Source organism: Pelobates fuscus, chromosome 13 (assembly GCF_036172605.1).
Source record: "Pelobates fuscus isolate aPelFus1 chromosome 13, aPelFus1.pri, whole genome shotgun sequence".
Taxonomy (NCBI): domain Eukaryota; kingdom Metazoa; phylum Chordata; class Amphibia; order Anura; family Pelobatidae; genus Pelobates; species Pelobates fuscus.
The window spans coordinates 25,987,910-26,128,016 of NC_086329.1; the positions used below are offsets into that span (position 1 = coordinate 25,987,910).

Sequence of the window (140,107 nt, forward strand, 5' to 3'; positions counted from 1 at the left end):
ACATGATTAGCAATGCTGTAGATCCTCATGTTATGTGAGGACCTCCAGCGTCGACAAAATCCCCATAGGAAAGCATTCAATAATGCTTTCCTATGGGGAGGGCTAATTACGTCGGCGGAGGAGCGGAGGCAGAGCCTGTCCCAGCGGCAACAGAAATCGGTGCTGGACTCCGGCAAGTCACTGAAGGGGTTTAACCCCTTCAGCAACTTGGGGTGGGAGGGAGATGGGCACTCCAGGTCCTGCAGTGCCAGGAAAACAGATGTTTTCCTGGCACGGGAGAATCCCTTTAACCCCCTATGGACACGTGACATGTCATGATTCCCTTTTAATTCCAGAAGCTTGGTCATTAAGGGGTTAAAAGAACTGCAGGTTTTGCAAGCTTTTTTTTAGATATGCCTGCAATAGAAGAAAAACTAATTGTTTCAGTGGGGTTTATCTACTACTACAGTAATATTTATATATTTTATTTGGACAGTGGAGTTTTCCTTTAATACTTTATAACAATTAGCCTTTAATGGGTTAAAAATTAAATGCACCATAATATAGCAAACTGAATAACCCTGTAAAAGTTGAACTCCATTCTAGCCATTTGGTTTTCCAAATGCTAAAAAAAAAAAAAAAAGTTAGATCCTTAACTTTATTCCAAGCAATATCTATATTTAACGTTTCGTAACCAACTCTGTTCTAAACAGCAACGCTTGTTTTATTCTCCTAATACATTACGGCAAGGAAACTAATAATTGATACAGTTAGCAAGTATATATATATATATATATTTGATTTACAAATTAGTCTGGAAAGGTAGATTTTATTAAAACTCAAATGCATAAAACCAAAAAAAAAAAATTACACACAAAAAAAACATAGTAACCAACAGAAAAGCAGCATACCGAAAAAAACTAAACATTGCTCATATTCCATCAGGCATCTAGAACTATGCAGACAAGCACTCGGGAGGGAAATAAAAAAAATAATAATCATTCTCTGAACCATTTTATAGCCATTTTACAATAAAAAGAAAAGGCTATAAAATGTGGATGATTACTACAAGACACAGATCTGTAACATTACATTTATGTTTACAGTGCTATTTAATCATGTACTCCATCATACACAACTCCCTTGGTCGATGAGGCTTTGGCTCTAACCTTAAACTGATTTAAGACTCCGATACCCAGCCACTTTATTCAATGGTTTAATTGTACATGTTATATGGTGACACTCTATATAGCAGACAATGCTTGGGCTTACATTATACAGCACTGGCAAAGTGTGCAGAACAGCTTACCAAGGAGAAAACTATGGTGCAGTAATTCAATTAGCACATTAACCCTACAACAACATATACACCATCATTAAGTCACTCAATTTTTAACAAGTCAGGGGATAGTTGCAGACAATAGAAAGGGGCAAAAATTGTTTGCAAGTGGAAATAGCTTTCAGTTCTTAAAATCATTAACTTAAAGGTAATCCAAAAATATACACGGCTATGTTTTCTTGATTTGGAGGGGGGTGGGTGACAACAAGGTATGAAGAAATTAAGCAAATTACCAGAAGTGGGAAAAATAAAGTACTAGGCCAACTATACCTCTGCCTGTAACAGGTTGTTACCTGCGCATATCACTCTTCATTGTCATCTCTATATAGGGGCTGATGACCTTCCCCAGCAGTATACATTTGTATTCTAAAACATCAACTTAGTTAATTGCGGCTGTCCGCAGAACTCGAGCGGGATTGACGCTTGGTAGAACGAGGAGATGGAGAAGCCTGAGCAGGTTCTGCACTGCTGCTTTTCGGAGGATATTTCTTCTCAGGCGTGCGGCTGGGAGAACGAGATCTACTTGCAGACCTGGAGGACCCGCGAGACTTCGACTTGCTGCGGGATCTAGAGTAGCTCCTCGAACGAGATCTGCTTCTTGGATGAAAAGGATTAAGTGTTGTAGCACAGAAAGAAATTGACTTATAAAAGAACACATCAAGCATAACTAGAGTGCAGAATGGTTATGGTACTCCCGCATGCAAGTAGTTTTTACAATATATTTGTGGGGAGCTGGTCACTTCCTCCCCCAAGAGACAAGCTTCTGCTAGAACCTTCTAATAATTTAAAAACAAGAAAAGAGCAGAAATCTGTTCCCACAATCAGTATCAAAATATGTATCTACAAATGAAAAAATAAAAAATATTGCTAAAAGTCTGGAAAACACTTTATTTATCCTTAAATAAGACCAAAAGCAAAAAATGACAAACATAAACCCTAGCTAAGGCTGCCTGACTAAATGGGAGTTAATTTAAGCAGTACAAAGCATAAGGGATAATTTATCCCTACACCAAGGACAGGCAATCTTTTGCACTCCAGATACTGTAGACTACATCTCAATCCACAATAGCTGGAATGCCAAAGTTTGACAACCCCACTACTACCACCAAACTTGGCTCAATGCAGAGAGCTTCCATCTCATAAGGAGGAGGTGACAATCAGCTTCCAAACAATGGTTTATGGTTTCCTCCCCACTATGTATGCTTTACAAAGAAGTGTTCATTTCAAGTGATTATTTTCAAGTACCAAAACCCCTACAAGAATGTAAAATAAATGACAAATGTGCTTAAAGGAACAGTATCATTAATCTTTCACTTGGCATGGTTTTAGATACAAATGTTTTACATTGTTTTTGTTTTGGCTGAGCAGCAATGTGGGTTGGATTCAGCTATTCAGGCTATCAAACCACACTGACACAGCTACGATGATATGCATGTGGGTAATGAAGGAAGATGTCCTCACCCTCTGAACACTCAGCAGGCAAGATTGAGTTGGTGGTAATAGCTGCATTCAACCCAGGATGGTTGTTCAGACAGAGGTTTATGTAAAATAAGGTAGTTATGGCTTATAGAGGTTTATTGAGATAAAGTCATGGTGCTTGGAGTGGTCATTCATGTTATAGCAAATGCAACAAACTATTCAATCACATGTAAAATCGGTAAAGAGATTAAGGGACGCTCTAGGCACTTCATCTCAACAAAGTGATTTGAGAGCAGTGCCCCCTTTAGTCCTACAATATAAAACATTTTTAGCAGATACAGCAAGGTTTACCTTGCAGGGCTAAATACATCCAACGGCTATCTCCCTGACAGCCAAAACAGAGTCAGACTTGAATCTTTAATGTTTATATAGCGCCAGCAAATTCCGTAGTGCTGTACAATGGGCTCAACGTCCTATCTAAACAATGCCTGCAGCTCCAATGCTTCTTATAAAGAATCATTAAGCTCAATGCTTTTCTTTGAGAAAGATTTAATTGGGAGGGGGAGGAGGGTAACAAAAAAAAACAGATGCCTCATTATAAACTCCCATTTACAAACTACACAGTTTTACATTCAAAGAGCAAGGTTATAGTCCCTCTGAAAGATGGAGATCAATTCATACAAGAGACAAAAAGGCAGTTTTTGTGCAGTGGAACCTCTTATGCACCACTAAAGGACGACTATGCAGTCTAACCACTACAGATCAATCTCTCTTCAACCAACTCCGTGAATTAGTATTTACACTTCGAGAATACCAATTCGATCCAACTTGAGCAGCACTGATAGGCTGAGCAGACCTTCCGTTAGTCAATCACCTAATTATACTCCCATAATAAATTAGCAATGTTCGGCAAACAAAAATAAAAATGTAATAACCAACATGCTTTTATGCATACCACAAGAGTACTGACTGAAAAGGTCCTAGTAGAAGGGGACAAAATAGGTCTCCGATTATCTATTGTTTCTATGTGCATATAACATTAGCATTTTGGAGTTTGGTGTTTACCCATTTCTCAGTGACACCTAATCTTCAAAAGGTGGACTCTCAGGGAGCGGAGCCTGGCAGCTAGGATGGCTGGACATGTGACACGATCCAGCACAATAAACACTAAAACTACTTAAACCCACACTGGTTGCAGCAACCCAAGTACGTAAGACTGACCGGTAAAGAGTGGAAAAAAAGCTACCCCGGAATTGTGCAGACTGGAAAACCGAACCGTCCAGCTAGGAGGCCTAGCATGCGGGGTGACCTGATGCCTGGGAGTGGCGGCCAATCTCCCAACATGGGGATAGGTCCAAACGACAAACCTCCTGCCGACCACTTTAGTTTAAGTACTCTGTGAGCATGTTCTATTAATCTCCACCAGCATGACCAGCTTGTGCGTAGCAAACTGCCAACCTTTACTATATCTAAACCTTAAAAAATGTGCCACTATCTCATTGCCACATGTGAAAACCTGTGATAATATTGTGACTACGTATGCTGTTGTAGAATCGTATGCGGTCTTGTAAATCTGAGCACAACACAAATAAAAAAGGTGGACTCGTGTGACCGCCTTCTGAACTAAAAATGCATAATTGTTGGTTCATATAAAAGGCATAAGCCACCGTAAAATGTAGCAAGGACCAGTAAACAAGGGACTTTAGCACCTTAAAGTAATTCATTCACCATAGTCTAGTGCAGGGATAGGCAACCTCAGGCACTCCAGATGGTGTGGATTACATCCCCCATAATGCTGGTAAAGCATCATGGGAGGTGTAGTCCAAAACATCTGGAGTGCCTAGTCTAGTGAGAAGGCTCTGGTTAATGTGAGTAACCATTTGTGGACTCTGCACGATTAACTGCAATTTCTGTCTGTTTTGTATGGGTAAATCTCCAGTCAGCTTCCCGAGTAACCTCTTGCCTTTTTAAACAAAACTGTGCAGTTTGACATAGACCTAGTTTAGTCAGTGGGTATTGCAGTGATAAAGCATTTCACTCTATACTTTTCTGAACTACATGTCAAATGATGTTCAGCCATCTTTAAAGCTGGCTGTGTATCTTGGGACATGTAGTTCCAAATCATCCTATGTGTACACTTGGGAACAACCAATTGGCATATTTTCTTTACCTGTGCTTTTTGCGATCTTCAACCAATTTAATTTTGCGACCACTTAGTTCAACACCATCCAGCTTGTCCATAGCACTTTTCATATCGTTATAGGATGCAAACTCCACAACCCTTGAAAAAGTAAAACATTTAGTAAATATTTGATATTAAGGCAAATTTAAACAATTTTTCACATCACAATGTTTAATGTGAGTAAAGCGCTCAGTAGCTTACAGGAATCTATAAGGGATCTTTGCCAGGGCTTTCAGAATAACCTCTCAAAGTAACCATGGCGGCTAGCAGCAGGTTTTGTTTTTAACATGGAAATTAATATTCTAAATGTAAGTTTAAGTGTAATTCTCCATTAATGTTGGTCTATAATTTATCCATAAGTAAAATAAATGAATCACTGAGAATTTATAGAGTCTGTGCATAAGTAGAGCTTATGGCTTCGATACCTGCCTCCTCTCCAACGCTTCCAGAGTCAGAATGGTTTGTGTTCATCCACCACATTCCCCTTTAAGATGCAACTGGTACTACTCCCCATGACACAGACACACTATCTTCATTGCTAGCACATCAGTGTCAGAACCGAGAAAACACTGTATAATCCTCAAGCAAGAACACGATAATTCCAAGAGGATTATTACTGCAACTCCAGTTGCCCTCCCTGTGCTACAGGTCTCCCAAGATATTATGGTGGCCTAACATGTTGCATTGGTCGAAATATTGCTGGTTGCCATCACATATGTGATCGACGGGAAACAATTATCAAAATGCATAAACTATGAAAGTTCATATTAAAAATGCCCCCTCCCAATCGCCACTAATTGAAAACAGATGCAGTGTACAAAATGTACAATACCTCAATATTATTGAATCAGTAACATAGCAGTGGAGTTTAAAGGGACACTCCACTGACCCAATACAAAAGATGCCATTTAGTATCCTTAATGAAAGAGTGCTTGCATTTAGTTAGGCTTTTTTTAATTGGAGATACATCTAAAAACAGTGTGTAAAAGCGGTATCTCGCCTGTAAGTCCTATGCTTTTTTTTCCTCCACAGACAGCCTGTGAAATGTGAAAATTGCAGAATTCTCTAAATATCACTGTGGGGCTAGCAGAGTTGATAAGATACCCTTCTCTGGCTGCCTGACAATCAGGGAGGTGTTTCTGCAATTATTTATTAAAGAGAGGATTAAAAGTGCTTTGTGTGTGGAGCATTCCCTTAAGCACAACACATTTAATCAAAGAAACTGGCACTAGAATGGCCCATACTACGTGGTGCAGCAACTTTCAATGTGGGACTGCCACTTTTGCAAGTGTGTTTAAAGGTCTGCCTTGTTCGAGCCACCCAGGCTAACTACAAGTAGTGTTGTGAACTGGGTATGACTAACATATCAAAGCTTGGTATCAAAATAGTAGAACCCGACAAATACTGTCAATACTCACTACAGTTGCAACAAAGATTAACAGATTCCAGACTGCTCCTGGAAGCAAATGTCAGCACGAACGGTTCACTGAAAGCTTCATGCAATGTGTTTCCAATGCCAAGCAACTGCACGATGGCAACAAGTTTCCAAGCACTCTACCCCATTATGGGTTCTCTGTAGTGATAAGTCACGTTCACCAGTAAGTACTCACCCTTCATTCCTGTTGCTTCTGTGTGCATCCACATAGGTCACTTCGCCAGCCTTTCTCATAAAATCCTTTAGATCCTGCAACAAATAAGCCAGAGGACATGCAGGTTAGCATTATGCATTAATTCACAGAAAAAAATAAGAAAAAGTGTACATAGAAAGTGAGTTATAAGCTAAAATGCCTAGGACAAGCCATCGTTAGTGCCATATATGTAAATATATGGAATTTTACATTGAAACATTTTTTTTAACTGAACACTAAGGCTTAAGAACGTTATAAAAAGTAGCATTCATAACAAGCAGCAATTACTTAATTACTTTATATTACGAACACCAACACATACTGTAATGAAGCCGTAATTATGAATTAACTAAAAAAAAAAGTTCCTTTCTAGTTATTTATAACTTGCAAGAGAAATACTTGATATATTTCAAACCCAAATTACTTACCCCAGTATAAAACCAGTGACTGGAGGTACCTTAAGCAAAGAGCCTCTTGTCCATTACCTAGATGACCCAGAGAGTAACTCGTTTACATGAGAAGGGTGGAAGGCGGCTGGAGAGCACCAGAACCTCATTAAATCAGTGAGGTTAACCCTGAAATCCCTGGATGCAATCACTGGAAGTGGCTAGAGAACCTGAAGCTGACCTGAGCTAGCCACTCTGGCTCAAATCTGGGCAAACCAAGATCTAGATCGGCAAAGCGGGAGGGTGATAGGAACCAAAAGGAAACTTCAGAACAGGCACAGGCCCAAGCCCTAGAATTTCAGCCATTAGCAAACCAAAAATTCTTGGGCTCTCCTCCACACAAGAGAAACGAGGCTTAACCCAAAGAAAGGCTGTTAAAAGAGGTTCAAAATGCACTTGGTTAGAAATATGTTTAAGGGAAAAATAAAGGAAAAAGTATTTTCTACAACAAAGGATGGTATAATATCAAATTTAGTACACAAAAAGAAAAAGGCATATAGCAAAGAAACAATATATAAATGTGCAACCGGTAACACATTTAAAATGTCAACCTAGCAAGTTTTAAATGGATGCATTAGTTATAGATTTAAGCAATCCACTAAACCATCTTTATAATAAATGTAACATTTGTAGAAGCAGGAGACATTTCTCACAGGTTATTAGAATAAAAACGTGTGTGTTTTTTAACTAAATTCCAGAGGGGAAAGGAGCAGACTATACCCAACTCAATAAATGGCAGCAGACTATACCCAACTCAATAAATGGGTGTAAAACATGCTTCATCTCCATAAACTGTGCCAAGCTAAGACACTTGCTGGTCTCATCACTAGTGATACACCAGTCCTGATAATTCACTTATACTGCACTGTCTGTCAAGGGATGTTCTTTAAATTATGCCAAGGGAGTTGTAGGATTTAAAGTGCACCATTCACAAAAATATATTTAAAGGGACATAACAGCAATAAGACTAGATCGCTTAAGGCTACATAGAATGTTTTGAATATGTAAGTGGTGATTGTTTAATTTACAAAAACACACGAGTGAGCGAGAAGCTACATGATGAGTGGGGGCTTATGGAACCCTGGTCCCACTGAAAAGGCAGCCAAGATCAGATGAAAAATGTAAGCTGCTTGGTCCCTACAAAAACGGGAGATGTGAATGAAAGGATGTTTTTGTATATGCCAATTTAAGTTAAAAACTATTCATTATTGTGATACATTTTATTTTCTTAGTGTTCTTTTACATACAGGAAAGCAAGATCCTGGCTGGCAATCACTGGATTACCCTGTACTTGCCTTACTAATGCATAAATAACTCCACAAGTTTATGGCTGAGCACACTAGTTCAGGGAGGGAAAATCCCACTTCAAAGGAATGTTACCTGTATGTGCCTGTTGAGAAGGCAAGCTTCCTTGACAGGCAACATGATTAGGCAACACTAGCCGAAACTGTAGCACACACGAATCCTGTAACTACAGTTAAGAACACAAGCTGCAAAGCTGTCTACATGCTTCAGCATGAACTTTTGCTATGATCCGTGTTAATTTTTTAGTAGAAAGAATCTATCAAAATCCATGAATATACCCTCACTTAGAAGGGACACTAATCACCAAAACCACTTCATCCCAATGAAGTGATCTCGTTTTAGGCACCATGCCGTTTTGCTCCCAAAATGTAAAAACATTGGCATTTCAGCATTTTACATAGAGGGGCTAAACACAATTTAGGTGGTGGTCATTCTGACAGCCACCAGCTGGTGCTTCCTTATTCACTACAGAGTCAAACTCTTTTCTGTACATTCAATGTCCTCCTGCAATGCAAGCAGCTCCGATGCTTCTCAAAGATGAGCACTGCATTCCATGCTTCTCTACAAGAAGCATTTGATTGGCAGAGCACGTCCACACTGATGCCATGGACATGTTAAAACTTAAAATAAAAAGGTTTGGCATTATAGTTTCCCTTTAAAGTAATGGCTTAATACAAGGCTTCAATTTCTCTTTAAATATATTTTCATGGTAGATGCACACATAATTATTTCCCCATTATTTTACCATTAAAGAAACCCCACACTACATATCTGACACAGTAGTAGCTATTAAAAGACACTAGAAAAGGGAGATATAAATATACACGTGATGAAGTTTTAAATGGTCATACAGATTTTATATAAAACATCGTTCATTCTGGGCGTGACTGCTTTCAAACCAACAGAGGACGGAGAAAAAATAGGTCAGGGCCAGGTGTGATCAAGAACACCACTTACACAGCACTAGCAATTGGACAACTCTTTAAAGCCTCAAAACAAAACCTCATTTTAAAAAGCCACTAAAGTTACACGGATTCTCTGATTCTTGATCGGTATACAGTCCATCAGTACTCCATTCTAGTTCTATTTAAAGCAGAACAGTCAGACAAGTGTATGTTTCTGGTTCCTTCACCTAAGTAAACACTATTGCAGTATTTATTCAGGTGAATAATGCAGTTCAGAAAAAAACAAAATAAAATGCAACCTACCTCTGCTGCATTTCCACTTTGGGTGCGATTTCGCTGTGACATAACTGATGCCAGAGCTGGCCTCAAGGCATCATGCCATATGCACACAATGTCTTTTCACCAGGAAAGCCATACACGTTGTGTGAATGGCACTGCAAGAGTTAACTAATTTGCCTACTTTGCAGAGCAAAGCATGGAAATTAAAATAAAATAATTGCAGCACAACTTCTAGCCAACTTTAAGTTGGGCTAAAAGTGAAGACAAAATGGTAACTCTTTAAAAAGGGTCACTTCAACAATAACAATGGGCACCACACTACAGTTCTTTGTGACCAAAACAGAGGGTCCCTGGAAGCCAGGCCACCTTTTTGTCTATTACCAATATGAAAGTGGAACTTTCACACTAGCAACAGACGTACTAGGAGGATGGGGTCAAACAGTTCAAAATAATTTGACCAAGAACCAAGGGATGTGCGTGCAGCTTAGAGGCACCATAACAAGATGCCTTTAATAATTGGAAGAGGATCAATCCTAGACCCTCACTGTTGGAATAACAGAAAACAGAGTTACCAAAACATCGATCAGCATTTACTTAGCAGACCCATTCATTCAGTGTACATGTTCTACACAAGCTGCACTCTTACAATTCGAATGCCATCTTTCAAGGAATCAAAAGGCTACGAAATGTTATTTAGTGGCTTTTTAACAGTGTTTACACCAAATATGTATCCATCACCCATCCTGAAGCAAGTGTTATGATACACAGACAAAAGGGACGGCAAAACAAGTAGATCTTATATTAAAGAGCAAACTAACAATATCAGACGTGTCAATTTCCCCTCGTTTAAAGAGTGATTTATTTTACTGTAGTCTCTCCTCTACAGTGAGGTTTGATAACCATTCCCAATGCCAGTCTCATGCCCCATCACACTGTCTGAGCTTCATCAATAAAGAACCTTGTAAATAAAGAAAGAAATATATAAAAAGATTATAGGTAATCCAAGCCCCCTTGAAATATAGGGTAAGAGGAGTTTGCAGGCCTGGACAAAAAGACAAACCGCTCCATTGCGTTATTATAGAAAGATCTAGAGAGATGTGATTGCAATACCACAAGTCTTGACATTCAGTTCTTGGGTTTTATCCAGCTTTAATAGAGTATTTTGCACGATCATTTAAACCTGGGGACCGTAATGGTTAACGTCACCTGAAAACCTAGAACTAAGTTATGTCACACATATAGATACAGGCATCCTTATTAAATAATGTGATCAAATTTAGTCATTGTAATTCCAGGTGTAATTTCTGGGGGGGAGGGGGAATGTTAGGCAAAAAAAAAAAAAAAAAAAGAGTAAAACTGGAACATTTGGCTATTCTGGCTAAGAGAAAAAAAAAAATCACTTCCCAATTTCCCTTTAGTTAATGACCAATCAAAATGTGCAGCTGCTAGATCCCTGTCTAGATGAAATGAACACAGCAGTAAGAGTATAGCAAACATTCAAAGATGTAAAATAGTGTTATGTTCTTGGGTCAATAATGAATACAATGGACACTAGTTTTAACAGCTTCCACAGAAATTGAGCCTTCTTCCCTACACACTGTTCTGAAAGGGAAAAAGGCAAGCCATAAAAAATTACAAAGGCTGTGTCTATATGCTACTGTAGAGAATACTTGGTATTATGTTGTGAAGTAGGAAGGAGACCTTTCAAGTTACAACAGTAATCCCATAAAACAATGTATCTGCAAAAGGTAAGAAACATTTATATATTAAACTAGAGAAATTGTCAAACTGATAGCCATGGGTAAATGCATTCTGGGATAGATGGATTTATCCATACTAGGATTTTTACGCAGAAAACATTTCCAGCAATTCAAGATTAAAAACTTTAATGATGCTGGCTATCTTGCTGGCACAAGGCAAAGACTATATTTCATGATCTTTAAAAAGTGACACCATTTTCACTACATGGCAGAAACTTTAGATTTAGTTCATGTGTTAACAAATATATACATTAAATTTATTTAACTGCCATTTCTTATTGTATGCCTATACATTTACAAAGAAATTCCCTCAAAACAACCGACACACTCAAACAGCCAAGGCCGTGAAGCATGAACAAGAAGAGCTGTTCGAGGAATTAACATGCTAAGAGAAAATCGAGAAGGTATTGATGACTGTCAGTCTTGGTACTGCACTGACAAAGCTCACTGACCTAGAAGATCTCTAATTTTACATGAAACACATGTATATAAACCTAAAATCACTTGGTGTAATTTCCAGAGGACTAAAGAATATTTGTTTTAAAATAAATTTGCTTTAAGAAACTCAGTAGTTACAAGCTGAGGGTATTAATAAACACGTCTCATTGTTAATATGTCTTATTCATATAAGTTCAACTTCATGTCAAACACTTAAAAATGCACATTTCTGTTTACTAGAAGGTAAAATTAATTTAGAGCAACCAGTTACTTTAGGCAGAGAATAATTTCCAACTTCATACTGTGCTACCTAAATCACCATATTAACACAGCTGTCGTGCACTCTGTTTTCGGAGATGCTTGGTCAACTATTTTGCGAATAAGCATCATGGGAAACAGACCACAACAGTTGGCCAACCACGGTGCAAATCAGAGGGTGTTTGTTTTATTGCCTGTAAGCAGAATCCACCACTCAATACATAACATGGATGAACACTGCAATCTATAAAGTGGTGTTTACATCACAATGGAGTTGGCTTACAGGTTTAAATAGTTATTATGACATTAACGTTTGCTAACCACTCATGTAGTACAATGACCACAAGAAAAAAGTTAAAGCGTTACTGAGAAGCTCAGTGTAACCATAAAAAAAATCTGCTTATTAAAGTGGCACAATAATGCCAAGTCAAATGGGAAATTCTACCCAACATTCAATAAATAACCTGAAGAGCAGCTTAAAAGGGTACTAGTTTTATTTAGCAATTGGGAGTTTTAATGTCTTTAACGCAAAAAGGCAATGATTGCACTTGCATAAAATTATGTCAAACAGTCTTCACAAAGAAGATTTTGAAATTCTAATGGACCTGCAATGTGATATAAATGCCTCCTCGCAGAATTTGGTTTAAATCTCAGTATGTCTGTTTTATATGTTCATGCCAATTAAAGTGTCTCAGTACTTCTAGTGGGGACCTGTCTCGTTCTCAATAGGACACTGAGGCATAAAAAAAAAATTAATCAGTAATTGAGGCAAATGTACAGCTGACCATCAAAACTCAAAATGCCAGCCAGATAAATTATGTAGCACCGTTGTACGACATAAAAATACAGTGTATTGGCTAAATACTAAAATAGCAATGTATATTTTACAGTGTCTTACAATGGCTGTGCCAGCCTACCAAGCAGAAAAGGTGGAATTTCCCATTTTAAACACCACTAAAGTAATGAAAAATAAGTAGCACACACCCTATTATGCCAAGGCTATACATAAGTGTGTAAAGCCGCTCTAGGCTGACTAATCCTTTACTCATTAAGTTATATTTGAGAACAAGCTATACAATTCTCACCTGCCAGCTGACACGTGAGGAGAGGTTTTCCACGATAATCCTATGCTCGGTTCGAACTGGAGGTCCATACCTACTAGGAGAACCAAAAGAAAAACAGCAGATTTAGAAAAAGAAAGCTGGCAGAAATGCAAGTCTGTTGGGCTTGTGAAAAGGGGTGGAGACACATAACATACACAAACTACCTTCGTAGCTTGAAAACTTAATCAAAAACCACATTACCTTGGTCCACCAGTGTTAGACTGACGATAGCCAAAGCGCATGGGATACCTCCCTCCACCACCTCCACCTCCCATCATTCCTCCTCGTCCTCTACGATTCCTGGCATGTTCAATTGTGACCCTTAAAGAGACCAAAAGATATACCAATAGTGAGATACAACAAATGCACTTCTCAAAATTAACAAGAGGCAAAACAAGCAATACAGAATGGATGAGACGAAAAGCTCAAGAATAGAAAGCAGCCTTTTATACTACAGCATCACAGAATCTGTAGCCGAAAAGGATACCCAAGAAACAAATAGCTGGAGTGCCAAAAGGAATACCAATCCTTGTTAAAGGGACAATCTAAGCACCAAAATCATGCTGTCCCTGCAGCTGTAAAGAGTTGTTTCAGGGAAAAGGTACTGTATACATTTTGCAGTTTCCATGCCTATTTGTGACTGTCAGACAGAGCCACTAGGAGCATCAAACGCTAATAATATTGAGTTAGAAATTCAGTTGATCTCCATTGCCAGCATGCAGATACAAGACGCTGTATGTGTCCAATGCTTCTCTAAAAGCATCATTAGATTGGCACATTGTTTCTTGATTGCTGTGTCTAAGGTTTCTCTTACTAATATGCAGATGTCCAAATGGTATTGGTTCAAGAGAATAAGCGGCTAAGTTGTATTCTAATTATGAGACTTATCAAGTCTAACACTCACTGAAGATCAAGAATATATACAAACAGACAATTTAATACAGGAGCACCCAATTAATACATAATTGCATAATGAAAATAAAAAAAAAAAAAAAAAAAAAAACAACTTACAGCTGCATCTGTGTGCCCAGAACACAGCACCATGAGGACTCAGAAATTAAGCATGAAGCACAATGCATGTGGCACGTCATTCCCAAAGTGATGGATTGCAACCACCAGGAAAGGACGTCACCCCCACTGGTTATAGTTTGCGCAGGTTCACACTGACCCACAACTCACTACACTCGAGACCAGAACTCTGCGCAAACAAAGACTGGGGCTTCAGGATGAGTACTATCCTCATACATTTTTCTTAATGTTTCTCTTAGCTTCTGACTGAAGCACTACTGGGCAGGGCCAGCTCATTAGCTGAGCTCAATGCAGGAGCTTTCAGCAGCAAAAAGATAGTGGCAGATGTCCAGCGGATCCCAAGTTCTCAAATATTTTGTCTATAACTCGGAGGACTCCATTGCACTTCTAGCACCATAATCACTACAGTGGGCTGTATTTAAAACCAGCCACACATTTCTAAACTTCCAGCTGGATTTTTGGTAGCCTAGAAGATCATGACTAAAGCCAAGATCACAAATATAAAAGACGGACAGTTTAGTAAGCAGTCACTAACCAGATTCATTTCTAGCTACATAGCTTTATGCAAAGGTTTGTTGGCAGCTGAAAAAAGACAAAGCACAGTAAGAACTGTGCATAATGTCATAGCACGTAAAGCTCTATTGTACCAAACACACACTGCCTATTTTGTAAACTCCCTGATGTAAAGCTCTATTGTGCTCATATTTAGAATTCAGAATGTATGGACATACCTTTCACTGCATAGTTCTTTGCCATTCAGTTCATAGACTGCATCATCAGCATCCCTATGATCTTCAAATTCCTATGAAAGAACAAAAAACAAAATAAAAACACATGAGCAGGATGAGTTGGGAGTGGGGTTACCAAACCTATCAGGGTTTGACATAATTTTTGTGATAATGGGTAGAATACGAAAAGCTGACTGGCTACATGTTTTGGAATGCTACGCATCACACCTCAGTAGCCCATCAATATGCATAAGTGATTTCTGTCTGGGAAACATGGTGGATCTGACATTTAGTTGGAAGCAACTTTCTATAACGAACACTAAATATCTGTGAAATATATTCAAAAAAAATAAAATTAGGTAACCTCAATGCCAATCGGATATCTCTTCTTTAGCACAGATCCCAGGTAAGCGTCACTGCCGCCACCTATTGTGCCCCCTAGATCTTTGAGAAATTTGTTTCGTATATTAGAACAGGTTTCTGAACACTGGTATCTTGTCTTGCCTAAACGTCTCCTTAACCCCTTAAGAACCACACTTCTGGAATAAAAAGGGAATCATGACATGTCACACATGTCATGTGTCCTTAAGGGGTTAAACAAATTTGTATAAAGATATTCCAGAAGACCAATATAAAACAAGTATATTGTCGCAGTTTCGTTGTACTTTTAATTGCAATTCTCCATTTTGTCTTTTGCATTACTTTATTGTATAGTAGTATGATTTACATACTACATTTACACCCTGCCACTGATGGCATTACGTCAATTAAAGTTAAAGTTAGTTGTAAAGCAATTAAACATGTCATTTATAAAAAAAAAAAAAAAAAAAAAGAAATTTAACTTTCAGGGCTGGGCAATCATGTGCACACAGATAGACCTGGTTTAGGTTGAAACATTGCCTAGTACACATTCTGGTGGAGAAAAAAACCCATATCGAAATGTATATAAAGCTGCAGCACTCTATATTTCTACTTGACTCATTAGGACTGGAGGGAGCCTTGCAGCCTGCACCTATTATGCCTCACTATAAACCAAAGGCAGTTTTATCACTGCTTGCTAGCATCTTCATTTTTTTGGGTACGGTAAATTCTTTATTTTTATTTTAGTCATGTTATATTGTTAGGGGTACAGAATGAGGAAAGGGGAACATTTTAAATATGGCACAGTGATGAAGTTTAGTGTCAAAAGCACATCTGTCTGTACTGTAGTAAGCCTATTTTCTGATAAATTCTATTAGAATGCCTTTTTTTATATATGGAATCAAGTAAAATATATTTGGTTGAATACACCTTTATACATAGTGGTTGCAATGAGGCTCCTCGTGCCAGGTGAACCATTGTATTATTCTAATAGGGTTGGTGGTGTTGTGAATTGAGCATCTTCATTCTTACACACAATCTATGCAATTTCAACTACAACTGGCTAACAATAAGCAGCTAGCAATTCTTCACCACCCCCACAACCTCCCACTGCACACTTGGAATATTGGACTTGTGTACGGCAGGTTGAAGATCAAAAAACAAACAGGAGTACGCACAGAAGGGGAGTGTTTGGACGGTCACCACCTTATCTGCAGTTTCTTGTACGGTCAGCATTTTGATCTTGCTATACACCTCAATGTACTCTTATTCTGCGGTTTTCCTCACCGAATCACCTGTACTTTCTAATTCCTTAAGATAATGCCACAACAACTGATGTGACTTACTAAAACACAATCACAAGTTGACATAACTAATTCTTAGTCTATCCTTAACCCAGTTTCTCTCATTCAAGTCCCTAGCGGTCTAATGTTGATGGGAACTAATCAGGTAAACTGTGGACGTCTCTGGGTATGATTGCATATATCAAGTGTTAAAGGAACACTGCAGTGCTAAACCAGATGACAAAAGGAAAGAGTTTAATAATGTGTAATAAAAGATAAGTTTAATCTAATAGTTTTAGAAACTGATTAATCAAAGATCCAGTCATACTCATAGGTGTTGATAGACAAAATAAAATGGGGAATTGAATTTAAGGCTAGTAGAATGAACACGTGGGCAGATTATCTCAGATGATCCAACAGAAAGTCCTGTTTGGGAGCTTCTAGCTCTCTAGAGAAAATAGTGAAGGAGATGATTGATGCATGGTGGAATCCAGGTAAGTAGTCAAACTGTTCTAAAACCGTTTGACTACTTACAATGAGGGATGTGCCAATGTGTTCCTAGCCCAATAACTACTACAGTGAATAGTATTTATGGCACCTGGAGTGTTACTGGTGGTGGGAGTGTTTAAGATTAAAAAAATAAAATGAATACAGTTTTTTTTCTTAACTTCCACTGTGCAACTTACCACAAATCCAAATCCATTTTTCAGATTTATCTCTCTGATCCGTCCATACCCTTTAAAAAACTTTTCCACATCTCTCTCCCGGGCATGGGGACTCAGCCTCCCAATGAACACTCTGCAGCCACTCATTTTATCTGTTGATTAAAAAAGACATTTGCAATCAAGATTTTCCTATAGAAAAAGTACAACTAACTAACTGCAGTTAAAGAGTAACCAAACTCATACATTATATAACAGACAGTTAATTCCCACCTGTTCCCTCCTTTTTTTTTATTTAAAATATTATATAGGCCAATCTAACTATTTAGAGGCCATAAAATTCTAGCCCTATTTGTTCTCTTTAAAGGGTAGAATATGTGTTGGTGTAGTAATTTAAAAACTATGTAGACAGCATTTGAACACATAGCAAAAAATGAGATTTCCCCCCTCCCCCCCCACTAAACCCTGACCCCTTCCATGAGATCCCCCCCACTAAACCCTGACCCCTTCCATGAGATCCAACCCCACTAAACCCTGACCCCTTCCATGAGATCCCCCCCACTAAACCCTGACCCCTTCCATGAGATCCCCCCCCACTAAACCCTGACCCCTTCCATGAGATCCCACCCCCCACTAAACCCTGACCCCTTCCATGAGATCCCCCCCACTAAACCCTGACCCCTTCCATGAGATCCCCCCCACTAAACCCTGACCCCTTCCATGAGATCCCCCCCACTAAACCCTGACCCCTTCCATGAGATCCCCCCCCCACTAAACCCTGACCCCTTCCATGAGATCCCCCCCCCACTAAACCCTGACCCCTTCCATGAGATCCCCCCACTAAACCCTGACCCCTTCGATGAGATCCCCCCCCACTAAACCCTGACCCCTCCCCCACTAAACCCTGACCCCTTTCATGAGATCCCCCCCCACTAAACCCTGACCCCTTTCATGAGATCCCCCCCCCCACTAAACCCTGACCCCTTCCATGAGATCCCCCCCCACTAAACCCTGACCCCTTCCATGAGATCCCCCCCCCCCCACTAAACCCTGACCCCTTCCATGAGATCCCCCCCCCACTAACTAAACTCTGACCCCCCCCCCCCCTGAGATCCCCCCCCCACTAACCCTGACCATACCCCACTAACCCTGACCATAGATGGCCCTAGCTTCCCCTGCGATCCGGCTGCCCGCGTTGTGTATAGAGAAAGCAGCATCCTACTCCATGCATAGTTTAATCCCACCCACTGCAGTAAACCCATTATAAAACACACAGCTAGGATCCCACTATCCCAGCTCCAGCACAGCCAGGCCCGGCCGAGGCCTCCGGCCCTCCCACTCCCAGTAGGCCGCATGCCCGGAGCGCAGTGCCGATCCCCCCTCGCTCACCGCGGGCACAGCCGGCTAGCTCTCTGTCCATACCGCGCCCATGGATGGCTATGGTAGGTTAGTAAATGGCCGGAGAGCGTTCTATTGCCGTAACGGAGCTCGCACCCCGTGAGACCAGCACTCACCTCTCCTTCCGCAGGATGAAATGGCGGATGGGACGCTCCGGATGTGACTCTAACAAGATGGCTGCCACAGGGGGGAGGGGCTTGTTGTCATGGGAACAACGGCGGTTATCATCCGGGTCTTGGGAACATCTGGCGCCAATAACAGTGTCCGCGCTCTGTGTATAGAACTCTAAACAGCTCTGGCCACTAATATAGAGCTCTAAACACCTCTGGCCAAGAATGTAGAGCTCTAAACACCTCATGCTTTCTGTACAGAGCAGTGATGGCTAACCTGGACTGTAAAAGCTAGCTGAGCATCAAAGGGAAATGTAGTCCAGAAAAAACTTATGTTGTCAAGGTTAGCCATTACTGATATAGAGTGATAAACAGCTCTAGCCAAGTGTATAGAGCATTAAACACCCCATACTGTCTGCATAGAGCAATAAACAGCTTTAGCCAAGTATATAGAGCAATAAACACGTCATGCTTTCTGTATAGAGTACTAAACACCCCATACTGTCTGTATAGAGTACTAAATAGCTCTATCCAAGTATATAGAGTACTACACACACCATGCTTTCTGTATAGAGCACTAAACACCTCATACTGTCTGTATAGAGCACTAAATAGCTCTATCCAAGTATATAGAGTACTACAGACACACCATGCTTTCTGTATAGAGCACTAAACACCTCATACTGTCTGTATAGAGCACTAAACATCTCTATCCAAGTATATAGAGTACTAAACATCTCATGCTTTCTGTATAGAGCACTAAACACCTCATACTGTCTGTATAGAGCACTAAACATCTCTATCCAAGTATATAGAGTACTAAACACACAATGGTTTCTGTATAAAGCAATAAACAGCTTTAGCCAAGTATACAGAGCACTAAACATCTCATGCTTTCTGTATAAAGCAAAAAACACCTCGTATTTTCTGTATAGAGCACTAAACACCTCATGTTTTCTGTATAAAGCAATAGACAACTTTATCCAAGTACATAGAGTACTAAACAGCTCTAGCCAAGTGTATAGAGCACTAAACAGTTCATGCTTTCTGTATAGGGCAATAGACAACTCTATCCAAGTATATAGAGTAATAAACAGCTCTAGCCAAGTGTATAGAGCACTAAACATTTCATGCTTTCTGTATAGAGCAATAGACAACTCTATCCAAGTATATAGAGTACTAAACAGCTCTAGCCAAGTGTATAGAACACTAAACATTTCATGCTTTCTGTACTGAGCAATAGACAACTCTATCCAAGTATATAGAATACTAAACAGCTCTAGCCAAGTGTATAGAACACTAAACATTTCATGCTTTCTGTACTGAGCAATAGACAACTCTATCCAAGTATATAGAGTACTAAACAGCTCTAGCCAAGTGTATAGAACACTAAACACTTCATGCTTTCTGTACTGAGCAATAGACAACTCTATCCAAGTATATAGAGTACTAAACACACAATGGTTTCTGTATAAAGCAATAAACAGCTTTAGCCAAGTATACAGAGCACTAAACATCTCATGCTTTCTGTATAAAGCAAAAAACACCTTGTATTTTCTGTATAGAGCACTAAACACCTCATGTTTTCTGTATAAAGCAATAGACAACTTTATCCAAGTACATAGAGTACTAAACAGCTCTAGCCAAGTGTATAGAGCACTAAACAGTTCATGCTTTCTGTATAGGGCAATAGACAACTCTATCCAAGTATATAGAGTAATAAACAGCTCTAGCCAAGTGTATAGAGCACTAAACATTTCATGCTTTCTGTATAGAGCAATAGACAACTCTATCCAAGTATATAGAGTACTAAACAGCTCTAGCCAAGTGTATAGAACACTAAACATTTCATGCTTTCTGTACTGAGCAATAGACAACTCTATCCAAGTATATAGAGTACTAAACAGCTCTAGCCAAGTGTATAGAACACTAAACATTTCATGCTTTCTGTACTGAGCAATAGACAACTCTATCCAAGTATATAGAGTACTAAACAGCTCTAGCCAAGTGTATAGAACACTAAACACTTCATGCTTTCTGTACTGAGCAATAGACAACTCTATCCAAGTATATAGAGTACTAAACAGCTCTATCCAAGTGTATAGAACACTAAACACCCCATGCTTTCTGTATAAAACACTAAACACCACATACTGTCTGTATAAAGCAATAAACAGATTTAGCCAAGTATACAGAGCACCAAACACCTCATGCTTTCTTTATAAAGCAAGACAACTCTATCCAAGTTTATAGAGTACTAAACAGCTCTAGCCAAGTGTATAGAGCACTAAACACCCCATACTTTCGGTATTGAGCACTAAATAGCTCTATCCAAGTATATAGAGCACTAAACACCTCATGCATCCTGAATAGAGTACTAAACACCCCATATTTTCTGTATAGAGCACTAAATAGCTCTATCCAAGTATATAGAGTACTAAACACACCATGCTTTCTGTATAAAGCAATAAACAGCTTTAGCCAAGTATATAGAGTACTAAATAGCTCTATCCAAGTATATAGAGTACTAAACATCTCATGCTTTCTGTATAAAGCAATAAACAGCTCATACTTTCTGTATAGAGCACTAAACAGCTCTAGCCAAGCGCATAGAGCATTAAACACCTCATACTTTCTTTTATAGAGCACTAAACAGCTGTATCCAAGTATATAGAGTACCACACACACCATGCTTTCTGTATAGATTGATAAACACCTAATGCTTTCTGTATCAAGCACTAAACAGCTGTATCCAAGTATATAAAGTAGTAAACACCTCATGCTTTCTGTATAAAGCAATAAGCCACTCAAGCCAAGTGTATAGAGTACTAAACGCCTCATGCTTTCTGTATAGAGCACTAAACAGCTCTAGCCAAGTATATAGAGTACTAAACACCTCATGCTTTCTGTACAGAGTGATAAACATCTTAAGCCAAATATATAGAGTTCTAAACTCTTGTGTAGAGTACTAAACACCTCATGCTTAGTGTATAGATCACCAAACATGCCATGCTTAGTGCATGGAGTACTAAATACCTCATGCTTAGTGTATAGAGGGCAAAACACCTAATGCTTAGAGCATATAGAGCATGACACTGCTTATACCTACCAAATGTCCATATTTAGTTGGGGCAGTCCCCATTTTGGACCCAAATCCCTCTGTCCCTTTTCCCCCCCCCTATCATAATGGCCATCTTTTGTATGAGCTCAGTATTCTTGCTGAGTCTAAGTATATACCAAAGCTCCACAGCAATAATATTCAGTAAATTATTATTATGGTTTAGTACTTAACCAGCGACAACATATTCAGTAGCGCTTTAGAACGGAGTGTATACAGACAAATAATGAACACATACTGATACAAAAGAAACAGAAAGACTATGCCCATGAGATTACAATCTAGCAGGGGTGAACACTAAACACCTCATTCCTTGTATAAAGAGCCATAAACTATTCTAAATAGTGCTATGGATACCGCCAGGCCCACATTTACTGAACTCAATTGATAATGCGTCCCTGACAAAGGTGCCTCTAATAGCACTGAAAATGTGTTAGGACACTTTTTCACAGTTTCACTATTTACTCTTTATAGTGTCATACCTCTCTGCATTAGGAGGTATGAAATCGGGACAGTGGGCAGACCTTTAAGGGGGCATTGCCAGTGATGCAACTTGTGAAACCATAATGGCCATACCTGCTCATAAAAGAGCCGTATCAGCCTGGCTTCAAGAGCACGCCAGTCTGACAGACAGCCTCTCAGCTGTGCCAGACATACAGGACAATTGGGATCTCTGTAGTGGTAGCTTTAATTTTGATCTAGTGTAGCGGTGTGGTAGGTTGTTATTATTATAATTATTATTGCTGGTATTTATAAAGTGCCAACAGATTCCGCAGCGCTGTATTAGTGGAGAACATTCAATATACACACACAAATACAAAAGGTAGAGAGGGCCCTGCCCGTAAGATGAAATCTTGCCATTTAAGCTCTTTTATACAAAGTGCATAGGTACATAGCCCATGAGCTTACACTCTAAATGATTATACAGCTGAGGTATAATTAGATCTGTACCTTTTATAGGTTTCAAGCAGCATTGGTAGGATACTGTGGCCTCGGTATTAGACTGGCTACTAGCGACCAGCTAGGCTTTCTAAAGCCTTTTGGACATGTCTAGCGGGCAAATATAGGCCTGGTGACTGAAGTACCCATAACTCTCTTTAGTAGACTTGCGCAAAAAAATGTTTTTCTTATAAACAAATCAATGAATATTAATTAAAAATATTTTTTATCCACACCTAAACAAACTGATTTGTCCAGAAAATCATTTATTGCAAAGACAATGCAATTTAGAGTATGGATTAAAAGCATAATTAATTGAATGAATCAATTTATTTCTGGATGAAAAATATCTGCACAAGGCTAGTCGTTAGCTGTTGTATGATCTAGTTCCTATTCGTTTATTCTACACTCACGTTGTAACACGTTCTCACTGACATAGACAGTGTCACTTACACGCTATCACTAACACAATCTCACTAACATACACTATGTAACTTACACATTCTCACTAACACACACTGTCACTTGCACACTGACTGACAGACCATGTCACTTGAACACTCATTAACACACTCACAGACGGACTGTCACTTGCACACTCACAAACACACACTCTTACTAACATACACAATGTAACTTACACACTCTCACTAACATACACGGTCACTTACATACTCGTACCAACGCATTTTTACTCAAACAGAAAGTCACACTTAATATATACACATACACACATACACACAATTTACAACCGTGCACAGAATAACCAGTTTCCTTTAGCCTCCAGATATGCCATACCTGCGCTAGTGCTGTGAATGAGAAGGGAACCAGCCTGCAGTAATTTGTATTATTTTTATACTGGGGGAGTAGGGGAGCACTGCACTGTAAGCACAGCCTGCTCCTTGCTAATTCAGAGTGTTTCACACAGGCATGGGTCAGCTGGGATACCAGGTCATGTCCCGGTGTTCACCGGTAGGACAATTTCACAGAGTCAATAAATTTGATAGAACACGTGCCCTGACCTCTGGTATCCTGACACATGGTTGTCTGGCTAAGGGGGTATTCTGAGAACCATAACCACTACTGCACATTTTAGTGGTTATGGCACCACATGATTCGTTTTAGTCAGCTGACAAAAGGTTTAATGGTTACCTGGCTTTGTCTGTCACCTGTGGTCCTTCCAGCCAGCACTGCGAAAGCATAAACATCACACTTTTGTATCTACAAAAATATTAAAGAGAGATACTATAGTGCCAGGAATACAAAGCTGTATTTCTGGTACCATAACTCCCTCTGTCTCAACCTTTGTTTTCGAGGTAATGAATAAGTACATTAAAGTGAGGACAAGTCAGCATGTAACCGGGGTATTCCGTGTCCAACTTGACAAGCTCTATGTTCCATTTTTATCTCTCTGCACATTTTAACCCCTTAAGGACACATGACATGTGTGACATGTCATGATTCCCTTTTATTCCAGAAGTCTGGTCCTTAAGGGGTTAAGACAGTTTGTGATCCAAGTACAGTGACCTGTTGTGAAACTATACCAAATGCTTTAGAAAAAACTTGGAAATAAATGACATCAAGTGGAGCAATCGGATTTATACTTTTTATGCTGCAGATCCAAAGGAAGGCGAAAAACCTATTTAAAGCAATGGCCAAGTAGGCTTTAAAAAGAAAATAAAAATATCTTGACTCCATAATGGCAATCAGATATCTCTCTTTGGATCAACACCTGGTTAGATACATTGATCAGCCACAACATTAAAACCACTGACAAGTGACGTGAATAACATTGACAAGGGTTGGGGAAATATTAGGCAGTAGGTGGACAGTCTGTGCTTCTGAAAAGGTCCAAATAGTGATGTCTGGACGACTGGGTCAGAGCATCTCCAAATCAGCAAGGGGTGTGCTTGTGGGGTGTTACAGGCATGCAGTGATCAGTAACAACTAAAAGTGGTGCAAGGAATGACAACCAGTGAACCACTGTCAGGGTCATGGGTGCCCAAAGCTCATTGATACACATGGGGATCAAAGTCTAGTCCGTCTGGTCCAATCATACATAAGAGTTACTGTAGTTCAAATTACTGAAAAACGTAATGCTGGCCATGATTTAAAGGGGTCAGAAAACCCAGTGCGTCACAGTATAGGGCTGTGTAGCCGCAGACCGGTCAGAGTACCCATGATGACCCATATCAACTGCTGAAAGCGCCTTGGGGCACCCAATGGGGATGCGAGTGTAAGAACTGGACCAGGGAGCAATGGATGAAGGTTGATTGATCTGATGAATCATGTATTCGTTTTGATCAGGTAGATGGCTGGATGCATGTGTGTCTTTACCTGGGGAAACGATGGCAGCAGGATGCAGTATGGGAAGAAGGCAGGCTGGCAGAAGCAGTATTATGCTCTAGGCAATGTTTAGCTAGGAAACCTTGGACACTGGCATTCGTGTGAATGTTACTTTGACAGTACCACCTACCTAGAGATTGTTGCAGACCATGTACGCCCCTTCATGGTAATGGTGTTCACTGATGGCGGCGGCCTCTTTTAGCAGGATAATGAACCCTGCCACACTGCAAAATGTGTTCAGGAAAAGTTTGAGGAACATTAAAAAGTTCAATTTCAAATTTACCAGATCTCAATCCGATTGAGCATCTGTGGGATGTGCTGGAACAATTAATCTGGTCCATGGAGGCCCCACCTTGCAACTTGCAGGACTTAAAAGGATCTGGTGCCAGATAGCACAAGACATGTTCAGAGGTCTTGTGGAGTCCATGTCCCAATGCATCGGAGCTGTGTTGGCAGCACGAGGGGGACCCACACAATATTAAGCAGGAGATTTTAATATTGTAGATAATTAATGTACATATTTATATCCGTGAATATTCTATTTTTATTTTTTAAATCCAGGCTATAATATATATATATATATATATATATTTTTTTTTAAATCTACAGCATCTGACTCTGTAGAATTCATTAATATTTCTTAATAGCCATTCCAAGCATTTACCAACTCCAAATGTAAAAGAGATAAAAGTAGTGTTATTTCTGGTATGATGTTTGGATACCTATTTAAATCTACCAACATCTAGTTTATGACATTCCACTAAAGAATGGATAAAGAAAGATTAAAACAATCATGTGGCTCATGGCTCGAACTTTCAAGCCCAACCTTGTTATCCAGGCCTAAAAGTTACTCAACCCTGCAAGCCTAGAGTGTCCATGGCACACTCACCAGGGCTGAATTTAACTCGACAGTTGCCAGTGGGCGAGTGCAAGTTTTTAGCGCCGGTGCGGCTATTACTAAACTAAGCTCTTAAAATACCAAAAAAGGTGTATAGCATACTGAAGCCCAACCTGCATACCAAAAGGCAGCACACGACAAATAAAAATAAAGCTAAGATTTATTGTGGTCAAACTGTCCTGTGACCCAATCTCTTATTTAAAAAAAAATTCCTGGTGTGCACGTATAGATTTACATAAAGGTTTTTTAGAACTGCTAATTCACAATGCAAAACACACATTTACAAGGGTACTATCTGTCCACTTGAAACAGCAGGCCCAACATTGACACCCGTGCAACCTGAAACTGCAATACCATGGGAAATATCCCATAAGATGTCTGCAAGTATATATTTTGTTAAGATTGATGAGCTGAAAAGAAAAATCAAAAAAACATATGCATATATTTTTTTTTTTTTATTGAAAAACATTTTTGATGTTCGTAGTATCCCTTTAAATTGTTGGGTTTCTTTCTGTGAGGTTTTAATGCACTGATATTTTACAGATAAAAATTAAAGAGTAACCAATAACAAATGGTTAAAATTAAAAAGTATTTTAATAAAGGTCTGTGACAAGCAATATTGAGAGCATATTATTTAAGCATTGTATTTCCCAATCATTTCAGCAAAATTAAAAATAAGTTGATGGGCAGGCCAAAGCAATGCTTTATTTTAAATTAAATACTGGGTGAGGGGGGAGTCTGCAATTACCTGGTTTTTATTTTATTGAAAAACAAAACATTTTTTTTTTTGTTTTTGTTTTTTTTAAACGGATCTCTTTCTGGATCTTAAAGTGTGCCAAAGGAGTACACTTGTAACTCAATAGGTAAATCGGACTTCTAGAAGAACGTAACGGTTTAAATTGCCAAAGTGACACTTTTCTGGAGAATAGGGGGGAAAAAAGCAGGGCAAGCAATTTATACGAAAGAGAGTTCTTGTTTTTTGAAAACATGGTACCAAAAAGCAAAATAAAAATAAAAATAGAGAGATGGAACATTACATTTCTCATATCTGACACAACGGAAGATTTATTAAATGTATGTTTTGGCAAAAAAATACATTCCATAACATTTTATTCCATAATAAAATATGCATTTTAAACGTCTTTAGTAAAAATTTATTTGTAAACTGTTGGGGTTTTTTTTTTAGGACAGACTCTGAACAGGTATTTACCCTACCAGCGCTCAAGAGGAAACTGTTTCCGGCACTGGGGTAAAGGTGGGGGGGTGTAAGGTAATAAACCAAAACACAAGAAGTGATCAATTGGTGAACTAAGAAAAAAGACACAAAGTGTGAAAAGCTGAAACCATTTTGCATACAGAGAAAGATGCACAATGAGCACTGCAGTGACACGGAGGGGAGTTATGAAGGGTTAAAGGTCACTTTCTCCATACAATGCTGTAGAGAAAGACATGTAGTCTAGCGCTCCAGGCACAGCATCATGTCCTATGTATGGTGCCATCCTAGCAATGCAATATTCAGCTTGATCAGGTGGGAGCTCCCGACGCAGTTCATCGGCAGTTATGTAATTCTACAAAAAAAGAAATTAAATATACAGTGTTAAAGGGAACATACATACACAGACATAAATACTGTATTAAACTAATCTCTTTAATATATACTTTTTTGTATCGGGATGGATTGACGTGTTTTTTTTCCCATCAAAATGTTTTATTTATAGGGGACACAAAGCCCAGTGTCATTATACCCACGGATGGAAGGTGTGTGTATATATAAAAGAATAACAACATGGAAAACAATATTCAAAAATCAATGCTTTGTAGGTCTCTCATAGCTAATGCATTTACAAGAAAAAAGAAAAACAGGTGGTGACTGAACCAATCATAATGCTTGCATAAGTTTTTTTTTCTGGTATTGAGAGCTAGCAGCTGAACTACATTTCTCAAAATCCTTCTGGATAATACAGCTACAAGTGATGATGTTACTAACAGAGGACACCCCCCCAGGTTAATTAAAAAAACAAAAAACGGAATAACCTACTGTGAACTGATCTTTGCCTAATCTGTGACCGAATCTTTGCCCAGAGCATACAAGAGTATTTGTAAGGCCCCTTTAAATGCATTACTTATTTGAATACCTAGTAACATGAAATCGCAAGTAATCATTGTACAGTATTCCCATTAGAACGAATGAAATACCATATTATGGTAAAAAATATAAATTAAATTGTTTATCATCATGTTCTCCGTGACGTAATGGGGAACATGATAAAAAGCTATTACAGGATAAAAAGTAAAAAAACAGCAGGGAAACAGGGAAAACAAATACAAAGTTATTTGTTAGAAATCCCTATAGGAAAGCACTGAGTCAATGCTTTCATTTGGAGAAGGCCTAATGCACATGTGGTTGCTCGCTGCGCATGTGCATTAGGTCCCCCTTCATCAGCAGATGCTTACAGAGGAGGAGCACGACCCAACACTGAGGGACATCCTCACCGAGTATGTGTGTAAATAATTTTAACCCTTTATTTGCATACAGCTTTCTATTCCTAACACTATAGTGTTCCTTTAACATTAGAATCAGTTTTCCCATGTGGACATAAATGTGGCAAATCTGTTGGAAGACTCAAAAATTCCTAACCAAATTTTTAAACTTCCAAGTTCCCTTTCCCATGGCTGGTTCCTCGACTGTCCTGTGGAGCGAGCAATTTCCAGTGTGGCATGAAAAACCGTATTCTACTCTCTCCTCCAGCTCTGCTTCACTCCCACCCTATTTGATTGCCATTTCCTGTCCTATTGTGTTTTTTACCCCACCTCCTATAGACTGTAAGCTCGTTTGAGCAGGGTCCTCTTCAACCTATCGCTCCTGTAAGTTTTCTTGTATTTGTCCTACTTATAGTTAAATTCCCCCTCTCCTAATATTGTAAAGTGCTACGGAATCTGTTGGCGCTATATAAATGGCAATAATAATAATAATAACAAAATTGGCAGCATAAAAGACGCTTGAGTGGGTATTATTTTCGTGGTTGCTTCTGCTCATTACCTTTAAGATGTCAGCTAAAACTAAGGGTAATGTGCTCAAAAGCTGTCCTACCATACCATGGGTGGTATTGTGCACAGCGACCGTTCCGATTTTCCGCTTCCAGACCATCACTTGCTGTCTTTCCTACACTCAGCAGTCAGTGAACAAGAAAAGTCTACTGATGGATGGGGGCGAATATCATTTGTTAGATTTCTATTTACAGACACTTCTTTCCCGCATGTGGCGGTAAGTCAAATAGAAAACACAAACACTATAGTAGTTTGTGTTGAGTGGTCAAATATGTCTTGAACAGGACGGGCAAGTTGGTCAATTCTTAAATGACTGTGCTCTAAAAGAAATATGGCTATCCCTCTCCGACAACATATTGCTCACCTTAAAGGGACACTATAGTCACCTGAGTAACTTTAGCTTAATGAAGCAGTTTTGGTGTATAGAACATGCCCCTGCAGCCTCACTGCTCAATCCTCTGCCATTTAGGAGTTAAATCCCTTTGTTTATGAACCCTAGTCACACCTCCCTGCATGTGACTTGCACAGCCTTCCATAAACACTTCCTGTAAAGAGAGCCCTATTTAGGCTTCCTTTATTGCAAGTTCTGTTTAATTAAGATTTTCATATCCCCTGCTATGTTAATGGCTTGCTAGACCCTGCAAGAGCCTCCAGTATGTGATTAAAGTTCAATTTAGAGATTGAGATACAATTATTTAAGGTAAATTACATCTGTTTGAAAGTGAAACCAGTTTTTTTTTCATGCAGGCTCTGTCAATCACAGCCAGGGGAGGTGTGGCTAGGGCTGCATAAACAGAAACAAAGTGATTTAACTCCTAAATGACAGTGAATTGAGCAGTGAAATTGCAGGGGAATGATCTATCCACTAAAACTGCTTTATATAACTAAAGTAATTTAGGTGACTATAGTGTTCCTTTAAGTAAACCACTCTAGAATGAGAACACTATCCACACAACAGGAATGATGATGACAATTGGGAAATTAAAAATTGTTCAAGATTTATTTTAATAACTTGTTTGTATTGAATAATGACCTTCTCAACTGTGTAGTGTTCTTAATGATTTAAATGCATCGTAAAGTTCTATTAAATATAGTTAATAATTTAGAAAGCACATGAAAAGGTTAAAAACATCTTTGTGCTGCAGGTTCTTCAAACCTCAAGCACTGAAAGGATTGTATGTGAAGAGACAGTTAATAACTTCATACAAACCTTATCCCCAGCCAGAACCTTGAAAGAAGCCATAACCTGGTCTGCCGTGTCCGTGTCTGCAGTCTCACGAGACATAAAGTCAATAAATGCTTGAAATGTTACCACTCCAAGTCTGTTAGGATCAACGATGCTCATAATACGAGTAAATTCCGCTTCACCCTGGGAGGAGGACATTTACATATATCAGTTATTTTTTGGTGAACTACACGCACTTAATTCAAATTACAGATTGCAGCTAAACCCATCTTTCACAGCATTCCAGTAAAACATAATGGTGCTTTTAAAAAAGTATATTAAATTGCATCATTTGCAATATACACTTAGAAAAATCTTAATAAAATTTTGAATAAAAAAAAATAAAAAAAATAAAAAAAAAGATTTGTTAGAAAAAAATAAATAAAAACGGGGCAAAAAAAACATAAAAAAAATGGCATAATAAGATTATGCTTCTAGTAGCATTCTCTCTTTGAACTCCATGATTTTAACCCCCTTAAGCACCAATGAGGGCCTGGGTGTTCAAACAGTTCAAACAGAGCACTCCCTCTGCTATTTTAGCAGGAAATTCCATGCTGGCAGATGGTATATATAGGGACCAAACTGGGATGAACGCATGGTTCACCATTGGTATCCAAGGAGTTTACCCTAACCCTGACAGGTTTCTGTGAAATTACCCATGATCCTTTGCCAGGCTTGGTTAGTGACGGAGCATCGGATATTTCACTTGACACCAGTTGGCCCTCCCTGGTATATTCCAACGTTTTTGAAATTATTCAATATTTTACTTTCCATTGTGACTAAGCATTCTTACACAGCTTGCTTTCCTTAGCAACATGAGACCATAGTCCACATGTTTACTACCACCAATAACCAAATTAAAAGAAAACCTATTTTAAGAAGTTTGCATTAATCTCTGTAAGACAGAGACAGGATTTGGGTTGAGATATTTTACTGCTGGAAAGTTCACAGTACAATCAAAATCCAGCCATTGATTTATCTAAAACAGGGTCTCAAAAATCTTCTTACCGAGAGGGGCAGTCATTTACTCCTATGGGAGTCACAGATCCCTGCTCCCAGACACATGCACAAGAGTGTAGAATCAGACACACACAAAGCAACACACTCCCATAAAACTGCACACTCTGGGCAGCCATATTTAAAACAACGGTTGCAATGCTTTTAAATAGCCTTACCCCTGGAACCTGTGGTGCCCTCCTCAAAAGGGAATAAAGAAAGCTCTCCTTACCCCGAGCAGCACACAAACTGATATTCAGAGTATGTGCAGCTTTTAAGACGCTGCTTGGCCAAAACATGGAAGGGTGAACCTTCAGCGCAAGTATTTGTATTTACTCAAAATAAAATAAAAAAAATATGCAAAAAAATAAAAAATCCAGCCATTTACGAGACTACAGATCACTTTCTTAAAGTTTGGATCCTCTGGATGGAGAACTTTGGACATGCCTTTAACCCTGCTAGTGGCGTAACTCCAGGGGGGTGGGGAGGGAAGGGGGAGTCTGCTATCTGCTCTTCTCACAGGGAGACCCCTTCCTTCCTATCCCTACCATCCCATGAACCTTCACACTTCATTTTAGGTTTCACTTTTCTTCTTAAAAAAAACGATGACACTATAATTCTTGAGCATGAATATTGTTCTGTTAAAATCAGTTGATGACCTTCATTGGGACACATGTCAATATTTTACTTTGAAAAAAACCTCAATAAACACTTAAATTACAAAAAAAAAAAAAAAAAGAAAATACAAAATATGATTTTCTAAAATATACAGTTGCTTCTGCAAATGTATACCAAAGAAGAGAAGTACCATGTACTTGGAAACCAGAGTAATCTGAATGTACCTTTCCTGGTTAAACACTTTTATCATCATATTATACATTTCTAACTCCCAATTTCTTTGAGGACTCAGTGCACGATACATTTTTAATAAAATATAATCCAATCCAATATATCAGGGCTCAAAATTTCTGCTCACCAGGAGTGAAAATGTAGCACTGGCCAGTAGAAATTCACCCCTGTTGAGCATACTTTGGCTTGCAGTGGCTAGTAACTTTTAAGGTCTAACTAGTGGCAAAGGACTTCAAATTGTAAGCCCTTATATATACACACACACATACATATACACAGCAATGATAGACAGAGAGCTCGGTAAGTTCGTCCAGCACAATCAGCTAGTCAATGCCACCCAGGCTGGACAAAACAGACCGTGATAAAAGCAAAAGGTTATAGATTATTAAAATGCTGTGCATATGTAGGTTTGTTTTTTAATCTTGTTAATTGAATACAGGATTTAGTACTGCTAATTATACAGGATAATAGAATAATTCCACTGCATATTGGGTGTGTGCTAGGAATCATATGGAACTCTCACAAATCAGGACTAAAAACAGCTTTACTTTACCATATTGTAACCCATGGAGATAAGACAGGCTCGGAAATCATCGCTATCCATCATACCAGTCTTCTTCTGTTCAATAGCAAAGAAAAAAGGAAGGAGAGTACAGAAAGTGCAAGGAAGTTCAGAAAACAGGACAGGCAGAAAACAGGCAATATTTTAAACCCAATGGCAAGTGAAAACCATAGAGTGTATGAATATAGAATGGAAAACAAATGGGAGTGTTAATATCACATAAATGGCACCAGTTGACAAGGATACAAGTCAGGGGCATAACACATTGTGATGGAGGATTTATTGGATAGGATTACAATGGTAGCAATGGAAGCCATTGGGTCAAAGGATAGAAAGGACAACATTTGGAAGGTAAGAGGAAACAAGAAACGAAAGGGAGAGAAACATTATTTCTTTTAAGTAGGCAAATAAACCAAGGTTAATCTTCAGTTCCTGGAGGAAAACACAGTATTGTCCTGTCCCTGGTGTTATATAAAAACAAGCATTCAATACTTTTTCCAGTACCTGTGGGTCGTTTCCAATATCGTAACCAAGGCTGATGAGACAGGCTTTAAACTCCTCAGGGCCAAGCGTGCCGGAGTGCTCCTTGATACATTAAGTGATGTGTCCAGGGCATGCCATGCCAAAGATGGGTGAGAAGGGTGAAAGCAATGTGGAGTGGTAAGGCATGGTGGCATGATGGATTGTGATTTGTGTACCATGCAGTGGGAGCAGCAGGAAAAGACATGCAGATGACAGACGAACAAGAAAACAGAACAAAACACAGTTACAATTTATATTGTGGTCTGGATGCGTAAAACAAATTGCAGTACGGGCTTTAGCAACCTGACTGCTTAGGTATATTTTATTAGTCTTACAAGGAATTCTGGGTAAGACCACACTGGGGAAAATAATATTTATCAACACCAGGTTAAATGCAGGAAATGAGGGCAAACAATGCATTGTTACCCTGGTAATATGCTCTCACCTTAACAGGTACGAGGGCCAAGGTTTGAAACTTAAAGGGGAACCATCACTTCATTTTTAATATTATCATACTTGCCCTCTATAGTTCACAAATACGTTTGTGAGATACAAAAATTAGATTAAATGTCGAAAATTGACACCACTGTATTTACCTCTATCTTGGAAATCAGAGTTACCACTTTGGCTCCCTCTAATTCACGGTTACAAGCTCTGCCCTTAGCACCTCTCCGTCACTAAACACAGAGAGAGGAAAAGGAACAGAAACAACGTCTCCGCTTCTTCTCCTCTAATGCAATCTGTGCCCTGACCGTGCCTTGACTGAACTGGAATGTAATGTATGTTAAAAATCTAGAAACTGACAAGTAAACGAAAACTGATAATGATTTTCAAAGTTTTGTTTTCAATGGTGTAACTTCTAGAAAAGTGGTGGTATTACTTTGAACAAAGGGAAGGGCCTCTCTGTATGTTACATTCACTTTTAGAGAATGTTTGAGGAAAAAACCCTCTAGTGAACAAAGCTTACTGAACAAACGTTTAAGTTATGCAGTAAGCCATTATTTTTGTGTGCGTACCCAGAATTCTTTGCTTCACACAGCATGTTATCTGCATATTATCATGCGGCATACAACCTTGTATTCAGTATGAAACAGTGAGGTTAGAAAATACCATAATCAGGGGTGCAACAACAAAAACAGACACATTTTTCCTAATCTAAACCTTGCCCATGTCTAGATGCATGCATTCAACCGTCCCTGCTACAATGGATTTAAAGGGGCAGCAGAACGGTCACCATGATAAGAATTCACTCTATAACATGCACTCTGCATATTAATCTATTTGCCACCCGGTGTTCGCATTAAAATCACCATTTGTGTCCAGACTGGCAGACTGGATAGCTCCAGCAATTCAAAACAGGGTGAAGACCCATTGTTTGAATGTGTACATTATAAAAGGGCCCACCTCTTATATACTCTATATACATTAAAAGATGCTTGACCAGCATTAGGGAATTGTAGTTTACCAAAACCTATGACGCTGTAATGTAATAGAGTTTTCACAGCGACTAGTAACAGAGTCTGAGTGTGGAAAGGAGTGTGGGGAATGATTGAGTCCACTAGGGATAACAGTGAGGACTACAACCTGAGCCAGGGAAGAACTTTATTCTTATAAGATGGCATCTCAAGCAGCTGAGAGATTTAATATTGGTTAGTATGTAAACACATGCACACTTACCATGAGCAGCAGAAACCGCAATGCACAGAATCACGCCATTTAACATGCACATCAACATTGACATGAAACAGTCACATGTATAACAAGGTCATATCTATGGACACATGCACACTACTGCACTTACTAGTTAATGGCTAGCATTAGATACTTGCCAACATTTAATTAATAAATAAATATAAATCCACCCCCCTCCCAAAACATAAGCTTTTAATAAAGAATTACAAGGACATAACACCACTTTCAAATTCGGTTTTAATGAAAGCGAGACTGTAGGGGCATGACCATTACACCAAAAGGGTTTCATTAAGCTAAAGTTGTATGGTGGCTATAGTGTCACTTTAAGGTCGACAGGAATCTTGGGACTTTGGGAATCTGTTGGCCACACCTGGTTTAAAGGATTGTGGGCACAGCAATTGACTAGGAGTGGTCTGGATGTACAGAATTGTTGGCAAGCATGCAATAATAAAACGTCCCCCATGCACTATGTTAGGAGTTACTGACACAACAATGGGTTTTATGGACAGAGTCAAACTTACCCGATCAAAATGATTGAATGAGTTCCTGAATTCATTCATTTGTTCCTGGCTAATGCCTTTTGCATCCCTTGTAAGGATCTGATTTTCCACCTCATTGATAGTTCTAGCAATGGTGGTCAGAAGCTGTTCCCAGCCCACGCGGATGTGCTGAAATTAAAGAACATATGCTACAAGTTTCTGTTAGATGTTTGGACTTGCTGCCCCTCCTCCAATAAAGGGTATACGGTAATACCAATTATTATAATAAAAATAAAAATTAAGAAGATGTCTAAAAATGAAGAATTTTCACAGCTGTAATCCAAGAAACCTGTATGAGACTACGGGTTTAGTAGTCCATAACGCCACTGTGAAGAAATATTCTTATCAACCAAAATTCGATAAATAACAGGAGAACATCAACACAAAACCAAGACCTGGCCTCAACAAATAAGGATTCAGGTCACTCATACCTAACAGAGGATCAAGCTCATTTTATATTTCTCTTTCTACAAGAACACGCTTTACAACACTACCAGATCCCGCGGGAGTCCCCAATTCTGCTCATGCTGCACTGTCCTGGGTTTGTTCCATGGTGCCCCCCATCAAGGGACATTAAGAAAGAGTACTAGAAAGCTATTTGTGCTCCTAGGGCATTTTGCCCATGACCTGAGCACTTTAGACATTCTTTGCCATCTGCACTCTGCTCATGGGTTGAATGCTCTGGGCAGAGTGCTTTCCTTAGTGGGCAGAGAACCTCTTTGTCAGCACGGCATGCACAGGCATTGTAGCAAGCCAAATTCCTTAAATCCCAAATCACTTAAATCTCTGTCCCAAGCAGATACCTAGCATGTTGGGTATTGGGCATGAAGAACAAATATATTTATCTTGTTATCCGTTTTACAAGACGAGCAGAGACTTACCTCCATTGTATAATTAGTGTGCTTGTTATCAAATATAAGTGCTTCTTGTATTTGCTGGTGGTCACTCTCCAACTGATCAATCTTTGGTTTGTAGTTAACAATGCTTTTCTCATACTGTCGCAAATGATTTATTTGGTCCTCCAGAGTCCCATGCATTTCTATGGCAATGCGGCCAATCTCCTAGGAACGACATGCGTTACAGATAATTACAAACAATGCCAAGCAACAACATAATATGGTTTATTCACTAAACAACAAACTGCAGCGAACTCAAACCTAATTGCAAGATTTAGGAAATTCGGTCTGATTTGGAAAAACTCTTCAAGTGAGCTACATCACAGTACAGAGACAAAGCCAACACATATACTTAAAGGGAGACTATAGCCATCTAGATCATTTCATCTTATTGGAGTGGTCTGGGTGCAGTGCCCCTGTTTTCTTAAAAGGAAAAAAATACAAAGTTTCTTTCCTAGCACTATAGCCATCTATAAAAACTCCTACATCACATACCTGATTAAAGTCTGCAGGGGGACCTAAAGCACATGCGTGGCAAGTGCTTGCATTAGGACTATCACAATTGGAAAGCATTTTATTATTATTTCATACTGGGTTTTGGGCGACACAGAATGTCCTCATGCAGAGTGTCCTAACCACCACAAGTCTCCTAACCACACTAGAGGTGGAGTTAACCCTCCAAGATAATTTTTGCAGTTTCTCAGAAACTGCAATAAATACAGATGCAGGGTTAAGGTGCCTGGAAAACTGCACCTAGGCCACTTCAATGAGCTGAAGTGGTCTGGGTGACTAAAGTGTCCCTTTAACCCTGCAATGTAAAACAGTTTTGCATTCCTAACACTACAGTGTTCCTTTAACTTTTTTGTGTGTGTTTAAGTTGTCTGTGTGTGGCAGCTACCCTTGAGACTTGTATCCCCCAAAATCCTCTCAACCAACGATAGATCTTTGGTTGCACAAAGAGGAGGTGAAAGGTGCGAATACAGCCCCCCCCCATCTACATCTTGGTGAGACACTTGTGGGTGCTATAAATCTATTATATAATCTATTATATTCGGCGAGTGCAATCATTGGAAGACTGTGTGATAATTGATAACAGTGTTATGCTACGTGCAATTCTTGTATTTGTTTTTTAGATACACAGCTGTTACCCCAAATGCTATATCTGTATACATTCACAATATGGCTGTTTTAGACAACATTTTGCATTTTCAATTTCCGAATCAAAAACTTGGTGCTCAGTGAACAAACTTCTACAAATCACTCAATTGTTTACAAAAAAGAACCATTTCCTCATATGATGGCAACTTCTGAAATACATACATACCGTATAAGCAACATTGTAAAAATACAGAAATCTAATTATGCATACTTTTTGGGAAATCCCTAAATTAAGCTTCGGCAGATGAACAGGGCTCGGATTGTTTTAGATAACTGCTTAGATCCCATATTTAGAAATATAGCTTAGAATGATTCTATTGAAGTTGTACATGGATTAGAGTTCTAATAGATAAATCATGAATGGCCGCAGTGATTTACATGCAACCGCAAGGAATTCTGGGTTTGGTGAGTCAGTGTATTCACTACACAATAGGCTACAATTGTAATTTGGAATTCATGCTTGCATTTCCTCTTTTCAAAAAACATGTCCTTTTTCTGGATTCGACCAGCTACTAAAAGTCCCTTTAGTTTTGGATTGATGAGTCAGGTTATAATTCACTGACAGCTTATCAGAGTTTGCAAAGATATGATTCACCGGATGCCTTAGAACTGCCATTTTACCAGGTAATTGGCATATTTCTCTGTCTCTCCACACATGGTTCTTATGAATATCCAGATCAGCATTTAATACATCATATAAAAGATTCTGCTGTTGGTCCAATCACCGAAAAAAGGCAACCTGAACTGGTTGGACCTGCTAAACAGCTTGGAGCCTGAATATTATCGAAACGCTAACCCAACACCCCTGGCACAGATGGGCAGACAGTCCCAGAAGTCCCCCCTGAATCCACCATCAGGATCCAGAGACATGGGGGCATTATTGCAGTGGCACCATCCAGCCAAAATGGCAGATCACGGAACTGCAATGACACCTGCGGAACCTGTACAACCGGACCCACCACCTGAGCAGGTACCTTGCACAACTGAGGGCCCAGATGGGTCTGCACTGGTCACACAGCAAGACTTCCACAACTTGGTTCAGGAGATCAAGACTCGCCTAGCTGCTGACGGGCCGTTGTCAGAGCAGACATGCATGCAGTTGACAACAGGGTGTAGGCCTTCAGAAGAGGACATAGCTAAAATTAATCAGGGACTTTCAGACCTCCAAGACTCAATCCTAGCAATGCAAATCCATCAACAGGCTCTCTCACTCCATTATATAGCACTGGACGACAGGTCACGGCGCAACCACCAGAAGATCAGAGGAGTACCTGACACAACCACACCTCACGAACTCCCTTACTATATGAGGAGACTTTTAGCCTCCATACTACCCCCGACTCACGCCAAGAAATTCACCATAGATGGGATCTACCGACTACCAGCATCAGGCAGAGCTACCTCTACTGTGGTACGGGATGTGATCGTCCACATCACAGGATAAAAGACTCCTGATGTCAGCACTCCAAGGCAAGGCGCCACTATCCTTTGAAGGGACAAGTCTCTCCTTCTACCAGGATCGCACTAGGTCCAAGCTACAATGGAGAAGATCCTTGAATATCGTAACCAGTCACCTGAGAAAAGCCGGTGTGGAATACCACTGGAGATCACCAGGTTCCTAGTGGCCACTCACAATAAGACTGTACATAAAATCTCCTCACTAGCAGAGGCACCTACCTTCTTTAAAGCCATGGGTATTCCGTCCAGAAGATCACTCCAGACTGACACACCAAATCGAATAGATGGGACGCTGAAATGGCTGCACCCTCTAAATCAAAGGATCATCCGATCCTACACCCTGAAACCGGACTACACAGAGGGACTTAACACCCACCTGCGGCTCGAATGCTTATGCTATGTCATGTTTGTTTTCGTTAATATTTTTACAACTATCCTTCTAAGTTTAATTGGTTGACACATGAACGGTGCACGCTCACCTTAACAACACGCTCCTGCGTCAACATGATAGGACACTGCCCAAATGCAAAGAGGTAATACCTCACACATATCACCACTCAAACAAACACCCCCCCCCCCCCCCCCACTGCGGTTAGGGGCACACCTAGAAGACGGCCTGACACTATCACCCTGCTTGGGATACAATTCTGTCCATAGCCACCATATGGCCGATTTCCCTAGGCACTTAGTACCCTCTTGAATAAATGTCGATGTTTAAGTTAAATACTGCTGCAACACATACCTCTATCCTGTCAAATGAAGACTCATGTTTCTCATCTTATGTGCAAACCCTCCTCTTTATTTCTGTATCCCACTGTGCATTGATATGATTACAACAAAATTTCAATTAAACAAAAATTTTTTACGTACACTATATCATAACCTACCGTATATACTCGAGTATAAGCCGACCCGAATATAAGCCGAGGCCCCTAATTTTACCCCAAAAAACTGGGAAAACTTATTGACTCGAGTATAAGACTAGGGTGGAAAATGCAGCAGCTACTGGTAAATTTCTAAATAAAATTAGATCCTAAAAAAGTTATATTAACTGAATATTTATTTACAGTGTGTGTATATAATGAATGCAGTGTGTGTGTGTGTGTATGAATGCAGTGTGTATATGAATGCTGTGTGTGTATGCAGTGTGTGTATGAATGCAGTGTGTATATAATGTATGAGTGCAGTGTGTGTATGAGTGCAGTGTGTATGCAGTGTGTGTGTGTGAGTGGGCATTTTATTAATTATTATTATTATTTAATTATTATTGTAATCTATATATTTTTTTGTTATTATTTTTTTTGTATTATTTTTTTTTTTTTTTGTATTATTATTTTTTTTATTTATTTTTTCGTCCCCCCTCCCTGCTTGTTAGCTGGCCAGGGAGGGGGGCTCTCACTCCCTGGTGGTCCAGTGGATGGGCTGTAGGGGGCTGTCAGGAAGCTGTAACTTACCTTCACAGCAGCTCCTGTCAGCTCCCTTCTCTCTCCTCCGTCCGTGCAGCTCCCAGGTCAGCTTCCTCTGCAACTCTCGCGGCCGCGCGGAGCGTTGCCACGGTAACCCGTGGCAACGCTCTGACCCCGCGGCTCTCGCGAGAGTTGCAGAGGAAGCTGACCTGGGAGCTGCACGGACGGAGGAGAGAGAAGGGAGCTGACAGGAGCTGCGGTGAAGGTAAGTTACAGCTTCCTGACAGCCCCCGGTCCTTGTCTGTATTATGGCAATGAAAATTGCCACAATACAGACAACTGACTCGAGTATAAGACGAGTGAGTGTTTTTCAGCACAAAAAATGTGCTGAAAAACTCGTCTTATACTCGAGTATATACGGTAATACAAATAATACTCTGTCCTCAAACCAGCTTTTCTTAAAACCGATTTAGCTTGATATATACAAAGAATATGACCAATGAAGACTTAAGTGAAATAAATATATATCTATATCTATATCTATCTCATAACCTAAAGGGTTCTAACCTATGATTTTATATATTTGTCTTTAAAAAGATTTCAGACCGAAACATTGATTCCACGAATATTTAAAGTTATGGTCTGCACCTGCATCTTTGTTTGAATCCACGGCCCAATGACGTTGGCTTGTGCGGCAAATTGTTTGCGCAGGCGTTCATTCTGCTGTTGTCGGGCATGTTCCTCCATGAGAGCCTGGTCTCTGCGAGGCACCAGCTGTCTGACCTGCGAGCAACACAAGATACATCATATTATTTCCAAATAGCGCCCAAATACCCGAATCATTCCATTGTAACCAATGACTAGCAAACTTGATGCACCTATACATGGATCGACATCATTTTATATAAAATGATAGGAAAGGGGAAAAAATAAGTAATTATACTAGACAAATTTGGTTTCCAGATTAACCTTACATGATCCCACTTGTTGTTGATTTCTTGAGGTGAGATCGCAGTATAGGGGTTCGTTCCAGACATATTAACGTGGTAAGTCTGTGCGATCTTTGAAACCTCATTGTGGATCCCAAGTATTGCTTGTCGCTCTTTGTCGGCTTCCGGTAAGGTTGCCTTGAACTGCTCATGTGCAGATGTCAATCCCTAGGCAGAAAAATAAACAAAAGATTAGCAGAAACGTAATTTATTACAAACATTTATAGGTGGCTATAGACAAACAGGATCTGTACACTAAACAAAGGAACTATGCAACACACTGTTGACAGTAACTCTACTTTGCCTTTGCAAGAACATTCATTTAAAGACAAAATAATGACTCGAATACATTTAAAAATACCTGGATGCGAAATGAGCAAAATATTTTGTATGCAATATCTATAAAAAGGATGTAGATTGCATAAAAACAAAAGAAAAAACACTAGAAAATACTGCTTAGATATGTAGACTGTCGAGATTCAGAACAATTCAAAAGCACACAATTTTAAGTATTAAACATTTAAAGAACAGGATAGAAGACAAAAAGAGCCAAGATTCTTCCGATTGCTGAACAGATTTGCCAGTGTATCTCTAACCCTCCATCTGGATCCATGTGAATGATTTTTAAAGACTTGCTAAACAGAGCTAAACTTTAGAGTATTGAAATGAATCTTGATGGTAGGGGCCAAGTTACATTTTCACATGCAGATAACAGCACTAGCACGGTAGTGTCCATAGCAGTACATTACGAAATGTGTGAGCATACCTGAATTTCCTCAATAGTATGAACAATGAATGTGTCCTGCAGATCTTCCATGGCTCCTTCCATCCAGTTGTTGAAAGGAGCGGCTCTCTTGGCGTACTCTAGATAGAGCTGATCAATAGTTTCAAGCAACTTTTCTGTTCTCTGCATGGCCAAACAAACAGAGGGAATTCAATAAGAAAACCAAAAAAAGTCTTAATTAATAAAATTGTAAAAAATAAAAACAAAAAATAAAAATAAAAAGTTCAATAAAATAAAAATCCAGGTGTAGTTTGTGAATCTGTCCGATTTACCGCATACTCTCAAGTAGTAGAGGGAGTTGGCATGTTTGTCATGTTTTCCTGGACACATAACGTCTTTGATCTATTAGGTAGGACATGAAAAGTGCCACCCCATAAAATATAGCATTCATAGGTTGCAGGGACAAAGTCGCTAAATCTAAGTGCAGCTGTGTCTTCAGCATAAAAATGCTACAATTTGCAGGTCAGCGCTTTTCATGTACTGGTCCCACCAATCCTTTCTTCAAAATATACTGCCCATCACCCTCTAGAACTGATGTGTGAAAGAAAGCATTGTGAATCTGGCAACCCTATGTACTATGTATTATTAGCGCCAACCGTTCTAGAAAGGGGATATGAAGAAGGCTTTGCTCAGAAGAGCTTACAATCTATTAAGTGGCTTTCCAGTTCAAGGCAGTGATGTTACCCCTGCTCTAACGAGCCAATATAACCAACATTTAAATACATGTTTTCTACGGCTAAGGGGAAGCATCTTTAAATATTAGGACGCACACATTGGTCCCAACAAACAAGTCATACCTCCAATGCCTCTCTGCGCTTCTGGGTTAGAGCCCCTAGGTTATCCCACTGATCACAGATTCGTTGGCACCTGGCATTGACGCTCGGAGAGTCATAGTAATTTAGTTCACTAAACAGGGACAGAAAGGCAAGAGTTAAGCAAAACTGGAATCATGTTGACCACATGCAGATCAATGTGACACACGCATCTAATTATAAGCAGGCTGGCAGAGGAACACACAGTTAGCGATTATCTTCTATTGACTTTTCCACTCCGACAGCTTAGATTCAACACAACAAGCCTGATGGTGCCTTGGGCAAGGAACCCACAGCTCCAATACATTCTCATTAAATCAGGAAGTGGTAGCTCCCTGTGATTGTGTGTAAGCTCTATTTATTTATTCTTTAGAATAAATTGTCCAAATGCTTTTTTATGATCTTGAGAATACCATAGAATAAATAGCCTGCAGATAAATAGCCAACATTCTAATTCCAAATCAAGCTATACAAACACTTCACGCAGAAGAAGAAAAAAAAATTAGAAGCAAGTTTTAGCTTTTATAGTTTAAAAGTTTTAATGTTATAGTTTAAAATCAATTGTATTACAACATGTAACACCATTTGGCACCCCTACATCAGGATTAATGAATTCACAAGGTGAGATCTATCAGGAATTCAAAGTAAATGTAAAATTTAAGACCAAAATTTAAAAGCCAAATTTAAGGACAAATTGTAAAAAATGTTTAAATTCTCCTGACAATTCTTAGTTTCATGAATAATATGGATGACTCAAGGTTTACTACCCACTCACGGAACCAAACTTGATATATAAACAAGACAAACAAAGTTGTCTTCCTGGCACTATAGCCCCCCCCCGCCTCCAGATAAGACCCCTATCCGATTCAAGCATTGATGCCCCTCGGTGCTGGTTCAGGCACCTTCCCTGCCTATCTGAGCCGGCACGGGAGACCTTATGAACATGCGCAGTGATGGCCGTTCGTATTAGGGCTTCCTCCATAGGAAAGCATTGTAAAAATGCTTTCCTACATGGTTTGGGTGAAACTGGATGCCCTGACGCATAGCATTAGGATGTCCAGCATCAGTTAGGCAACCAAAAGTCACCCAATGACCCGGAAGTAACTCTAGTGGCTGTCTGGTAGATAACCACTACAGGTAAATTTAACCCTCAAAAGGTCATTTTTGCAGTTTATTAAAAACTGCAATAATTATCTTTGCAGGGTTAAAGGGACACTCCAGTGCCAGGAAAACAATCCGTTTTCCTGGCACTGCAGGTCCCCTCTCCCTCCCACCCCCCATCCCCGGTTGCTGAAGGGGTGAAAACCCTTTCAGTCACTTACCTGAGACCCCCGCCGATGTCCCTCAGCAGTGGTTTCTGGTGTCCGCCGCTCCTCCTCTTCCTTACGTCAGCCGGTGGGAGAGACTGATCCCGCCCGCCGGGGAGACCTAATGCGCATGTGCGGCAATGCTGCGCACGCGCATTAGAGCTCTCCATAGGAAAGCATTGAAAATACTTTTCAATGATTTCCTATGGGGAATAGAGCGACGCTGGAAAACCTGTGCTACAGACACGGAAATGCCCTCTAGTGGCTGTCTAGTAGACAGCCACTGGAGAAGGAGTTAACCCTGCAAGGTAATTATTGCAATTTATAAAAAACTGCAATAATTACACTTGCAGGGTTAAGGGTAGTGGGAGATGGCACCCAGACCACTCCAATTAGCAGAAGTGGTCTGGGTGCCTGGAGTGTCCCTTTAAGGGACCTGGGACACTGCACCCTGACCACTTCAATGTCCCTTTAACAAAACAAAAAACAATATAGCGTGTATAAAACAATCAGAGTTGTGCAAGATGGGAGAAGGTAAAAAAAAAAAAATTTAAAAAATTAAAACATGCATCAGAAAGCACGAAACACTACACCTGTAAACACACAAACAAACAAAAGAACGCACGAACAAAACAAGCAAACAAGATCTACTTTTACAAAATACATTGACCTCATTGGGGGTTAAGGGATGGTGAGGGTGAAGAGGGGGGGTAAGTTTGGAATGGCTAAAGCTTTTATGAACCTTAAAAAAAACAGGATTATTCACTAAACTCTGCACTATAGCGAGTTAAAATCCAAATATCACAATTTAGACTCAAATAGCCATGCAGTTACGCTGGAGTTTGATTTTATTTACCCCCCACCCCAGGTTTGAAATGTTTGCCTTCATTTTAATTTGCTGCAATGTTGATTTTAGCGAATAACTAAGTGGTTTTAACAAATCACATGGGTTTTAGGATCACATAAAATAATATTTTTTTTTATTATTACACAGTTTTGGTTAATCACGAGCATTTTATGAATTGCTTTCCCCTACATAGAGCAAGTTCTAAATATAAACCAAATTACTATGAAACTGAATATTTTTAAACATTTACAAAAATCGCAAATTGAATTCTGGCATAGATGAATGAAGTTAAATAATTGGCTTGGAAACCAGATATATATTAATTTCACGTTGGGTCAATAGTTGGGTCATTTTTCTATTCCACGCACTCTGACTTCTATTCTGACTACGATCCAGAGGAAAGAAAAAAGGAGAGATATCCTTGTGAATTGGCTACTAAATGTAATCCATGGTGTCCTTTCGTACAAGTAAAATGATGGAGAGAACATACTTTAGCTCCTGGGCTATGGCTGCAATCTGTTCCACTCGATCTTGATGTGCAGCTAGGTCACTTTCAAAAGCTTCATGTTTCTTCAGGAGAGCTTTGATTTCCGAGAGACTAGCTGTTTCATAGTCCTTCTTCTGAAGCATGTTTTCTTTTCCTGAACAGGCAGGTCAGAAGGGAAAATTAAAGGACACAGTACTCCCATATCTATACAACGGAGCAGAGAGCACTGCTAGAAAACCACAAAGCAGGGGGTTGGTACTTTTTTTTGTCAGCAATTAATCCCCCATGGATTTCAAGGTTAAAATATTTTTATTATGACCTATGCAGCTTTAGCATAAGGAGAAGGGTCTTTAAAAAGAGAATTTTTCTATCAATTCCCTTCTCCTCTATATTACATAAGACTGATGCTACCTGCTTAACTCCCTTCTAATCACATTGGAAAATTTAAAGGAACCACGTAACCTAAATGTATTAAAGGGACACTTTAGTCACCAAAACAATTTTAACTTAATGAATCCGTTTTGGTGTATAGAGCATGTCTCTGCAATCTCCCTGCTCAATGCTTTTTCATTTAGGAGTTAAATCACTTTGTTTATGCAGCCCTAGTCACACATCCCTGCATGTGACTTGCATAGCCCTCCTAAACAGTTCCTGTAAAGTGAGATCTAATGTTTACACTTCCTTTATTCCAAATACTGTTAATTTTAGAATTTCTTATCTCCTTCTCTGTTGATAGCCTGTTAGACCTTGCAAGATCCTCCTGTATATGATTCAAGTTCAATTTATAGGGCAGGTGACTAAAACTTTTAAAATAAGTTAACATCTGATTGAAAATGAAGCCATTTTGTTTTCATGCAGATTGTGTCAGCCACAGCCAGGGGAGGTGTAGCTAGGGCTGTATGGACAGAAGCAAAAGTGATTTAACTTATAAATGGCAGTGAACTGAACAGTGAGACTTCAGATGTGTGATCTATACAGCTAAACCCATTCATTGAACTAAAGTTGTTTTGGTGACTATAGGTTTTTTTTTTAAGTTACAGATCAATTTACATTTATTACAAATCAGAGAATTTAGCGGCCAGACATAAAATGTAAACATAGGTTCTGAGACAATGAATGATAACGTTTTCAATATCTGCATTATGTGTTTTCTGACAGTGTTTAAAAATACAGCACACACCAGCACTCAACTGAATCCATATAGACCGTATCTAATAGATGAGATTTAGAAAAGTGGTCACTGGCCTTGGGCATCCATTTTGTCTTCCTAGACAAGGCGTTACACAATAAATATCAAATTTACAGCAGGATGGGTTGCATTTTGCTTCCTTAAAAAGTGGACAGAAATGTCAGTTTTATCATATGTTTTACTGGCCTAATTTATTAGTTAATCTTTTTATTAATATAGCACTATTATATTCCATAGCGCTGTACAATGGGAATATAAAAATGGCAAACACAATGAACTCATTAAGGTGAACAGGAACACAAGGAGAGGAGGGCCACTTCTCCATTTATCTTTTTCTTTTGTGTTTTTTATTTTTCTTTTATTTTTTACAAACAATGACTTTTACAGTGTCAAAGTGCCCTTACGTGTAATTTTTTCATTCCAATTAAATTGACTGTGCTATTTAGATGCTGTATAAAGCTGGTCATATTCGTTCGTTAATCCTCAGGTCAACCCATGTTAATTTTTATTAGTGAAAAACGTTAAGTTGCTCAAAATCAGATGACATAAAAGCACAACGCAATAGAACATTACCCTCAGTCCAAGCTTCGTGAATAGAAGCCTTTTGACGGAACTTCTCGGCAAGATGGTCGAGTCTTTCCAACCGGCGAATTTCATTCAACATCCACTCTTCATAGCCTTTCTCTGCATGCTCCAGGCCCCCCCACGCTTTGTTTATATCCTGCACAAGGAAAAAATAAATACAAATAAGTATTTGGGTATCTTACTAAAATGTTATAAAATATAATAATGTGCACGCATGTAAAGGCTCCACTGAAAAACTTGATAGGATTTTAGAATGAACGTAAATAATAATAAAGTCAACTTCATGCCAGAGAAAAGGCTCATATCTTAACAATCCACTATGAAACGCCTGGCAGAGGGTTCTGGGAACTGTAGTTCAGCAAATATGGGGAGGAGGAAACAAATAATAAATAAAAAACAACAAAAGTTAAAAAAAATAATACAAAAAAAATAAAATAATCAACAATTGTACTCTGTGTGAGTGAATGAAGAATCCACAACAGAACAAAGAAGAAAAAAAAATCAGATATATTTGATATATTTCAGATATTTTCTCAAGAGTTCCGTAATAGGATAAAGCGTAAGGTGAATGAGAAAAGGATTGATGTTGGGAACTGGCAGGAGTTGACTTGTTTATACTATGTTTTTTTTTTTTTTTTTTGCTGGTAACTTTAATATTTTAAAGTTAATGAATTGTACAGCTGTTAATGACAGATTAATGGTCATTAAAGGAAAAAAAAAATGGTACTTGTAAGTGTTGTGCATCTATAATCTGATTACAAGACAAAACTAGGAGTCAGGTAAGTATCAATTTAAACAAAGGCCCGATTAAAACAAACCTGATCAGGGCCCATTTGCTTAATATCTTCTACTAACTACTGCTAACACTTCCTGTGTTTAAATGAGATAGTTTGACAGCCTGTGATTGGTTGTTCTACTTTGACCTGCTATTGGGGAGGTTGTCTGTCAGTCATGGAACCTGATGCCTGGACACACATGAATTCTACATGCAGTAGGGTAGTACATGTAAAGTGATGCCCTGTAGTATGTGCATTTAAAGCGCTACAGTTGTGACATTCAATTAATCCATCAACAAGGGAATCCCAAAGAAACTGCTTTGATTAATTAGCTGAATTTCTTCCTGCAGCATATGAATGCTACATATGGTAAGGCAATATGGCTGAATACAATTGCAAAGAACAACATTTTAAAGTTATTCTCGTCTTATCAACCGTACTCTGCTGTAATGGCAGAACAGAACCACGTTAGTGAATGAATCCTAAAGAGATCGAGTATATTTAAGAGTACTCATATGCTCACCGACACCATCTTTCCTTCCGAAGGCATGAACGCTGGCCGGTTGCTGAGCCGCAGCTTGGTTTGGAGAGTGTTGAAGTTAATTTCTAGTTGACACTTCTCTTGGACCTTCGGGGGCTTGTGTTGGCGCCGGTAATCTCTGAAATCCTCCAACTTTTGCTGCATGGCCTGCATGGTATTCTCTGGAGCTCGATTCTCCAGCCACGGGATGGTGCGACGAATCCACTCGAGAAGCTGCCAGAAATTGAAAAAAATAAAATTAAAATACATTATGCTGCAATCTATTCATTTTTTTCCCATGTGAAATCTGAATACAATGACACGTATGTGTAAATAATCATAGCAATGTATTTTAAACATGAAATCTAGTGGTGGGAATTATCATTAGACCAAGTCTAAGGGTTCATAGTGTCCCACCCCAAACTTCTTTCAATTAAATCCATTCTATTTCACAGGCAGAGACTCAAATTGCAGTATCTTGTGCACTAAGAATCTCCATAGTTTCTGCCTGTAATGATCGGTCCCTGATCCTGAGAATGAGTCTACCCTTAACAAATGTGTGCATCCGTGGGGGATCCTGATGATGTCATACATTTAAGGGGAAGAAATATTCCTTCACCCTCTTGTACACCATTGTAAAGTGGACGGCGCCATATTAACCAGAGACGTCCTAATTAAAATTGGACATGTGCAATGGTTACTCTAAGAGCGTGTGGTCAAAGTGAAAAAAATTAGTACCTTTCTTCCAGAGGACATAGTTACATAGTTACATAGCTGAAAAGAGACTTGCGTCCATCAAGTTCAGCCTTCCTCACACCTGTTTTTTGCTGTTGATCCAAAAGGAAAAAAAAAAAAAAAAAAACCCAGTTTGAAGCACAATTTTGCAACAAGCTAGGACAAAAAATTCCTTCTTGACCCCAGAATGGCAGTCATATTTATCCTTGAATCAAGCACATATTACCCTACATTGAAAGATTATATCCTTGAATATTCTGTCTTTGCAATCATATACATTTTCAATCATAAATTCTGAAGATAATGCTATTCTAAAATATTGAGCCTGAAAACCTATTGAAATAAATCACTATAAAGCAATCATGTGCTGCTAGGTTGGACTCTGTGAGGCTAATTTAGTACAACATAGCACATGCGTTCTACAGCTAGAAGGGGATTTAAAGGCCAAAGTTTTGTACACACACCTATATTACAGTTTACCTGACATTAATGCTCTAGAAATGCATTTTAAATTGCGGATCTAACCCGGTTTAAATGTAATATTCTATCAAGCCAGTTTTTAAGTGTATGATTTTAAAAAGGGGTTTTAAAAAAAATCTGGCAGAAAGTAGAGTGGTTATTCAAGAAATCTGTCCAGTGCCATTTTTTTTTTTTTTGAAAAACGTACATCGCTAGCCAATTTTTCATAGTCTTCCATGAGTTGCTCATTCTCTTGATTCACGGCGAGCACTTTGCAGATCCGATTGGCTGCGGTCTCGGCCTGTCGAAAAAGAACATAAAAAAATTGGTGAAGCCATACGAGTGTAAATCACTGAATGCATATTATTGCTTAACACAAGCACAAAAACACATCAAAGAGCATGGGAAATGAAGAAAAAAAAAGTTTTTTTTAAAAAGCCTCAAATTGCTGTTTTAATATCAAAATTGTTAGTATACATTTTTCCTAGTAAACCATACACGATGCAATTACTACAGACATGACAAAACAAAATTAAGAAGGGAAAGGACTAGATCACACCATAGGGACAAAAAAAAAAATAAAAAAAAAAGGCTTAAATGAAACTAAATTAGGAAAGACCCCTTGTAGCATAGAATATGCCTCCTGACACACAAGGTAGTAGCAGGAAATGGCGTAGCTCTTTGAGTGAGGGAAGGTGGAATGATGAAAGTGAAATTGAACACAGGCGCATGTTGCCCATTTGAACCCTAAAGTAGTTTTTTTTTTTTTTACCTTTATCATAAACATTTGTTAAATAAATACTCCTAATATGGGACATTGTTTTATTTATAAAACTAAAATAATAAGAAGGTCTTCTTTGCTTGCAGGATCAAATGCCACGAGGTATATAAGGATTGCGATAGAACAATAGAGAACCATTTTTATTTATATCGTACAGCCAGATAACACAATGAGTGTGACTCCCATGACCGTGAGTGCGCACATCACTAAGGAAGGAATTCCCAACCACACACGCTTGTGTCGTACTTTTGCCGCAAATGCCACAGCGCGCATGTATGCACCCAGAGCACTGTAGGACGATGGAAGTGCTGCGGTAGGGAAGTGTATTTTATACTTACCTCAGCTGTATTGGTTAAAAACTAGGGGGTATTTTTTTGACAAAAGTTTCCCCCTTTAATATTAAAAATACAAACAAGACCCAGTTTTTTTGGACTGTAGAGATCAGGCATATACAATGAAACTGTCCATTTTAATTATTATTGTTGTATTTTTTAAACCATATAATGCCTATCCCTCTATTCCTCATCCGTACCTCATTGATGGGAGGTATGCATACCACCCTTTGCTTGTGCCTATGACTGTAAACAGGAAAGGAAGAGTATTCACACTTAATGTCCATCTGGAAAACACATTTACCCTGCAGCAAACAGACATGGCTTCAAAAAGACTACATTCCTTTTTATTTCCCAATGCCATTTGGTTATTTGTAGGGGCTCTTAAAATTAATCTTTCGAACACAATTACTAGTCCTAAGAATGTTTTAGTCTGATAAATAAAACAGAAAAAGTCCCAAGTATACATGTGTTTTTCCAACTCTTTCCAGTCAACAGTAGTGGTTTTTATTCAATAAAGTATCATAATAATTTAGCAAAATTGCACTGACTTCTCAGCAGGCACATAAGGATATTCCCTCTGAAGTAAATATGTAACGGATTAGGACACGACCACTGAAAAATGTCTGAACAAACAGATGCCTTCTGGGAGCCTAAGAAGACATTATCCACTGCGAATATAAAACAAATATGTGCACCAATAATATCTGGAATCTTGAGATTACATTATCATGCCACCAAGACTATATATATCCCTTAAAAAGTATTGTTGCTTACGAGAACTGATACATGCCCTTGACAAACAACGTATTTACGAGAAGGGCTTTACGACGCTCTTCAACCAATCCAAAACTTGCCAAATGGCCTGTGATATGTGGGACACATGGAGATCAGATAACCCCTAAAAATGTCACTGAAATCGTGTACACCTGCTTCGCAAATGGTCCATATGAACCCACTCTTGATATACCTGCACTAAACCCACACCCCCACCATGACCTACCTGTAATCCTGGCCCATTGGATACCGAACGAACTAGCAGTACTAATAGGGGTACAAGAATGATAACTGGCATCCCACCATACTCATGCATACGCTAGCACGACTATGGGCAAAGGTACCCAAATGTTTCCTCCCCCTGATAGCGAAACCCCCTACCAACCTCGTACGCCCAAAACCCACAAACACCAGCATATCAAACGGACTGCCTCTGGCATAAGTTTTGAAATACCCCAGACCTCTAGAGATGTAGATGAGCTGTACCGTTCTTAATGTTTTACTGCACTTACTGTTTGGACTGTTCTAAAGATGTATCTGTGCCTCTCGAATGCAGAGGTAATAAAATGTGTGACGTACGAAGGGAGGCTTGGGACCCAATATAGACCTTTATCACAAGGCAATACATTTAACCAGGATATATGAGTGGACGAACGCCAACAATACACACCAAGGGGTTAAACTTGAAGCCTCGTTCTTTACTCTCCCCCTTTACACAAACCCATGGCAAGACTCCTATCAACTGGTGTCCAAATAAAAGGACCACCCGACCATTGCCTCCGAATCTGGTCGCGCATACGACAAACAGAGACAATATCTCCTAAACCCTCTCCCCCATCACACACAATCCCAAATTCAAAGAAGATATTTCAGGTAGGGCATTCCAGGCCTTCCACTCCAGTGCATCTCTCACATTTCAATTGATAAGACCCCTTCCCGAGATTCTCAACCAACAAGAACCAACAGGCCTCCAGCACCTGCATTACAACAAAACAACCCACTTTGTTCACTGCCACAACCTGTTACCAGCAGGTAACCGGGAACTGACCAAATTAGAGCAGCTACGCTCTACTCTCCCCCTGAAAAAGCTACTCTCCACAATGCACACACTCAAACAGCTGGCACAGGATTAGAAACTCCTGCCCTGCATATCCAAATGGGCGACGGAAATGCCGATCTCTCTTTCATTAGAGCAAAGCAAAAAAAATATTTCTTCAAGGGTACAAATCCTCCGCGAATCTAAGTACGCAAGAGAGCAATTACAAACGAATAACACGCTGGCACTACACACCAGCAAAAATATACAAACACTACTCTCAAGCAGACGACAAATGTTGGCGATGCCAACAATCTGACGCTCACACCTCCCACATATGGTGGCAATGCCCCCTGATTTCCAACTTCTGGAAACGTATACACACACTAACCCAAACGATCACCCGCACACAGATTCCAGAATGCATGAGGTTCCTCCTTTTGCCTTCATCAGTACCAAAATGTATATTGCCCCTGGTGCTCTTCCTTCTCACGGCAGCAAACCTGCTCATCCCAGCACAGTGGAAACGGGCAGACTCTCCCTCTATAAGGGAATGGATAAATAAAGTAGAATCCATATAGGTGATGGAGGAAATCACATATGCCATCTCCAAGAATACACCAGATACACAAATTCTTGGGGTACCTGGTTATCCTTTATCCGCCCTAACAACACTGCAACGTCCACCGACGTTCAAGGCAATCGCCTTCCACCCTCTCCCCCGCCTCACCTACCTAGAAAGGAGGCCAGGGATACGTGCAAGGTAATTGATAAGACACTGCCAATTGACACGGTACAGAATCGTAGACGACAAGCCACGAACACTAAAAAACAACTAAAGTATGCAGACCCTCAGGCTAGTTGTAGACAACAGGGAATGAGTCCAGGTATTGGACACCTCAGATTTCAGAGTATCATCTAGATAACTATAGCCTAACTATCACTGCTGCACTGTTGATAAAGACAATTACCGCATTGATGTAAGCGTTTGTTACTGTACTTTATTGCAAATGTTTATACGTTATGTACTTCACTGACAATGCATCATTGCTTGTTAATGCTAATCAATGTCAAATAAAACCTTAAAAAAAATTTTTAAATGTGGGACGTGATAAAACACGCGTTATTATGCACCCACCACCACCCTTTTTCCTTCTGTACTCTCTCCCTATACATTTTAAAAACAATAAAAAATTTCAAGTAAAAAAATAAATACATTTAAAAAAATAAAATAAAAAAAGGATTGTTGCAAAAAAAAAATAAAAAAAATAAAAAATAAACACACACAAAAACCAATTACCATGATAGAGAAGTTATCTGCATAATACATACATGGCACAATATCATGTAGACATGTTAAATGGCACGGCTCAGCTGCTGTTGGACTACAAAACCCATGATTCTTTTTAATTGCCGAATGCCAAATTATTAACAATGGGGGCTGTAGTTAATCAACTTTGCTTTAAAAATGTAGATCCATGAGAGGCATTGGTTAACCAACCTGTCGCTAACTGTAAAAGACTTAAACGAAGAGAATTGCTACATTCACACAAATAAAATGTTAATTCCTCTATAGCACAGATATATGTAGTGGTTGGGAATCATAGGCATGGAAAGGACTCAAAACACCGTGACTTACACACACAAAGCCTGATTTCGCAACTTTGTGTCATGTAACAATACGTGTTCAACTTCACCAATCTATGATTCTACAGCACAGTCAAATATTAAATATAACCATTAACTATCTGAGTGCCAGAAAGTCAACATCGTGGCACATGAAGTGCACGGCTCTCTTTTTTTTCTTTTTCTTTTTTTTTTACCAAGCATGAACATTTCATGTGTATACATATAGTGGATAAGGAAATAAAGAAAACGTGACTCACAGCTGGGTACGAATAGTCTGGATTTTTCAATCAGGGTTTCTATTCAATATAATTCACAAATCTGAGAATATACCTGTATCAGGAAACATGACACTATTTGCAATAGAAATTGCAATGAGTTTATTATTTGGGCTAAACGGTCAAAGCTTGGCAGATTTATAGGTCATGCATTCTTAGCAAGAGAACTTTAGATCGATAAAACAATCATTAAATGGAAGTAGCAAAGGGCTACGAATGTCATGGCCATACAAGTAACAGCACAATTTTTTAAATTTCCAAAAACATGTGTAGCTTTTAAACAGTTTATAACTGCCAAGTTTGTGGGTTCCCTTGGAATTTTAATGGGCAGATGTTTCGAGTTCGATGAATGCTCTAGATATAAGCCTTCAAAGGAAATAGATTCCATAGAGCTGTTACCTATAGGCCAAACAAAGTAAGACACCCTACGGCAGTGATGGCAAATATTGGCACTGCAGAGACTTGCGACCTAATGGCAGGCTGAGTGCATGGGAGGGCAGACAAGGGGAGCAGAAGGGCAATTCCATCCAAAGTATTGGCACATGGGTTTTGTGGGCCATAAAATAACACTATGTGAGTTTGTACTTGGCCTGCAATCTCATTGCTCTCCAGACCTGGGCTGGTCGAGTGGGACATTTACTGGGAAACTGCAGTATCTTAGGTTGACAATGCTGCCAGGCTACGACGAGTTTGCATGGCGACTAGGGATGCGTTTTACAAATGGCTGTGGGTGAGTGTCTCAGTCACCTTCAGGTGTCCTTGCAGATTTAGTGAAACCGCGATGGGGACATTGTCACCTGCTCTGTGGTGGCCCAGTGAAACATAGAATGTGACGGCAGATAAGAACCATTTGGCCCATCTAGTCTGCCCAATTTTCTAAATACTTTCTTTAGTCTCTGGCCTTATCTTATATCTAGTATAGCCTTCTGCATATCCCACGCATGCTTAAACTCCCTCACTGTGTTAAACTCTACCACTTCAGTGGTTCCAGGAGAAGGTACACCATGTCCATTGCTCCTGGTGCTTCATCTGCGAGAAGCGGAGATCAGTGATGTACTCTCGCGCATGTGAGAGTACAACACTGATGTCTATGGAGGATCCTGCGAGACCGCGGAAGACTCCATAAACTATGCCTTTTTCCTTACAACATAAGACAAAGTAGTCACTACTTTGTCCTATATCTTTTGACGAAGTTGGAATTTCAGCAAAAATTCCAACACACTCAATGTGAGTATTTCACAAAGATGTTTGGCACTGGTGCAAACAAGTCAGAACAAGAAATATAGTCTAGGTTTTTGTAGGTGTGCAGAAATCTCTGAGTATGCTCCATCATGAAGTTCAGGTCATAATGATGGAGGTTGCAGGGATTTACGATATCAACCCTCGCAAGACTATGCACACTTATAAGGTTTTAATGCACACATGTGATTGTACGCTCTAGAGATTTCAAGACATTTCTCACAGTACTATATCAAACAAGAAAATATGCCCTGTACACAGCAACTTAACGGATAAAGAACATTGGATTTCTGGGCAACATTTTTTTTTTTTTTAAATTAGATTCTAACCAGTGGTTCGGATCAAGAGCAAGGTGTTCCATAAATCAGGTCTAAAGCATTGTGGACAGAAAATCTAACGTTCCAACTCTGCATGGCATTCTGGGAAGGCGAGATTACACAATCTGTCAGGGGTGCTAGTTACAGAGTAAGTTTAATTTTTGTTTTTCATTTGTTTGCCAAATGAAAGGTAAATGTTACACAATATCATTTGGAGAAATTATCTAAATTAGCGGGTTGTTCTGGCACACCTCGGTCACAGCAACCTCATTATTAGTATTTCAAGTACATGGTGCATTATATTATGGATACCCAGAATAAAATTTAAACAGCAATTGTAAGTGATCAAACTCAGACTAAATACACATCCCTGAGCAGGTTCTATCTATTTACTATACTTTTATACACATAATTGGAGGAGAATAGGCAATCACAATTTAAAAAAAAAAAAAAATTATAAAAATAAATAAAGTTTGTCAAACATTATATTCAATGAAACATTACATTGGATAAGAGTGCAGGCTATTTTTGATGCAGCATATATATGTACTTTGCCGATTATTAGATGGGGCCACTCATGCCAACACTATTTTGCTATTCTGACAAGATTACACAGACCAGATGGCTCAGGTAGTATACAAAACGCAGACAGTTGGAAAAAAAGCGTATAATACTTCTCATGCCCCAAAATCATAACAAAATCAAAGCAGTTAACCTCGTATGGAAAGGAGTAGAAAACACAAGAATATTTTCCAACATTATCTGCACAAAATCCTTCACCGTCAACTGAATTATTCTAAAACATTATTGCCGGTTTAAATCATTACCCTCCCCCCACCCCCCAACAATGTAACAACTTTCACTGTTTTAGACATTTAAGTTTAAGAAATACTTTGTGTCTCTGCTAAGCTATTCTTTGTATTACCTTTAACCTTTTTAGGACTAGAGTTGTACTCAAAGAATTGAGCCGGAACATGCGCGATTATCAGACTCCCTCCGCTAGACTGCACAGAATGAGATCACATCAGTGAGCAGGCAGGTAAGAAAGTCTCACCGTCTGTGAGAGTGCATGGGAGACACAGTCTTCTGAAATTACTGGTGAGAGCATTCACTTGCCCATTATTTATTTTTTAAAAAAGCTAAATTTATACAATTTTGTTTATGGAGTAAGAAAACAAATGTTTCCGACAGGCACTCTTAAGGCAGTACTGCCCCATTAAAACACTTACTCTGCGGATTACCAGACGTCTGATGACTGTGTTGAGCCAGTCAGTTACTAGCAGAGGCGACTCAGGGGAATAGTACGAAGACCCAATTTTGGATTCTGATACTAGGGAAATATTATAATCCCCCCCCCCATTAACATAACATCTATGTACTTTATTATTAAGGGTTACAATTATAATCAAATCAATAACAATCAAGGGAGCAGGGAAGCCTGTAGGCCTTGTTCCACCTCTGCCTCGATGTTACCCATGGCCCATCTGGAAGCCAATGCAAATTTAAATTGTTGAATCTATTGTGCAAAAGGGAAAAAAAAAACCATAAAACCAAAATCTGCACTACGCAGTGTTTATTTATATATTTTTTATTTACAAACCAGGAATATACAGCCTGGGACACTTTTGGTTGCTTGGCTATAAACAAAAGGTAATGACGGAATTGGCATACGTACCATATCAATCTACCAATCTTCTGGGTGTCAAATCTGGGTGTTAAATTTCACTGGACATGCATTGTGTATTAAAGTAGATAGTATACCATTACAGACAGGACTAAATCATTTCAGTGTATTTATACCTGCTCTATATGCTATCTGCCTGTATACAAAAGGGCTAATATTGCAACTGCTCAGAGAAAAAGGTCGTGTGAGACAAGTCCCAATCCTCGAGATATCCTACTAAAGTTATCGCTTTGCCTTTACGGCCACGGTGAGCTGAAATTTGAGTTGCTGCAGCTAATGATCTTGAGTCAGGCCATGAACAATATCTCACTTGTATTTAGAAACATTGGCATAATCCAGGATATAAACTTACTTAGATTTTTGGGGGAATGAGGAGGGGCTGGGGAGGGGTGAGGGTTTTTTTTTTTTAATAGGTGAGAAAAACACTGGGGCATTATGGTGTTAGAATTTCATAAGAACTGCAAAACTCATGCAGGTTTAATTTAAATTAAATGCAAAATGAAATGCATTTAAAGCGGATTTGTCATGAAAAGAAAAAGAAATAAAGAAAAAAATAAATGTTTCCTTAAGATGATCCATTTTCACGTTATCGCTATGTAAATGCGGAGAGCAAAGTGGAGAAAGTGGAGAGCTTTATGTCTTTCCTTGAAAGAAAATAAAGCTACATAATTGTATTATGCTAAAAAAAAAACTGACAAATCCGCTTTAAGAGTAATTAAAAAAAAATAAAAAATAAAAGGGTCAAATCCACACAGACAAATCACAAGGCTCACTGCCCTATACCTTTAAAACCTCAAATGAAATCATGTCAGGATTCCTGTAGCCTCATTGTCTGAAAGTAGCATCGAACAACACGTGTAAATTATTAGACAGGAACAAAAATATTTACAGAATCATTTTTGGATCTTAGTCATGAAATAATGCTAGAATTATATCCAAGCACTGCCCACACAAAAGAATAAATTTTACGAGTTGCCGGATGTCTGTAATTTGAGAATTTTAGTTCAATGTCTTCTTTTTTTATTTTTTTATTGTTTACATCAAATTCCATTTACCTTCACAAGGTCACCAACATGTGAGCAGTTTAACATGTTAAAAGGGACAGTCTAAATACCATAACCACTACACGCTGATGCAGGTGCTGCCTTCTAGGTTTGACTATTTGAGCAGTCCTCTATTGCCAATGCAAAGTTCCATTTCTGTATTAGCAATTTTACTTTCATGCACATTTGGACAGCTTCGATAGGCTGATTGGATCAGCTCTAAACTACACTTGTGACTCCAAAAAAATACACAAAAAACTGAGGATAGGATAATTCAGTACTTCTTATAAAACTGAACTCCCCTGTGCAGCTTACCCTCTTACTCACTGTTGCTCAGTCAGTGGGTTCCACAATTAGCCAAAACATATTTTTAAGTGCACACCGGTGCTACACATTTATTTGAAGAACATACAAAAAGTACAGATGTTCTGGATTCACCCTTTTATCAATGCATAATGCCCTACTTCGCAAGTATAATACTTTGTATTGTAACCTCAAGCCTGATTTAAACAAAAAGGGATTTATATGTAATGCTGGATCATTTCAAATTATATTTAATCAAAATGACCGGTTTGGTGGGACTGGGGTTCATGGCACTCTCTCATACAAATCAATTAGGTGGTTGCCAACCATTCTTCGATAAATAAAAGTGGACGTTCTATCCTGTGCATCTCCAAGTTTTGGAAGAAGCAACACTCAATGTCAATTCCTACACTATTAAGCATGCCTAAAAGTCTTGGAGGGTCCATGACGGGGGTGAATCAATATAAATTTGTTAAACACTATACACCTCTGGGACGACTTGTGCGGGTCACAATTTTAAAAAGAACTTAAAAAATTGTTTTATAATATATGGCGCTATTCGAAGGCATGTGACTGCTGTCGGCAAACTAAAGGGTCGAGGCGCACACACACAACGGTTTGACAACTCTTTTAAAGAAAGAGGTCAGGGAGAACAGTGATCAGCACAGCATTTTTGACACTCAAATGATAAGTGAATAATGGGATAGAGGTAAAGTGTAACCACGCACAAAAAAATATGGAGATGTATAATGTACCTCTGCCTTTTCGAGACTTAGGGTCTTAATTGAGGGTGCATATTGGGCAGAGGCATGTCTGTTATTATGAGTGGAATCTCACCTTCTGTGCACCTGAGAAGGCGTGGTAATAACATGACACATATGTCATAATAGCCTTCTTATCCGGCTTTAGCGTCCCTATAATATCTGCACAGAAAAAGGAAAAGAAGAGGTTGAAAGGATACAGTGAGAAGCAAAGAGCACAGAATTTAAACAGTCACATGACATGAGGGAAAAAATGGTCTCCCAGCATGCATTACAGGGCGGGCCAAACATAGTTTATGCAATGATTTTACGGCCAAAATAATAAAAAAAAAAAATTTAAAATGGAAGAAAAAATATATATGACATTGGTAGGGTTGGTACAGCATTCAAAATGGTATCCACTTTCATTTCGTGTCCATCACTACAGAGCACAAAACCGTAAAGAATATGCAGTTTACTGGGTGCGGTAGAATTCAAAATATGTGGCACTTGAATTCGTAAAAAGAAAAAAAAAAAAAAAAAACAACCAAAAAACAAACAACGATCAGGTAATTCACATACACATGACATCAAGAGACACACTTACAAATAACACATCCAACGTAACGACATATAACCCGAGTAATAAAAAAAAAGGGATCTCTTAAGACGACAAGACAAAAAAACATTTTAGTGAAATAGGACAAGTTACAAATAACGAGTGACCAACTCTTATCATCCAGATTTCGAACAACAATAAAGAGGTCCACATGTGCTATTGGACAACAACTATAAGTCTCCCTAAAATAAAGTAACTTTGTAACTGGTCTCTTGAAGGAGAAGAAGAAAAAAATACTAAGACACGTAAATTTAAATAAAAAAAAATAAAAAAAAACATATATAAAATACAAAGCAAAGAGCTTATCTCATGCAGCAGATACAATTCATTATTTGAGCCACAGCCTGGGATACATAGAGAAGATGGTTCCAAAGCAGCTAAAATTAGATATCGCCATTCCTAATTAATATGTCAACAGAAATTTATGGTTACTTTCATAGGAAATGTGTAGTTGAGACAGTGCAGAAAATGAACTCCTAACTCTACAATGGTTTGCAATGAATTGATGGTTTTTAAGAAGAAATTATTTAACCCAGTAATACACCCCTGTGCCCACAATTAAATAAAATATAACATCCAGTCTTTGATATGCATGAGCGATGCATAAACAAAAGTCATAACAGAAATATATGTGAGTAAAGTTTGGTGTATTATACAAAGTACATGCTATTTGTGGTTGGCTCTTTCACCGGGATTCATCCTGTTATGTTTATGGAATTTGTAAGGAAGTTAAAAAAAGATGATACGTTAATCCAAATTGCTTCTATAAGTAACAGAAATTTTCTAAATGGTTGTCTGGCTTCTATCCAACGCTTTATAGTTCCATGATTGTAGAGATATTGTGCATTTTTTTCTACAAACCGCCCGCAATGATGGTATGACTGGGCCCATTTCCTGTCTAGCTTCAGAGGGTACGAAGTTCACTTGGACATGGGGAAATAATTGGCAGACCAGGGAGGAATTTAAAGCACTCATTTTCAGGCACTAAAGATTATTCAAAACTAAATAAATAATGTATACTTGTTAACTCCCAACTTCCCATTTTTATGCTTCAAAACTTTGATTTGATCCTCGTCCAGTGACGTACCCCTCTATCGGGAACTGACCAAGATTATCCCAGTCAATCCTTGGTTTTTCATTTAATCTAGCTGAAAAATTGCTGGACAATGAAACCGTATTCACACATGGTTAGTTCAGTCACTCGAGAGATGCTCGCATTCATTCATGAGTGATGTGCCATGAGCATTGTGTGCTTTTTCAATCTTTTTTTTCTATTCACTTAAAAACAGAGCGTACCAACTTACATTTCATTTGTTGAGAATTTGGGCTTTGGAAAAAACGACAATGGCGTTATAGTGACAGTTTGCTCTCCACCCCATAAAAAAAAAGTTAAAGAAGTTAAATAAATAAGTCAATAAATCTAAAATCTCTGGAACCACAACATTTTTGTTTAAGGAATGCATAAAAGCCAGAAATGCTTTCAAAGATGTGAAATTTAAGGCATATTTTTACTACCTTTCACTTTTTTTTTTTTTATTATTAAGGACAGGACAGAGGGACCATTTTAGAAAAGCAAACTGGGAGGTTCAATAATTAGAGACTGTCCACAATCTGACAAACTGTAGACACATCCTGGCGTATGCCAGAACATCTACAATTCAGACCAGGGGGTGTCAGCAGACCTAACAGGAATTAGAATTAGCGGCTAAAGGGCCAATGTTAGACACCCCCAATCTAAAAGGTAAAACAAAAGTTTTATTTATTTATTTATTTTTAATCGGCAACCTTTACAGATTGTCGAAACAAACCAGCCATGTAATAACCAACATTGCTGCTCTAATACACGCTCTTGTTAGAAAAAGCATTGTCATATTGTGAATCCATGATCAAAAAAATAAACATGATTAAGGTAATAGAAGCAACAGTGCTTGGCTACCACTTTGAAAGACTGCCAACCCTATGAAGCAAAAAGGAGAAGTTTCCTGGCGCTAAAACAGAAAAAGGGAGAGAAAGATTTGCACATTAGCCGCAGGAGCACAATGCTGGCTGGAGAGATCCTGAGATACCTTCTGGGCTCCTGAAAATGCGTGGTAGAAGCTAGAAACATAGGTCATGATGGCCTTCTCATCTGGACGTGCAGTTCCAACAATGTCTGTCAAGAGAAGGTTTAGAGCAGGTCGTTTTAATGAATGAGATGGACAAGGTGAATAACAGTACTTAAACAAAATGGACTGCAGTGGGATACAGATTTATCAAAAGACCACCTAAATCAACCATCAACTCTCCTAGAGCACTGTTGGTAAGAAGTGCATAAGTGTTGGCCTCTTGGCTAGGACAAAAAGACTATGGGGGAATAAAATAAAATTACTTCCTTATCCAAGGCATGGGTAGAACTGGGATTCGTAATTAACAAACAAACAAACAAACATGTATTAGTTGCCCATGGCACTCTTGAGAAAGAGTGGAATTCCAGGTAGGTACTTCGTTTGCCAGGAGGGAAATGGACAGGGTGAACAGATCCACAATGTTTACCAGGACACACATATCATTTTGACAAATTTATGAAAACGCATGAAAAGGGTTGCCCTGCCGTATGCATAATGCACCTTCTACGGGATTCTTCACTGGTTAATTATTTACTCTTATACACCTTCTTCTGAATTCTACACATTACAGGGCAACCCTTTTCACGTGCTGCCCATCAATATGTATATATATGATATGTGTCCTAGAAAACATGGTGGATTTGGTCAAGCTGGAAATGGACTTCTGATTATAGCAACTCTGTCATTGAATTATATGTAAAACCTTGCGGATATCTACAGATGGCTCAATGGTAACTTTCAAATCCACTGAATTCTACACACCATGCTCCATTCAAAAATAATAATAATAATTAATTAAATAAATACAAAAAAATTAAAAATGTATAACATACAGTAGAAAAAAACAAAAAACAAACAAAAAAAAACATTTGTAGGATTTATATTTAGATTAGCCTGTCTAAAAGAGCAATAACATTCATGATGATTTTATAATATATAGCAAAACGCCAAAAAATTAAAGTATTCTTTATAGAGGAGTATAAAAATGGGACATATAAATACGCGTACACATATGCAAAAAACATTTTTTTTTTTCAAAAAAAAAAAAAAAAAAATGACATCCATATGCAAAAAAATAAATAAAAACAACCCACACACATATATACATATAGACCAATACACATCCAGTATAGTTATAGCTGCATTTGCCAATAAACAAAGGATTATGGGTTGATGCATGCAAAGGAGTACATGCATGGTTAAACCAGGTTTCCGGCCAGCAAGGCGTTTAACTTTTTAAACATATGCCCGCTCTAGCAGACATCTGTAAATAACTACTTGCAAGGCATAGATGCAAAAGTATAAAAATAGCTCATTACAGTTCTCAATTACCTTCAGCATCCAACATCTTGGGAATGTCAAGGAACCGCTCTGCTACATCGAAAGCCGTGTTCAGATTTGTCAGGGGATCATCCTAACAACAAAAGGGATTATTAGATCAATGCTCAGCATCCGATGCAGTTATGCTAATAAATCCAAGCATCTTGTTTAATCAAATAATGCATGTTGTCTGTATACTGTTGAAGCTGATCTCATTATGCAAACATTAGTAATTCTAACAAAACAAAAAAAAAATGTCTAAGAATTAAGCTTCTGCAAGAGAAATAAACAGACTCTAAGCAACGTTTTGTGGGAATGAGAACTATGGTCATCCCAAAAGCCGTATTGCCCCGCTACAGTCTGTAATGAATGCTGCCGCCAGACTGATTTTCCTCTCTAGTCGGTCCTCTCACACCTAACCCCTCTGTCAGTCCTTACATTGGCTTCCTGTATCCTATAGGAGTCAATTCAAAGTACTAACCCATACCTATAAGGCACTGAACAATTCTAGCCCCTCATATCTCCTCACAGATCCATAGGTTTGCCCCTTCTCAGTCTCTCTGCTCTGCCCGTGACCTTCTACTGTCCGCTACTCGTACCTCACAGGCGGCTCTCTTCCTATGGAATAGCCTGCCTACCGCCATCAGACTCTCCCCTAGTCTTCAATCGTTCAAGAAGTGCCTTAAAACCCATCTCTTTAGGAAAGCTTATGGCCTCACAGAGTAACCTCTAACTCACATACTTCACTCCCACCTTATTTGATTGATTGCTATTCCCTGTCCTAACATGTTTTATACCCCACCTCCTATAGACCGTAAGCTTGTTTGAGCAGGGTCCTCTTCAACCTATCGTTCCTCTAAGTTTTCTTGTAATTGTCCTATTTATAGTTACATCCCCCCTCTCATAATATTGTAAAGCGCTACGGAATCTGTTGGCGCTATATAAATGGCAATAATAATAATAATAATAATAATAACAATAATAATAAATGGGTTTAGTCCTTCGGGTAAAAACTAAATACATTAACAAAATGTTTTTTTTAATTTAAATACGCAAAAAAACAACACATTTTTCCATGGAAACAAAATACCTTGTTTCCTTTGATTCAGGAATATATAAGAATTACACTGTGCCCTAAATAACATAAAATTGTGAATCTTTTTTTTTATTTTTTTTTTTTTTTTATTCTTTATTTTTGTTGTGCACGGTATAACAATAGGCTTGTTCAGCCACAACAGCGGTCACAAGCAGTCATAACGTGATATATGGGTATACTGCACAGTTTTAAGTTTTGTAAGAGAAAAAATAACACATTAGTTGAACATATATGGCATAAGAGTGTCAGCACATTTTCATATTTTATAGCGAAAACAAGGTATTCTAAAAGAGAAAACAGGCTAGCAACATGTGAAGGTCTGTAGCCCTACTGGGTACAGACTAGTGTCGCTTGTTTAGTGTGTGGGTCTTGGTAGGGTCATCAAGCTTGTTGCGCGAAACATGCTATGGTTCCAGTGTATGGAGTATTTACTTGAGACATTCAAACATTGCCTAATTGGCTGAAAATATGATCGCGTTGTCTACTGGCATAGCAAACTGTGTAGCATGGTGTTAATAGTTATTGTAAGCTCCGTTTGTTTCTGTGCGGAGGGTAAGGATCATTTATAAGCAGTATCATTGGTAGGTCTCCTAATACATGTGGCTGATTCTATCTTTAAGACCTGTCGATGGATGGCACGGGTGTAATTTTAGATGTGTACTTATGTGTCACATTTAGCTAAGGTCCCGTGGGGTTTTGTGAGGGCCGGTGGTTGTCTCATGTGTGGTGGGATACCCTTTTGGGTGGATGCGCTCTGGGGGTGCACCTTGGGCCTATGGTGTTAGCCTGTGGGTGGGGGAGTAGAGGCAAAGTATATCTGAGAGAGGAACATAAATTAACATATTACTATAAAAATTAAAAAAGAAAAAACAGAAGGAAAAAAGCAAATTAGTGCCTTTAATAGTCCTCTGTGGTTGTGGTCACCCGCTGGATCAACCGGTTTCTGCAGATAGTCCGCTGCCATTCAGGTAGTGACCTTCACGTAAGCATCTGGCTTTGTCCCCCTGGGTACAAATGGACGCACTGTGTCCGGGTTCCATGTGTGGGTTGCTGGTACCGTGGCGTCTGGTTGGACTGTTTTCAGAGCATCCTTAGGTAGTCCCAAGCGAGGCAGCAGGTTGTTCGCTTCCTGTAAGTCCTGAACAGGGTATGCTACGGTGCCATGTTGGACCTCCATATGTTGTGATTTCCATCTGTATGATATGCCTTTGGCTCTGAGCAGGGATGTGAAAGCTTGTAGCGACCTTCTCCATGCCATGGTATATGCCGAGAAGTCCCTATAAAACGAGAGCTGCATTCCCTCACAGGTGTAAGGTGAATGGTTCCGGATCGCTCCCATGGCCGCTGATCTATCCTTGCTGCTCTGGAACCTCACCAGTAAGTCCCTTGGTGCCGAACTCTGTGCTTTTGCCGATTTTGGCAGGCGGAACATCCCCTCTATGCCAACCTGTTTTGCCTGTTTGGGTGGCAGCAGCGCTGCGAGGAGTCGCCGCAGCATGTGTGGTGTCTCAGTCTCCAAAGTCTCCTCCGATATACCTCTTATTTTAAGGTTGAGACTGCGCCTCTGGTCTTCCGCTGCCGCCAGCTTCTGATCAGTCCTAGCTTGATGAGCCTGCAGTTCCTGCACAACCCGTTGAAGCTGGGCTGTATGCTGGATAGTTTCACGGGTCTCATTCTCTATTGTCCCCATGCGGTTTGTTAGGCCTCGTACCTCTTGTCGCAGTTGGGCCATGTCGGCCTGGAGGTTCTGCCTAAGTTCCGCGAGGAGCTCCCTCATAATTGTAGTCGTTACTGGAGCAGAGTCTGGTGGAGAGGTGGAGGGTTTGGTGGCCTGCCGCTCCACTGTGCTGCTCTCTGTCATGCCCAGGGAGAAATCATCGGAGATGTCTGTGTCTGCATCTGAGCCGTCGGCCATCTTGGGCTCCCCTCCACTCCGGGCCTGGCGCCAAAGGTCGCCGATGTTCATGCCCATATGTGGTTTTTCGGATCGTAGCTTTTTGGTTTTCTTCCCCATGGCCGGTAAGTCAAGTCTGGGGGTGCTTTTCGGGCAATTTGGGTAGAAATCCAATTTTGCCGCAATACGGGCGTTCGTCGGCTCGGAGCCTCAGTGACATGCGGCTGCTCGGATCCGTGGCTTGGCTCCGCCCCTAAAATTGTGAATCTTAATACCAGAATATATTTTATTTCATGTACAAATATTTATTTTCATTGTACAGCGCAATGTTTTTCTTGAAATTGCATTTTAACATAAAAGATTTAGCTGTAGGTTCATTTAATATTATAGATTTTAGCAATATGAAAAGTATAGAACCTACACTCATTTTGTTCCAGGATTACAGAATTTACAGCAAAGGGCATAAATTTACCTTCCGTAACTTGCCGTAGTCTATGAGTTCTGGCCGATGTCTATGAATGAGTGCGCAGAAGCCAAGACCATCTTTCCAGCTGTAGAGACCGTATAAAACGATTATAAATCAACAAAACATAGATACAAACACAGACAGTGTACAATCTGTGATAAAATAAAAAAGGAAAATAAATACATAAAAAAAAAAAAATACAGATATAATTATATAGGTGTATAATATTGGATGGTTAAGATATATAAAAAGATATATATGGTAAAAAAAAATATATATATTTTTTTAAGGTTTACAATTCTGGCCTAAAAATTAGAACATTTTTAAATCATGCCACATGAGAATAATTGTAACTTGAAGCTTTCCCAGGAACAGCTATGGGTGGATAATTAGAATTCGGAAACAATGAGATACATTCTTGTTCCTTCTGAACATCCTTAACATTTCACATCAATACTTTTCTGTGACTTTAGTATGGCACAGAGTGTCTGTTAAGGCTTCCAGATATAGTATTAATCTATTAAACAAAATTTTCAAACACGATCATTAAAGTGACACTATAGTCACCAGAACAACTACATCTTATTGCATTTTTTTTGGGTGTAATCATTCCTTTCAGGCATTTTGCAGTAAACACGGTCTTTTCAGAGAACATGCAGGGTTTACATTACAGCCTAGGGATAACTACACTGGCCACTCCTCAAATGGTTGCTAGAGGTGCTTCCTGGGGAAGTGCTGCACAGTGAGCAGCACTGTCATTCAGTGTCTCCACCCTCTGCATGCAGACACTGAACTTTCCTTATAGAAATGCATTGATTCAGTGTAACTCTATGAGGAGATGCTGATTGGCCAGGGATTGGCTTGTGCTGGCTCTGCCCCGATCTGCCTCCTTGACAGTCTCAGTCAATCCTATGGAAAAGCATTGTGATTGGCTGACAGAATCACTTCTGATGAGGTCAGCCAAGTAGACAGATCAGAGGCAGAGGCAGCAGCTGCAGACTTGAATACAAGTAAGATGTTACTATATTTAGGGAGGAAAGGGGGGTGCCGATGGTGATTTAAACACGATTGGGTCAGGAATACAGGTTTGTGTTCCTGACCCTATAGTGCTCCTTTAACAATACTAATAAATGAATCCTCAGATTTCTAGAAGTACATTTTGGGTATTCCACATATATCACCACTGACCTGATGTGGAAGTTTTGGATATTTACATTCTTGTATGGCGCAGTTTTCCTCTGACACCATAACAGCAAACCTTCTTTGGCCGACGTTTCTTTAAAAAAGGTAACATACATACCATGTTAAAAGGTTGTTAGGAATATATAGAATGATAGTGGGTGAAAGACCAAAAAAAAAAAAAAAACACAACAGATGAATTATTAAAACAGTGATGTAACATGTAGACTATACACGCAAGGTTATACGGTTTCGTCAACTTAATACAGAAATGCATTACAATGATTGCACACAATTTTGGCAGGTTGGCCATACATCTGCTATAGCCACTACAGCTACCTCCTGGACTTAAACGTCTAAAGCGTTTGACAAATTAGGGCTAACCTTGACACCAAAAATGGTCACTAACCACCAACCTAGATCAGAATGTACTGGATTGTTTGATGTATGTTTTCACATTGAAAAATATACCTTGACAAATTTTGTTTCAAAATGGTGTAGTTGCCATGTAAAAGTAGGCATAAGTCTAGTGTAAAGATCATATGAAAGATGTTTGGACCTCGAAGGCTTCCTTTGATCTACGTATTAATGGGACTTTAATTTAACTTGCTTTTTTTTTTTTTTTTCAAGATGTGAAACTGTAAGCTTTGGGTAACCGCTAGGTAGTACTCATGTGTGCTCTGGTGCCCCCGAGCCCCCATTACCAACACAGTCCGGTGTTCTGAGTTTGCAGGTTTCATTGCTGTATGCGTCCAGGGCTTGTGCTCGAGTTTCATGACAGCGTGCTGCTTGAACTCGGGCAGGGTGTCTCTTTAGATGCGGTGTAGTGAACTCCCAGGGGGGAGAGGGGTTTTGGGGGGGGGGGGGGGGGGGTCTACCCCATGCAGCCCTCTGCTCTGATGTAAGGTGGCTTTCCGCCGTTCTGCAGCTCTGAGGCCATCATCTGTTCCTTCGCCTTCTCCCTCGCACTGTCCGTGCAGCACCGGTGTTCCGTCCAGGGTCTGAAGGTCCCAGTGTGGTAGTGCTCGGGATGGTGTTCTGTGGGGTCTGCTCAATGGTGCCTCTGCGGCGGGATAGCTTGTCCCAGAAGTCAGCAAACAGGCGATCGAGACGTTCTGAGGGGGCAGTGGAGAGCTGGGTGCGGGGCTGCATGTGGTGTCCACCATAGTTATGAGTGCTGGTCCAGCGGTGCAGGTAATGCTCTGCTGATGCTTTGTTCAGGCTATGTTTGCCAGGATGTCCCTCACCGGCAGGGGGGAACATTTGATTGAGATGCCCCCGGGCAGGCACGCCACGATCGGCGAAGGGATCAGCCGCCTCCCTTGCGCCTTCCGAGCAGGCCTCAGATCTATCTCGCGGTAGGAGCCGCTGATTACGGTTGTGAGACCTGCTGCTTGTAGCTGCAGCGTTAGCACCTCGTGTTCGGGATTATAACTTGGCAAGATGTAGGGCTTTAGCTGGAATTACGGCTATATTTGCTCACTTTTAGCTTGGAGCTCCCATGATGTGTGGCCGCTCGGCATAGCTGCCAGGCTCCGCCAGTGTTATTTATTTTTTTTAACTGATATACAAACAGCGTTGAGCCTACCTTCATAAAGCTAAACATACGATACATATTTGTATGAAGACTGCGATCAATATAGTAAAAAAAGTATTCAAATAGTACATTTAAATGTCAAAAGCTTTTGTAAATGTTCTTTAAAATTACAAATATAAATTAGCACCCACATCATTGTCAAAGTTACACCATTGATTTGTACAATTTAAAAGTGAAAATAAATACATTTAATACTAAGCAAAATGAAAATTACACAAGTATTTTCTGTTCGATTAACTAAATAAAAAATTTAAAAAACAAACAAAAAAAAAAATAAAAAAAAAATATGTCACCTTCAACAGAAATGTCTTGGATAGCAAACCGGAGGATAATCGTCCAAATCATTCCCAGCGTCATTTTAGCATTTCCGTCTACAATTTCTAAAAAGAAAACAATACAGATGGTTTATGATGATTTGTTTAAGATAATCACTCTGCATGTCAAAAAAATTGTTTTTTTTTTTTTTTCAAATGGGTCCCCGATCGTCTGTTACAGAACACACAACCACCTGTTTTTGTAGGTGAAGGTGCATATAAATTATAATTTTTTTTTTTAAATTAAGCAAGTGACCAAAAGTTAGGACGTCCATCTGCCACCAATACATGTTAATTTGGAGCAGCAGCATCAGAAATCATATAATACTATTTTGGCTAAGGTTCAAATCCTGGTCATACCACCTATCCAGTAAGTACCCCTGAGCAAGACATCGGATGCTATATATCCGCCTAAGTCAAATCCTCATAAATTGTAAGCTCCTTTGAGCCGGGCTTTCTTCACCTCTAAATAGCCCCTTTCTATAATTTTCAGGTATTGCAGAATATCTTGTGTCCTATGTAAATGCTAAACACAAGTATAATGTGTTTCTGTAACTCTTGCTTGGTCACTTTTTTGTTATTAAAAAGGTTTAATTCAGGTCCTGCATTTATTGTGATCTCGTTGATTTCATTCATTAATAAAGCACAATTAACACGCTATGCAACAGAATATTTAGAAAATTATATTTCAATATAAATTCTATTCACACCCAGTATTGGCCAACATAAAATAAAATCACCCACTATCTTTACTTAACAAAGAACTGTTTATAAATGGTATTAAACTCAAAATATATATTTCATTGCTATGTTTTAGGCTACAAAACCCCCAACATAAAATGGTAGATATTGCAAACAAAAAACTCTTTAGAACAGTTTTATAATAAGAAGGAGTTTCTCATGACTTTGTAGAGTTTAAGTCAAATTTAATATGGCAGCCACCAAACTAGTAAAATAAATAAAAAAAAATTATATAGATAATAAATGAAAAGGAGAAATGAAAATAACGAACTGAATACAGAAAATTATTTTTGACTCTCTTATTAGCACTTCCATTACAAATGGTAAAACCACGTAAAATGTAGTAATATGCTAAAGGAATCCTCCTGTATGGGTCATCAAATTCTATTCTAAAAAACACGTTTTGAATTGGGGCATATTCACCTTTTGGCAAAAAAATATTTTGAATCGTTTGAATAATAGAACTTTGACGAATAAAGCTTTTGAAACAAATGAAGTCTTGAAGACAAACAAAACAAACGTATAAATTAAGAAACGGTCACGGTTATGTCAAACTGAAAAAAGGAAACACCTGCTCTGTGAGCACAAACACTAAGCAGTTGAGGCCCGAGTACTATTATTTGTACCCAAGGAGATTTATATCCACCATCAGAGAGACAATGTGATTCAGGAGTCAGAGATGTATAGAGAAAAGGTTGTTTAGGGGATTATAATTTATATTCGTGCAGCGGGGGGCCCCACAGTAATGGCAGCAGTTATAAGGACTTTAGAAAAAGAGTAACAATTCGATATTAAGCTAAGAAGTCCCGGTTTCACAAAGTTAACTGCCGTACATGAGTAAAAGGTCAGACAGAGATTCTCTGTCGGCCTTGTAAAACATTTGAACTCGATGCAGAATCTGCAGAATTTAAACAGGCATTCTAGAAACGATATTTCACAGTTTCCATATTCTAACACACACCATCTATGTTGGTATATGAAATAAACAGCATTTCCAAGGATTTGACACAATTTCGATCAGCACATTATTACGGTTTAGAGAAAGAAGTAGCACAGCATTAAGCATTTAACAAAAGGTTAATTGCGATCAAATTAATACTTTGAGATCCATACTTATCTGTAATTGGGGCTCTTAGGACGTGCACATGCTCTTACAAACAAACCGTTAGCAGGTATGTACTTCTGATGTTAGGGTTTGGAATAAATGATTCCACAGGACTGTGCTGAATATTTCTAAAACTTATACACAGAGGCATACACACTACACACAAAATGTAGAATTCTTACCTTCTGCACCAATAGACACCAACTTCACCCCTTTACTGGCAATAAAGTCCAGGGCTTTGTTGACATTGGAGATTTTATGTACACGCATCTTGCCTCGCTCTGGTTTGGGTAAACGCTCACCTATTCCGTGGTAAAAACAATTCAATAAGATATATTATTACCTGTGGGTTAAGTCATTGTATTTAGAACCCCAATGTATTCCTTTCATCAAAAGCAAGAGGCTATTTGGCAAATACAATGATCTAGTAAACATCTCACCAGAGATCCATGTCAAGGTCTCTCCCAAGAGTTGTATGTTGGAGATTTATAAAACAGGACGCCAATAGAAAAGTGAGGGTCTCTTTGAGCTGTGGTTACCCAACTTCTTACTATTGACAATGGTTAATTTAGTTACATTGTGTGGATTTCTATTTACCTTTTATTTATGCAGCTCTGCAATCCGAACCTTTACAGAAGGAAATTTGTTTGGTTTCACTTTTTGGATAAAGGGACACTAAAGTCAACAGAGCCACTACAGCTAAATGTAGTTTTTCTGATGGGTATAAGCTGTCCCTGCATTTTTTTTTCCAGAGAAAAGGCAGTGTTTACCTTACTGCCTAGGGATACCTCCAGTGGCAGTCACGCAGGTGGCCACTAGAGGTACTTCCTGGGTCAGTGCTGCACAGTCTGCAGCATGGACATGCAATGTCTTCACATTCTGCATGGAAGCGCTGAACTTTCCCCATAGAGATGCATTGATTCAATGTATCTCTATGAGGAGTTTCAGATTGGCGCAACGCAGCGTATTGCCACGCATGTGCATTGGATTGGCTGAGATTGTCAACTAGATTGATCTCCGCCAAGGGGCAGGAGCAGCGCTGGACTGGTATAAAGCGGAGATTTATACTTTTTTAAGAAGGGGGGCACCTAAATAGTGATTTTAAAACTATAGAGACAGGACTACATGTTTGTATTCTTGAACCTATGGTGTTCCTATAAAGGGTTACTACAAGCACCATTAACACTTCATTGATTTGCAGTGGTCATGGTGCCTGAAGTCTGTATGTGCAGTATTTTGCTTTAAAATGTTGCACATTTAGAGATTAAGCCCTTAGCTGGCATTTTTATTTTATATTTTATGGTTTTTGGAGTTTTTTTTAAAGGGCGATCCACCTCAACAAGGGTCCATATTAGGGTTAATAGTTGGCTTACAAATAAGTGATTAACAGAGAGAAGTGAAACAAACTTTAGATAACTTTCCTGGCAGGACAGCAGTTGGAGCTCGGTGATAAAAGTCACACGGAGAATGCTCACCTGAAATGACTTCAAGCAGTAACATGAGTTTAAGGCCATCTCTGAAATCTTCGTCTATATTCTCGATCTGTGTACCGGCTTTACGGAGATGTGAGTTACACCACGCTGTGAAGGTCTGCAAAGAGAAAAAGATACCAAGATAGTTATTATTATGTCATAATGCACACGTTTTCCATTAGCACACACAACTTTGAGCACTCGAGTGTCTGTGGACCACCATCCTCACTATGAAAGCACTAGCCAACAGCAGTAACCAGAAGAGGCCATCCCTTGCTGAACAATTGTACAGCGCTACGGAATTTGCTAGCGTTAAATAAATGATAAAATAATAACAACAAGGAATCCACACTCTTTAAGGACACGCATATGCTGAACAGTAAATCACAAAAAATCTTTACAGCGATGGAGTGTTAACTTGGTGCTGCTATTCACACATAGACCATTGTAACGAAATGGTCCAGCACACGGAAGTAGTGATTAGCACTCCAGGGTCCTTGCAAAGGGCCAGACCCCTAGATCTCTTAGCCATGTTTGGCTATTTCTGCTTGAGCATATCTCCAAACATTGCGATCTGCTTGATATTTATGGAAAATAATTAATAAACACTTTTTTTTTTTTTAAGAATGTACGAATCGTGAGGTTTGTTTGTATTTTTAGGCTTTTTTTCTTGCAGGTTATTCACATGAATGAATAAACTGTGTAGTGGTTCTAACATTTTACATTAAATATACCTTTCAGGCCTGAAAGCAATCATTGCATATATTTAAACCTAACCTTTGTGCAATATCGATTAAACACTTGCCTAAAGGGGGAGGGGGGGGGGGGGGGGATGCTTGTTTCCCACATATGAACGCCTACCCGTGTACAATGAGAGAAATGCTTCATACACCTTAACATAAATGGTTTTTATGAAACAGCACAATGAGGCAATTTAATAAGAGTTATAGGTCTTTTCTATTAAGTTTACTGTTGCTAGCAGCATTTGTATAGAGAGCAGACCATAACACATGGTAGGAAGACACATGGTGGCGTTTCGATTCGCTGTTTATTTTTAACCAACCAAAGCTCAACCTACTTATACTCCAAAATGGCGACTACATCCAATAACACTTACCTTTAATAGAACCTCTTTATAAAAAAATAAAAAACATTGAAATAAACAACTAAAATGTATATAAAAAAAAAAAAATATTGTCTCAAAAACTACGGTGCAGTGTTCCTCCACAGAGCACCAGATTTTTTTCATACAAAGGCAAGCATATTTGAATCCATATGACGAGATTTAATATGTGTGTGTGTTTTCAATTAACATCAAGCATGCTACTGTTACACTTGATTAATACTGTATAATATTATTCAGTCATGATATACAGCAACAGGCTCACTGAATTGCTCTTTTTATTTATTTTTTAAACCATTATCATCAGCTAATGCAATCGTCCATCATTGCCATTTTTTGTCTATTCGAAGTCATTGTAGCATCATGTTCAAACCGTTCCCCATTATCGGCGTTCGGCTTATGTTCTCTGTCATTCTAGCGTAGAGTTGCCAGATGTCAATGAAAGCATTAACCTTCTCATTACATTGATGCGTTTTCCTAGCCCTCGCTCATCTGGATTGTAATTTAATAAAAACAGGTATTTGCAATGCATCTGCTTGTTTACAACTCACGCCACTCAAGAGTGAGGAGTCTCAGACAAAGATCTGGAACGGTAAGTGTGCCGACTGCGGTACGAGTGCTTCATGGGATTGTGCGTTTACAATCCATTTGTATCAAGACAGTCATTCATTAGAACAGGCTCAGTAACCATATGGCTTGTTTTCTAAAATACACATCAAGATGTTTGTACACATTCCCCTCTCCCACCACCCCACTGTATACCCTATTTTCTTTTTCAAATTTAAGCCATGGGAGGTGGAATCTGTGGTATTTTAAGGACCGGATGTTTAGCGTTCTTACTTTGTACATCTGCGTTGAAGAAGGTACAAGGAATCTTTTGCATTACATTCCTATATATTATAGTGAGGGTCTGGAATAAGACTGCAAATTGGTGGCTGGGATTTTTAACATAGTCTTTTTCTCTAGAAGATACACTGTGAATGCAGATTAGAGAATATATACACCGTTTGCCTAAACACGCACAATGTCATGGGCCATAAAAATGTAGAGTTTTGCTTGTGAAGAAAAAAAGGTCTCTGTATAATTGGGTGACACTTGTATGATCACAGTGCCCTTAAATTAGCTCTCAAAGCTAAAAAAGACTCCATTCTAAAAGACTGCCACCAAGGTAAAGACAAAATTCGGGATTTGGATAATTTTGGAGTTTGCTATTTGGTCAAGGGTTGCTTTCAACGTGTTTTGAATGGTTACTCAGAAAATGATAGGGTAGGAGATCCCTGCCTTCACGGCGTTTAGGACTGCAACCCTGAGTACCCAACAATGCCTCCCTAAATCCCTGCGTGAAGTAGGACATTGCCCTATGGAATGACACGTCAATCTTATGAAAATCAATCCCCATGGGTACATTAAAACACTCTGCATCTAAACAACAAATACATTGCCCAGGTCTCAGATCTGTAACTTGAGACGTGGTGCACACAAAGATGGTGCCACTTCCTCTCCAAACATTCGGGTACACAGGAGACTTGCACCCAGGAAGATAAGGATTAGGATCCCACAGGCTACCTCTCTAACTGCATATAAAAGCCTTGACGGTGCACTGGGATCAAATATGTAGATTTTAAATTGATGGAGCAATAAATATCCCATGTATGAAATTCCAGGATAAATGATTTCCATATCACTTTGTCATGGGTCCATGCAACTGCTCTAGAGATACTGTGGATTTCACAATTCCTTTACACGGGGGTATTAAACCGATTACATATCTGCAAACCTGGCATACATGAGAATGTACTAGGAAACAGCCTGATTTCTTGGTACAACAGTTCAAACATTTGTTTGGTCTGACCAATATTTCCTGTACTTGTACCACATTGCGACCATCATAAATTTGTTCTAGATAATGAGTGAGTAGTGGGGATCTTATTAATATCTAGATAGAGACTGGAATAGACAATTTTATATATTGCATGAACTTTTCTCCTTAACACAGTTAATGGTTTTATCCACTGGCCTCAACGTGATTTTTTGTCACATGTTTAAGCCGTTTGTCACTTTGTAATTGGGCTAACATTTTCACCCATTGTATGACAAAGGGATACAAATTTGCCATAGTTGGTTTAACAAATGAACAAGGGTACCTGCAAGACGTTTTGATCATGTATTATATAAACATAGGTGGATAATCTACACCAATAGGAACAAGAGACTTGCACCATCCTCGGAACTAACCGGGTTACATTTTAACTTCTAGAAATGTGAACAAAAACTAGCTAGCGTCTAATTGTATTGCATTATGTTTTTGCATCTGTGTTTTTTTGGTAACATGTTGCAATGCTATCGATCCCTTCAGATCCTTTTTGCTCTTTGTACTTTTTGAACTAACTCTTGCAATATTTCTCTTCTATAATGCATTGCCTAAAACCTAACTAAATGCAAAAAAAAAAAAAAAAGGAAGGAAAATTGTTCTCATTATTACAGGGGCAAGCGGCATGACTACAGGAGCAAGCAAGACCAGCTATTTTCTAGAAAAAAAACAAAGGTTCATGATTTCTGTGTTTTACAAGGTTCCCAGTGGTTACGTTTCTCAATGATTGCATTGTACAATTGTAAAATTTCTACAAACTGTTACTAGAAAGGAATATATTTTATTGCACCTCAAAAGCCACAGCACTAAGGAAGTCCCAAGCTGAAAACAGAACGTACTGCAAATGACTTTTCCCATCTATAAAAGTCAGCAGATAAGACTCACACCACGCCACACTTCCTAGACTTAAAACACAGAGATGGTTTTGTTTCCTGTCAGAATGGACACAAGTCTACCTGTATCATTCGGTGTCATAAACACAGAGAGCCAGATCTGTGTGTGTACTGCTCATATGGGAAACAATGCATATAGACCTGGGTAGCCAATCATGGGTAGCTAGCTCAACCACAGCCAACATCAGACAAGCCAAACGCTGGCTGATAAGTTAAAGGTCCTTTGATACTTTGTATCTACCATGGTTTTTCCTCTCATTTGTAGTATTTTTTTCTCTCCCATAGATAGCATTCACTTTTGTGCAGAATATACTTTTTTTTTTTTTATTTATTTTTAAATAATGGATAGCTACAAGTACTATAACCCCTATAGTGAGCCATCCCCTGTCGCTCCCCATTGTAAGTAGTGAACCCAGATTAGAATGGTTTGATTACTTACCTCTGGTTCTGCTACGTATCACTCCCTGCCATTTCTGTAGCCAGCGGTGCAGGGCTTAGAGCGCAATTAAAAGGACGGCTGCACTTAATTTCCTGCGCCGCAGGGTTTATTTCAGGAGAAATAACGGAAGCTCCTAAGCAGGAACTTGCAGCTCTCCTAGATGCTGAGAGGAGGCGGGGAGCAATGCCTGCAGTTCCCAGGTCAAATAACTCTATAACAGTTTGATTACTTACTTTGAGGAGGCACCAGAGCGCTCTGCACACCATAACCACTAGAGCACACTTTAGTGGTTATGGTTTTTCCAACTAAAACCATAAAATAGGAGTATTGTCTGGAGCTCGATTATTGTGTCTAGTTATTTTCCATTAGACTGTAGATTGTGTGTACTACAAAATAAAAATCAGGTTTTTAAACAACATTAAAAGTATAGTATGTTTAAAAAGTCTTTCTTGTCCTACATGCAGCGGCAGAACTACCGGTGGTGCACCGTTGCCCAAGACTGTTTGGGGGCCCTCAGCCGCTCTTTGTAGTGAGCAGAGAGGACCAGTAGTTCTTTTGTTTTGATTGTGGAGGCCCTGAAGGCTGCACCAGACCTCAGAAGAAGCCCCCTCCTGCACAGGGAGAGGGAGACCAAGTTGCACTAAAGGAAACGCCACTTCTACACACGCATACACGCAAACGGAACTGTGTTCAATTGCCGGCACCGCACACAAATGCCCTTGCATTTAAATGCAAACACTACACACAAATACACTCCTGCCTTCAAACATCAACAAAGCACAAATTAAACACACACAGTACCTGCTTACAAATGCAACCCTGCAAGGAGGAGTATTGTGGGAATTGAGTGTCTACCTTTTGGCCAACCTTGCGTTAGAGATATAAATAAAAAAAGAAAATATTTTCACCAGGGCCCTCTCTACATTAGTTCCACCACCCACTGCCTACGTGACCGGCTAAACTAAATGGAAACATTAAACTTTTTTGGTACTGACCAGCCCATTCCCATTTGAATTATAAGTTATATTTTACCAGTGATCTGTGTCACTCAAATAAAGCACCTTCTTCATAGAAGTCTTCAAAGCTCTGCTGAGATCTTCAAAGACTACAACACTTAGAATATGGAAAACAGAATATTCTAGATAACAGATGTAGATCCCTTAAATGGTTTGGAGTTATTTGCTGTGAAAACGGCATATCGCTAAAAGAAAGGCTAATCTCAAGCATGAATTAGCTCCTCTGTCTTTTAAAGCAGCCTTGTCACTTTGATACCTCAGATCCCAGCGGAGGGTTCCCTTACTCCGGAAACTCTGACCCGGCCAACCAACCTTTGTTTGGCTCTGGGTCCAATGTAACTTTTTTTCTTTTTTTTTTTTTATAGTTCTTTTTATAGACCCGGCAACACTCATCCCCAATCCTAAACTTCAAAGTCTCTCTCACACTACACACGCTGCACCCCCTCACAATCACAGCGCCGTGTTGGCACTTTGAGGAAAAAAAATTTGGTTTGTATTGCAGTTTGGGAACTCTGGCTCAAAAATGTTCGCCATCACTGCTCTAGGCAATAGTATATAGCACAGTGAAAAGTATACGTACTAATGACCCTGTTTAAATGACCAGTACAGGTATATTGACGGCAAATTCAAACATTGATGCAGACGTTTCATTTTTTAATTATTAAAAAAGTAAGTTACAATATCAAACTGCTACATTTAAGAAATGTTAGCATCAATATATGCAAACACCTGTCAGCAAAATGAGCCTAAACACATTCAGGGCTATCCAATAATCTGTGATAAATTATAAATATGGTAACCACACTTGAGAGTGTTTGACGCAGAGGGCGAGTGTCCTGCCAGCAAGAATCACTAATGCAGTTACGTATATCATTTATCACTATGACAAGCGATTTATTAACCGAGATTTTAGAACGTAAAGGGAACCGGTCATGAAAAGTTAATATTAAATGGAGCCCTAAATTGTGGGTTATAGTCCAATGGGAACATCCTAACCAAACAAAATTGCTGAGCCAATCCTGGACCACCCTTTGTTTATTAGAGACTTCAAAAACCTGTCAAATCAGGTTCAAGTTATTATGCAATTTAATTATTATATAATATTTCATACATGCACTGACTGGGTTAGAAAATGTGCCTTCTAGTTAATGGAAAAAATCACATTAAGTGAGCAGTTCTTATCAGGAAATTACCAAGGACTTTGGTAACTGGTACCTTAATAGACAAAGTACAACAACGTTGTTGTATTCAGCATAACCTACAGATCCTTAAAAGATACCAGTCACAGCAGCTCAGAAAGTCTTAACTCTCCAGTGATGATCCCTGGGATTCTTTTTGTAATAAATACATACTAGACACTGATCCCCTACATCACAGAACTACTAGATGACTTGTGTGGACACAACAGTCAAATATGCAAATTGCTTTATGTATAACGTGAAACTATAGTGGTAACAGAACTGGAACGGTTTGTAGTGTGTTTTATACTATATAATTGCAAAAAAACTGTTATCGACTAGTGGTTTAAAAAAAAAAAAAAAGTTATGCACATTGTTGCCTCTGAAATAAAGGAGAGCCGTGATTGGCTGAGTACGTAATTCCAACCATTTTCTGTCCTTGCAAATTTGAATAACAAAAGAAAATCCATTCGTAGTATAGAGCAGGGGCAGGCAAACCTTTGGCTCTCCAGATGTTGTGGACTACATCTCCCATAATGCTCTCACAGCCATAGTACGGGCAAAGCTTCAGGTGAGATTTAGTTCACAACATCTGGAGTGTCGAACGTTGCCTGTGCCTTTTATAGAGTTACTGACGTCCCCTTTGACATGGAAAAAGCACACACACAAAACACATCCATTCTATTATAAATGTGTAATTACTGCAATTACTAACCCTACATGCTCATTGTTAAATGGCAGAGAAGGAAGAATTCTTGGCTCACCTATAATTATTCCCAGGAACAGTCTTTAAGTAGTTAATTGCCAGATGTCCCTGTCAGTGCTTTATCCTTCAATAATGCGGAGTGGGGGATTGTTTGTTGTTCAATGAAATTACATCAGTGATTGTATAACATTGGGCGCTGTAGCGATTGTAACCACAGATTTGTATAAAAAAAAAACAACAACAAAAAAACATTCCTCTTATGAATTGCTGATTATCACAGGAAATTTACTCCACAGAAAGGGAAGTCATTATTGACCACTCACTGGATAAATAAATTACAAAAAATGTAATAAATAAAATATACACACACACACATACATATATATACACACACACATACATACATGCACACACACATCCAAACTATTGCTTGTCAATTGGCTTTGACAGATACAAGGCAAACATTTTAAAAGGAAAATATGAGGGGAAATGTTCAGGTAATTTACGACATTCAGTGAAAAAAATAAGGTGGTTATTTATGGAGGTCATCACCATCAAAAAGGAGTCAAAGGGGGAAAAAACTAATTAATAAAATGTGATTTTTGTAATTTATTTTTTTACATTATCTTGTACAAATGGCATGCTTGTTACAAGGTTACGATTCTGAGGTTTGCTGGTAGAAAGCTCTTACATTAGCCACATACAGGACAAATTCTGAAAGACCAAATGTGTTGTCTACTAGAATCCAATGAGTTAAAATATCAAAAATCTAAACTTTTATTAAAGGCCAATCCAGGTTAAATTCTATTATTTCTATTGAAAGGGCACATCTCATTCAGTACTATCCAGGAACAAAAATTAAAAAAAAATTTAAAAAAATTATAAATGAGGAATTAAAAAAAAAAAAAGGAAAGATTTGCATAACTAGCAAACACTGACTTTCCATTCACTCTGATAGCAGGCAGCCAGTTCTGTCTAATTATCACTGTATCTGAGCATTCAGTTGCAGATTAACTTAATTTGGCCCAGATTTAAGTGCTTCACTTGCATCCTGTCTACATTCCCTGTAATTCTGAGACGGCTTTGCAAAAATGTTGATGTCGTCTGGATTTGTTTTGTAAATACGGGCTGGGGTGCAAAATATTGCCGGCCCCTCAGCTCCTAGTAGATTACAAGTCCAAAGAACATTTGCTAACCTTTATCTGTGGTTTTGGCTGCCAGCGGTTCCTGGGAACTGGAGCCCCAGCTGGAGGTGTGGAATTAAGTGGCAGAATATTGAACTAAACAGAAGTTTCATATTTAAAGGGACACTTAATGCACCCAGCCCACTTTATCCCAATGGCGTGGTGCCTTGCCCTGCATTTTAGCCCTGCAATGAAAATCATTGCCGTTTTATAGATAAGACAATGTTTACATTGCAGCGTTAAACACACCTCTTGTTGCTGCCTTCCCGACAGCCACTAGAGGAGCTCCCACTATATTGACTTAGCTTGACTGTCACGTGACATTTGACTTCCTTTAGGACATCGGACACCATCAAATGTTGCTCATAGGGAATTGGACAAGTTCTGTGCATGTGCTTCTTGTTCCCAACACGTTTGGACTTTACATAGGACACGAGGCCATGCGTTTAGACTGGAAGAAAGAAGATTTCGTCTAAGGCAAAGGAAAGGGTTTTTTACTGTAAGAACAATCAGGATGTGGAATTCTCTGCCTGAAGAAGTGGTTTTATCAGAGTCCATACAGATGTTCAAACAGCTACTAGATGCATACTTGCAAAGACAGAATATTCAAGGATATAATCTTTCAATGTAGGGTAATAACTGCTTGATTCAAGGATAAATCTGACTGCCATTCTGGGGTCAAGAAGGAATTTTTTGTCCTAGCTTGTTGCAAAATTGTGCTTCAAACTGGGTTTTTTTTCTTTTTTTTTCTTTTGGATCAACAGCAAAAAACAGGTGTGAGGAAGGCTGAACTTGATGGACGCAAGTCTCTTTTCAGCTATCTAACTATGTAACTATGTAACTATGTTTGTGTAGTGTTCCTTTAACCTAGATCAGGTTGGAGTGTGTTTACATAGATGAAACAATGAAAAACACATTTTAAGCAATAATTGCACAAGTTCAGGCATGTGATCACGGTTTCTCTTTCAAAAACGCAAACATATAAGGATTGAAAGTGGCTTCCAACATCGAAGGCTGCTTTTGCAGGATAAACAAATGACCCAATAGCATAAAGACCAAGATTGTGACCAGGGATAGTGTCTAAAAGAGTAATTGGGGATTAAATTGCCCTTTTCTGCTTTTTTCCCCAAAATTCAACTAACCTTTAAAAAGAATGTTAAAGGGAATCTGCCAAGTAATGTTTATCGATTCTTGGATGAATAAATCTAGCACATGCTGGTTATTCAGGGTTACAGAAAACGTCAATCCCAGAGTTTTACTTATTTTAAATTCTGATTAAAAGTTGATTAGCAAATTTACAAAGAACGCTGAATGTCTGCTTTAGATAACCCAGTGGGCTTATTCACGGAACCAGAAAATAGCAAATTGTTAAGGGAGCTGTAGAACTTATAAAATGTGCAACTCCCTTTGTCAGGGCATAACCCTAAACATTGAACTAACGGGTTATTCAAGCACCATGACCACTTCAGTAACATAGTGCTTTGAGTCTGCATGTGCCGAGATTTCACAGAGAAAAGTAACTCCGCCTCCAGCAGCGACATAAACCAGCCCGGAACGAGGATGCTGGCAGGTTAATGTCAATTCTATGCATAAACGGCATCTTGGGATGTCCCTACACCTCCATTAAGGGGGGAGTGACGTCACAAAAGGAGGATTGGACTGCAGGGAGAAATTTGTGTTGGTGAGGGGTTACAGGTCATTTTTTGCTTGGGAATACGCCTGCGAGGGGTACTCCAAAAAAACAGTGTTTTACTAGAAGACTGATTTTGAGTGGAATAACTAATTGACAAGTCCATAACTACAACAAAACAAATTCGATATGAACAAACTATTTTCTGCACAGCAAATAAGTTGTGATTTAAAATTTTAATTAAAGAGTTTGATCAGTCGCTGCAGTAAGAGAGACAGATTTTATTTATACTCCAATACTAAATTAGCAGAAATATAAGCACCTTTAAAAATAAACCAGTCTTCTTTCAGAACAGTGATAATTTACATCTACGGTTTGACTGTTCTAGTCTTTTAATGACGTTCTTTATTTCGTGAGCTACTACTTGAGATTTTGTTTAGTTTTTGCATCGTACGTGCTGGTAAACCCGAGGTTAGCCTAAGAGGCATGAGAATCTGTGGATATTGATATATACGTGACAGGCAAATATTTAATCAAATTATAAGTCTAGGACCTTATTTTCTTCCCAGGCAACCCACATTAAATGTCATAGTGGTCCTCAAAACTATCTGTGTGCAGATTAAACTACCCTAAAAAAAAACCATCAACCCCTATAGGATTTATCCATTAGAGCAGGCATCCCCAAACTCTGGCCCTTCAGATGTTGCTGAACTACAACTCCCATGATTCTCAGCCTATTTCATTCATTCATTGAATCATGGGAGTTGTAGTTCAGCAACATCTGGAGGCCCGGAATTTGGGGAAGCCTGTATTAGAGGTTAAAGGCAAGTGGCGCGATTGTTTTTTTTTTGTTTGTTTAACCTTTTCGCTCATCCTGAGCAGTGACACCAATAGGTCGATCATGCATATGTCAGCTTCAATCTCAATGTATCCTGATATTGTGAATACCAGACTCGCAACTTTTTAAAATTTAATTTATTTATTTATTTTTTACAGGAAAATAGAGAGACTACTTGGGATAGCAGCAAAGTCACTCAATGAGGTTCATTATTTTATAAGGCACAACCCAGGGGAAAAGAATCCTTGCCCTTTAAAAAGCAGGGTCCTCCCTCCATCTATTAAGTGGTTTGTATGAACTGGAACTGGGTGGCCAATAGATTTATCAGTTAGCTGCTGTAAGACTATAGCTCCCATGATGCATTGCCAACCGAAAGGCTGTTGCCGTTCTATAAAAAGTTAGGAGCTACACGTTAGCCATTTGTTTTCAGCCTTTTAGGATCAACAAATGATGCTCCTGAACCCAAAGACTAATTTTAGAGATGAAATGGCAAACAATAGATTTCACTGCTCGTTTCATTACCATGGCAACTAGTAGTAGTGTGAATTACAGTTTCCATGCCAATATGTACTCCAAATCTTGCAAGTTATGCAACACTTAATTACAGAATTTTTTTTTTTAAAACACACAAGATACAGTGTATATGTGAATAACAGATTTGTCTCATTATAGATTTGTAGATTTACAAATTTACGGCACTGCAGAACATGCCTTGTGATTGGCAAATGAAAATTATACCAAGGCATGCCACAAAGCCAGTATTTGATCAGCAGAAGATTTCATTCATAGGCAGCCAATGACAATGCCAAGTCAACATGGCTGCATTTACTTCTGCAGAAATATATTAAAAGGTTTTGTTTTTTCCCCAATCCCCTCGTCCACCCACACTCCCTGTCTCCCAATCTCAGCTCAGAGCGCGCGCATGCACTCCGAGCCGGAGAGAATGGCCCAATCAAATGCTTCTCCAAGTGCTGCAATACATAAATTGAGAAACTGAAATCCAAGCTATGGTTGCACTAGAAGATATCTGTTTGGCTCTGGCAGCCTTGAGTGCCATACGTAGCTGACCCCTGTCCTAGGTCATTGTAATTTCAACAAGCTCTAATAAAACCATGTGAAACTTGGCAAACACTTGCGTGATATAATAAATATTCATAAATACGTTAAGTGTAACCAAACAATGCAAACATAAAAGGTTCTCTATAAAATAAAATAAAAAAAATAAATAATAAAATTTAAAAAAACAGAATGGAATGATGCAATAGCAGGTGGTGGGATTTCGTTAACGGACAGTAAAAATAAGTAGTTTAGAAGAGCAAAGGTACAGTCAAGGCCGGGTTATTCCATAAAGCCGCCGAGGCTGTTTACAGGAGTGGGGCAGCCCTGCTCAAAATCCTGTATTGGTGGTACAGCATGAGAGCTCGGGTAAGAAGGGGAATAGCTCTTTCCCCTTCTCATCTGGAACATGTGGCAACAGATACTCTCTCTCCCCTGCAGGCAGTCAAAGGAACTGCAGGAGAGAGCATGGAGATAATATCAGCGTCATAACCCCTCACGACCTCCCGTAACTCCGGATGCCTGCAGTAACTGCTCAAGCCCCCACACTGTTGGGCAAGGGGGCAAATTAGAAGAGAGACACAGGGGAAGGACGTAAGACTAGATGCGAACAAGTGATTGAAAGGGGAGATTAGAGGGAACAATTGTGTAAAGAGTAGAAGAGGGGTTCTAGCGAGGGATGGGGGTAGAAGAGGGGTTCTAGCGAGGGATGGGGGTAGAAGAGGGGTTCTAGCGAGGGATGGGGAAAGAAGAGGGGTTCTAGCGAGGGATGGGGAAAGAAGAGGGGTTCTAGCGAGGGATGGGGAAAGAAGAGGGGTTCTAGCGAGGGATGGGGAAAGAAGAGGGGTTCTAGCGAGGGATGGGGAAAGAAGAGGGGTTCGAGCGAGGGATGGGGAAAGAAGAGGGGTTCGAGCGAGGGATGGGGAAAGAAGAGGGGTTCGAGCGAGGGATGGGGAAAGAAGAGGGGTTCTAGCGAGGGATGGGGAAAGAAGAGGGGTTCTAGCGAGGGATGGGGAAAGAAGAGGGGTTCTAGCGAGGGATGGGGAAAGAAGAGGGGTTCTAGCGAGGGATGGGGAAAGAAGAGGGGTTCTAGCGAGGGATGGGGAAAGAAGAGGGGTTCTAGCGAGGGATGGGGAAAGAAGAGGGGAACAAGTAAAGGAAAGGAGGAGCGAGAAGAGGGAACAATTGGAGAAAGGGAGTGTTATGGGAAAAGGGGAAAGATGGAGAGGAAATCATGTGAGGGGGAGATAAAAAGCAAATGGGAAACAGTGCACAAACACACCTATACATACACACTAAAAAAGTCACACAAATGTGCTCCTGCATGTATAAAAACACACCACTAAATTCACACACTATCGCTCTACACAAATACATCAGTCATTCACATACAGTCACTAACATGCAATAAAAATATCCTCTTACACACACAGCCACATACTCTGACCTGAACATATTTCCTACCCACTCAGTCAGATAGTCCCATCTTACCTCCCAGTCATACCCACTCACCCTGTCACATTCATACACACAACAGGTCACCTACACCCACCTATCATTTATTGCCATCCAACCACCTACCTCATCATATTTATCATACAGCCATACCCCAAGCTACTCACGTTCACTCATTCCAAACTAGTCCCATTCATCCATTAATTCACACACACCCAGCTAGTCACATTCATCCTTTTAAACAAACACACACACACCAGGCTTCATATACATGACGGGCTGGGGGGTATTGGGGAAAAGTGACTTTGTGACAGCAGATGGTAAATCTGGCCCTGGGCACAGTCTATCAGGAAATCAAAAGTAGATAAAAGTTACAATCTGTGCCTTTATCACACCCTTTTCTTATCCGGGACAATAAAGATAAAAAAAAAAAAAAAAAAAAAAAAAAAAAAAAAAAAAGGAGGTTGCTCAGGGCGGACATAAACAAGTTGGCAAAAGGAAAAAGGTCAACCCAAGCTGTGATTAATGTTTAGAAAGAAAAAAAATATATATAGTTAAAAAGAATTATTCACAAAAAAGCTCAATATGAATAAAGAAAATAATCTAAAAAGCTACAGATTCTTCCAGCACTTCTACAGAAAAACGAAAGGAGTTTATTCAGTCAACTGTAATGCAGACAATAAACGAACAAATAGAATAAATAAAATAATCAAAAATTAGAACCTAGAATGTACAATTTCCTTGTCAGTGGTTAGTGAATAATAATCCCCTTAGCATCAGGCAGTGACAAAGTTTGGTTGCTAGAATGAGTGTCAAGAGAGGCTAATCTTTGGATTAACCTCTGTGAGAGAAAACGGTTGCAATTCTTATCGCGAACATTTACTTCTCTAGCACAAACCGGTACTCTTAGAACTTTACAGGTTACAGCACAATAAAACAGAAAGTACAGTAATTAACCCCTTGAGGACACGACTTCTGGAATAAAAGGGAATCATGACGGAATATATCCTTCATGTGTCCTTAAGGGGTTAAGACAGAATATATATGCACAGATGGCTCCTTTCTCAAATTTTTTTTTTTATATCTCTTCAGAGCCCATATAGGTTTAAATTTAGAAAACGAAAAAAAAGGGTATATTTTTTGTAGGCCTGACAAAGCGATTAAATTCCAAAAACACAACATTCTAAAATAGTGAAAGTCAAATTAATAATAATTCTAATTCTCCATTTTGTATGTACAATACTAATTAACTTGGCTAATTAAAAGGACAAGGCACGTATATAGACCGGCATTAAAAGGTTACTCCAAGCACCATAACTGCTTCAAGTGTTTTGAAGTGGTCATAGCAGTCTATATGTAGAGTGTTTGAATTAGAAATTCTGTATATACATAGATACCCAAGGTTGTACCTGGAGGTGTAACCCCACCTCCATAACTGTCATTAAACAGGCTTGAATAAGAATTCTGAGATGGCGAATGTTAAATCTGTGTACACGTTGCATGCCGGTGACAAACGACCAATGACAACATGCCCCACCTCACTTTGACACCCAAATACTCCTCTCACAGGAGAAGAGGAGCATTGAAGAGAACTTGGCCATAGTATGGTGGTTAGTATCAGCCATGGTGCTTCTGGCCACTCAGACAGCTGAACTTCTATCTGCATATTCCACAATCTCTGTGATAAAAAAAAATAAAAGCCATGAGCGGAAGTTTAATGCAGTAAAACATCTAGCCGTTGAAAGAGGTCATGGAGAGAAGCCAGGTTACTTCAAGCTGACAGCAGAACAGAAGTGGTTCTACATGGCAGCCAAGATTTTGAAGAGGAGGGGACAGAGAACGCAAGTCACCAAAACCATATCTTTTTTGGTTGGAATGATGTCGACTGGTCTGACTAATCTCTCACGCAACACGTAAGAGGAAGAATTTTGCACAGACATCATGACTCTATGGATCCATCCTGTCTTATATCAATAACAGCAGAAGAGTGAAGTCATTGTTTGGCATTTCTTTCTTGGCACACATTACGCCAATTAATATCAAATTAGCATTATTGGAATGAAACAGAATAAACAATCATTGTTTTTGATCAAATGTATCTCTTCATGGCCACAGTCCATGCATTTTTAAATGGACACATCCACAATAGGTAGGTAGGTATGTGTGTGTATTTTTTTATTTTTTTTTTTTTATATGAACACAATAGGGTCAGGAATACAAACTTGCATTCTTTACCCTATAGTGTTAAAAAAAATTTATGTGGGGGGGGCGGGGTTTGGGAACGAAACTGAACGGACGCTGTCTCCATCGGCTCCCAACCTTGCGACACCTAAATTACAACTATACCGAACACCATTACCCGCACAACCAAGATAAGCACATTACGAGACCGGGGGAACTGTGCTGAACCGACCGATGCCTTTTTTCCAACAAACTAGGTCGGGAAAGGCGAAACGGAACAACCGGGCCTACCTCAAGCCCGCGAGCCACGGCCTAGAGACTCTCCTAGACGACTTAGGGGCGTACTACCACCCAGCCTGGGAGGAGACAGACACCCCAACACCCAGAGACATCTCTGCAACCATGGGGCGCCGCACGCAGAAACTGCAACAGGCAGCGGCGGCAGACCAGCCGAACATTGGGGAGATGCTACAGAGACAGGCCCCGTCCAAGATGGCCGCCACAGAGGCCTCCCCCGCTCAGCAGCAGAAAGCCCACTCACCTGAGACAGGGGTAGAGGACACGCAAACCAACACATCCCCGGCACATGGAAGCTCTAGGGACGACACCTATGCCACAAAACAAGACCTGCAGCACTGGATGCAGGAGATACAATCCCTGCTGGCCGCGGACCTCGGAACCCTGAAAACAGAGGTACGCCAAACCACAGAGCATATGAGTGCAATGGAGGGGGAAATTCAGACATTAAACAGTGGAGTGTCAAACCTCACTGATACTTTGCAGTCCTTGCAGGCAGCCCACCAGGCGCTGGCGACGCAGGTGGCCACCCAAGAGGACCGCCTGCGCCGCAACCACATTAAACTCAGAGGAGTGCGGACGGACATCTCCCCAGAGGAGCTCCCTCACTACACAAGGCGACTTCTAGCCACAATACTGCCTCCAACCATAGCCCGGAAAGTCACTCTGGAGGGCGCTTTTCGCCTACCGGCGGGGAACAACGCAGTCACAGCGGAGGCGAGAGATGTCATACTGCGATGCAGCACTTCCCAAGACAAGGCAGCAATAATGTCGGCAGTGAGAGGCAAAACTCCTTTACCATTTGAAGGCTCCCACTTGCTGTTTTTCCAGGACCTGAGCAGAGCAACACTGCACTGGCGGAGATCGCTCCAACACCTAACAAGCCGCCTACGGACGGCGAACATACAATACAGATGGGGACTGCCGAGGGTACTATTGATCACCCACAACGGGACTACTCACAGAGCCACGTCGGAGGCGGACATCCTTGCATTAGCCACGCGCCTGGGACTCCCAGATACCACCCAGACGCCTGCTCAGACGGGACTATCCCAGATGGGAGACCCAGCCACCACAAGACCATTCACCCCTCGCACCCCACGCAAGGACTCAGGGACCTGACTAACGAAACCACCTACTCCGGACAAACCGAACCCATTGTTATTGCATACTGTTTTGATTAATGCACACTGTTCTGTTTAAGCTTTTTCTGTTACCGCTGGTTGCTTAATGCCATAGTCCATATGCAGGCACACCCCACATAGCCCGGATCGCCAGCATAGCCGGATCCTGGGATAACCGCGCAGATTCACATAAGGGTGGACGAGACCCACACCATTTCCCCCCCCCCCCCCCCGCTGCCCCCTAGGTTAGGGGCAACCACAACACTGGCAGCTGCCGAGACCTAGAAAACGACACAAACCCTCTCCCCAGAGGGCACAAAACGGCAGGCTAGCACCAACTTGGAGACACACTATCTTGCACGAAAACACTGACACCACAATCTAGTGCAATCACTCCCAACAACCCAATAACATCACAAGCACACTATATATAGGACGACACTATAACAAGTAGGGCCATGAACTTAGGAGCAAACAAAGGCACTATTGCTGACAATTGTTCTGTGATATGGATAAAAAAGAAAAATTGAGTGCTGTTTAACCTGACAATACTGTGCTGTACACGCCAATGTTATATGATATGTCTTACCACCTGTATAAGTCAATATAATGCGCAGTTTTCCACTGCACCAACAAAATAAAGAATTAAAAAAAAAAAAAAAAAAAAATTTATGTGGCCGTCCCCCCCTTGCTCCCCATAAAGTAAAATGTACCATTATTCCAGAGTCGCAAGGGGTAACCGGTGCTGGCTCTGTCCCCGATCCCTCACTTTGGCAGAGGTCATCAGAATTGATGACCTCGGACAATTCTAATAATTTCCTATAGGAACACATTAAATTGGCTGAGATAGTCGATTCTGATGATCTCAGCCAAGGAGGCTGGAGCCAAATGCCGCCCTGACCAATCAGCATCTCCTCAGAGAAGAGATCCATTGAATCAATGCATTTCTATGGGGAAAGTTTAACATCTACATGCAGACAGTGGCAGAGGGACACTATGGTGTTCGAAATACAGTTTTGTGTTCCTTTAAACGATCAATAATCAGTGGTGCATAATGTAGGGTATGGGGCCTATTTTCACGCTTTTGAAAACAGTAAAAGTGGTGTCAGATTGTTTCACAAGTGTAAAATTGGGGTCGTAGCGACATCGTTAAAAAGGTTCATTGTTGTCATTACCAGGTTTATAAATATCCAGTATGAGATTGCAATGTCCCTAATAATTTGCAATCTGGATAACAGAACGGTGAAGGAAAAACCTTTTAAAATTCCGACTGTTATTAAATGATCATTACCCTGTCATGCTCCGCTCTGCATCCTTTAATTGCCTATGGGAATGTATACTCTATAATAACGAACACACACTTCCAAAATGTACATATTTTATTATATCTTTTCATGTGACAACACTGAAGAAATGACACTCTGCTACAATGTAAAGTAGTAAGTGTACAGCCTGTATAACAGTGTACATTTTCTGTCCCCTCAAAATAACACACCGTTGGCAACAGAAGTGAGTACACCCCTAAGTAGAAATGTCCAAATTGGGCCCAAAGTGTCAATATTTTGTGTGGCCACCATTATTTTCCAGCACTGCCTTAACCCTCATGGGCATGGAGTTCACCAGAGCTTCACAGGTTGCCACTGGAGTCCTCTTCCTCTCCCCCATGACATCACGGAGCTGGTGGACGTTAGAGACCTTGCGCTCCCCCACCTTCCCGTTGGAGGATGACCCACAAATGCTCAATAGGGTTTAGGTCTGGAGACATGCTTGGCCAGTGCATCACCATTGCCTTCAGCTTGTTTAGCAAGCCAGTGGTCGTCTAGGAGGTGTGTTTGGGGTCGTTATCATGATGGAATACTGCACTGTGATTCAGTCTCCGAAGGGAGGGGGATCATGCTCTTCTTCAGTATGTCACGGTACATGTTGGCATTCATGGTTCCCTCAATGAACTATAGCTCCCCAGTGCCGGCAGCACTCATGCAGGCCCAGACCATGACACTCCCACCACCATGCTTGACTGTAGGAAAGACACACTTGTCAGAGCAACAATTCTTTTTTTCAGATCCTCCGAGTTCTTTGCCATGAGGTGCATTGTTGAACTTCCAGTGACCAGTAAGAGAGTGTGAGAGCGATAACACCAAATTTAACACACCTGCTCCCCATTCACACTAACGAGTCACATGACACCGGGGAGGGAAAATGGCTAATTGGACCAAATTTGAACATTTCCACTTAGGGGTGTACTCACTTCTGTTGCCAACGGTTTAGACATTAATGGCTGTGTGCTGAGTTATTTTGATGGGACCGCAAATTTACACGGTTATACAGGCTGTACACGTCCTACTTTATATTGTAGCAGAGTGTCATTTCTTCAGTGTTGTCACATGAAAAGATATAATAAAATATTTACAAAAATGTGAGGGGTGTACTCACTTTTGTGAGATCCTGCACGTACGTATATACACACACACACACGTGTACACATACATTTTTTTGTAATATTTTTTTTATTACTATATTTAACATTTTTAACATAAAGAATTAAATGTAACATGTACAAATATGTCCTTAAAAAAAAAATTTAAAAAAATGCAGACTTTGTTCAATGTAAGTTCAGACAGCCACATAAGGAGATTTCCCATTGCAAAGCAGGAATGAATTGTTTAATATTGTGACTAAAAGGATAGTGTTTCAGAGCTTAGAATTCCTGAGCGTGATCTAATACAGGATTCCTTTGGCTTTGTAATAGAGGAAAGGCCCCTCCTAAATAACCTCCCCTCAAGTTTAACAGGAGTAGAAAAAAAAAAAATGAACATTTCCATTTTAGGACATGAGGGAGCTGTCGAAATCCTGCCTTAAACCACAGACTCAGACAAGGACATAAACTGAATCCCGCTGTGATCAGCTGAGAGGAACTTGTGGGAGAGGTAGAAAAAAAAAAAAAGAAAAAGTAAGGCAAATGTACACAATTCAGCCCTGTGCGAAGTCTGAACATTAATAGAAACATGCCTTAAGAGAAAAAAAATACCAAATTTTAAAAGTTCTGCCTTAAAGCAACACCGCCAAACAGAACTTATGCTCATTTGTACAAAATACATTTTTTTTTTGTAACAAACTAATTCAAACTACAGCTCAGGATAGTAAAATGTCAAAGCATAAGAATCTAAAAAATGTTTTAAAAAAAAAATAAAAAAATAGAAAAGCCATAAAATAGTCCTGGAGAGTAAAAAAAGTTTAAGAATAACGTATATACATAATTAGCCAAGATCATTGTAAGCAGCCATGAATGGAAAAGTGATCAATAAGCCAACGTGTATCCCATATAGAGTAATGTCGTGTTCCTTTACAGCAACCTGCATGAACCTTAAAGGACCACTATAGTGCCAGGAAAACACTCGTTGTCCTGGCACCATAGTGCCCTGAGGGTGCCCCCACCCTCAGGGTCCCCCTCCCGCCGGGCTGGATGGAGGGGAAGGGGTTAAACTTACCTCTTTCTCCAGCGCCGGGCGGGGAGCTCTCCACTTTCTTGGCTGAATGCGCATGCACGGCAAGAGCCGCGCGAGCATTCAGCCAGTCTCATAGGAAAGCATTTACAATACGATATTCACAGTGAGAAGCACGCAAGCGCCTCTAGCGGCTGTCAATGAGACAGCCACTAGAGGCTGGATTAACCCAAATATAAACATAGCAGTTTCTCTGAAACTGCTATGTTTATAGAAAAAAAGGGTTAACCCTAGCTGGACCAGGCACCCAGACCACTTCATTAAGCTGAAGTGGTCTGGGTGCCTATAGTGGTCCTTTAACTGTAAAATTATAAAATGGGCCGAACGGTTACATCATTCATTCTAACAGGAACATTCACTGTCTGGAAGTGCATAGTTTTTTGTTTGTTTGTTTGTTTGTTTTGCTGAGAAATATATCTGGAATCTTGAGATCTCAGCTGAAAATTCCAAGTCTTTCCACCTAGTAAGATTGTTTGGAAATCATCCAATAAAACCGATAAGGTCTTTGTGGTGCTCCATCAATCAACACAATTCAGCAGTTTAGTCCATCGGTTATATATCATTGGTCATAGCTTGTGTAAAATGTAAAAAATAAAATAAAAAATTAAAATAAATCAAAGGATCCTTCTGAACCATTCATCATAGCAAGGATTACAGAGCGCTTTCTATACGGAGGTCACCCGAATGATTTACTTTGAAAAGAATGTACATGTGAAGCGAATAGCAGAGAAGGAAAGATGGCTAAATTCTATAATGACATCAATGTCTTCCTCTTGAACGCTTTGATCTATGTGACCAGTTAAAAAATGCTTTGTATCAAAACCTTCAGCAACTTCAGTAAAATGATAAAGTGTTTCCCAACAGCTGGAGATCGTTTTGGCTTGGTTTACATGATTACGTTACTTGGGAAGTCTACAAATTCATCACTGGTAACTTTTTAAAACTCATTCGTACATTTGTATAGCAATAAAGGTTTAGACTTTAGTGGATGAGAAGTCTAGCACACCTTCAAATTCTGAGTTACTCACCGCAGGGCAGGTAAAGATTCGGATAGTAAAGTCATCTAAGAGACTTGATTTCCAAAATGTTATACTAGTTTCACTTTGGCCATCTACTAAAGGCGCCTCTTGGAATTTGAAGGCTTGTGCTGGACTGGCTAATATCATAATGATTTGGTTATTGGTAGAACCAGTGCCCATTAATTCTTTTTTTTTTTTTTTAATTTATTTTTTTTATCATTCTTTATTTTTGCGTGATAGCAGTGCCATCGGTAAAACATACACGACAATATGACATCAACATCAGACATCGGGTAATAACGTTTAACACATTGACATCTTAAATCAGTAACAGTGCGTTTGTGCTTATTTGTGGACAATCAATTTAGCCATCATGTTTTTTTTTTTCTAGTGTGTTAAAAGTTTGGAAAAAAAATGAGAAAGCCAAGTATAGTGGAGTGTTACCCTTTCTCCTCTGCAATAAGCATACCCCTCATTTGGCAGCAAGCTACGCAGCAGTGTAAACCATGATCCTATTTGAGGTCCTAGGTTTTATGGGGCTGTGCTATCCTGAGGTAGGTGCATACCCATCACTGTCCCTGCATGCATTTTCTGTTGGGGTGTGTACAAGGAAGAGAGCGACTGGGGAACAGAGTTGGATAGGCAAAAGAAAGAGGCCATTTAAACGTTTACCTCCTGCTTATCCAAGCTTTGGGTACAGACCAAATAAAGTATGGAGAGATGATCATTGCAGATATTCAAGGCTCTCAGACATGGAGGTGTCAAATGTCCTTACTCCATATTAGGCAACCAGGAATAAAGGGATGCATCAAAAGTACTACTTCTGTGTGTAGTGGCTTTGGTGCACAGATGAAGTTCGTTCGGCAATGATAACATTGCAACTTCAGAGAAACAGCAATGTTTACTTTTTTTCCCCCAGAGAACAATGAAAGCCTTTACATTTGTGGTCATGATGATGCTAAATGCGGTTATTACTTCTCAAAGAGAAGCACCGGATTCCAAACTTCTCTTTGAGAGCCATGGGACTGGCAGAGCATGACAAATGCCGCACATGCTCTGTAAGTCCATAGAAGCACACCATATAAAGAAGGACACCAAGGTTAAAAATAAAAAATAAAGAATAACTAAATACAAACATTTATTTGTTCACCTTATGGAGAGTTCCTTTTCCAGACACCTGCAAACTACAGTCTCTTTGATGATGTGTCCGTTTGCATCTTGTAAATCTCTAAAAACTAGATAACTATCACTAGTGATTGAAAACAGACCGTATTACTCAATACCAGGAATTCAACCTTATATTTTAGGCAAAATGAGTTCAACTGAAAACATAGCCCACTTGATTCTTCCAATTTGCACATTTGGTCTGAAACTTGAATTTCTGACACTTTACATCTGAACGAATAACAGACGTTTCCAAACGTGTTAAGCGAGAAGGATAAACAGGTCTTCTGAATTCTATTTAAAATCACACCTGGAAAGTGATACCTGAAAATTCTATAACCACTTTGGAAGGAACAAAGTGCAACTATCTACATAACGCTCCCTGCGGTTGTGTACAAATGGTTTGCAGAAGTATTGGTTTCACCTATTTGATTTACAATTGTAATTGGCTCTAATGTAAACAGCCTGTGTCAACACCCTGACCCTTTGGAACAATCCAGTAGGTGTATTCCTGGTGTAAAACCCTTTACAGCGCACAGATAATATGGTGGTAATTGGAGACACGTGATTTAAAAGAAGGTGGAATAAAAGAAAGAAAATAAAGTGTGAATCAGTTAAACACAAACAACATTCACGAATGGTAAACTAAACTAGTATTTTAAAATGCCCCAAGTCTGATCTTTCAGATACACAGCTATTGCATGGATATAACTATAACTATTCAAATGCCAACCAGGTGCATGGCAACAAGAATTCTCCATGCCAGTGTGCACTGAAAGTAATCATGGGCACGTAGGAGGCATTGGACGCAGCGGTTACTCAAACCCTTAATTAAAACCTCTTACTTTAGAATGCCCTACTGGCATTATTCATTATCCCTTCCCCCCCTCCCCCCTTGTAAATCTGCAAACAAGCTGAAGACTTACCTACAATCCAGCATTGGACAAAGCCTCCACCCCCCCCTTGACAGACTCCAGGCCTGGTCTGACGTTACCAGTGCCCTCTCATGGTCCAACAAAAGGCATTTGATTGGACTGGACCAGTTCACCAGCTCAGACCGCATGCTCTGTCTGAGGCAGGTAGGGGGAAGGAGAGGATTAAAAAAAAAATTCTAAATAATGAAAAAAATATAAAAATAATATATATATATATATATATATATATATATATATATATATATATATATATATATATATATATATATATCTTGCATAACTACCACTGGAAGGAGGCGGAGAGGGGTGGCATAAAGGGAGGGGACACTGAAGGTTCCCCTTGCAAACAGCAGACATTCTTACAAAATTCACATTAGTGCAGATTACTCTTTGTATGTGCAAGGTTTTACGCTGCACATACAGATTCCTACCACCATAACCACATAAACAGAAGTGGTCATGGTGGTTGGAGTAACATTTTAACATGGGAAATATCACTGATAGGCATGCGCCACAGCACATCTAAACGTAGTACTCAATGGGCCAATTCATTCCCCATTTACATACCATCTTGAGACAAGCTAAGCTGTTCGCGCCAATATTATTACTGCAGGTATTCAGAAACCAGCATCCAGGAAATTAGTGGAAGGAATATTAAAGTTCAGCATTATACCAACCAGCACTTGATCTCATTGAAGTGGTTAAGATGCATTGAGTCCCTGATACCATCACACGGTTGTGTTTGTAACAGTATTCATTCAGTGTAACAATGAAGCAAGGTTTCTAGTGGCCTGCGCTAGAGGTACGGCTAAGGCATGCCAACGCATACCAGTGATGGTTGGCTGTGATAAGCCAAAAAAAATCCAGAGTTCTCAGGCCATCACTGAAGTTCATTGTCGCTGAAGCAGCTGTTAATGTTTACATCGGGTTAGCTGCATGGAACTCCAGTTACCATAACCACTATAATGAGATGAAGTTGCTATAGTACTTAGAGTGTACCTTTAAGTGATTGAGCTCAACGTCAAGGACCCAATTCTGCAAGCAAGCAAATATATATATATATATATATATATATATATATATATATATATATATATATATATATATATATATATATATATATATATATATAGAACTTTTTTTTTTTAAATTCATTTTATTACTATTTCACTACCTACCAAAAGGAAAAGTAATTTCTGTTTATTACTATTAGAATGTGTATACAGAGTGGCAAGATTTTGTGATTGCTGCTAGTGCTTAATTCAGCATTGTCTCTTGTCCATAGATTTTCTTTTTTCTTTTGCAAGATGTATTCTAGTAAAATAAAACCAATTATATAAGTTGTATTGACTAAATTACATTTCTCAGTTTGATACAATATATCCCACATCATGTATTTAGAAGACAGACACACAGGTCAGCACAAACGTTTATTTTCTCTTTTATCTGGTCAGTTCTAAATTTGTTCACTTTCATTGTGGATTTATAAATTAAACAACTACAGCTTAATGTAGTGGTTATGGTGTCTACAGCATGTCCCTATAGACAATTTTAATGTAAACACTGCCTTTTTAGAGAAAAGTTTGTGTTTATGTTACTGCCTAGCAACACCTCTAGTAGCAAGCATTTAGACAGCCACTAGAGGTGCTTCCTGGGTCACCGTCCGTTTCCCCGCAGTGATGCATCTCTATGAGGAGATGCCAATTGGTGTAAAGCAGTGTTTTGCTGAGCATGTGCGATAGCCTCTCAATGCTTTCCTATGGGAAAGCATCGGATAGGCTGAGATCATCGAGTTTGATGATCTCAGCCAAGGGGACGGAGCGTGGGTGGGCAAGCAGAGACAGGACCCGCGCAGCGCTGGGGAAAAAAAAAAGAGTTAAATAACTGTTTTAACGGCATGTAAGGGGGGTGGCATGTGCCTGTACAACTATTTAGACCTGTAATATCAGTAATACACATTTGTATTCCTGACACTAGTGTTCCTTTAAGAATATACAACAATTTGGCACTAAATAAAGTTTATAGTATATCACAGTCTCCAACTCATAGCTCCTGTCTTAAACCAGCTATGTCACTTCTCAGTAAAATTGTTTTTATATATAGTGAAAGTAAATTAAAATTCAACACACTCTGAAGATAATCTAAATATCTAAAGGGACCACTTCGTGTTATGGATGGCATACCGAAATGATATCTATGGAAGCTCTTGCGGTTTCATGAGATCCTTCAAAAGCTCAGTTTTGTACTCTTGCACATGCGCGATACTACAGCACCAACAGAATCTGGGAAATGAATCACCTGGAGCCGTGAAAAAAAATTAAATTGCTACAGCAACGATGGACAGTCTCAGGTATATTAACCAGCCTTCCACTGCACACCCTCAAAATATGCTTGACAAAGACCGTGTAGGTCGAAACGTTGCGATGGAGTGGGTTCAATAAAATTGCCTGATTTGTACCTTGGAGTGCCTCGACTTCCTTCTATTTTGTTATTCAGCATTTTGGTCTCTGGTACTGAGACTGTCTGAGTTGCACCCAGCTACATACTGCTTAAAGGGATAGAGTGCAGTTCCACACCCTACCATAACCAAGTCTTAGGTATATTAACCAGCCTTTCACTGCACACCCTCAAAATATGCAGGGACCCCAGAAAGTAAGAGATCCACTTTACGTGTCCCTCTTTGGGGAAAAAAAGAAGCATTTTCAATATTTAATGGTTAATACGTATCTGTTGCTTGATGTTAAAAATATTCATCTTACCAAAATACCTTAAGGATCTATGGAACTAATTTAGGTAATTAAAAACAGATCTTTGAAGAGTGTTATTTTATTTTGTTTTAAAATTGCTAAACACTGCTTACATCATTTTCTGGCACAATATGTCTGGCAGTATTTATTTTATTAACACTGTTCAGCAACAGTAGGTGTTTGTTAATAATGAATTAAGTACCTGTGACAAAGTTAAATGGCAACTGACAGGTCCTCATTCCCTCTCTGCACTAAACACAATTGAAGCAATTACTAGGCTTAACCCCTTAAGGACCAAACTTCTGAAATAAAAGGGAATCATGACATGTCACACATGCCATGTGTCCTTAAGGGGTTAAATAAATCAATGGAGAATACAAACTCTGAATGGTTATTCTGACTTTTCCAAGTTATCGACATGGTTCAAAAGAACGTATAGTACTTGCATTGCTACACTGTAAAAACCTTGTGACAGACACCTAGCTTATTATGACCATAAGGTCCCTTTAAGTTGATGGATGCTAACAGCAAAAACATGTTGCAGGGCTGAATTAAGACGAGTAATGACCTGCAGTATGAATATTTGAAAGGTAAAATATAGTGCCTCTAATCTAGTGATGGACAGGCCTGTACATTATATAGTAGCCCAGGGGTAGGCAACCTTCGGCACTCCAGATGCTGTGGACTACATATCCTGCAATGTTCTTACAGCCATAATGCTGGCAAAGCATCATGTGAGGTGTGGTCCAAAACATCTCCAGTGCCAAAGGTTGCCTACCCCTGTAAAAAGTAGCCTGTTGGATACCGCGCCTCAAAAAATAAACATTGTAGTGTGTAAGCCTGACAACCGCTTTATAGCCTAAAGAAGAGCGCTACGAAATATACTGGCGCTATATAAATAATACCATTATAATAAGGTCTGAAAGCAGCGAGATAAATCTGGCCTCAGTGTGACTGATGGATGAAAGCAATGCATGTTTCCGATTCACTCTGCAGACAGACAGACACAGGCTGTGGGTTTGGGATTAGAGACTCCAGGGCTTGCTCATGTGGTCACACTTTGTAATACTGCCAGTCTGTTTCAAGGAGCATCACTAAACAATTAATAAAAATTATCTTAAAAGACATGCCCCAATTCAAGTACAGAAAGCCAGGAGTAGGCTATCCTGCCCTCACCCCATTCATGCCTGTGTATATTTAATAATCAGCAGATCCCGCGTCTCATGTCCCTTCCTTCGTACGTAGAAGATATGAGATGTACTGAAAGCTGGGGAAAGAGTAAAAAGCTGTAACCGCGGCATACATGAAGGTCCATGGAACCAGGTGAGTATCTGCAATCTAAACAGTTTAATAGCCCTTATAGTAGTGTAATAAAAGGAACACGCATCATAGCCACCTGGCTCCTTGTATAGGCTACGGGGCAGGGAGCTCGTTGTCCTTGTCTTCCTTGTAGTGAATTGTTAATTGCCGAGATTTTTTAAATATACTTTTTCTCTAAACTGAACAAATATGGATTGATGATGTCCGAAAAATTAAATGAAATGTAGAAATCCACATTGCTGTATTTGGCGGTAACCTGGAATACAGCAGATCTGCCTGGACTCCCTGTCAATCAATCATTGTTATAAGCTCTTTTATAGTATAGTATGTGGAGGTAGAGAAACCAATCCACCCAACGCCCTGGCTGTGCCTACAACAGGATTGTGAGGTCAACTAGTAAACCTTTAATGGGACACTATAGTCACCAGAACCACTACAGCTTAATGTAGTGGTTCTGGTGTCTGTAGTCTGTCCCTTTTCCAAGAAAAGGCAGTGTTTACGTTGCTGGCTAGTGACACCTCTGCATGGAGACGCTGAATGATCCCCATAGAGATGCTGATTGGTGCAGAGCGGCATTTTTCCTATGGGAAAGAATTGGACTGGCTCAAATCATCAAGATCTGAGGCAGGGCCAGTCATGGTGACACCGGAGTGCTAGGGATAAAAGATACGTTTAATCACCATATTTCTCCAGAGAGGGGCCAGAGACCTAAAAGAAAGTCCAAACACTATATTATTAAGAATACATCAAATGTATTCCTAAAACCTATATTGTTCATTTAATATATACACATTTAAAAACCCAGAACATCGCATGAAAAAAAAGTTAAAGGAAACATCACGACACCATAACAACTAAGCTGTTATGATGCCATGAGGTCCCTGGAGCTGGCTTACATTTAGGGGTTAAACCGTCCACGAATAGGTTAACCCCGAATTATGTGCTCCAGCGCTGTTCACTCTGCCTCCATGTCCTTTCACTTTCTCAAAATTCTTCATTACAGAAGGCTCAGGCAGCACTGGGAAGGGGCACCACTGATCAGCTTAGAGCGAACAGCTGATGCTCTAAGTCAATCACTAGCTCCCTATTCATAAAACGGCATAAGAGAGGTACGTACCCTTTTCAAGCCGTTTTTCTAAATAGAAAGCTACTGACCGGCTTTGAGCGTCAGTTGATCGCTCTAAGCCAATGAGCGGCGTCCCTGCCCTGTGGCTCTCACGGGTTTCTGTTTGGTGTAACTCCTAAAGGCAAGCCATTGCCTGGGACTTCCTGGCACCATAAGTTAATTTCAATAAAAGCTGTTATGGCTCCCAAACTGTTCCTTTAACACAAGTTACAGGCGATTGTGATTTTTTTTTTGGTGGGGGTTTGTAATTTGCTGTGAAGTGATGGTTCCCCTTTAAAAATTGATTCAAGCGTCACATTGTTATGTGATCACAGTCACAGCTCCATTCTCAAAGCTGTCAACAGGCTGATAACAGAAGTACAGCTTCAAGTGCCTCACTCAGCAATTTCACTCATGTGATCTGATGACTGAAACTGCGGCAAGTTGGCCTAGATTACATAAACCTGTAAACTATACTATGTGAGCATATGCATTTAACCCACAAACCTGCACTGAATGTAACCAGGTTGCTTTTTCACCCCAAGTTCTTTGCCCTAGCAACACAATGCCATGTTAGATAATGAACAATTGGATTACTAATCTAATATTAGATCATTAAGGTGATGGTTAGCTTGGCCCATCACTTCACACTCTGATTTAGGAAAACTAAAAATTACAAGAAGTAGGGACAGAAATATTATATTTTACAGGGACAGATTTATCAAAGTACCATGACCCAAAAGTGATGCTCTGTTGTAAAAATCAAATACTCTGACTAGTTCCATTGGTTTCCATGGGGATTGACCTACTCCTACATCTTTAAAAAAGGAGTATACTAGTGTCATCTAAGTTAGAGCCACAAATCATGGCTGTATCTCTGAGTGTGACTCCGTCCACTCTAGACAGCCTGAAACATGTTTGACAGTTAGACCCTCTGATTCAATGTTGCATCACAATGTGAGTGAAAAAAATAAAATTAAAATTAAAATAAATGAAGACAGGATTTGCACTATAGGATAGATAAGACAATTTATTACAATAGGCCACACGAGTCACTGCAAACCTTTGAACGATTCACATCAGAGCAACATTAAATATACATAGAAAACAATAACATTCTAGCTGATTCTGCAGCACGTTAACACAGAATATATATATATATATATATACACACACCCCAAAACTACATGTAAATATTTCCCAGCTACCCTTAACTTTCTACTTAACAAACCGTGCCATAAATAAATCACAGTTAATAACACCCATCCCATGTCTAAATATTTACACACCTCACACAATCAGCCCAGGGTACTATTAACACATATGCTACGACATTTAATCCAAATACAGTTCCTACAGTTTTGAGAAGTGTGCAGTGGGGCTGTGCCTAGTGTCTCCCCTGCAGGACGCACGTTTGACAGGAGCCACACAAACCTACAATACTGAGCTACCAACCGCTCGCTATCCATGCATTGCATTCCAGTTCCTACACCGATTGTAGGAATAGCATCCTACTCTATAAATGTGTCTTGACATGCAGACATTTGTGTGCCGTGTCTACTTGTACAGCTGCAAGGCTCTACCTGGTGGGGTCAGGTGTTGGAATCTGGTAACTAGATCCTCAGTGTAAGAGGACACCTGGATGTGTCCATAAAAAGGAGTTGACCCCATCCTTAGATTATCTTAACCCGTTAATGGCAGACTATTAAGATCCTATTCCAAAAAGAATGGTCTTACTTGTTTAGGGGCTGCTGGGCTGTGTAAAGCATCCAGTTAGAAGATAAGTAGGAGACTCATGCTGGCAGAACGTCTTTGAGGAGCAGAAGGGGACATGTAATTGCCTGGGTCATCAATTTGTAAAAAGTTACCATGATGTTCACTTATAAGAATCTCTCTATAGCTGCAATGTCAAAAATAGGAAAACAGCCACACAGTTATTCTTGCTTATTTAGCCCCATTATTGACCATGACCAGTAAAATTCTCCATATGTCACGGGTGGCCAGAAGGGAGATCCCTTCACGGTTGTAGAAGTACAATGTTAATGCTTAAAGAAACATCCTGGGCACCATAACAACTTAATATTAATTCAGTTGTTATGGTGCCTGGAGTTCTTGGGCGCCACCTTACCCTAATGGATTAAATGAGCTGTTTAACTCCAAAGTGCCACAGATGGGGCCAGTCCTCAAGGTGCCTCTGTCTCCTCCTCACGGCCCAGCTTCAATGAGAAAACTTTGGATAGGGCATCGGTAATAGTCTTGAGCATCGGCTGACACTCTCTGCCTCTTAACCCCTTAAGGACACATGACGTGTGACATGTCAGGATTCCCTTTTATTCCAGAAGTTTGGTCCTTAAGGGGTTAAAGGCCTCTGACTCTAGAAAGGTAAGGGGTTAAAGGCCTCTGACTCTAGAAAGGTCACCAGTCCTTGGAACACAATGCTTTCCAGCAATCATCCGGACACTTTTTGCAAATTATATCAATTGTTTTTTTTTTTCCCTTTTTAATATTTTATACGTCTTTAAGTTAGCAAATATGGGAAAAGTTATATATGTGCTCTAAAATCCACTGCAGTCTGAACTCCACAGCAGCTCAATTAGAAAATGTTAGTGGGTATACCACTTAAGGACCACATGACGGTTTAACGCCCATTGACGGCATAGACCATGCATTAAAAAGGTACTAGCTGGGTAGAATCCCCGCTGGTACAAAGGAGTCCCAAAAATCATTGAATACCTAAAGGGTACCCGCTGTCAGACTGACAGAGGAGATATGTTCAGTGTTCAAAGTAAAGTCAATTTAAATACCATGGCTGAGCACAATTGCTCAGTGATTCTGAGTGTATCCGCATAAAGAGTCAGGTCTCTGCCTACTGATTGATTCACAAGCTGCAGCATGAGAGGGAGATTGCATGCTACATCCCCACATTACAGAATGCTCACAGAGCGCTCTGTACTGTTAGCTATGAAATCCCTCTGAGGTGGATTAGGGGAAATTACATGTGGGGTATCATCAGCAGTGGAACTATTACCAGTGCGGCTGCACCCAGGCCTGCATGTCAAGAGGGGCCTATTGTGTGCCCATGCACTTAGGGCCACCTGATGGACATGCGCTTCCTCCCTGCTAAAACACACCAAGCCCCTAACTCACAACAGCCTCTTGCATCCAAAACGGTAGAAAACTGGAGCATTGCTAAAATTTTGGCCAGCATATATATGTCTGTGTGTGTTTCTGTATGTATCTGCATGAGTATCAATGTGTGTGTGGCAGTGTACGTAAATAGGTGCATACGTCACAGCACTACACACACACACACACACATACATACATACAAATGCACACCTGCATTCAAACATCAACACACCTCTGCCTCTAAAACCAACACTACACACAAATAAATGCAGGCCTGCATTAAAACACCCACACTACATACAAAACACACATACTCCATAGAAAAAACATACTTACAATCCAACACACAAACACGGATCAGTGCTAAATACAACCCTGCAAGAATGTGTAAAAAAGGTAGATGCCCAGCTGGCAAAGCCCTGTGGGAGTCGTGCAACTGATGGGGATCTACAATTTGGCCACCTTTCTGATAAGGGTGCTCCATAAACATTCTTGCACCAGGGCCCTTATCTACTTTAGTTCCGCAATTGGCGTAATTGTATATTTTAATGGAACACAAGCCTGTATTCCTAATGCTAGTCTCTGCTCAAGAAACTTATTCGGTCACTATCCGCCGCCAGGTGAATAAAAGGGTTAAAAAAAAAAAACTTTTTCACTTAACTCTTTCCAGGTCTACCTCTTGCATTAAAGCTCCCCCATATGGAAGCAATAAATCAATGGTTTCCTATAGAGAATTTTTAAAATGTTCGACTACTTCTTGCAAAGCTTGAGGATATCCAATGTCGACTCACGGAGTAAAACTCAGTTTGGTGTTAGGAAGACAGTCACTGGAGGAGGACGTTACCCTGCAATGTAAACGGCGCAGTTTCTCAGAACAGGGTGAAACAGAGAGGGTGAGCTTCACACAAACCTTTTCAAGGAGATGCAATGATCTAGGTGCCTATAGTGTCCCTTTAACCAAATATCACTTGTGTGTAGCTTATATTCTTTATAATTTATGGCGCTGGACCCCCACTCCAGATGCACCATCTTATAATTATTGGCACACTCTACTTAGTTTTCTGTTTTTAAAGAGAAATAGACCAGAAAGGAAGAAAAGAAGAAAAGAACTGGAGAGAAGGGACAAGATGATGAAACAACTGAAGAAATGTAAGTTTGGGGTGACAGACCCCCTTAGTGAAGCCATATTGGTCCACAGATGCATCTTTGCACTTTCCCTGCCTCCTCGAAGCTGACAGACAGCCACTGTGAGGTCCGGACGAATATCAATTTCATGTCCAGCGGCAGCATGCAAGGTATGTGATTACCGGATCCCCTAGATTGTCAGGTGCCCTCAATGCTGCCCATAGGGAAGAATCTGAATGAATAAAAGTAATCAGGATTAATGACTTCCCCAGAGAAGGATCCACCTGACTTTCACAGAGCTGGAATAAAAACTAAATTATTATATATATGCCCAAACCTGCGTTGCGATAGATCTGTAGAAAAGGGTCCACTCTCAGGTCTTCATTAAGGCATTTTATTCAAAATTTGTGAGTTATATCCAGTTATGCAAACAATCGATGTTTCAACCCGTTTGGGCCTTTCTCAAGATCACCAATATAAAGCAGATAATGGCAATTAATTAAAAGGAATAAAGTGATTAACCAATAGCGTGCGCTCAGCTAACGACAGATCTTGAAATCCGGAAGTGCGTGGATAACCACGTAAGAGGCGTGTTGATGATTCACGTGATCGAGAAATGAGTATACATTACAGAACCAAAGTTTGACATAATTAACATGGAAAGATATATACAGTAAAGAGGACAGTAGCCAAACCTGCGAGATGTGTGGATAATTTGGGAAAATGCTTAGCAAATTAAAGTGTGTGTAAATGCAGAAGGATCAATAACTGAATGTGTTATAAAAACTAGAGTGATCACTTCTCAATGTTAATTATGTGAAACTCTGGTGTGGTAAACAGTATTCCATAATGTATATCAGTTTCTTAGTAACCTAGCACATAATGGAACACAAGCAACCTGTCATCATGTCTGTCACGTGGTTTTCGATGCATCTTCCAGGTTTCCCGATCGTGAAGAAGGCCAAAAAAGGTTGAAACGTTGATCTTTTGCATAACTGGATGGAACGCACAAATTTGAATAAAACACCTTAATAAACACCTGAGCGTGGACCCTTTTCTACAAAGATAGAGAGGCATATACACTAGGGATCGACCGATTATCGGTTTTACCGATATAATCGGCCGATATTCGGTATTTTCGGCAATATCGGTATCGGCCAATAGGGATACCGATATTGCCGATAATACCTCCCAGGACCGCCAGGCTCATTACAAGCCCGGCGGTCCTGGGGGGGCGGGCAGCAAGCGTTTACTCACCTCCCAGCAGCTCCTCCAGCTCCCCAGTGTAAATCTCGCGAGACCCGCGGCCAGCTCTGACGGCCGCGGGTCTCGCGAGATTTACACTGGGAAGCTGGAGGAGCTGCACGGAGGTGAGTAAACGCTTGCTGCCCGCCCCCCCCCCCCCCCCCCCCCCCCTAAGCCAATGCCACTGACTGGCCCCCCCTCCCTGGCGAGGCAACAAACAGGGAGGGGGGGACAACAAAAAATTAATAATTAAACATATAAAAAAAATATTAATTTAATATAAAAAAAAATAATAAAAATGCCCCCTCACACACATACACTATTATTATACACATACACTACACAAACACACTGTGTATATAATTCAGTGTGTTTGAATAGTGTGTTTATATAATGCAGTGTGTGTGTATAATAATGCAGTGTGTGTGTGTGTGTATAATAATGCGGTGTGTGTGTATAATAATGCAGTGTGTGTGTGTATAATAATGCAGTGTGTGTGTGTATAATAATGCAGTGTGTGTGTGTATAATAATGCAGTGTGTGTGTGTATAATAATGCAGTGTGTGTGTGTGTATAATAATGCAGTGTGTGTGTGTATAATAATGCAGTGTGTGTGTGTATAATAATGCAGTGTGTGTGTGTATAATAATGCAGTGTGTGTATAATAATGCAGTGTGTGTGTATAATAATGCAGTGTGTGTGTATAATAATGCAGTGTGTGTTTGTATAGTGTGTGTGTGTATATAATGCAGTGTGTTTGTATAGACACACACTATACAAACACACACTGCATTATATACACACACACACTATACAAACACACACTGCATTATATACACACACACACTATACAAACACACTGCATTATACACACACACACTATACAAACACACACTGCATTATATACACACACACTATACAAACACACACTGCATTATATACACACACACTATACAAACACACACTGCATTATATATACACACACACTATACAAACACACTGCATTATACACACACTATACAAACACACTGCATTATACACACACTATACAAACACACTGCATTATACACACTACATTATATAAACACTGCATTATATACACAGTGTGTTTGTGTAGTGTGTTTATATAATTCAGTGTGTGTTTGTGTAGTGTGTTTATATAATGCACACTACACACACACTCTGCATTATATACACACACTATACAAACACACACACTCTGCATTATATAAACAGACTACATTCACTATACACACAGTAAACAAATACACACACTCTGCATTCCTTATATACACACACTACACAAACACACACACTTTGCATTTAGTATATACAGCATTCACTTTACACACACACTGCATTCACTTTACGCACACTACCCACACACTACACAAACACACACTACATCCACTACACAAACACACACTGCATCCACTACACAAACACACACTGCATCCACAACACAAACACACACTGCATCCACAACACTCACACTACACAAACACACACTGCATCCACTACACACACACTAAACAAACACTGCATCCCCTACACACACACTAAACAAACACTGCATCCCCTACACACACACACTACACAAACATACACAGCTCCCCTGTCTAAACACACTGCATCCACTACACGTGGCATGTATATTTTGTGCATTTACCTTTAGAAATAGTTTTTATTTTCCAAAGTGGTAAATGTACAGAATATCGGCAAATTATATCGGCTATCGGCCTGAAAGTTCACAGAATATCGGTATCGGTATCGGCTCTAAAAAATCAATATCGGTCGATCCCTAATATACACACACACACACATACCTCTATTTTATTTTATTTTTTTGCCGTATGGAAGAGGGAGAATACTGCCTCTGAAAATAATTGATATGCTGCAATTCTCCAGATTCCTCAGCAATCAGGAAATGGATGAGACCTCTTAACCACTCCAGACTCTCCTGCCGTTTACAGTGGGACTGCTGTACACATACCATAAAGTGGTTTACGGGCTACGTGGTACGGCTGTTAATTTTCTATTTAAGCACATTGGTGGCAGTTATGGCATTTACGGATGAATATAATTTGTGTACAATCACATAAGCTGTAAATCTCTCATAAAACACTATGCACATACAAGCCTTTAACTTCTAGAATATAATCTATAAACATTGCTAGCCAATCAGCTAAGTTTAAGGGAGATGGGACGCTAGAATCTCACTTAAACTATCATTGCAGCAACAACTGTGGCCAGTACCTTGAGCAACCTCAATATAAATATTTAAAAATACAAAATATATGCAACAAATCATCTGTACACTTCCTAGCGTTTCAGCTAGCATAATACACAGATGAAGAAATGGGTTTCAGGAAACAGACATTGAGTGCTGCAGCCCTAAAAAGGATATTAAACAGATCCATCAGCATATACTTTCAATCAACAATTGTAGAATGAACACACACACACACACAAAAAGAGTTGGTATTTTGTTGCTATGACAACAAAACTTCTTTTACCATGAATGAGCATACATGTACATGATTAAGAGGTCATTGTTTCTATGCAGGTTTAAGATAGATAAATGCAATCGAGAGGTACAATTCTCACAATCTCATATATAGCTAGGAAAACTGAACAGAAAAAAAAAAGATTAGACAAAAACGTGTATTTCGGCAGCTGTAATGCAATTCTAACATGCTTCCATCTTCTAATGGAAATTACAGGTCATTTAGTAAAGCGTCATAACCCATTGTAGTGGTTATGGTGCTTTCTTTCAAACCAACCCATTCAAAAGGCTTTCAAGTAAAAGATAATTAAATAAATAAAACTTGGTCCCCAGGCACTGGCAGTCTGGCCCCGTGCTGGTCATATTTTAATTTGTAAATTAAAGTTTGGCATTAGCAAAGACAATTACAGCCATAATTGAACATCAGTGATAGGGTTAGGATAGGCAACCTTCAGCACTCCAGATGTTGTGGACTGCATCCCCCATAATGCTCTTACACCCATAAGGCTGGCAAAGCATCATGGGAAGTGTAGTCCAAAACATCTGGAGTGCCGAAGGTTGCCCATGCCTGGAATTTAGCCCCAGCAATACAGCGAGTGAGGGGACAGCTGAGAGTGCCTCAGGGACCCCCTGTGTTTATCTATCCATTCAAATACTGTTTGACACATTCACACCAATGGATCTGCTTAATTTGTGCTTAGACAGAATAGGCCAAGCTCAGTGCAGTAGGTACCTGCTGCAGGGGCTGGTGTACCCCAGGTAAGTTGTCAAACCGTTTTTAAAAGGTAGGAGGGCACAGCGGGCTGTAGTGGCTATGGTGCCAACCAAGTACTACTTATATCATAATATAAATATGGTTTGTGCAACCCTTGAATTTTAATTACTGGCGAAATTTGTCAAATTGGGTGACATAAAAAGTCCCTCTCCCCCCCTCCCTCCCCCCCATTTGACAATAGACAGATATACAAATGTCTTTGTTTATGTATACACACATACAGAGTCAGAAGTCTGGACTGTTGAAAACTATTGATTTTTTATTATTTAATATTAAACCCTTTTACGGGATTTTGGGTGTTTCCGGGCTTATTTCAGCAAGTCATTAATTTATACAAATATACCAGATGTAGCAGTAAGCAAAACGCCATAAACCAGCAATAACTCAACTGCATGTTTCTACCCCTCCTGCTACAGGAAGACAGACAGACAGACCCGGTTTTACAGATAACTTCATATAATAAAACACAATCACTCCTTGTGTTCTTCGTGATCAGCTCAATACATATCCAAAGTACTGTCACAAGGTATGTACTCAGTAACACACCCAGGCTTCAGACTTTACCACCAATCACACACCCTTCATATATAAATTGCCAGCAATGATTAACCGAACAGAGATAGTCTAGAAAACTGATGGTAAAGAAAATCACTATCTATTCAACATGTCTGTTCAAGTTAGACTTTTTTTTTCCAATTTTTTTTTTTTTTTAAATAAATCTAGGAAAATGGTGGCTAAAAGCCAGACCCGTTTATTTTGTAAAAATAATTTTGACCTAAAGTTTGCGACAGAGAGGCAAATTCATCACAACTTTATAAAACACTAGATGGCTTATTCACTAAACTGTTGAAATCAAAACTGTAAGATGCAGGACAAAATTACAGATTTAGGGGGGGGGGAATGTAGCTGTCCGTTTTGATTTTGAATTTTGCTATTTAGTTTTCAATTCAATAATATTAAGTGTTTAGTGCAGTCATACTTCAGCAAATAATCTTAACACTAAACTGTAAACTGATGGGAATTCATAAGGGAGTGGCAAATGTTACCAAAATAAAATGGCTGACTTTTGGCCAACTTTTATCTTCAGCCATTGGTATATTCTGATTATATTTAAAATAAGGCACAGTTAAGCATATGACTGTAGGTTTTACCTCAAAAAATATAAATAACATAATATCTCTTTGATCTAGGAGTAGCTACACCTGTAACAAGAAGTGTTGTATAGACTCCATTTAAAATCTCTTTATTCCACATACTGCAGAGAACTAACTTTTATATTCCCAGTTGCCAAACTGTATTACCACATAATAAGACAAACAACAAACTACAAAAAACTTAATTATAATAACCCCTTTCATCTAGGACACTTCCTTCATGAACTCTGAAGTGATGAGCTGGCTAATATCTACCCTATCAACAGGCCTAGAAGCTGATAATACGCTCAGGATTTATGGATTTAATTATAAAATGGTTGAAAATGTAAAGTGTTTTTCAAGTTCTAAGGCCATGTTGCCAAACTTGAAATATTTGCTAAATCTGCTACGTTTTCGGTTATTTTGGGATACATTTTTTAAATTCCAGACAATTCACATAATAGAAAATCCCCTTTTGGTGGTTTATTCTAGAAAGTATTACTGAGAAAGCTGGGCCAGTCAGCTGATTCGCTGAAATGCCCATCATCCTCAGCCAGAAAGGTGATTACTGGAGGCCTTAACAAAAATCTAGATGATAGCAGCATCTACCCAGAAACTGGATTAGTGTTAAAAGCCTCTTGGTTGCAGTTCTAGAGCCTCTCAAGCATAGCACAGTTAGGTAGTTTCATTCATCCATAAGCTGCACTCTAGAATCATCCTGCATAGCTGCAATCAGTAACCGCTCTAGAGCAGCTGCCACATTTACCTGTGCTCAAATTCACACCCTCCCTCCAGTCTAGAAAGACAGGATATGTCTGCAATTTCACAGCAACTTTTTTTTTTTTCTCTAACCAACTTTACATCAAATTCTGCTCATCCTGACCAGAAAGGGGGCGATATCATTCCATTAATTACCCTCATGTCTAGCAAAAAAAAAAAGAAGAAAAAAAAAATGTTCTTCAACTATGATTGTGATATAGAAAATATATAACGATAATAAAATATATCCCTTTGAACTGTGATGGTTGAATGCAGTGTTCTATAAATTACTTTCTCAACTGCAATGAAACTAGAATGAACAGAGAGACATATATTGATCACAACCATGTGGCTCCCTGCACATACAATATATTATTAAAGGCATCCAGAACCAGTAATGTCAGGATGGAACTGTGAGCAGTGATCTGATACATTCTAGATCGGTTTAGAGAATGTTCAGAACCCCAGAGCTTCCTTCTGCTAGGTAGGTTCATGTAGCAGGGCCGGATCACTGCAATCCTTCCCTCATTCCCTCTGATCTCACCTTTCTCTGCTGTTTCTCCCAGGCTGGATCCAGCAGGAGGTCCCTATCCCAATCCTCCTCTGGTTGCATATAATCGTTGTGCTGCCCGTCGTAATGATGATCCATCCCTGTCCCCTGCTTGCCTTCTGGTCTCCGATTTGAGGACTTTGTGGTGGTTCTGTGGATCCCCTAGCAGCAGCAGCAGATCCAGAACGTGGAGCCAGCGCTACAATGTAACCAAGTGAGAGATCAGTATCTACAGGGGAGGGGGAGCCCTGGCCCAGCCCAACCCACCTCCTCCAGCACTGGGATTGGCTGCAGCTCTTTCAAGGCTGCTAGATCTGCTACTGGTATTAAAAAACATCAATCACCATCCATTCTCAGACAGAAAAAGAGAGCACCCCCAGATGTTGTAAGGCTAGGGCTTCCTATAAGTGTAGCAAAGCATCACGGAAGTTGAAGTCCTACAAAAATTGGTGGGATACCCATTACCATCTCTGGTTTAAACTATATATATATTTGTATTATTATTATTATTATTATTTTTAAATTATAAAACACGAGAAATTGTGTTAGTTATTAATCTTTTCATTTCTGGTACTATTTTTTTTTTTTTAACCATAATTATGTTTTTTGTAAACTATACAACTATATGCTGAGTTAAAGAGGAGTTGGATACATTGCTTGCTAATGACACGTGTCATACTAATCACACAGGAATGTGATACCTAAGGGAAGGGTAGGTTGGCAGATATATATACAGCATTTTTTTTTTTTTTTTTTTTTGGGCTGGGGGCAAGATCTTCCTATTGGTCCAAATGTTAAAGAATTAGAATCCTTCACACACCCAAAATAGAGTAATTGATTGTAAAACAGGCTCACCCACTTTTTGGGAAATAGATTCACATAATTTGTCAGCATTTTTGTGAAACACACTAAAAAAAACACTGTATACTACATATTTATTTATTTTTTTATTAGATTTTTTTTTAAAATAATTTTTAAAGAAATCATTTAGAAACGTAAAGTGATCCCTATTGTGTTATGGAGATTGAAGGGAGCATATATGCAAATAATATTTTGGGTGGTAATTCAATAAACATAGAAGTTGTACAAATGAACAATTTGTGGCGGACCCACTGCCTGTCCATGAATTGCCTGTCTTTACATTGTGTTTTTTCCCCATTCTTTTGTTTATTGTGCCCGCTCCCCGTTTGAGAGGTGTTCCACGAAGGGAATCCATTCCCCTCTCGAACGGGGACCACCCCGATATCTCATTTAGAATGTTAGGTTAGAACATACACACCTCGCTACATAGGTGTCAAACTGCAAACCGCAAAGGGAAACAGTTAATGAGTGCTTCCCTGGGTGGTCGCCACCAGGGGGAGCATTCAAAGATTTTTTCCAGACTCATTTGTCTCCCAAACGATGACCATCCCAGTGCCCCATTGGAACATTCACACCAATTAATCATAACGTTTGAACTTGCAACATAAGTGTGAAACCACAAGGGAAGTAATTAATGAGTGCTCCCGTGGGTGGCCGCCATTTCGTATAGACGAAAGCCGTCCAGAGGGAGCATTCGGATCCTGAAAGGAGATGCTTCCCTTGCCGGGTTTCACACAGGGACCTCGCGAGCGGAGTCTGGTCCAGGAAGGCGCCGCTGTGAGGTCCCCTGAGGTTGGTGGGGACACTCATGGGGCACTGGCTAGGTTGGCGGGCTTGTCGGTGCCGGCAGGGCTGGCTTTTCTGTGTCTGGGAGACAAAGGGATGGTCCCTTTTCCCCGCGCCTGGACTCGCAGGCACATAGGCTGCTGGGAAGAGGACCTCCTGGCAGCTAGTGTGGGAAACCCTGTGTTCACAGTGGCAGGCTTTGGGGACAAAGGGAACAGGGGGAGGGTCCCAGGGAGGGGGAGGATGTTTGTGTGGAAAACCCCTTGCACGGGTTTATGCATAAAAGCCGTGTGTGGCCAATAAAATTGTGTTGTACCTCCAGGACTGTGTGTCGTCCAGTTACTGGTGGGAAATGGGTCTATTTGTACTTTACATGGTTCCTAACCGTCTGAAGGAAGGGGATTAGAGGAGGTAACCAGTCGGGTTACCCGGGGATCCGCTACACAACTCAGTTAAACATTTCATGCAAAATTATTTAGCTGAAAAAAATGTCAAACTTGTCTATTTTTCCATCTCTTATTTTTTAGGCCTAAAATTAGCAAATTCCTTGCTAACATTATTAACACGTCTCTTTTTTTGTTTTGCAAATTACAATTGCATATTTCACCTTGATTGACACCTGGAAAGACTGCTGATGAGTCGTTAATTATGTCACTGCAATCACAATCCCATTGTTCTGATGCTTTCTGACAAGCAGGTCAAATCTCTTCTGTACCGCCAACATGCTTGGCTTCATCCTCTACTCCTTGTTATCGCCTAGGGAGTTTCCATAGCAGCCACAGCACATGCGCTGTGGTTGCTATGTGTGGAGAAGTCTCCTCTGCTAGCCTTTATCAGAAAACTCTTCGGCATAGAGTATATGCCAAAGAATTGACAGACAGGTGGGAGAAAGATCTATTAATTATTTTCTGCTAGCACGGTGTATAGATGACATTTTATGGTTTATTTACTAAAGTAAGAATTCAGAATGAATTCACGGTGATTTTATTTTCACCTTAAATTTGTCATTCACGTTGAATCACAAGCAACAATTTAACCAACTCAAAGGACTTGAAATTACTTTCGTGGCAAATAACCAATAACCCAAACTATTTGAAGAACAAACACCCTAAACACCTCCTCAACTTAATGATGCGCACAAGTGATGTCAACTAACAATTCGTCTGTATTCAGTTGCATCAATTAAAGGGCTAAAAAGAACTGCAAGCTAAAATATAGCACAGCAAAATTAATGACACAATAAATACACGTGTACCCAATAACTGAAATGTCCATTCAAAAGTTAAGGAAGTACTCTAAACATCAAAACCAATTCATCACCATGAAGTGGTTATGGTGCACATATCATGTCCCTTTAAAACATTGCCATGTCAGGGAAATGTGCCTAGGCACAAATGAAGCATCCAGCCAGGATTCTGAACGCATTGTGTCTTAACTTTAGATAATACCAGGTTGGAGGATGGACATCATAGATATCCAATTAAATACTTCCATTGAATGGAGATCAAAAAGGCTGGGTGTAATGCAAGCAAATTAATGAATCTCATGATTCCAGGACTATATTCGTTATTGTTGCTATTATTAACATTTGTTACGGATTACCTCCATTGTGACCCAATTGGAAATTGCTTTGAGTTAGGTTTCTCGCCTCCTTAGGATCAATGGTAAAAGCTGACATTTGTGAATGTGACAAACTTTAGTTTTGCTGTTTTTTTTTTACCCATGTTTGTCTAAATAGGCAACAAACAGCCAGAAGAAGATAAAAAAAAAAAGACAACATTAGGTAATTCAATATTACTAATGGAGCAGTCTAAGTACCATTTCACTGTAGTGGTTATGGTGCTAATAAGCTGCAGGACTTATCCCCGTTCTGGGTCAAAGCAGTTTTGAAAAGATTCTTCTAAACTGTGGATTCCAGAGGCATCAGAAGTGATTATGGTGCTTAGACTCTCTTTAATTTAAGAAACGTAAAATGTAGACCACTATTATTAACATGCTTCACCTACTAAGTTTGTAGGTAATATAGAAACATAAAATATAACGTCAGATAAGAACCATTCGGCCCATCTAGTCTGCCCAATTTTCAAAATACTTTCTTTAGTCCCTGGCCTTATCTTATATCTAGGATAACCTTATGCCTATCACACGCATGCTTAAACTCCTTCACTGTGTTAACCTCTACCACTTCATCTGGAAGGCTATACCATGCGCCCACTACCCTCTCAGTAAAATAATACTTCCTGATATTATTTTTAAACCTTTGCCCCTCTAATTTAAGACTAATGTCCTATTGTTGTGGTAGTTTTTCTTCTTTTAAATACAGTCTCCTCCTTTACTGTGTTGATTCCCTTTATGTATTTAAATGTTTCTATCATATCTCCCCTGTCTCGTCTTTCCTCCAAGCTATACATGTTAAGATCCTTTAACCTGGGGGGCGGGACAGGACCGCCGACGGGATCAGACACGCTCTGTCTGAGCTCCCGCTTTGGGGCCGGAAAAACGGCGCAAACTGGAGGCAAAATCTTCCTAGCCACCCGCAACAAAGTTCCCACTGATCCCCAGATCCTGGGGTACGAGGGTATACCCTTCAAGATGCCTACAGTAATCCGATGAAGGCCCGAGGCGTGAAGGAGCTTGAGCCGGGACGAGACGGACGCTCTCCCAGGTCTCCGGCCGGTGTCTGGCGTCCCCCCCCCCTCTGGACCGGAGGGATCATCCCGGTCTGCACACACGCAGCAACTCCTGTCATGCCACGCGGGGCCAAAAACTACCACCCTGCTATGGAAAACTCTCCAGCGGTATTCCCCAAGATGGCCGCCGCATGTCAGCCACATGTGCGACCTACCACAGGAGAAACCATCCAACGCCATCGGATCACCACAGCAACCTGCCCTGGGGATTACATTGAGAAGACTAAGGGGATGCTAACCACACATATATCGGGTGGGAGAAGGAAATAAAACAAAAACCTTCGCGCCTGTGGAGGACGCCATCACTCTCCTGGGGCCCATTTTATCTGCCTGGAGGACGACTACAAGGGCTGCACCTGCAACCAGGTCTTTTCTGTGAGGCGCAACAATTCTTTCCCTGACTGATATGCATCCTTCAGAGCAAACAGCCTGCCAGCACTGGGTATGGACTAAACGAACCCACGCAGGTCCTCTAACGCACAGTCCAATCTGAATATCAGGACTTTACAAGATCTCAACCAAAGGACTGACCCAGTAGCTATCCGAGCTTTATATGTCTGCTTAGCCCTTGATAGATGCAGATGGCATCATTCAGCTTGAAGGCGACGCGCGCTGTAACCCCATCATCTGTTGCCTGGCGGACATATACAGGCAATAATGTTCAATAACTACAGAACTCTGGTCATGTGCATTTGGACTAGAGTATTATCATTGCTCCGTGTTTTGTAGCACTAATGTTTACTTATTAGCCGTTAAGTTTAAGCAGCACTCAGTACAACCAGTGTCATTCACTCAGTTTACATAATAGACTTAGCATCCTCTCTTTCGCATCATGCTTATCTCACACACCTGACAATATACTATAGACACTAGACTTTTAATTTGCCTAGCATGTATTATAATCACAGAACGTTAACTTGTACAACCATCACAGACAGCAAGAAATGCTTACATCTTATATGCTAACCTTGATTGGCAACCCTCATAAGGTTAAGTCTATAATATTCTCGTTCATTAAGCATGATTGATTACTATCCCTGCTTCTAGATTAAGCTACAGGCAATTTGCATGTTTTTATGACCTCTATGTTAATGTAATGCCTTACTATGACTAAGCTTGTTCTCTTACAAAAAATGTGCAGCACATCTTGACCTTATTTGTTTAACGTTGTCATTACAACTTTTGTCATAAGTCATGAAGTCAATAAGAAAGCCTGTGATTTAACACTGCATGCAAAAATAAAGAATAATAAAAAAAAAAGATCCTTTAACCTTTCCTTGTACGTTTTATCCTGCAATCCATTAACCAGTTTAGTAGCCCTTTTCTGAACTCTCTCTAAAGTATCAATATCCTCCTGGAGATACAGTCTCCAGTACTGCGTACAATACTCCAAGTGAGGTCTCTCCAGTGTTCTGTACAATGGCATGAGCACTTCCCTCTTTCTACTGCTAATACCTCTCCCTATACAACCAAGCATTCTGCTAGCATTTCCTGCTGCTCTATTACATTGTCTGCCTACCTCTAAGTCATCAGAAATAATTACCCCTAAATCCCTTTCCTCAGATGTTGAGGTTAGGACTCTATCAAATATTCTCTACTCTGCCCTTGGGTTTTTACGCCCAAGATGCATTATCTTGCACTTATCTACCTTAAATGTCAGCTGCCACAACTCTGATCATTTTTCCAATTTTTCTAAATCATTTGCCATTTGGCTCATCCCTCCTGGAACATCAACCCTGTTACATATCTTAGTATCATCAGCAAAAAGACACACCTTACCATCAAGACCTTCTGCAATATCACTAATAAAAATATTAAAGAGAATGGGTCCAAGTACAGATGCCTGAGGTACGCCACTGGTGACAAGCCCATGCTTTGAAAATACTCCATTGACTACAGCCCTCTGTTGCCTGTCACTCAGCCACTGCCTTACCCATTCAACAATATTGGAATCCAAACTTAAAGATTGTAGTTTATTGATAAGCCTTCTATGTGCAACAGTGTCAAAAGCCTTACTGAAATCTAGGTAAGCAATGTCTACTGCACCACCCTGATCTATTATTTTAGTTACCCAATCAAAAAAATCAATAGGATTAGTTTGGCACGATCTCCATGAAGTAAACCCATGTTGTCTCTGATCTTGAAATCCATGTGTTTTTAGATGTTCAACAATCCTATCCTTTAACGTGGTTTCCATCACTTTCCCCACTACTGAAGTAAGGCTTACTGGCCTATAGTTGCCCGACTCCTCCCTATTACCTTTCTTGTGAATGGGCACAACATTCGCTAACTTTACCTTTAGTTATGTCTGCCAGCAAATCACTCATGTGGTTTGGAGATTTTTTGCACGTTCATTGATTTTTTTGCATTTAATTGATTAATGTACCATTATTGAATGAATGATTAGTGGTCACATACTCGCCTTAATTGGCTTTAATAATATTTATTTGCATGAGTTATATTGTAAGATATTTTTGCACTGTTTTAATTTTAATAGATTTAGCACACTAAATTATTGGTTGATCAGTAAGGAATATGTTCAATAAAAAGTTTAATATCTGAAAAATCTACCTATCTCAACCTCTAAGTCTGGTGCTGTGTTGCACAAAATCAAAGAGAGAACTCTTCACAAATATTTTAATTTCCGCTGGGAAAGTTCACAAGGAAAAATAAGACTTAAAATAGAAACTTTAATAAGATAACATGAAATTTAAAATAGATGTTTCTTCTTTTTTCAGATATCAGTAAAAACTCCTCTTCTTAGTTTGTTATAATAGCGTTCCCTTTTCATCCACCAACAATTTCGTCCTTTACCCACCAGGCTGTTTTACCCTGACACACTGGCATCCAAAGAGTAAGGCACAAAAAAAAGGGGTGGCTTGGCATGCGTTTCTCATAAAGTTGGGAAGTTCAATCTATGACATGGTGTTGTCCAGAGAAATAGACATCAGTTATTTGAGTGCAACCAACTAGTCTTGTGGATCAACTATACATCCAGACTGCTCAAAATGTCTGTGCATATTCACATTCTATAATGCACTTTTTAGAGTACAGAAACACATGTCCAGCTCTTATAATCTCACAGTGTTCAGAAAGCAAGGACCTATCCTGGAAAAATTGTCAAAATGTCAAACTGTTCATGAATGGCTCGACTCCATGCCGATAGGGGCGATGTCAAGGGACTCCTGGCCCCATGAATACAGCAGGCTTTAGTAGATCAAGTGTTTAAAGGTCATCTTTAAGGTTATGATTAAGAAATGTTTAGATTTATGGGTTTAGGGGGAATGTAGTAGACTGTATTCTGTAGACTGTAACTCACATTATTCTCAGACAGGTGAAAATGGAATATGTGGAGGAGCCGGTAGTAGAACAAATGGTGAAGCCATTTAGCTGAGCCAGTTACATACTCAGAGTACTTTTAATACAAAAGATGCTTTTTGAAAAGTGGAGGATTGGCTAATGGGTCAGGCCTACGCTACAAGAGGCTGTTAAAACATTTTTTCCCCTTCTTCGAATGATGTGAAAAATAAACCAAACTTGAATACGATGCCAAAATTGATCAAACGTTCTTAAGATGTGTTGGTGCGTGAAATAAAATTGGAATGTCCCTTTAAGTATGTGAAACGGTTGGACAGTTTTAAAAATGGGCCTGTCTTCAACAAATATGTATAAATTCACTAGCCAGGCAAATCAGTTACTTGCAATCTCACTTGGTTTCCTTAAATTACGGCTAAGTGATTTTGAAGGAGTAGGTGAGGAGTGCACAATTCCTGTCTGGTTGTTCTCAAAATCAATGAACTTGTTACCAGGAAACAGAACAGATGTGATTGTAAATAACGCTGACACAATACATCTATAACAGTGTGTCATTGCAAGGTAGACGCACTGTTTAATGTGAACTAGCGGTTAGTGGAATGCATAGCTTTTGACATTTCATACTCTTGTATTGTTTGTGGAACTGTCTACACTACAAGAAACTATAGCATGACTGGCAATGGACTCATATTACTATGTACAATGTGCAACAGATCAAATATTCCCCACATTTTAAATACAAACCACTGATACATTATGGCAACATGTTCAAGTTTACATTTCTGATTGGAATATAAATTCACTACTTGTCCCCCCACTTCCAAGAGTAGCTGCATTCTTGCTATCATGACAGTCAGGGTTTGATGTTTCTGGACAGTTGGTGAGATGGTTGGCAAAGTATTCTGGGTTGGTGGCATCTAGTTTTATGAATTCTGACTTGGCTACATATTCAGTCATGCCCAACATTTTATACTCCGCAGGGAACCCCCTGGTAAGGGTACCCCTCAGAAATCTACTAGTCTAAATGCTGGCAAATCCTCTGCAACAAGCATGGGAGCTGCAAATACAACATGGAATTATAGTGCAAACTATTTTTTTTTGTTTTATCTTTAACATCAAAGTTTTTATTGTGAATGTATGTTGTAGATCATGAAATTAACATAATTGTGTCATATGTTCCATATTCATAGAAAAAACATAAAGCGTATGAAGCGTATGATACACATTCACATACTTTATCTTAAAGGAACACAAACATGTATTCCTGACCCTATAGTGTAAAAAACACCATCTAGCCCCCGTGGTCCCCATTACTCAATAAATATAGTAAAATCTTACTTGTATTCAAGACTGCAGCTGCTGCCTCTGCCTGCTTGGCTGACATAATCAGAAGTGATTCTGTGAGCCAATCACAATGCTTTCCCATAGCCCTGGCCAATCAGCATCTCCTCATAGAGATAGATTGAATCAATGCATCTCTATGAGAAAAGTTCAGTGTCTGCATGCAGAGGGTGGAGACACTGAATGGCGGAGACACTGAATGGCAGTCATACTGTGCAGCACTGCACCAGGAAGCACCTTTAGTAGCCATTTGAGGAGTGGCCAGTGGAATTATCACTAGGCTGTATTGTAAACACTGCATCTTCTCTGAAAAGACAGTGTTTACAGCAAAAAGCCTGACGAGAATGATTCTACTCACCAGAACAAATTCAATAAGCTGTAGTTGTTTTGGTGACTATAGTGTCCCTTTAACAAATCAAAATGAAACAAACTAAAAATATAAAAGAAAACTAAATTAGTAGAAAAGTGTGAGGAGGTACCTTAGTAGTTTGGACACTCTGGTTGAAGGGTCTGGTTTTAAATTAATCTATTTAACAGTTATGTCCATCAGGATCATACAGTTGGGAACCTAAACTGTCAATTATCTTAATCCCAATATAAAAGGTAACAATATAAACATGAATAATGCAAACAATTGATATATCTCAATCTCTCAAGAGCATTGTGTGGAATTCAGGTATAGGCAGCCTTCAACATTCCAGTTGTTGTGGACTACATCTACTATAATGCTCTTACAGCCATAATGCTGGCAAAAGCATCATGGGAGATGTAGTCCGCAATAACTGAAGTGCCGAAGGTTGCCTACAAATGTGTGTTTTTACTGTTTTTCTTTCTAATATGAGAATATACTGTTTCCATATGTAGAGGATCTTTGCAGCCATTAATTCTTTATTATTTAATGTGTATATCCAATACATCTTGAAAAGATGGTGGAGTTTACTTAGGAAAAGTGACCGAAGGGGAGGGCCTGGTTGGTTCCAGTGTTGTAAGATAGTTAAGTGTCCTACTGCAGGTATTATGTGTGCACATTGTTTTTTTTAAATTAGGGACTCTTGTAAAAGGGGAAGGGACCAAACAGAGTCAAATCTGGAGTAATAGCAAAGAAAGGTAGATTATGTGTCTTGACATATTGTGTCATTGTAATCCAGAATACTTGAATATTCAGACAATCCCAGAAACAGTGATGATACATATCATGCGTGTTCTTGCTGTCTTTGTACATTTTCGTAGCACGTTTCAGCCTTATAGTAAGGGTGTTTAAGGCGGATGTTAGTCTATAGTTCTTGTAGATCCCTGTCTCCCATGATGCCCTGACAGACTGCCAGAACGTCACTCTAATTTGAATTCTTTAACACGTGGAGGGCTACTTCTTGGCTGCCCCAGGTTTATGCTATGCATATACATGTTCATTAGCATTGTGTCGATAAGTAGGGTTACCAGATCCAGCATGTTTTCAAGTTTTATACATATTGATGGGCAGTACATGAAAAGAGCTGCCCTGTAGTGTGTAGAATGAACCCCTTGAGGACACATGACATGTCTGGCATGTCATGATTCCCTTTTATTCCAGAAGTTTGGTCCTTAAGGGGTTAAGAAGAAGGTATATAAGATTAAGTAATTAGGCAACAAAGAATCCTGCAGAATATGCATTATAAACTTGAAATAATGATATTGTCCCTGAAAACCTGGTGGATCTGGTAACCCTATCTATAAGAATCTCAAGCGTGTGTGTATTACATTTGTGTGTGGGCTTGAGGAGTCATTCAATGTATAGTTAGTGATTTTGCTGTTCAGCAGTCAATGCCTCGGCCCTCTAGGATGTATGTGTTTGATTGTCAGCATCTCCATCCATACAAATTAGGTGGGTAGGAGGGCCACCACTAGTTCTTAATTGAATGGCCTTCTCTCCCAACGTGTGCTTGATCTACCTCTTCCTGTCAGTTCTCCTCTTATCCAAAGCCACAACGAACCTCGTTTTGCCAGCCTACATTTGCTTCCAGTACTGCGATTTGTATTTTTTAACTATAGTATAATTGTTAAACCAATAACAACCCTTAAGACAGAATATTCAATAAAACGTCATGTTTTAGATATTTTCTTTGAATGTCCTTTTAACCACTTTGCTCCTACACTTATTACCTGCCCCATTCAGCCACGTTGATCCTACAATTTAAAACTGTCCATCCTGCCTAGTTATACTACACTGACACTTTAGAACTTTGTACGATTTTCATTAAATGTCTCCATATAATGGCTTTAAGGTGCCTCCTATTAAAATTATGCAAAAGGTTGGCTCTGGGGCCCTTTTCTCTCTCGGGTGTTTGACAAGCTTCCCAAATGATCAGCTCATATCTTAAAGGAACACTATAGTCACCTAAATTACTTTAGCTAAATAAAGTAGTTTTAGTTTATAGATCATTCCCCTGCAATTTCACTGTAATTTAGGAGTTAAATCACTTTGTTTCTGTTTATGCAGCCCTAGCCACACCTCCCCTGGCTATGATTGACAGAGCCTGCATGAAAAAAAAAAACTGGTTTCACTTTCAAACAGATGTAATTTACCTTAAATAATTGTATCTCAATCTCTAAATTGAACTTTAATCACATACAGGAGGTTCTTGCAGGGTCTAGCAAGCTATTAACATAGCAGGGGATAAGAAAATCTTAATTAAACAGAACTTGCAATAAAGAAAGCCTAAATAGGGCTCTCTTTACAGGAAGTGTTTATGGAAGGCTGTGCAAGTCACATGCAGGGAGGTGTGACTAGGGTTCATAAACAAAGGGATTTAACTCCTAAATGGCAGAGGATTGAGCAGTGAGGCTGCAGGGGCATGTTCTATACACCAAAACTGCTTCATTAAGCTAAAGTTGCTCAAGTGACTATAGGGACTAAAGAGTGTTGGAGCTTATTTGCTAAATACTGAATGGTTGCAAAGTGACAACTGAATTGCACAATTTAAGCAAATAATACACAATTTGGAGAAATTCTCCAACACAGCTACAGCTACAGTTTGGTTAACTTGACATAAATGTAATTATTTTAATTTACATTTCAAAATTCAATAGGAGCTTAGTGAAAACCCTGGCCCTACAGCATCATTTCCATTATTGAAACAGCAACATTGGATACAAAAAACACTTTGTCAAGTACTACTTTGGGATAAAGATTTTACACCGCATTTCTGCAGAGTTATTGGGAATGTAAGTGAACAGGAAGGAAGTGTGAGCTCATTCAAACACAGTTAGCAAGTAAAAGTCTTCGGGAACCAACCTCGCGGGGGGAAGTTAACTTCAGAATATGCCTGGCTGTTAAAAAAAAAAGAAAAGTAAAATGTGCTATTATTGTGAGTCTTAGACAAATAACTGATTTGTTATTACACATATATCATTTACATACATTTTAATGCAAAAGGGACTATTATAATAACTTACATGTTTATTCAGCCAATGTGGAATGTAATTCTGGGCACTCATAAGCAAGCGTGTTCATATATCTCAGCTTGTCATAAATGTACAATGATGGGAACGATTCGCACCGTGATCTGCAAGGAGTAACTCCAGGAAACGAGAAACGTATTCATACTCGCCAGACTATGACCAAAATGTCTTTTTAAATTTCTTAGAGAAAGGCAACTGTTTAATACGTTGCCTCTCCCAGTTACATTTTTTGCAGAAACCATCTAGACATGACACATTTTTGTTCACTTAGAATTCGGGCTGCTGGTCTTTGGTAGTCATTGAGGGTTTCTGGAATGTCCACAGTGGTGAAAAAGAATTATTTATTTACATAGAAAGTCTTTCGTAGGAGAATTCAACAAGATTCTTCTCATTTTCAAGTATGCTGAGGGACGTGAAAACAATATACTGTAGTTTTGCTAAAAACACAAAAAAAAACACATAGACGAACACTGGTATGTTTGATTTTATTGGAATTGAGAATTTTTTTTTTTTTTTAAAGGGTTTATTGGAAGAATATTACAACTCCCATAAACCGCTGCTGTGTCACATTGCAGATAATAGCTTTATGGGATGACGACACATACAGCTGTACAATTGGAAAAAAAGGGGTTGGCTTAACCCCTTAAGGACCAAACTTCTGGAATAAAAGGGAATCATGACATCACACAGGGGTTAAAAGCAAAACCAGAAGAACAAAAAAAAGCTCCATCCAGCATAATTGTAACCCATCCATTGCACCCAACATATGGTTACTAGAAGGGACCTTTTAGATGTACTGTGGGCGAATACGGAACAATATTGAAAGCAAGATTCAGTCTCTGGGCCAAACTCAGAGATCATACCATGCTGAGTACACACTTCAATTTCACCTACCGCTTCAAAGACTACTGTGCATTCATGAGAAAGTATCTCTGGAAAAGTTGTACACGTTAACCGCATGCAGGAAGGCAGAATAAATGCCAGGAAATGATGTTCAGGATAATACTGCAGCAGCTGATGATGCCACTCAGATTCTATAAATACTGTTCAAATTTGGACAAATAATGAGGAAATAAAATTCATCATTGGCACTGAGGCAGCATAAGGGTTGGGCATTGGCTGACAGGAGAGCCCCAGTTTGTCCCAATTGAGTAGAAACCAGGTTGACAAAAATCTAGTGGACTGCACCTAAAGACTTCATGTATTATAACAGCAAAAACGTGGTTCATACATTATCTGTTAAATGAATTCTCCAAGCACCATAACCACTACAGTACCCTGGCGTGTCCTGGAGCCATTGTAATCAATCAAACCATTTTAAGAATGGCTTGACTTCTTATCTGGGATCCATCGTCGTAGTAGGGCTTAGCTCATTGGCTGAAAATGATTATTTCATGATGTTCTTGGCCAATGTGCTAGCCCTGAACTGCATGGTTAACTCAGAAAAGATAACGGACAATTCTGCTCAGGAGGTTCTGGCTCTCCAACTGAAGTAGTTCAGGTAAGAAGTTAAAACGTACTAGAATAGTTTGAATACTTATGTTAAGGGGGCATCACGGCGCTCCGGCACTATAACAACTACAACACCTATAGTTGCTATTGTACAGTCTTGTTCCATTAGAAAGTTGGAGTACACCTCTGCTTTGCATTGGGGAAGGCAGAGTTACATTGGTTGAACCATTTATTGTAGGAAGTTACCTTCGGCCTGATGAATTTGTCCGTCTCAGAGGAGGACCTCTGCAATTGCCTGAAAATGCTGTTTTGAGTCCCAACCCTGGGATTAAGAACCACATATTTAAGATTTTTGTCAAATTCCTCTTGGTCTCAAGAGGGAAGCATGACACCCCCGCTGTTGGAAGATGCCACTATTTGAAGAATTTTATTAGTGTTTCCTGAATGGTGGCATACTATTCTAACCCTTGGAATCAAGAAATGGAGGTGATAACGCAGTCAGCTGAGGGTATACGGCCAAAGTTCCACCAAACCCCCCCCCCCCCGAAATATATATTAATATATAATGGATGCTCCAGTACTGTCTCAGACCAATCATGTCCCTTAAGTTAGCGCTCAAAGAAAACGGGTAATTTTTTAACTTAACATGAGGTCTTTATTTAACCTGTTCGATAGTATTAGTATTAGTTTGAATTGTTACTTGTTTATTATAGGTATCATATAAAGCAATATATCTCAACTAAGGCTGCACTGGGACATCCACCTCACCCACTAAAGAATAATTTAGATTTGAGAAATCAACACAGAAATTAGGCCACTTACTTGCTGGGATTTGTATAGTAGAATATTAGTTGTATAAAAAAAAGAAAATAATGTAAAGACCATTCACATACGGAGATTAACTACGAAATGAAACATCATCAATTAAAAACATAATAAATCCACGTTATGCTGTGGTCAAAGTGATTGATGGGTTAACAGGACATGTGAGATTTCACTCACCGAGTTCTCTGCTCTGAATGAAACGTCTTTCCCTTATTGAGTCACTTAAATTTACAATGTGCAAAGTGTCTGCAACAGAGACATAAACTGTGTCAGTTACAGACTGTGAATTCCACACCTTAACTTGTTACCACAGCAGCAAACCTAGCAGCAGATAGAAATCTCACTTTATGTGTGTGGAGCAAAGTTTTGTTAATATAACAGATCTGGGGATGTGGAGATTTGTTAGACTTTGCCCTCACAAGAGAAATACACACTCACACAGGATTATTTCATTTAATGTAAACTGTCTGCAATTCCAATTGAATTTCATATTTGAGGCCTGTAATGGGATGGTGTTCTGAGAGTATCACTGCCATTAAAGTCCATTTTTTATTTCTATTGTTGTATGAATAGTTAAGATAGTGAATTTGCATATATTTGCATCTATTGCTGTGGTTCTGTCACTATAAGCTGTTATGTGTTCAATAAAGCATTTCCCCCCTCCTCAACAGAAGTGTTGTTTTGGTTATTTAGGGGGCATGATGGGTGATAGAGTCTGCAGAACAGTGTACTTTGACTTTTAGCATGTGGGCCTGTGAGTCTATGTATCTTAGTAAAGATGTAGCAAGCAGTCAGAGTATGCTAAAGACTATTTGGCGTTATTTGGTAAATACTTGTTGTTGTTGCAAATTGACAACTGAATTGCAAAATTAATGCAAAAATAAATAAATAGATGCTTTGGAATAACTCTCCAACTCAGCTACGGTCGCGGTTTAGTTAATTTGACATAAATGTAGCCATTTCAATTTCAATATTTTAATCTGTTGAATAAGAGAGAGTCGAGCGTCGGAAAAATATATACAACAAATAGGTAGCTAAATTGTCTTCTGGTATCTTTTGTCTTAAGAAGAATTTCCTCAAGATTTTATCTTTATGAAATACTCTTTTTTTTTTAGGGGGGGGGGAGGGGTTGACAGAGCCATTTAAATTACAGTTCATATGGATTTCATGGATCTGGTTAAGGTCAGTGCATCCACAATGCATGATATTTATATGTTTTCAATGTAAATGTATCTTACTTGTACAGGTGGTCCTTACTTTACGACCTACCTGTTTTACAACAGCTCGCACTTACGACCAGCTCTCTAGCGAGGGAATTTAAGAGATTCCCCACTTTAGAGAGCTGGTCCCCGAACATAGATTTCAGCGATTCCCTGGGCTATTGAGCTAATCTATGTTCGGGAAGTTTTCCCCCAAACGTAGACCTGCTCTTTTGCGCATGCTCGCTAGCGCATCCTCACTTACTGACCAATTTGTTTTACGACCGGGTCGTAAGAACGGAACCTGGTCGGTAAGTGAGGAGTGTACTCAACGCTATATTGTGCCAATAAGCTTTACCTGTATGTGTGCATCAGTGAACTAGTCTGTGGTGAGCTTGTGTATGTTTCAGTGAGCTTGGGCATGTAGTGAGCTTTTGTGGTTTGAGTCAATGAGCTTGTTTGTACTGTGCTTGTGAGAGCGCATAATTGAGTTTGTCTATAGCGAGCTTGTGTGTGTGTCTGTGAAGTTGTTTGGGTGTTACAAAGTGTTAGATCATATGGGTGAAACATTGCGATGTCACACCAATGTGGAGCATTTGTTTTGAATATGTTTATTGTTATCACATGAAGACATCGCAAACCTGCGATTAAGCGTAATGTTGCCTGCGCACAGGCTCTTTTATAAGGTTAATTGCAGTATTGCCTGCGCAGAGGCTCAGTGTGCTGAAAAGTAATTTGTGAATACGCTGGTGCCTACGCAGAGGTCCAGTATGATTTTACAGGATGCCAATCATCGGTACTGCCCTAGCATGAAAGTACAGTGCTGCACTGCTCGTCACCTTGTGAGTCAATTATAGCCACTGGTAATCTATCTTACATATTGAATGGGAAGCTTAAAAATAAAAACGTACGTTAAGAGCAAATACAGGCGCAACTAGGTGCTTTAAACGTTCGGTGCGGCAAGCATATATGGCAGAGGTATTGCACCAGTTTGGCTATGATAAATCTTGTCAATTAGTATTATAACAATGACTGATTAATAGTGCCATAGGCATGCTATGAAATATGTGTACAAAAAGAATAATATCTATTAAGAAATTAAATAAACTAACTTTTATCATGAGGGGCATATACAGTTTCAAGCTGCGGTGACTTACTATTCGATGCAGCTGTCTGGTTATTAAGTATGCGGTTAAAAACGACTTTACATCCTATTATGCAGCAATCAGTTAGTATGTGTGCATCACTATGTAGTATCTATCCTTGGCTCCTAGGGACGTTAAGGCATAGCATTGTAAGCTAACATGGAAAAAAAGTAAAAACTTAACCTGCGTAAAAATTGTTACTGAAATCAATTACCAGGGAGCTTTCCCTTTGTGAATGTCTAACAGTTTAGGCAAAACGACCCCTAACTTGGTAGCCAAGCCATTACTTAATTTACCGCCCTGTACTGCGCATTTTAGCGAAGTATGTATATATTAAGGAGCAGTATATCGTTTAGCAGTAATAAAGGATATGAACCTAGACAAAGCTTATGCGTTTTTCAAGCAGTTAGTATGTGTGCATCAATAAGTAGTACCTATCCTTGGCCCCTAGGGACGTTATGGCATAGCATTGTAAGCTAACATGGAAAAAAGTAAAAACTTAACTTGCGTATAAAATCTTTCTGAAATGAATTACCAGGGAGCTTTCCCTTTGTGAACGTCTAACAGTTTAGGCAAAACGACTCCTAATTTGGTAGCCAAGCCATTACTTAATTTACCGCCCTGTACAGCATATTTTAGCTAAATATGTATATACTAAGGAGCAGTATATCGTTTAGCAGTAATAAAGGATATAGACCTAGACATAACTTATACATTATTAAACTAGAATCCGACATGTTCCGTTAGTTCCCCACGGAATTGGGAGCTGATGCAATGTTCAAGTATGGGGGTAAGAAGGCATATCTTGATGAGGTAACTGTACATTGCTGGAACATCTTGTCGGCTTGCGTGTCCGTCTGTGGGGAGTCTCTCACTGTGTCACCATCGTACTGTCCCTGGGTCGCCAGGCCTCCTTTCGTCCCCCCTGAGCCGACCCCTGCCAGCCAGCCGGGTCCCCCGCGGCACTGTGGGCACTCAGGAGCGCAAACCGGCCTTTGGACCCAACCACAAAATCCGCGGGTCGACCGCTCCCTGCACCTCCCCAGCTGCACGTGAGTCCACTTGGAGCGCGCACTCTGCTGTCTCACCCGCTGCCGGCCACATTTTTGGTGCTGGTGGCTATCCCCCCCGACCACCGGTCCGTCGGGAGGGGCAGCGTTTGTCCTGCCCCACCGGGCTCGCGACATTAGGGACAAAAGTTCTCCGGGGACCCCACAGACCCGGAGGCCCAGGCGCCCACTCCACTAGCTGTCAGGGGCCTAGCCTGGGGGTCCGTCCGGTGCCCGGAACCTCCAGGGCCCGCACGCGGCGCCCCAGTCAGCCTCCCTTGTGTAGTCCTCTGTGTTCCCTCTCCTGTGGGATAGGTCTGCAGGCGGGCCCCTGTCTGGTGGCCTTTGCCTGTGTAGGGGATCGTGTGGACCCCACGCGGTATCTACCGCCCTGGAGCGTGTCATCCCCATACGGCTGGGATTACCCCCACCGGCCGGGGGGGGAGCGGGGCCGGGCCCCCCTTGCGGCTTTTGATGTCCTCAGCGGAGAATTGCCAGGGTTTAGACGTCCCTGGCCTGTTGGGCTGCTATCCGTGCTACTACAGGTGCCGTGCATGTCCAGGCTTAATTTGGCGCGTAGGCCCGCATTAGGAGTTTCGATGTTCCCATCTCGGTACCGGGTTCAGTGTGGTATCGTTAGGTAGCTGATCTGTTCCTCTTCAGTAATATGCAGAGGGATCCCGCTTTATTGTATTTTGTGCGCTGTTTTTAGCCGTTTTCCTGGGCTCAAGGCTGGGAGACATGAGGTGCTGCTGCCATTCAGCTTGGCGGCCCGGCCCCGCCCCTCAATGTGGAGCATTTGGTGGTGTGGTTCAGGTGATGTCACACCATGGGTGGTGCATATGGGGTGTAATATTTTTTGCCCATGGCGGCTAAAATCATTGCACAGGTCCTGGAAGGTATGGAAATGGTCTTTCCTATAAGCTTGCGTAAGTGCCTTTTTTTGTGGGACATTTCTGAAGTTTGTATTGTGTTGGGCAGGACTTGAAATTGCTTCTGGCATGAAATCAGTTAATTTAACATGGGTGATGCCCTGATTAACTTAAGTGATTTCATACTTTAGGAGCCCCTACGCTGCTTACTTTTTTTCTTTGACGTCGCCTGCAAAGATTCTCATGAACTACAACAAAATACACTCTCGGGCAGTTATAGAGCATTCCATGTCAAAAAATTGATATTGTACGTAAGCAGCCATGGTTGCCCTTAACGTCATGCATGTTACAAATGTGTTACTAGCACACCCCTCCCATCTTCATTCCTGCCACCGCTTGCAGGTATGAAACCTTAATTTGGCTATTTAACAACAATGGGGGCAAGAACATCTGTGTAAGACTAATGGTTTATCTCCAAACTGTAATTGGTAAAATCACAATCTGAGTGCAGTCTCAACTTTACCCAACACAACCCTTTAGTTAAACGGTTACTCCAAACACCATGACCAATTCTGCTTCTAGAAGTGGTCACGTTGGTAGGAGTCTGTATGTAAACACTGCACATCCAGAGATATTTGGACTTGTGTGCTGGGGGGGCTACTTACACCCCCTGCACATTTGACTTGGGCAGGCCGGAACACTGTCCTGGCCTGTCTAATGTAATTCTGTGCATATTCTATATCTGTCATCAATACGCACAGCGAGCTGGCCACAGACGTAGTAAGATTTCAAGGGTAGGTTTGCTCTTCCGGGCCCTCCTGTCCTCTCTCTGTGCATTCTTTCTCATCACTCCCTCCGTTTTACATTATTATTATTTTTTTTAAATAAAGAACAGCCTTCCCTTCACCCGCTCTAAGTGTGCGCATGCGCTCTGAGCTGGTGAAAATAGTCCAATCAAATGCTTCGAGGGAGCCTACAACAGGGAGTGGAGAACCGGGAGCTTCGCCTGGTGTTGGATTTCAGATAAGTTTAACCCGTTAAACCGGCATTTTATGAATTCGGTGGGGGAGGGTGTACCTAATAAGCAATGCCCTACAGGGAGTTAAATAAATTAAATTCACAAGTTAATTATACAGTATTATAAGCTCACGTGCTATCTAATTAAGCCCTTTGTTTAAACAAGCTTCAATGGCTAGATATCAGCTTACCTGCAGGGCCCTCTCTACCTCTTGCATTTGTCTGTGTAAATTGTACGTCCTCCACTAATTGTACAGCGCTGCAGAATACGTTGGCGCTTTAAAAAAAATACCAGTAATAAATAAATAAATAAATATACATTCATTAAGAGTAGTTGGTGCAGGTTGCCTTCATCTTTTTATGTTTATAAATGAATATAAATAAATAAATTACCATGATATATATATATATATATATATATATTTATATTGATATTGATATTTATACACACACCCCTCACTAGGTAAAAGTGAAAGCTGTCTGAAGCAATGTATTATAACATGGAGAGGAGATATCCCAGGTTTGCTATACAAACTATGTGAAGGGAGGGAGGGAGAGGGAGGGAGGAGGAGACCCAGGAGCTTGCCATCCATGTAAGGTAAGGTAAGAGAGCCAGGCACAGCTATCTCCTTATATGGACACAGTCTAGCCTAAGCGACCCATTGGTCGCGATGAAGTGACGTCACTCCACCCGCAGCCATTACCAAGTCAGTAGAGTTCAGGCTGAGCGCTCGCAGACTACATTTCCCGTGATGCTTCGTCAGCACGAGCGGCCGGCCGAGCATGACGGGAAACGTAGTCCGCACCCTCCAAATGTTGCTGTCATAGACTAGTAATCATCCACTGACATTTATTGTTGTGCCTAATAGGCAGCCTGGCTTGTCAGGGCAGTGATCACTCATCAAAAGCAAATGACACCTTGTAAACATAAAGAGGAAAATTATAATATTTCTCTAATTGCCCTCTAATCCATGGATTACTACAGTGGGGTTAGTGCCACACCATGGTATTGTGGGCTGAAAGCCTGGGATATTAAATATGACATAAAAGCAACATGTTATGCCAGAGGTTGTAGCAGAAAAGAGGCAATTATCTCTTACAGTAATTCTAAAAATATGCAGGGCTAGAGCTGCTCCAAGACTTGTTATTGCAGGAGAATGAATGCACAATAATCATTAGCTCCTGGTCTGTTAAACTGTGCCTGTCATAGGGATAAAACTAGAATTTATTATATTTGAAGGGACACTAAGCTCCTTGCGTAGGTTTTGGTGGAAGCAGGCTCAGGGTCCTACCCCTTATCCCTTTGTACACTGTGGATGTTCCGCAATAATTTGAGAAAACTGCTGCAGTTATAAGTCCGCCCCTTGTTGTCCCTCTGATATCAAAGAAGGAAATTAGAATAACTTCACGTTTTGCACACAGCGGCGAGTGTAAGCGCTACGGAATCTGTTGGCGCTAAATAAATGGCAATAATAATAATAATAATACAAGGTTCCCAGCTCCCCTTTGCACCTCTTAGAGGGAGAATAGTTGCTATTAATTTCCCAATTCTAAAACCTGTGAGTGTAGCCATCATTAAACGCATAGCAGCCATTGTAAAGCTGCAATCTGTTTATTCAGCTTTCCCGCTCATCTTATATTTTGAATGGAATAACTGCTGGGCCTGAATAAAATATCCCTTAAATTCCCCCTCCAAACCATGTGCACGTCCATTAAGTTATGCAGTGCGTGTAGTGAATTCAGTGTCTGTGTAGGGGATGCATTGTGTGCGTGTGTATAGTGGATACAGTGAATGCATTGTGTGCCTGTGTATAGTGGATGCAGAGTGTCTTTGTGTAGTGGATGCAGTTTGTACAGTGTGCGTTGCAGATGCTGTGTGTAGTAGATGCAGTGTGTGCGCAGTGGATGCAGTGTATGTATTGTGTGTAGTGGATGCAATGTCTGTGTTTCTGTAGTGTATGCAGAGAGTGTGCCTGTGTACAGTGTATGCAGAGATTGTGTGTAGTGGATGCAGTGTCAGTGTTTATTTAAAGCACGTAGTGTGTGCAGTGTGTGTAGAGGGATTTGAGGGGTCATCAGTTTAAAAAAAATATATATATATAATTAAGTTTATTTCCCATGGTCAGGGAGGGCACTAGTTTTCACGGTGGTCCACTGGCAGATTATGCTGTGAAGAGGGTCCAAGAAGTCTAATCTTCCCCTCCTGCAGCTTTATGTCCTGCCCTTTCGCGAGCTGTGTGTTGCCATGGCAACGCTCTAAGTGGCACCTAAGGCATGCCAGAGCATTGCCATGGCAACCTGCGGTAACGCTCACACGGCTAGCGAGAGGACATAAAACTGCAGGAGGGGATAATTAGACATCTAGGCCCCCTCTTCACCGAACAAGTTATCAGGGGCACAGAACAGCATGTATGTAACGGATCGCCTGGCACCCCGACTGGGTACCTCCGTTAATGGATGCTCCTAGCGCTTCCTGAGGACTCCAAGCACTCTGGCAGACACCACAATCACCGAACCAATGCAGCATATGAATCTTCTCAAGCATATGAATGCTGTAGACCGTTGAATAGGAACCATACGAATAGGCTTACACTCCTAGCAGTCAACTGGAACAGCATGCAATAAATCCTTCCCCCAATAATGAGACGACACTTCACTTTGAGGGTAAAACAGGAACTCTCTGGCTGCTAGCTTGCAGCCCTTTTTATTAGGTGCTCCCATGAAGGGGAGGGACACACACAGTAACGTACATTAACCAATCACACAATAGTTACATCCCACACATAGCCCTCCCCTCTACCTGTAAACTAATTATCTGTAGACACAGGAAAATACAATTATCATAGGTAGGGAAAATACCGTTTTTACACAACATTCATAACTACCAAAATATACATCACATTCGCATAAAAATACATATTCACAATCAATCCATTCAGGGGAACAACATATTAAAAAATGGCATGGATCATACCAGGGGTTCAAAAGTTAGTAAAGTATCTTTTAAAACCCCTAGCTTTCCAGCTCAGAACGGTTTTTACAGAGCCTTCTCTGTGCTGGAGAAGTAATCCAATTATCTCCAGCACAGAGACAGACTCCACTGAGCACATGGGAGCACAAAGACAGTAAAACACTTTAAAATACATAAATTCACCTTTTACACATAACACGCAGACATTTCACCTATCCCCAGATAGCTGGGATCTGCGCGCACAAAACTACCGAATAGCGCGCAGATCCTACTCACACAGTTCACTCGCCACGGAGCCGAAGTCTTTAACTACACGAATGGGCTCCATGGCATAACTATCTGGGTTAACACATTCACATAAGGTCTGGTCCATAGTCCAAAGGCAATAGGCGGGCAAGCAGCCCCGTCCAAGGACACGTGGCGAGGTCGGTTTCGCCACAATGTATATGTATATATATATATATATATATATATATATATATGCCCAGCAGGCATCTTAAAGTGTACAGGAGCAGCAAAATGCCACCTGGAGCCATGGTCCCTGCCCTGGGTATTTCAAAATACAGCTTGTAAAACCTGCAGGTGTCTTGTCTGCTGCCATTACACCCCCTCCCCTTCTAACCCAGTCCAGAATTTCTGTGGCAGTCCAATCACAGTGCAGCTCAATGAGACGTTTTTGCACAGCACTCAGAGAGTTTAGCTCAAGTGAGCTAACCAAACCAGGAAGTACTGGAACCTGTTGTCTGCTTGAAAGTCACATGGCTGTAACTAGGTTTATTTATAAAAGTGTCAATTTCTATTAAAAACTGCACTTTTTGCAAAATAAAAAAATTGGACACACTCTTCACACAAAGCTTTTCAGCAAGCTAAAATGCTTTAGCGGTCTGGAATGTCCCTTTCAGCCCAGATAGACAAGAATGAAGGGTCCAGGGCGGTTGACATTCCTGATAAGGAAGATCAATTTTGTTTAATGTGTGTTTGTGCATAGTGCTTACAGCACAGTCAACTTGGACTGTGCGCAGACTCCAGCTCTGCTGATCATTGCCTATAGTACAGTTTACTCGACAGTGAAAGCAGCTGTGATAGCCATTATAACTTACCCTGATGAGTGGAACTGGTCCTGAGGTATATGGGATAAGAATAAACTCAAAAAAACAGAATTGGATGCATTAGATGTATCTATACTGGTGGCTCTGTTTCATGCCAGGGCACTGTGATGTTCCCTGACACCCTACTTACCTTCTCGTCATCACCAGTAACACATGTCTTATAGGATATAATAAGAGGGATATACAATAAAGAATAAAATGAGGATGATATGGGATAACGGGAAAGAGAGGTAGTGAAATGGTTGTGCGTTAAAGGATTAATTCCAACAACGACAATTTTGAGAAAAAAAGTTTAGTTGCCACACATGAACATCCGAATGACAACAATTAAACAATAATCGCTAATCAGAAATTTAAAAAAAAAAAAATCTACAAAATGAGCTAAAATCACAGCTTGGATATTTTTGTCTACATTTTGCCATTCTGCTAATAATTATTTAAAACGTGGAGTTCAGTGAATGTCCCTTGTATATTTATTCATTGAAATCACAGTAACACTTCATATTCTACATCTACGATGTTCTCCATCATTGTGCCCTGAAACACAGATACATGATCGTGGCGTGAGGGAGTCCATTGCTACCGGTCACCTGAAACCACTGTGTGGTGAAAGCAACTCTACTGAAATGCCTTAGGAACTATACCTTAAGGCCATGGGAAACATCTGATTCGCAGATGTGAGTGATGCCTCAAACATGTCACTGCCTTGAAGAGACCATCTGGAGGGAGGTTCTCCTGAATAAATTCCCATTTTACAGCAGCATTAATAGCTACTGAGAAAGTGTTCTGTTTGCGATACACAGTGTCTAGTCAGACCACTGACAGCGATGGACACAAAGTTATCATTACAGTTGCCAAGGCCTAGTTGTTAAAACACAAAAACAGCTAGTCTCAATAAAAGGAAGTCAGGGTGTAAATTATACAGCAGGAAAGGCGATATTGGGACAAGACTTGGCAGCATTCCTTATAAAATTATTAGTTAAAAAAAAATAAAAAAATAAGACATCACGAGATGCATAATAGGTTTTTAACATTAGCTGACTTGACAGATATAGACAAAAACACACATGGGAGGAAGATGGAGCAAGTCATGCCCCAGATTTAATACGGTGAAAGATTGGCTTACAGAATACAATGAGAAGAAAAATGAGTTTGGCAATGTGGGTGTACATTGGGAAATGGCTTCATAAGTGTTTTGGACTTTGAAAGCCATCAAGGTCCCCCCCCCCCCCCCCCCCCCACTAAAGTGTGGATTGTTTTGATTATTTGTGTTGATTATTTTTTTTATTCAAATTTTTTATTATATTTATATTGCACCAATTAATTCCATAGCGCTTTACAATGCGTGGACTAACAAACATGTAATTGTAATCAGACAAGTTTGACGCACAGAAACAGAGCGGTTGAGATTTTTCAAAGTATAATTAAAATGTAGGCCAAAGTAGCTGAGCTGAGAACATACAGCTATTCTTTCCTAAAAATTAAAATTGACTTTAGTGAATAACCTGGATACAAATGTATTATTGGCTGTATCTTTTGAAATGCTATGTTAGGGAACGGGGTCTCTGATTGGGTGGGTGCATGAGTGGGGACCCATGGTTCTGTAGGGACAGAGGAAATACAGCAGATCTATGATGCTCAAGTTGTGGTTGTACCTATGTTTTTAATAAATTATAAAAATGATGCATACAATTCTAAGATTATTTATTTTTTGCCTTTTAAATAAATTATAATACTGTGAAAATTTCTGGACTGGACAATCTTACCACTTACCCTTCTAGCAGATGTTCCACTCCGTATTCCTTACATTCTGTTACGCATGAAGTTCTACTGGCTTACTCCCAAATAGATTCATGAATTCTCTTTTTCCAACAAGACATCTACAACTATATGAATACATTCAGATGAGCATCAAGGCATGCCTCGTATTAGGATGGTCTTGTTTTTAAACTAGAAATGCCTAAATAGGACTTTGGTGGCAATGTCCTCTGACATTAACTCAGAATTAGATTTCACATAAATTACTGCAAATCTATCCTAACTGGCCTTTCAACTCACTGACTCATGCAGACATATTCTAGCAATTCCATTAAAAAAAAGTACACAATACATATGGTTATTTTTTTTTACTGTACTTTACTTTCAAAGTTTCTTTAAGATTCATTTAATCTATACCACACTCTCTACAGCTTGGGGCAATATGGAGCCATCCCTT

At 39.8% G+C, this 140,107-nt stretch overlaps 2 protein-coding genes across 7 annotated transcripts; both read right to left on the reverse strand.

The window, feature by feature from the left end:
• Positions 1-792: 792 nt before the first annotated feature.
• Positions 793-18,688, reverse strand: LOC134582968 (serine/arginine-rich splicing factor 5-like). 4 transcript variants are annotated; one of them, XM_063439693.1, is made up of 8 exons: positions 18,618-18,688; positions 17,128-17,258; positions 14,802-14,872; positions 13,243-13,362; positions 13,024-13,096; positions 6,530-6,603; positions 4,908-5,018; positions 793-1,915 (listed from the first exon to the last, which is right to left on the reverse strand). In XM_063439693.1, exons 2-8 carry the CDS (start codon positions 17,251-17,253, stop codon positions 1,702-1,704), a joined length of 789 nt encoding a protein of 262 aa, XP_063295763.1. In that variant the 5' UTR covers positions 17,254-17,258; positions 18,618-18,688; the 3' UTR covers positions 793-1,701. The 4 variants fall into 4 exon arrangements, with proteins under 4 accessions (XP_063295763.1, XP_063295767.1, XP_063295765.1 ...); XM_063439697.1 differs by lacking the exon at positions 18,618-18,688 and having other exon boundaries at positions 793-1,912; positions 13,024-13,093; XM_063439695.1 differs by lacking the exon at positions 18,618-18,688 and having other exon boundaries at positions 13,024-13,093.
• Positions 18,689-26,487: 7,799 nt separating this feature from the next.
• Positions 26,488-114,052, reverse strand: ACTN1 (actinin alpha 1). 3 transcript variants are annotated; one of them, XM_063439594.1, is made up of 22 exons: positions 113,817-114,052; positions 73,821-73,935; positions 72,528-72,647; positions 70,479-70,565; positions 68,598-68,685; positions 67,416-67,494; positions 63,966-64,047; positions 62,595-62,680; positions 49,962-50,054; positions 48,563-48,793; positions 47,252-47,399; positions 45,493-45,643; positions 42,834-42,942; positions 42,019-42,159; positions 41,238-41,420; positions 40,912-41,046; positions 36,227-36,406; positions 35,328-35,474; positions 33,097-33,177; positions 32,584-32,649; positions 30,171-30,329; positions 26,488-27,480 (listed from the first exon to the last, which is right to left on the reverse strand). In XM_063439594.1, exons 1-22 carry the CDS (start codon positions 113,919-113,921, stop codon positions 27,322-27,324), a joined length of 2,745 nt encoding a protein of 914 aa, XP_063295664.1. In that variant the 5' UTR covers positions 113,922-114,052; the 3' UTR covers positions 26,488-27,321. The 3 variants fall into 3 exon arrangements, with proteins under 3 accessions (XP_063295664.1, XP_063295663.1, XP_063295662.1); XM_063439593.1 differs by lacking the exon at positions 33,097-33,177; XM_063439592.1 differs by lacking the exon at positions 32,584-32,649 and having other exon boundaries at positions 113,817-114,051.
• Positions 114,053-140,107: the final 26,055 nt, after the last annotated feature.

Excerpts from the sequence above, each read along its gene's own strand:
- ACTN1 (XM_063439594.1), bottom strand. The coding sequence starts at position 113,921 with ATGGATCATCATTACGACGGGCAGCACAACGATTATATGCAACCAGAG. Across the intron at positions 42,943-45,492 it reads GCCATAGCCCAGGAGCTAAA|TGAACTAAATTACTATGACT; the intron begins GTATGTTCTCTC and ends GTCCCTGTTTAG. Across the intron at positions 41,421-42,018 it reads ATACTATTGAGGAAATTCAG|GGATTGACATCTGCACATGA; the intron begins GTATGCTCACAC and ends TTTTCTGCCTAG.
- LOC134582968 (XM_063439693.1), bottom strand. The coding sequence starts at position 17,253 with ATGAGTGGCTGCAGAGTGTTCATTGGGAGGCTGAGTCCCCATGCCCGG. Across the intron at positions 13,363-14,801 it reads AAAGAACTATGCAGTGAAAG|GGTCACAATTGAACATGCCA; the intron begins GTATGTCCATAC and ends GGTCTCTTTAAG. Across the intron at positions 13,097-13,242 it reads TCTAACACTGGTGGACCAAG|TAGGTATGGACCTCCAGTTC; the intron begins GTAATGTGGTTT and ends TGGTTCTCCTAG.